General features: G+C 42.2%; 1 protein-coding gene across 12 annotated transcripts; it reads right to left on the bottom strand.

Annotated features, from left to right (window-relative positions):
* Window positions 1–286: 286 nt before the first annotated feature.
* On the bottom strand, window positions 287–78,351 carry PPP2R5C (protein phosphatase 2 regulatory subunit B'gamma). 12 transcript variants are annotated; one of them, XM_083614949.1, is made up of 17 exons: window positions 77,951–78,233; window positions 75,783–75,848; window positions 69,813–69,975; window positions 64,151–64,193; window positions 32,507–32,706; window positions 28,908–29,018; window positions 28,014–28,106; window positions 27,796–27,926; window positions 21,739–21,798; window positions 21,185–21,293; window positions 17,518–17,571; window positions 16,341–16,511; window positions 15,264–15,391; window positions 11,604–11,705; window positions 9,940–10,012; window positions 6,130–6,246; window positions 287–3,347 (listed from the first exon to the last, which is right to left on the bottom strand). In XM_083614949.1, exons 5-17 carry the CDS (start codon window positions 32,573–32,575, stop codon window positions 3,216–3,218), a joined length of 1,350 nt encoding a protein of 449 aa, XP_083471075.1. In that variant the 5' UTR covers window positions 32,576–32,706; window positions 64,151–64,193; window positions 69,813–69,975; window positions 75,783–75,848; window positions 77,951–78,233; the 3' UTR covers window positions 287–3,215. The 12 variants fall into 12 exon arrangements, with proteins under 12 accessions (XP_083471075.1, XP_083471074.1, XP_083471077.1 ...); XM_083614948.1 differs by lacking the exon at window positions 64,151–64,193 and having other exon boundaries at window positions 77,951–78,351; XM_083614951.1 differs by lacking the exon at window positions 6,130–6,246 and having other exon boundaries at window positions 77,951–78,238.
* Window positions 78,352–121,896: the final 43,545 nt, after the last annotated feature.

The following is a 121,896-nucleotide window of genomic DNA, read 5'->3' as shown; positions in this document are numbered from 1 at the left end:
GGAAGATCCTTTCCTTAAGTTAAACGTAGTTTTATGATGAGCAGGTAAAATTCCATTTCTTCTTTATTTAATCCATATAATACACCAGTTTTAGAATTTAAAAACTAGATAAAAGAGCATATTAAATGGCAGGTGTATGAAGTTTTTCTTCATAAAACAATGTCTGAACAAAAAAACCTGAATTATAAAATATTAAAAAATAGGTTGGTACATTTGAACATAGCATTCAACTAAAGCATAAAGATACAGATATAGTATAAAGAAAAATTGTGCCACTTACCTATAATTTTTTTTTTGCTGTTTCTAGGAACTTTTTATTCTGTACATAGGACCATTCTGTACAAAATATGAAGTCTACATTTTTATTACTCATTACAATAAAACAAAGTACAATGTATGTACAATATTAAAATGAAGCCATACTAAAGCCACACACAAAAAAAGACACTTGGTAATATTCTTTTTGACATTCCTGATGTACAGGCATAAAATTTTGGAGAACATGGGAAGATGGCTAACACTGAACTTTATGAAGAACAACAGTCACCAAAACTATATTTTATTTGCACGTTTTTATTTTGGATGTATTAGTTTTTAGAATAATTTAATACAGAACTTATACAGAGCATAAAAATGGTGATAACAAACAAGCCAAACAATTAGTGCTGCTAAATTTTAGAATATTGCTTAGGCAAGTTTGTCAACTGGCCCAAAATCTCAAGAGCAAGTTTTCATGGCATAATTTTCCTACCTATCCCAGAACGTTAGCTTTTTGGTGAATGTTTATCTTCAGTAAAGAGAAAAAATAAAATCTAGACAGTGAAAGATCTTATACGTTGAGCGTTACACAGTCAACCAAACATTGATATACAATATTTTCCCACTCCCCCCAGAGGATAACATTAGTTTGAATGCTTCTTTCCAGAAACCTCTTTCATGAACCTACTGAACAGCCTAATTATAAAAAAGGTATTTGACAGGTTACCAGCTAAAGATGGAAGTTCAAACAATGGTATATCAAAATACATATAGACGTTGCCGTTTGCAATTAAAAAAGCACCCTTTCCCACCACCTCAAAAAGGGAAGACATCTTTAATCTGCTTTAAATTACTTGTTTTTTCATGGTAAACCATATTTATTTTCAAGTTTAACAGGAATTGTTTTTACACAGAATGGGTATTTTATTTGAAGCTTGGAGTGGTCTTTATATTAATTTAGTTCTGCCTTACCACTAATTCCCCTCACACCACATATGATTTCTCCCCATAGCTTTTGCAATAAATATTGGACATTTTGTTTTAAGTGAGACCAGACAGCAGGCACTACATCTGCACAAGGTTACTATAACTGCCTGTTTCGCACAGTAATTTTAATGGATTCACGATACCTCATTTCCTTAAAAACTTATTTTAAAGAAGCCACATGTTTTAACTTTTTCTGCATCAAGACATTAAAACACTGTTTGCTACTGCCAGAGACAAAAGAAATTAGTTGCTTGTTCTAAATAAAACACAACTGAAACCCAGCTCTTAAGCAGGATACAAAAGTCTAAAAATACTGGCCACCCTGAGAGAAATCAAATATCGAAGACAAAGCACTATATATATATATAAAATTTCTTCGTGCTTTCCCATCCACAACAATAAAAAAGAGCTCACAACATGCACGTAATCTTGTGGAATATATAGCAGCATTTGAAGATCAACAGTAACTGGGATGAGGTTTTTTTCCTTGTGAGGTGTGTATGTTTTACATGTGCTTTTCACCACAGAAAACAATATGACAGCAGAACTTCTGTAACTCATTTCTCAGCTTTTAAGACAGGCATCTGAAAAATGCATAATGCAATGAGGATCTGTTGTCTTATTAAATATAATCTGAAAAGGTACTAATGCTGCACTCTTATCAAATTATATCATCCAGAGAAATGTATCCAGCTAGCTGGTCTCATGATGTCTACAAAAAGAACTCTTAGAGCTCAAAATATGCCATGCAGTAAAAACTCAGGTAAGGGAGAAAAACACTGAAGTCATTCTGGTAAATGAAATAATAGTTTTTTGGGGGAAACCAAAATAAGAGTTATGCAATGACTTTTTTTTTAAATGCAATTTATTTCTAATCAAGGCAGACAGGATTTCAGTTTTAGGAACACAAATTCTTTTTCTAGCAGGTCAGTTCCAAAATACTCAGCTTCTATTACATGCTAAAAGATTGGAAAATATGGCTTCAATCCATATAAAGTACTTTGAGGGTGCCCCTCTCTGAAATAATTTTCAGAGCTCCCAGAAATTAGCCGTGATCGAAGATTGTCATGAAAATTGCCATTCTGTAAGCTGAACTGAGAACAATTTAACTGTGTGTGTGTTTCCAAGCTGCCAGGAATTTGTCAAGACAGTAATGCAGGTTTGTTTCCCCCCCGCCCTGGAAGTTTTTTTCAGTGTTATAAAAATGCCTAATAGGTTTTCGGTGAATTTAAAAACTCAGCTATTGCCACAGTACCAACTTTGGGGACAGGAAGAATAGAAAGAAAATGGCCTCAGCCTACCAGGCACTCCTGTACTGCAGCTTCTAATTAGGAAAACCTATGCAAGGCCACTTTGCACACACAGAAAGGAGTTCCATATAAAGAAAAAAAAAAAGGAATGTGCAGTCACACACGCATTTTCTTGTGTGCCTGCACCTATATGATGTACATGAGCCACAAGCTGCAGCCGACTGTAGTCCAACAGGTGTACATACTGCAAACAATATGATCAACGTTATGGTTTCATGGTTTTCCATATACAGAACTGCTTTCCACGCCCCGCACAAAAGAGGGAAGGTGGAGCAGCCAAAAAGGTTTAGGGAGGTTGTGTGGCAACAGTGTTTGATGATTTGTGCCAAGGCTGTTCTTTTCTCAGTAATAATATGGAGGGGGGAAAGTGCATGCTTCCGACTGGCTAGTACTATGCCAACATCCTCAAGGAAGTGTCTTCTTTTAATACTTGTCAACCCAAGGTTCTGCATATAGAATCAGATAATTTACCATTGTTTGAACAACTAATCTTGAGCTGCGCATACTGTATCAAAGTTATTGCCTAAAGAAATGGGACTGGGGAAAAAGCTTTGACTTGTGTGTAACTGATCAGTATGGCACAAAAAAAGTAAGTTCTCTACTGTGGAACAGAGTCCAGAAAAAAGGGTTTTCCTCCAAATAAGATTTCACTTGAATAGTCTAATGCCCATCATGCGTTATTAGATCATCAGCTCGGCAATGGGACTCCAAGGCTTTCATGGTATAGATATCCTGAGGCAGTTCGGACTTGCGGCGCACAATAACACGATCCTTTTTCTGTTCCTTCTGTGCCTAAAATCAAAATGCATTTTTTTTAATGCAATGATTTAATCCACAATAGGTTGGTTTTTTGGGGTGAAGAAAAGTATTATTAGCAAGCTTACGACAGCAAGTTGGCAATACAACCTGGCTACTGCTGGAATGACATGGTTGATGCAATGCTTATCCATACACGGCACCCCTCTGAATATATTTTTGGATTCTCCTGGTTCTTTGGGAAGCCACCAAGTCCATAAATTTAACAGTCAGTACATACTATCATTATAGGCATACCATTTTTAAGTTGTTTAGGCTAATAGCCATGCCCCCTGGTGAGCAGTCGTGTAGCAAACTGTCCTACCCACTCCCTCTTCCGGCTACAGGTGCCCATTCCAATTTTGCGGCTACCACCAAGACAGCACCATCCTAGGAGTCAGCCATAGGTCCATGGAAGCACAGTGTAGCACTACAATGGATGGAATGGCTTGTTTTGATTACTCACCCAAGTAGGTCAGTACGTCCAGAAGTAGTGTACATGGATGCATATGTAGCTGCCATACATAGAACTATGGTTTTCTTTATTGGGGAGACACATCTATACTATGCCTGCCTGCCTCCTACTGTTATTTGGCCCAAAGCGAGAAAGACCATGGCCTTGCACTGAGCTCTTTTGCCAGCTGGAGAGATGCATAGCAATGCTATGGCAGCTGTGAGCCAGGCTTTCAAATGCAGGCATAGGCTCCTACAACAACACTGAGGATGGAAAAAATAGCAGGTTGCAGGGACAGAAATGGGGGAAGGAGAAACACAGGTGACATAGGTTTGGGGGTGAGCACCTGCCCACCCCCTTATAATGATTTATATTCAGTCACTAACCAAGTTTCTTGGAGTAAGATACTGTCAAAACTTTTGAGATAATCAATGAGGTTGGGGTCAGTAGCTTTGTTCTTCCATCCAGCTATATTCCAGGAAATAAACGTTTTACGTGTTTAATATGTTTGGATCGCCAGTGTTTTATGGATGGTTTTTTCCTTCTTTCTCTTTTATGATTTTGTTGTCTAAATTATGCCAATACAGGCTGAATGAACGAGTGAATTTATATCCTTATTTGGTCCTTATGCAGTTTTAGCCTCAAAAACCTGTGTAGTAAGTAGTCGTGGGCAGGATCTGAATTAGGTCAGGACTATAAAATCCAAGATGCTGAGGGGTGGGGTAGAGGGAGCAGGAATAACAACCAATGATCATTTTCTATCTACCTGAAGTATACGTGTGTTGCTAGAAATATTGAAGTCCTCACTGATGAAGCTAGACCAGTTTCTACTTGACAGTGAAGCCTTCTAATGAAACCAATTGTTATTAAATTTTGCGCCATATTTAAATATGCAGTATCTCTATGTTTAAACCAGGAGTCACCAACTTTTTTGAGCCTGAGCACATCTGGAATTTTGACAGTGCACTGGATACTACCACCTCTGATTGCTTCCGGTCTTCATGCACAATTGTGCATGTGCATGCACTAACACATACACATGTGTATGTGTGTGCGCACACCCACACACACCATACCCTTTTGTTTTTCCAATGGTAAAAATCACATTCAGTAGAATTAAAGCTTATCCTCTTAAATTTGCCTCCCCACCAGCAAATGAAAGACCACACTGGTAGACTGCACAGTAAAGATCACAAATCTGGTCCTTGTGGCCAGCACCACAAACACATTTACCCAAGGGCATAGATCCCATGATTCAACACGGGATGAGAACAAAACCACCAACAAATCACATAACACATCTATGCACAAAGATGTGGCCTATAATTAGATGGTAATTTTGAGATGTTCCCTTGCAAAAAAAATTATGAGGATCTGTGCTGCAGAACCATGTTTTTTTTGTACTGGCAGAACTGGAAGCCACCAGATGTGTGATGGTTACGGTTCAGTCTATGGAGGCACATGTGATCTTTGATTCAATGGTGGTAGTGGTAGGGCAAACCTATTAAAATTCTGCAATGTCAATTGGATCCATTTTATTGGATTCATTATGTGTGTGTGCATGTACGTATAGACACAGCTTTTTCTCCGTTCTTTTACTCCTGATGCCTGTGCATTCCACCCCCACCCCTTTCACTCTTCCTCTATCCTCTTGGTCACTTTGTCTTGAAAAGCACACAGAGCTGAAAGAGGAAGCAGAAAGGAGTCTTCCAATTTTCTCCTTTAGCTCTCTGCATTTTTCAAGGACAACCCTCACCACCTTCTGAAAAAAGGGGCAGTTAGGGGGTGAACTTAGAAGCTTTGTGGGTGCCAGGAGATACCCAGGGGTGCCATTGCAACCACAGGCATCACATTCATGGAACCCGATAACTAGATGTGCGTTGATTTCTCAGTGTGGCTTTGGCAGAGAGGGCATCAAGACTCACTGGCAATCCTCTGATTCCAGGGAAGCCAGGGCTGAGCAGTCTTGTGCTGAGCAGACACGGGACGAGGGAATAAAAAAACATGGAATTTCAGTAAGCGAGTTCTGTTAAGCAATCTCTTCACTGTATATTCGTTGAAATACCCACTTCACTTTAATGGTTCTGAAGCCACTTAATAAACACAGGACAAAAAATTCTCACTGCTCACATATGCAACGGGACACTGTCAACAGCTACAATAACTATTTTACTGACAACAGGAAACTACTTAGAAATTACTAAAATTATTCTGCTCGTTTCAAATTTGTCATTTAGAGAGGAAAAGCATAACAACTAACCAAAATGAGTAATTTCTAAATCAAGTTTGGAACGAGTAGGCTAATTTTTCTTCCTATGTGCTTACCGGACAAGCTTCTTCTTTCACTGCCTTTTTCAGCACCTGCAAGTCTTCAATTAAAGGCCCATCTGTTTCCATTGCAACAGGACTGCTCACCAGACAGGTGTCACTAAATACTGAGTACTAACCAAATGCAAAATGTTTTATGTCAGAATTTTCGATGGCAAAGCTTAAGATTAGCAACAGCAATTTTACTGACAGAAATGTTACCCTCACACTTGATTAAGAGTAATTTACACATTTTGTTGCACTAATTGAGTTTTGGATTAAACCATGAACTGTTATAGCTTCTATCTTAAAAAAACAGGAGATTTGATAGTCCAAACTGCTTGTTGAAATCTAATAAAGCCGTATGTCCAATGGAAATAATGAAATGAGCATAAAAATAATAATCTAAGGTTCATTTTGTCAGTGTTGAAACCCGTTAGTTAAGGGTGAGACACGACTGAGGTTTTTTGAAACTGTGTATGGTGGAGAAAATGTGTTGTTCTATCCAATAAAACCCATTTGCAGGAGATAAAAAACAAATAACAAAACAGAAAATAACTTCACACAGTGCTTAGTTTATGGAATCTGCTGCCAGAGAAGGAGGTTATGACCACTAGCTTAAATGGCTTTAAAGGGGAATGCCTTACTTGTGAGGCTTCCCAGAACATCTGACTGGTTGTTGTGGGAAACAAGATGCTGAATAATGCACTACTGCTCTGATCCAGAAGGGCTATTACGTTTCTGCAATGGAAATATGAAACAATATGGTTCTCCCAGTTTGGCTTCATGCACCCAGCCCCCTTATCCTGCACCACTTTTGAGACTTTGAAGGATTTCCAAACTAGACACGCTAAATTGGTGTGATGGGAAATTCAAATGAGAAACAGTCAGCTACGTTCAGTCAAACCCTAAACTAGCTCCTAGGACCCAAGATACAATCAAAAGTAACCTTTAGAGCAAACATTTTTATACTGGTTGATGACCTACCATTTTAAAATTTAGTAGAAGAATTTAAGACCAATCACTGCACAAAATGGTGGCTAAAGGTATGCCAGGAAAAGAAGACCAGCATGCTAAAATATTTGCATTAGCCCAATTATTGGTATCAGCACTTGCCAATAATAAGAAGCTATATGAAATAAATAAAAAAATTGCCCAGTAGCACCTTAGAGACCAACTAAGTTTGTTCTGGGTATCAGCTTTCGTGTGCATGCACGCTTCTTCAGATACCAAGTGTGCATGCACACGAAAGCTTATACCCAGAATAAACTTAGTTGGTCTCTAAGGTGCTACTGGGCAATTTTTATTTTATTTTTACTGCATCAGACCAACACAACTACCTACCTGAATCAAGAGACTATGTGGTCTTGTTTGCACCTCAGTAAAACATAGTTGATAGCATTATATCCAAACCAGAGACTGTGGTTTGTTTCACCCAGACAAACTATGATATCCAGTTTGGATGCAACTGTAAGCCAAGGATCATGGTTTGTTTCTCTTAAGTGCTATCCAGAAGCAACAAAGCAGGCAAGATCATGGTAAACCATGAACTATGGCCTACTGGGATGTGCAAATGGGGCCAATTAAGTTTTATGAGTCAGCAAATCTGCTCTAAGATAACTCACTAATTTGAACAATTATCCAACAGACCAATTAATCCTTTAATATATTTTCTGCATGAAATTCATTTTATAATAACTTATCACTGATACTAAATTAACCTGAACAACAATATGTTTATATGTAATTGGGTCCACTATTTATACAAACTGATCCACACAAGCAGCATGCATGATTACTTTATAAACAGTGTAAGAGTTACAAATTCTGAGATCAATCATTGGCATTGGTGTACTTTCGCACCAAATCTTCTTTTATGTAATTTAATGAAGCAACATATTACGAAGCAAAACAAAACCAATTGTAATTTACTTAATATTCTTTGAAAAAAAAAGTCTATTTTAAAAAAAGTATCACGGTAGCAAATTTCTATGTTCCCACAGTGTTCAACAGGGTTTATTTCTACGTAGGATTACTACCTCTGTGCCTCAAAAATCATGGCAGTTGTAGCGACTGACCATATTTGCATAGCTAACATCAATGCCAATTCTAGACTCCCTTCACAATTTTACACATCTTTACTCAGAAATAAATCCCACAGTTTCACAGGATTTACTTCTCTGTAAGTATGTCTAGGGTCAAGTACAACCCCAGTAAGGTCTTAATCAATAAACTTTTCTACTAGGAGTGTTGTCAATATTCTTTGGCTGCTTCAGACACGCCATCTGATAGAATAAATGCTGCAGCATACTCAAATTCATCCAAATAAAATTATTTGAATATGTACTTCTAGTAACAATCTTCTCTATAGCTATTACAATGTTAGCTGGAGATTTAAACCAGATTGCCATTCAACAACAACAGAAAATTGCTCAGCTAATGATATGTCTGCACTAAAACTTAAAATAGTTTTCAGACCTTTTTAAATTGTCATGATTCCTAACTGAGGAATTCTGGGGCTTTCAGTTCTTTTTATAGAACAAAGATTTCCAATACTCCTTCTTGTTGACCTCCAATTAAACCAATTTGAAAACTAGTTTAAATTTCTACTGTAGATGTGCTAAAAGAGAGTCCTATTGCTGCAGTTCAATCCCATGAGTGAAGTTCAGCTCACAGAAGAGAGGTAATTCCTGCCAATTCCAAATTCAGCTCTGTGCCTCCTGAAAACCTGAACCGGAGGAGGGATGGAGGACCCTACAGAACAGCGTGGGAAGTGGTGTAAGAGGCTGCAGGGGGAATTGGAAAAATCAGCCTCCTTCCTTCTACTGGATCTCCCGCCCTTTGGTGAACAGAAGGGCTACTCTGGATACAAACCATAGGGATTTTAATCTATTTGTTTTATTCCATGAAATTTATATACCACTTGAATGGGGGGGGGGGAGACATCTCAAAAGCGGTTGTGACCAAGTCTGCCAACAGGCCACTGGCACAATGACATTTTAAAACACCCTTACAGATTTAATGTATCACTTGAATTATTTCTTTATTTCATAAAATGTGTACACCACTTGATTTTTAAAAAATACTCAAAGCAGTTTACAAAATGATAAAACAATAAAAAGGAGTAAAAAAACCCCCACAACCCTACTTTAAAACATACAAAAGGTAAAATACTAAAACAGATTAAAATGACCTCAACTTCCTAAGCATCTGGGTCGGCTTGTCCAAACAGGTGCCAAAAAAGAGTACAGTGAAGGCACCTGCTTGATCTCAACAGGCAAGGAATATTAGGGCTAGTTCTAATTAAATATTTTGCTAGTCACGTTTTTTTCAGGCAACAGTTAAGAAGTATGTGGAAAACACCTAAACCCGCATTTGTGGTGTCTGATGAGTCACAAGTATGAGAGCAGCATCTTGCAAGGTTCCTGGGACCTATATCCCAGAAATTATGTATGTTGTTTTCTGCGTGGACTTTTCCAACATTACATACAAACAGTGGATTCTGTTGGCTTGTCAATAATTGGTTCATACATGAATACTGTTCTCTGGCTCACCTGTGGCAGCTACAGCTCTTAGAAGAAGTATTTATTAAAGACTGACCATGTGATGAAGAGCTTTTAACAACCAGGCTATTGTGTGGTATTTGTTATTGCCACATGGACAATTGGAAACCACCAAAAGATGCACACTTCAGCCACACCGAGTCATCTTCTTTAATTACTTTAAAAAATGTGAGTAAGGAAATGTTACATTCATGGTGGCCCTTACTGTTCCAGCAGTATCTAATGTACAGTTGACATGTTCAGCCTCTGAATGTTTTTGAAATACCTGGGGATTTGATTTGGCTAGATTTTCTATTTTAACCCAAGCTTCTTCCCGTTCCTTCATTTTTAGCTTCTCCCTAGGGGAAAAAACCCACACACGTCACAGAAAAAGCTCAATGAACTTTTCAAATAAATCAAATTACTAAATTGCTTTTGACACTATAGAAAAGGACAGGGCTTTTTTTTGTATTTACTTGTTTAACGTTGGACATATATTTAAATATAACAGAAGGTTAAACAGCCGTAAGATATCATGTATAGTACATATTGGGGTTAGAAAATAATTTCAGAAATGATCCTCTCCCCATTCCTCCACATACCAGAAAACCCTTAGTCATTACAAGATAAGCTCAACCCCACTCCAAACCTTGCCATGGCTGGAAGTATCTTTTCCCACCCCACTTAACCAAATTTTGAAGGGGTGTGTATTTGTGTAGGGCTGGTGAAACACTGTGCCCTGCCTGAGGTAGTTTTTCCTCAGAATGAGGCATTAGGTTTGAAGTGACCACAGAGATTGCCTGTGCCACCACTTTGCTGCAACGGTGGTAAATGTTGTTTAAACAGACTGGTTCTGTGTAGTGTTGGCTGCTGTTATGGCAAAACGATGGCACTCTGGTGGCCAAATTTCTGTGGCTACTTCACCCACAAAGCCTCAGGATGAGGAGTGGTGAGATCCATGCTCTGGACAGTCCTGCTGTTAAGAGCACCGCCACTCAATGCCTTGTGGTGGTGGTGGTCCATGGTGACCAGCAGTAGTGGAAGGCTGGTTGTGATGGTGGGCAGGAACAATAATGATTTTATTATTTGTACCCACCCACTCTGGGCAGCTTCCAACAAATATAAAAGCATAATAGGCAGTGAGAAGCACTTTCGTGGGCAGTGTGTGAACGTGTGTGTGTGTGGTTCACCTTGTCTCATCATAGGGCTAGCCTTGGGAGAGAGGGAATATAGCAGCTATGGGTAAAACTGAGGGTTGCTTAATCTGTTCTGTGAAGTAAATTTTCCCATTCTTCTTTATGCACCGGCCACAAGTAATATGGCCCCCTCTCCCATTTCAAAGCTGCCCCTTGAAATATATGAGGAAATGCAGGGTATAAATATTTTTGCTTACTCCAGGAAATAAAATTCTCTGTTCTTCCTGGAGGAACATGAATGAAGTTCCCAGAGCTTCTGTGGACAATGGGATTGCTGAGAATGCTCAGCAACATTTAGGGCAGAGAGCCATTGGCTTTTGTGGGGCTTCCCCTCTTTCTCCTCCAGAATTTTTAATCTGGTGAAGTGTACAAAAGGAAGAAGAGGGACTGACACTCTGCAATCTCATGATAGAGGTGTTTCCTATGGCTGGGCCTTTTTGAGCTCTGGATGAATCCCAGAAATTGCTCAAGCCTCCCCCAAGTATTCTCCAAAACAAGACGGTGAATTGTGAATCAGCCCATTTTTGATTGAGATTAATGTGTTTCACACAGCTCAAGTAAGCACTGTGAAACAATATACAGGCGTGCAATATAAACCAATCATGATGATAATAGCAGGAAGAGAACATTTTCAAGGAGCTAAACAGTTGTTATTGTTTTTATATATAAATAGAAGTGATAGTGCTTATTCTAATAAATCAGTGGAAAACAAAATGAAAGGGGGAAAAAGGAAGATGTTCAAGAGGAAACTTACTTAACTTTTTCTGCTTTAAATTGCTGTGTGCAGTCATCAAACAGTTTTTGGTTCATCTCCATGAATAGTTTCAGAGCATTGTAAATCAAGCCATGTATTGTCCTATAAAGTAAAATTTTGGCTTCAGAATAATAATAATAATAATAATAATAATAATAATAATAATAATAATTTATTATTTATACTCTGCCCATTTGGCTGGGTTTCCCCAGCCACTCTGGGCGGCTTCCAACAGAATATTAAAATACAATAGTGTATTAAACATTAAAAGCTTCCCTAAACAGGGCTGCCTTCAGATGTCTTCTAAAGGTAATAATTACAAAATATCTCTTCTGGAAGTTTGATTATTTCAAAATACACATACACCATAAAAACCAGAAATTAGTCACTGGATGCTTCCATTAGCTAAAGTATGCATTATAACTTCTCAACACCAAAAAACAAGCACTCTTTAGATGTTGTATTGCTCTCCTCTTGAATATCAATGCTATAATTCCAGCAATTTTAACATTAATCGTCCATATTACAAAATTCCATGCAGTAACAGAAGCCTCAGTAAAAGAAGTAAGAACATTGCCAATACTTGAAACTACATCTAACATGTTTCTAGCAACTGATGTGAAAATTATGCAACATTATGCAGACATACTGGGCTAAAATGTTTCCTGAGCACAGCTGTAGTGTCTCTACAAGGTAATTTTCCTGATAGATTACAGCCACTGGCAGTGGTAGGAGAATTTTGGTTACTCTATCAGCTCATATCTTAAGCTAAAATTAGCAGATCAGAAAATGGTATTGGGGGTGGGGAGAGAAAGTAAAAGCTCGTCACCTGAATTAGGCAGCACTCCCTGCCAGAGAAGTTAAGTTATTCTGCAAAAATAATCTCTCACATGTTAGGCCATCAGATACAAAAGTCAATCCAGTTTTATGGCTCCTTGCATCATGCAAGTTAAACACGTACAAAGGTGTGCCATATACTCTGTGTATGTGACTGCACACAGTGATATTACTCATGCTTAGGACAGAATGACTGGACAGCCACAAGTGGTGAAGCAAAAAAAAATACAGACTGCCAAATCTTCAATGAAGTAATCCATGTTACTTTAAAACCAATATATCAATGGATTACTGACATCCAGTTAGTGTAAATCAACTTTTAATACGGTCTACTCAGCATTTTCTTTCACTGTGCAGATTTAACATGCATTGTTGGCTACTCTACCGGTAGTCATTAGTCTGCCACCAGCATCCGGCTATGGGACATCCAGCATTCGCACAGTTAAAAGGCCCTTTAGGCAAATAGCAGTTGCAGAATCAAGGTGGCTAGTAACAGGTTCATGCTAGAATTCTAAACTACTGTGTGGATGAAAACTGACAAAGGAGATTCATGCTATATGAAAATACAACCAACTAGGACAGAAATGCAGAAAGAAGGAAAAGAGGGAAAAGAGGGGAAATAATATAAACTTATAATGATAATAATTTATTATTTATACCCTGCCCATCTGGCTGGGTTTCCCCAGCCACTCTGGGCAGCTCCCAACAAAATATTAAAAACACAATAAATCATGAAACATTAAAAACTTCCCTAAACAGGGCTGCCTTCAGATGTCTTCCAAAAGTCAGATAGTTGTTTATTTCCTTGACATCTGATGGGAGGGTATTCCACAGGGCAAGCGTCACTACCGAGAAGGCCCTCTGCCTGGTTCCCTGTAACCTCATTTCTCGCAGTGAGAAAACCACCAGAAGGCCCTCGGAGCTGGACCTTAGTGTCTGGGCTGAACAATGGGGGTGGAGACACTCCTTCAGGTATACTGGGCCAAGGCCGCTTAGGGCATTAAAGGTCAGCACCAACACTTTCAATTGTGCTTGGAAACGTACTGGGAGTCATGGGTTACAATTCATAGTGAGGGATTAACAGGTGATAGCTCCCCCAGGGGACGCGGGTGGCGCTCTGGTCTAAACCACAGAGCCTAGGGCTTGCCGATCAGAAGGTTGGCGGTTTGAATCCCTGCCAACCTAGCGGTTCGAAAGCACGTCAAAGTGCAAGTAGATAAATAGGTACCACAGCTAAACGGCGCTTCCATGCGTTGCTCTGGTTTGCCAGAAGCAGCTTAGTCACGCTGGCCACATGACCTGGAAGCTGTCTGCGGACAAACACCGGCTCCCTAGGCCAGTAAAGTGAGATGAGCAACCCCAGAGTCGTCCGCGACTGGACCGAACAGTCAGGGGTCCCTTTACTTTAGCTCCCCCAGGGCAAACATTTCAAGCTTGCTGGATGGAACAATCCCCCCTTCTCCTCCCACTGTGTGGTGTTCTATGGGTTTCTACTGAACCCCCACAGAGCCAATTTTGTGGGGGTGTGGGGAGAGGAGGAAGCCCCACTACATGTGGAAGCTGCTAAAATCATGGGGAGGGCGGGACTTCCTTTTGGAAGCATCTTGTTGCATGTGAGGGGCACTGACATTCCGACTTTTGGACTTCAAGGCCCACATATGTGACTCCAGGTGATTGACAGGTGGGCAGCCCCACCCATCTGTCAAATCTGGCCTACAAGGCATATCCCGGGAAGGATCTAGCCCATGGAGGCAAAAGAGTTCCCCACCTCTGATGTATGCAGCAGGGTGGGAGGGCTGTGAACCAGACTTGCCCCACTATGCCATTGTGTGTGGCATCAACATGGCAGGCTGGTTTGTGAACAGCGATTTTAAGGACGGGTGCCTGAGAACTCTGCATAGATATGGAAGAACCTACCCAATCAATCTTTCTTACCGTATTTTTCGCCCTATATGATGCACCGTCCCATAAGGCGCACCTAATTTTTTGGGGGGGAAATAAAGGCGAAAAAATTTATTTTCCCCCCAGGCGCGGGGCTGGGGCGGGGGAAGCCCGAGCTTCCCCTGACCCCAGCCCCCAGAACAGGCAACTCTCCGCAAGCCGCGGGAGCCCAGCGCCGGGCTCCCGCGCCTTGAGGAGAGCTGCGCCAAGCCTGGGCGCGCTGAGCTCAGCACGCGCAGGCTTCAGCGTGCAGGCAACTCTCTGCAAGCTGTGGGAGCCCGGCGCTGGGCTCCCGCGCCTTGCGGAGAGCTACCCGAAGCCCCGGCGCGACTGCTCAGCGTGCCGAGGCTTCGGGATAAGAGGCAGATTTGCGCAAGCCGGGGGAGCCCTCCCGCGGCTTGCGCACAGCTACCTGAAGCCCCGGCGCGACTGCTCAGCGCACCGGGGCTTCGGGATAAGAGGCAGCTCTGCGCAAGCCGGGGGAGCCCGGGAGGAACTCCCGCCGGCTCCCAAGGCTTTTGGATAGCTTCCTGAAGCCTGGAGAGGGAGAGGGGTCAGTGCACACCGACCCCTCTCACTCTCCAAGCTTAAGCGAAAGCCTGCATTCGCCCCATAGGACGCACACACGTTTCCCCTTCATTTTTGGAGGGGGAAAACTGCGTCTTATAGGGCGAAAAATATGGTAACTCCTTATTGTGATGTGACATTTACCGTCACGTAACCTGCTTGAGAGAAATACTTCTGACCGATTACAATCTTGTATATCTATGAGGAAACTGCAGCACACAAACTTTATTGAGATTTATATTTCTATAAAAATGCTGTGACATGAACAGAGCTAGACTTTAGGGCATCAAGCAATATATCTCAATGGCTACTTACTTGTTCCAGTGTGTCTTTGAATTTCGGTACAAGGATGGAAACATGATGGGCAAAATCTTTGCTGCGTTGTCACTGATTAAGCTCATAATATACTCATTATTCCAGTAGTATAGTGCTCGTTCTGCCACCTAATAATAATAATAATAATAATAATAATAATAATTTTTATTTATACCCCGCCCTCCCCAGCCAAGGCTGGGCTCAGGGCGGCTAACAAACAGTAATAAAAACAAGTTGAATGAATACAACTTAAAAACAAGATTAAAATATAACATTAAAATATTGAAACATTACAATATTAAAATGCAGCCTCATCAGAGGAGGAGAAAGGAAAAAGAAAAAAGAAAGAGGGGGACGGAATCAAATTGGCTCCAAGCCAAAGGCCAGGTGGAACAACTCTGTCTTACAGGCCCTGCGGAAAATAAATCAGATCCTGCAGGGCCCTGGTCTCATGAAGCAGAGCGTTCCACCAGGCCGGAGCCAGAGTTGAAAAGGCCCTGGCTCTGATTGAAGCTAATCTAACTTCCTTAGGGCCCGGGACCACTAGGGTGTTGCTATTTATGGACCTTGAGGCTCTCCGTGGGGCATACCGGGAGAGGCGGTCCCATAGGTACGAGGGTCCTAGGCCGTGAGAGACATGGGAGCATTTTACTATTCAACAACTCTAACATACTGTACACTTTATACAGTTCTCTCATTTTAGGAAGCAGAGAATCCCTTTTCCACCTCAACTTGAGCTCTTCTGTTCCCCTGCCTGCTGCTTCCTTAGCTTCGAAGGTGGCACTTTTATGCTTTCTGTGTGAGCATCCACAAGAAACCCAAACTGGTACTGTCAAAAGCAACAGAAAGACTAGCTGTACTTTTGTTTACTGATAATAGAGAGGAGACTTCACAGCTGCAGTAGCCGAGTTTATTCCTTTCCTGCCCTCAGCCGGTCTTAAAATATTGTGCCTAACAACATACTGAAAGGTGGTCCATTTAAAAGGCATATAACATATCTACTAAGCAGTGATTAATGCAGTGTAATGTCAAAATGTCAAACTTAATTGCAGTACTGCATTTATTTGAATTGCCAACCTGGAAATGTGGACTGGAGACACACTTGGCTAGCTGCCTGAAAAGAGGTTCCATAACCTTTACAAATTCAGATGGTTCAATAACATCTAAAATTTCTTCTAATTCATTTAAAAACATAACTTCTTTTGGACTGTGAGTCTTTGGCCAGTACTTGAGTAGTGCCATCACCACCTGTAAAGAAAAGAGGGAGGAGGGAATGTTCAGGACATTATAAATCTGTCCAGTGATTTATCATGGATTGCTTGCATTGACTGCCACCATTATGAAATAATTGTAACAACAATATACACTCAAGTTTCTTGACTAATGGCAGGCATTATAGTTTTACTTTGGAATTAAAAACTGTTAATGAAGGTTGAATGTGATTTTGTTTTTAAAACACTTTGACCCTCTGCAAACAGGATAGAAGAAAGTTTAAGTAATTCTTAAGAGGAATGATCTCAAAATAACAACATTTTTTCCAGTATTGTTTGAAATTTCTCATGCACATGTTTTTCTGTATGTGCTTTTCTGTATAGCCATGCTGATTATGAAGAATGTGCTCATAGTGATTGGAGATCCTGGAGAGGTCAAAGTTTGTTACCTCCAAGTAACAAACACAGATTTTAATGTTTTTTGGTTAAGCAGGTGATTTTACTATTTATGACTCTCACTGATGTTCTCAATAAGAGATGAGGAAGCACACACTAAACTCGTAGCTAATATTTGCATGACAAAATACATCTGTTGATGTTTTTCAGTGTCTCCTACAAGCACATTGAAAAACTATTCACACTATTTTCATTTCCAACTGAAAACGCAAATAGATAGACATGGGTGGGGAACATCTGGCCAGTGTGCCAAATTAGACTCAGAATGAGTCTCAGTTTGACCCATGAGGTCATTTCTCCAAACCACACCCACCTGTTCCACACCTGCCATCATATACGATGGCAGGTAGAGATGGGTCTGTCAGTGCATGACTGTAAATCTTAAAATGCATTCTGATTGTACTGGCAAGGGAAGCTTGATGTCACTGCAATCAGCTGATTAGCAAGCAGAACATTGTACCAATTCATAACTTATTTCAGGGGACAAGGTAGTTGCCCTGCAATCAATCAAATGTATTTCCATTATAATACTTTGGTAAAAACTTTTTAAAATGTTTTTTAAAAGTAAGAAAAGAAATTAAACTTACTGGCTCAGTAAGCGTGCTGTCCTTTTCTAAAAACTGAACTACACAGTATGCCAGCTAAATTGAGGGGAAAGAGTAACATTGTTAGGCTACCAAAAATATATATATACAGAAGTCAAATACATTTTGTTGTTATTGGATGTTCATTTTTGGTGAATGAAACCCAAAATATATTGCAAAATGCAAAACCTCAACAACACTTAAGATTACAAATAAGGCTCACAAAGTAGGTTATAGAAGAACAGTTTAACTGTGAACTTGAGAACTTGGGTTGTGATATTCAGGTAGGATACAACAATGTCCATTGTACAAGTAGTTTTCTATACCTGCTTATTTACACTGAACTGTAACACTCCACACTGCAACATTTTGTTGAGGTGGCACTTCTTTATTTCTAATGACAAAGTCTTTGGAAATATGTAGGGAAGGAGGAAAACCAACCACCACCACCACCCTAGCTATCTTAAGGTTAACCGGGATCTATGGGAATATTTGACAGATTCCATATTTCTTTATTCAGCAAGTAAACCGTACTGTTGACTTGCCCTCTTCAACACTACTAAATTCAAACCCACAAAAAGATACTATTTTTGACAACTTCTATCCCTTTGTAAAATAATTTTAACCTGGGGCAGCTGTCAGATCCAGAATGATTATGGAAATCAGACAAGCAGTTTTTGTATGCAACACTGGGACATGAAGCTTCGGTTTTGCTGTAACTGCACATAGGCCTCCTCCAGAAACACAATCAATGACTAAAAACTTAAGCAACATTTTGTACGATTAATAAAATTAGCTGAAGGGAAAGGCATCAAAGGTTTGCAGCTACAGAGGCCCTCACTGGCAGTGATGTGTGAGAGCTGATAATTCACTATAAGAAAGAAATAAGCAAATTCACAATTTCTTAGAAGTTCCACTGTTGCTCTTGGAGTGAGGAGTGAATACTATTGACTCTTCTACTATTCTAGGAGCATTTATCAGAAAGGATAAATGAAATTGAGGGGCAAAAAGCAAGTGATAAACTTTATAGGCTAAAATCAGTGGGTCTGTAGCCTATTGTGCGCTTTATTTGAATTTGGATTCATCCAGCAAAAGGCAGCTGTGTATTCTTCACTGTAACTATAATAGTCTACAATGTTGCTCAAACAAGAGTTGAGCTTTTCCAGATGGCTCTTTGTGTCTGCGCAAGAGAGAACACACACCACCTTGCTTCCTGGTAGATGGAAAAATACTATGTCTGTTGTTTACTGTAGAAGGAGGGAGGGGAAGACACCCAAAGAAACACTGCACACACCTACAAAGCAGTATTTCAACCCGCAGCTGAAAAGTGCATGGTGGAACTATTCATTTTAAACATTTTAAACTCGCCTCGCTGATGGAGGTATTTTGAAAGTTAAAAACATTAGGGTTGTTTGCAATTGTGTCCCTCCACCAATGGGAAGGCTCTTTGATCCAGAGGAGGCCTCCACCAGCTGGGTGGTGAGGGGCACAGGAGGAAAAGCAATTTTTGTACATTCCTCCATCCTCCCATGCCACCTACGGCATTGTTCCAAAAGGGCCCCTGAGCCTTTGAAAGCAAATTGGGGGGTGAGGTGGAGGGAGCTGCTGCAGAGAGAAGGGAAATCAATGAAAATACTTCTCTCTTTCTGCTAATGCAAAGGTGGTGCCTTTCATTTGGCTTGTCAACCCCGACCCAATTTCCTTGCAGCACCAATGAAGAAGGTTTCCTTCCCCCTCCCCACCACTGCTAGCCGTTTGGAGTGCTCTAGAAACAGGAAGGAGTGCTCTCATGTTTTCCAGCTGTGGGGACATTATTCACATTTATAAACTACTCCTCATTCCGGAGGATCTAAAAGCAGTGGACACACACAATGGAAGCATATAACAATTGATTGAAGCATGATTCAAAATTGCATTACACCAACAAAGACAGTTCAGCAGAAGCATGATCAACAGCCCTACCCACTCACAGAACTGAAGCAGGTAGGTATACCATGGCGCTGGTAATGCCAAGGTTGAAGGTTTGATCCCCGTATAGAACAGCTGCATATTCCTGAATTTTTCAGACTAGATTATTCTCAGGATCCCTTCCAACGCTACAATTCTATTATTCCTTCCTGTTTCTGGAGCACTCTGTTTCGCTAGCAATGGCAGTGGGAAGAGGAAAGATATTTTGTTCACCTTCCTCCCCAATCACTTATTTCCCCTTTACCCCATCTGTCAGATTATCCTACCCACTGTGGTGCTGGGTAATGTGGAGGAAGGGGTGATGGGGAGAAGGGGTGATGGGGAGGAAGCTGAAGCTGCTTGCTGTACCAGAATGACTATGATGTGATTTTAGTGCTCATTTTGGGGTTTATTTAAGGATGAATGCATCTGTGTTGCAATCACTTTTTAACCACACCCACAGTGGCATGTTCCCGTGGAGGGTTTGCTAGGGGGTGACACGGCTCTTGGGACAAAAAAAGATTAGCTTCCCCTACCCTAATGAAAGCCTCCACTGGATCAAAGAGCCTTTCATCAATGAAGAGACGCAACTGGATACAACCCACAAAAATCTCAACTTACATATGCAAAAAACAGAGCAGAGGCATATTAACACCCAAGTAAAATGAAAAAGAATATCCCAGAATGAAAGCAAGGCACACTCAGTATGTCCTTATAATCAAAAACCTTTAACATACTAGCTTTACCTTTTCCTTAAAAGGCAGGAGAGACAAAGCTGGTGAATGTTACCCGGAAGTTCATTCCATAACCTTTTTATTTTTTTATTAAATCCTACCCAGCCTTGACCGTAAGGTTCCAGAGCAGGTTACTACAATACAGTCATATGATATTAAAATTGAATAAAACCACGCCAAAACAAAATTGAATAATATACAAGAAGTGACCATTTTGTATGCATTCAGCTGATGTGCGACCACAGATGCCTGTACCCCATTTGGACCTGGAAGAGGGTAAAACAGGGGCATAATGGGGCAGGCTTATGCATGCTCTGCTGGCGCTTGCAGGTTCCAGGAACGGAATCCCTGCACAAAATGGTCAACGCCTGTATATCAAAGAACAGATAAAGGACCTGCAAGTAGGTTAATGGTCAAAGGCCAAGTTAAAGTGGGACATCTGATACCATTATTCTAAACGTGAAATCCAATTCTGGTTGAAGTTGAGAGATTTTATCCCTAAAGCGTCTTGCAGAATTCACACAAAACATTGCAAAAGATGGCAAAGCAACACTCTCCTGGCCAGATGGCAAAAGCCAATTCACCATTCATAAAAAAAGCTCTTCTGGACAGCTACTTGTGGACACTAGGATGGGGGAGTTCTGCAGCACACCTGGGAGTTTAGTAGCATGATAGATCTTACATTTATTTTATCAAGAGTCTGCTACAGCACTGTGAAATTAAAGTGAGCCCAAAATGCAACAAAGCCATTCCAACCACCTTAATAGTTTTCAGAAGCAACCAAAATACACAGACATTAATTTAAGTCAGTATCAGGCTTCTAATATACAACAAAATCATACCTATTGCTAAACAATGAACTTTGTAAATGAGGGTGGCATTTCTGTAACATTTCGTTAATTTTATCCTTTTCCTATATATACTCAGAATTAGTTTGTAAATTATTAAATCAACACTCTTAAACGAAATTCAAATGCAGAATCATTTACCTGTGGATGGTAGACACTCAGTGATTTCACTTTGTGCAAAGGTAATAATACCTTCAGAAGGAAAATTTTGTGCTCTTCTTTTAATGGTAAGGCAAATCCATTAATTATACTAAAAAGGAGGAGAGGAGATTTAATGTATCATAGTTTTAAAAAATATGTTACATTTTTATCCTGAAATCTTTTCTTGAAATCACTTTTATTCTATCGTTTCATGACATGTTTTCCACTCAAATTTCATTCTGAATTTACGCAGTACCCAAGTACAATGCTCACTTACACTGCAAGCAAGAGCAAAACTGTAGATTCTTATGTATTAAAACACACAGGAATTCTTTGACAGGTTTGTCTGATCCTGAAGTACTCCCACATTTTTTGTTTTCACCACGTAAGCACTAGTGATTATCTTCTTCATTTCGAACCAAGATAAGCTGTACAAATTGTACAAATTGTACCAATTTCTTCCAATCCAAGGTCCACCCTCACTTTCTTTGAAAGTCGTTCTACTTTAGAGCACAAATAGTAACATTATGATGCGTAACTATTAAGCAGCTTACCTTCCCAATATTTCCAGTAATTCTGCAATGCCATTGTGATGTTCTGTTTCATAAATAAACCTGACAAAGCAAATACGTTATCAGCAATGAGGACAATCAGCATCTGTTTGGTAATGCGTCTAGCTCAAGTTGGATAAGAACTTGAGGAACAGCTGCCATTTATTTTAAAATTATACCAGAAAATTTTGTGTTCAATACTCTTGCCTAACTAAAGGTTCTATCTAGTTTTTAGGCCAACTCTTTTCTGTACCTATCCTTAACTTTGTTCTACTGTTTATATACTTTCTGTATAAACTCATTTAAAAATGTTTTGGTTTGCTAAAGGTAGTGCAACACAAAAAATAGTGGTTTCCAAGCTGATAGAAAAGATTAAACCCCATTTAAATAAGTTTTGCTTACTTCTGTTATAGTATTACCACAAATTATTGCCCAGGGTGTGGTGTATTAAAGGCAATTAAGATACTGCAAAGGTGTATCACATCCTTCCATGTCATTGAACAACATTTGGGAAAAAGGGCAGGAAAATACAAGTAGTGCTAGTTGTAATAATCTTAGATTTACAAAAAGACTATTAGCTACCTTGTAGATCAGCTAGAATTCAAAAATACTCTGAGAGGGATGGAATTAAAGTTAGAATGAAATCTAGAGAATTAAAGCAGCAAACCTTACCAATTTATGGGGGAGTAATCCCTACTGAATTCAGTGGGAATGACTTCTGAGTAGAAATGCAAAACAACCCACTATGTAGCCCAGTCTCCATTTGGTTACTATCATATGGCAAGCTGCACTATATCTATAGACTAGTTAACATAACAACTTTACATCAAGGAAATAATGCTCTTGAAACTTTAAATATATATATGCATTTATCAGCTTCTTCTTTTTGCTGGTACCACTAATAAAATGTGGGGGATGGACGAACCCAAACAAACTAAAATAATAATACTGAACCAAACAATGAGCTCATGAAATCCACAAAAAAACAACCATCTGGTATATTCAGTGGCTGGGAAAGTTCTTTAAAAACTATGTTGTTAAGGGAAAGTTTTAACCTGCTGATAGAGAAGAAGCAGAAGAACAGCCTAGGAGGTTCCCTGGCAGTGAGTTCCAAAAAGTGGGCACCACTATGAAGAAGACCCTACAGCTTGTATCAGTGAATGACAGAGCAGAGACCTGGCTCACACATTACATGAAACCATGGTTTAGTGCAGTGGAGAAGAGTGTTGGACCAGGACCTGGTTCACATGCAACCATGAAGCTCATTGGGTGACCTTGGGTCACTCACAGTTTCTCATTTGAACCTACCTAACAGGATAAAATGTGACTTTTGAATCTGCTGATAAATGTGGCAAGTTACTGGCTTGGCAAATAAAGAAGAGACAAAAACTCAACACGGTAACAAATATAGAAGTGGAAGGAAAAAACATAAGCAACCCAGCGGAAATTAGGGATTGTTTTCAGAACTACTTTAGACAACTTTACACACAAGGGCCGCAAAAAGAAATGGACATACAACAGTTCCTCGAGGAAAATGGGCTGAAAAAGGTTTCGCATGAAAGTAAGATAATATTGAACCAGGAGATATCAGCACAAGAAATAGAAGATGCCATTCAAGGCATGACGCTGGGCAAATCCCCTGGACCGGATGGACTGACTTCCAAATACTACAAAGTTTTGAAGGAAGGGTTGATACAACCTTTGAAGGAAGTCTGCAATGAGATTATGGAGGGGAAAAGGGCACCCGATACGTGGAGAGAGGCCTACATTACACTTATACCAAAGACAGAGACTGAAAAGACCCAACTTAAAAACTACCGACCCATCTCGTTATTGAATGTGGATTACAAAATCTTTGCTGATATTTTGGCAAAAAGACTGAAGAGAGTTTTGATGGAGGAGATTCACGGGGACCAAGCGGGTTTTCTCCCAAAAAGGCACTTGTCGAACAATGTAAGGAATATAATTGACATTTTGGAAAAGCTGGAAGTGAACATAAACACTAAAGCTGTTTTGATATTTGTGGATGCCGAGAAAGCCTTTGACAACATTTCTTGGAGTTTTATGTTGAAGAACCTCCGGGGGATGGGGGTAGGCCAAGGGTTTGAAAATGGTATAGGTGCAATATACTCTGAACAGAAAGCCAAACTAATTGTAAATAATGTGGTTACAGAAGAGTTCAAGATTGAAAAAGGGACACGTCAGGGATGCCCTATCTCCCCATTACTTTTTATATCGGTCCTGGAGGTTTTGCTTAATATGATTAGGAGGGACCAGTTGGTTAAAGGGATTCAGGTCGGAGCCAAACAATATAAACTGAGAGCATTTGCAGATGACTTAGTACTTACATTGCAAGAGCCAGAAGCTAGCACGAAAAGAGTTTTGGAAATAATTCAAGAGTTTGGTCAAATGGCAGGATTTAAATTGAATAAGTCTAAGACAAAGGTTTTGGAGAAAAATTTGACACAGATAGAAAAGGAAAGGTTCCAGAATGAGACAGGGTTGACTGTGGTTAAAAAAGTGAAATATTTGGGTATAAATATGACAGCTAAAAATGTGAATTTGTTTAAAGATAATTATGAAAAAATTTGGAGAGAAGTGAAAAAAGATTTGGAGATTTGGTCCAACTTGAAGCTTTCCTTGTTAGGCCGTATTGCAGCTATAAAGATGAATGTATTGCCAAGAATGTTGTTTTTGTTCCAAGCATTGCAAATAATTGATAAAATGGATTGTTTCAAGAGGTGGCAAAAAGACATATCTAAATTTGTCTGGCAGGGCAAAAAGCCCAGAATTAAATTTAAGATACTAACGGATTCAAAGGAAAGAGGGGGGTTTGCCCTGCCAGACTTTAAACTTTATTATGAAGCGGCAGCTTTCTGCTGGCTGAAAGAATGGCTACTTCTTGAAAACACAGACATTTTGGATTTGGAAGGTTTTAATAACATTTTTGGGTGGCATGCATATTTGTGGTATGACAAGGTTAAAGCACATAAAAGTTTTAAAAATCATATTGTCAGAAAAGCACTACTAAATGTCTGGGACAGATATAAAGACTTGCTGGAAAATAAAACTCCAAGGTGGCTGTCGCCAATGGAAGCTAAGGCAGTTAAAAAGTTAAATATGGAGCCCAAGTGGCCAAGATACTGGGAAATTTTGGAAAAGGAAGGGGACAAAATGAGATTGCAGAGTTTCGAGAAATTAAAAGGGAAGGTGAGAGATTGGTTTCACTACCATCAAATTAATGAAGCGTTTAAACTGGACAGTAAAATTGGCTTCCAGGTGGTAAAATCAAAATTGGAGACAGAACTGTTAGAACCCAGTACTAAGAACTTGTCCAAAATGTACAATCTGCTGCTGAAATGGAATACACAAGATGAAACGGTCAAATCGGTCATGATTAAATGGGCTCAGGACATTGGTCATAATATTTTGTTTGCTGATTGGGAAAAGTTGTGGACCACCGGGATAAAATTTACGGCATGTAATGCCTTAAGAGAAAACATTATGAAAATGATATATAGGTGGTACATAACCCCAGTCAAGCTTGCAAAGATTTACCATGTGCCTGACAATAAATGTTGGAAATGTAAAGAAACTGAAGGTACATTTTTTCATCTTTGGTGGACCTGCCCGAAGATTAAGGCATTCTGGGAAATGATCTATAATGAACTTAAAAAGGTATTTAAATATACTTTCACCAAGAAACCAGAGGCCTTTCTCTTGGGTATTGTCGGCCAAGGGGTGTTAAAGACGGATATAACTTTCTTTATGTATGCTACAACAGCAGCTAGAATACTCATTGCGAAGTACTGGAAGACGCAAGAACTACCCACACTGGAAGAATGGCAGATGAAGGTGATAGACTATATGGGCTTGGCAGAAATGACGAGCAGAATCCGAAACCAGGGAAGAGAAGCAGCGCAAGAAGAATGGAAAAAATTCAAGGACTATTTAAAGAAATATCATAAAGTTAATGAAAGTTAGAATGATGTTGGACTGGAAAGTAAATGGTTACTATTAGCAATGGTTAAGACAAGGAAAATAAGGAAGATTAGTCTAAATTTAAATTAAAACAAGGGAAGATTTGCTGAACAATCGATAAGAATTTGGAATACAGAAAGGGGAAGCATGAGGAAGTCGGGGAAGATAGGATATGAAATTAGGATATGAAATGATACATGTTTTTTGTTTTGTTTTTGTTTTTGTATGTTTATGTTTGTTGTATTGTGTTTTATGGAAAAATAAAAATATTTAAAAAAAAAAAAAAGGATAAAATGTGAGGATAAAATGGGGGAGGAGGATCATGTATGACACTTTGAGCTCCTTGAAGGAAAGGTAGGATAATGAAGGAATAAATTCCAGTTAATAAACTGTGCTTTAGTGTTATGTGGCAACCCAACCTCACACCTTAACTATGGCGACATGCCCGTGATGGAATATCAGAATTAAATATATACTGATTTAAGAGTGGAATGCACAGTATCATGGATTTCACAACGGCATATGCCATACATTGTGCATTCCAGCCCTAAATCAAAGCTTTCCTATCAGAAGTGTGTTATACCCTGCCTCTCTTCTTTCTACAGAAACTCTTATCTTGGGGGGCTGGAGAAAACACTCATCTAAAATATTGGTGTTGGCTCTGTATGGCCAAAACCTGCTGAATGCAGACAGAGGAAGCTTACTTGCTATTTTTAGTCAATGCCTCTGCTCCACCCCCACCCCAAAGTGCGCATTTGTTACCATTTGTACAGAAGATAAGCTCCCTCTACAGCTGGTGCTATTGTCTCTTATGGATGAACTGGCAAAAAGCTGTGGCGCAGTTGGCACTAGGCTCTTAAAGGAGCAGTACCATATATTCCCTTTTGGGAAAACTGCACAGAGGGAAAAGCTGTAGAAAAATGAGCTAAAAGCTGGCAGAGTTATTACAGCTCAATATACCTTGGGGAGAAAGGGGAGTGGGAATAAAGAAATCATATAGGTTAAAAAAATATACCGTATTTTTCGCTCTATAAGGCGCACCAGACCACAAGACGCACCTAGTTTTTGGAGGAGGAAAACAAGGAAAAAAATATTCTGAATCTCAGAAGCCAGAACAGCAAGAGGGATCGCTGTGCAGTGAAAGCAGCAATCCCTCTTTCTGTTCTGGCTTCTGGGATAGCTGCGCAGCCTGCATTCGCTCCATAAGACGCACACACATTTCCCCATACTTTTTAGGAGGGAAAAAGTGAGTCTTATAGAGCAAAAAATATGGTATATTTTTTTGGTCATGTTGGACGAATAGTGCCCTGCTTGCAGATATGCTGGAAAGATAACAAGTTCAAAGGCCATATGTCAATACAGTGCTACCTCGAGTTAAAAACTTACTTTGTTCTGGAGGTCCATTCTTAACCTGAAACTGTTCTTAACCTGAGGTACCACTTTAGCTAATGGGGCCTCCCACTGCCGCGTGATTTCTGTTCTCATCCTGAAGCAAAGTTCTTAACCCGAGGTACTATTTCTGGGTTAGCGGAGTCTGTAACCTGAAGCGCCTGTAACCTGAAGCGCCTGTAACCCGAGGTACCACTGTACACACCTCTTTCCAAACCACTTTTAACAAATGCTATGTGCATATACTCACTGTACACAGCACAGGGAGGGCAGGGGGATAATAAATTTAACAACTGTATTAATTCCCATGCCAGAATGTGGTCATGGGGGATTGGAATAAGTTGCCATAGGTAAATGCAACAGAACTCCAACCTTAAGGAAACAAGGAAGCTTGACCTGAGCTTTCAAAAAGGAAAGCATAGAAATTGCCAAAGCTGACCAAAAGCACATTCTTAATGAAAGCTAATTCTGTACTCAGAACTTTTAACATGTTATTCCCACCCATAATTCGGTTTAACCGGAGCAGCGAATTAAAATAATGCTAAAGTCATCGTAAAAAAAAAAGGCTTACCTGCAGATTTAATGAAACATTGCCAACATTTGAGGGGAGCAGGGAAGTACCATCAAAGTTACAACATTTCTAAAATACCTTACCCAGTTAATTTGCATCGGCACAGAATGAAAACATACCTATAAAATATATTGTTAATTTGCTTCCTGATGTAAGCTCTTAGGCCTAAGAATTTCCCATATATTCTGTGCAGAGTAGTCTTAAGAAAATCTCTTTCTCGAGGATCTTCGCTGTCAAAGAGCTCTAAAAGCTGCAAGAGACGCACATTTACTTGTTTAATCTATTTCAGATTAATATGGATTTAAAGTTTGAAGATATATTCATTTTTTAACCTCACCTGCAATACAAACTTCTGATCAATATATTTCTTAGCTATATTAGGTTGGAAATCTGGAGATTCTAAAAATCTTAAGAAAAATTCATAAACAAGCTGAAAAAGATCCACAAAAAAATTAGTTTTACAACAGAAATGCAACTTGAATTTTGAAAAGCAGTTAAAAATAGTACTCAGTTTTAAACACCATTTAAAGAAAAACTAAACAGCATTAATCGCTTCGACTTCCTAACTGTATACATTCCCTTGATTTTTTTTTAATGAGCATAAACCACCCAGAACTTTCCCTGCCCAAGCACCTCATAGGAGCTCAGTTACCTAGACACAAATTAAGGCTAATAGCTGCCAAAGCTGGGTTGAAACAAAACACAACTGCTGGTAAATCCCTGTTGGAAAGAAAAGAGGTGGGAAATTGAATAGAGCATACCTTGGCTGACCAGCCTTGGCTGACCATATGCAACCCCGGCCTTTATGCTACCCACCCCAATCCAACACTTGAATACTTTAGTTAAACCAGCTCAGTGTTGTGTGTACACTATATTTGTGGGTTTTTGTTTATATAACAGTGGGCACCATGCACCTTACACTTTTAAAAAGAGCTTATGTCTCAAAGCTATAACCCTACAAGCCCAAAAAGGTCCAAATCAATTACTGTAATATACATTCATTTATATTTTTATGATTATAGTATTACACTAAACCTACATTGAAATAACCAAGTTACAGTTCATTAACATTTAGGTCAAACTGCAGTCTTAAAAGCTATCCACTAGAAACTTAGAACAGCAAACCAGTGCGTCGAGCATTCAGATTTAAAGGATGTCACCTTTTGTTTTGCAGCAATTTAGCCCCTCTTTGTTTAGTCAAAGAAACAAAAAAAATATGTTTGTATAGTACCTGTAAGTGAGGCCAGGCGGCTTCTAAGGTTGGTTCATCCTCCTCTGGGTCAAATTCTGCTCCCGTTGGATTGGATGAAGGTGGTAGTGTGCGAAACATGTTAACTGCAAACTAAAAATCACATTTGTCTAAGTGACATTACAAGAAATCCCATTTAAAAACAAAAACAAAAACAAAAAATTAAACAGGGACATCCTAACAAGTGTAAACACACAACAGAATAAATCTTATTCCAAATACCACCAAACATGTTTTGCTATTATGCATTTCTTCCTCCAAGTTTCTATATCTTGCTACCCCAGAAATAATGTTCACTTCATTTGCTTTACGTAAAGAAGGATCTTGCCTCTAGGACAAGTCCAGTAAGCCAGAGGGAAAGAACACTGTATCTTGGAAGCTCTTCTGTAAATTACTGTCAAAAGGTTTGGTAATTATTTTTTAAGAATTCCCATGTATACTAGTATTCTGTTCACTATCAGGACTATTAAATGTTAAGAAGTGTTTTTAACTTTATTTAAAAGTTTGTTAAAGAAAAAAATTAAAAGGGGGCAAGAAAAAAACCAGCACATTAGCAATACCACAATATTAATACATTCATCTTAGTTTACACATACAGAGCAATACAGTTGTACCTTGGTTTTCAAACAGCTTAGTTCTCGAACGTTTTGGCTCCCAAACGCCACAAAGCCGGAAGTGACTGTTTCGGTTTGCGAACTATTTTTGGAAGACAAACGTCCAGTGGGACTTCCGTGGCTTTCGATTGGAAGCTCTTGCTGCCAATCAGAAGTCACACTTTGGTTTCCAAACGTTTTGGAAGTCGAACAGACTTTCAGAACGGATTCCGTTCAACTTCCAAGGTACGACTGTATATGCTTTTGAAACCAAAGTATTAAGACGTATTTTTGTTCTAACTACCACATGCAGTCCTAAATAACTGCTACAGTGCAGTGGTAAGTCTGCAAGTATGACCTGGGAAGACCCTGGTTTAAATCTTAGCTCAGGAACAAACTCACTGAGTAGGCATAAGGTAGACAAATATCCCTTAGCCCCAATATTTATCTGTAATAGGGGAATAAGACTGGCATACTTTACAGGATGTTTGTAATAGTTACTGTGATTTGGTTTACAGTGCCATCAACAGAGAGACACCACCTGCTCTTTTTCCAATGAATTCTGGGGGAGACAGCAGGAGTCACAAAGTGGTGTCTGAGATGAGTAACGGAATCAGGAGCAACAACCATTAAACTTAAACCAGATGAATCAGAGATGCTTTCAATCAAAAATATGACTGGACTGGGTATAGGTGTATTTCCTTTGTTGAATGGAGTTCCATTCTCCACTTAAGGATCAGACTAGCACTGTTTCTAGATGATGGAAGTGGCCAGTGACACTTTCTGCCAATTAGTTGGAACTCCAGCTGTGCCCTTTCCTAGAGAAGAGTTCTTTTCTAGTTACTCAAGGTCTGCTGATATTCAGATAAAATTTACTGTAATGTGCCTTACAGGAAGTGGCCTCTGAAGAGTGTTCAGAAACTATAAACTGGACCGCAATGTAGCTGCTAGACTGCTGACAGGGGCTTGCTTCTCAGGTAAATCAATCTGATTTTATGCCATCGGTGAAGGCTTCTAGTTGCTTTTCAGGCTTGATTCAAAGTACTGCTTCTAACTTTTAGGTCTCTAAGTGGTTTGGGACAGTAACGTCTCAAGGACCATCTTCTCCCATATGAACTTAATCCATACAATTATGTCATATTCAGAAACGGTTCTGTGTGCTCCTTCACTTTCTAAAGTGGGCTGGGCATGCAGGATAGGAGACCCAAGCATGACACGTTCTTAAACCAAAGCAGTTCTTAAACTGAAGCGTGCTTTCCCTAATGAGGCCTCCCGCCACTGGTGCCCTTCCACCTTTCGGCTTCCATTCGTAGACCAAGGTAAAGTTTGTTAACTGGAACACTACTTCCGGTTTTGCGGAGTTTGTATACCGAACAGTTCTTAAACCGAGGTACCACTTTAGTAACATCAAGGTTATAGGCTTTCCCCCTCACTGATGGTTTTAGGATGGTATTTTCATGGAGGGCTGTGAAATAGTGATGTTGTTTGCTTTGTTAATTTTGCAAACAACGCCCCCCCTCCGGGTTTTCTGCACATATCAGAGGATTTGGGAAGAAGACAACCTTTGTGATGCCCACAAGTAATGGGTTTGGCTAGCAAGCAATGCCAAAATTAGTGGATTATTAACTCTCCCTTTTGTAAATTTAGAACATACAAATGGATCATTGAGATTCTATCAAAAGTAAAAGCAGACTTTGCAAGACTGGAGTCAGATTTAAACAACACACTTGATGCTGCTGCAAGTATGGTGCTGTTACATTTTAGTTTTAAAAGACAAGCCTGAAAGTACAAAGTGAACTAAAAATCCAAGCCAGTATGTTATGCAGGAAATGAAGCGTAAAGAAAACCCTTTTAAATCAGGGGTTCTTAACATTCCAACTGCGCCCTCCTTTTGGGGGTGAAAAAATACTGACCCCCATCCAAAAATGGCAGTGCAAAGGCAATGGCCGTTACAAAATGACATAATTTCCTCTTCTGAAATCAATATTACTTTTTGCCACATCAATTTCCTAGTAGCAGGGAGTCCCATAGCAAAGTACAGCACTGATTTTGGAGCACTGTGACTCACACATCCCGTTCTTAATCTAATAATACATCATATGCAAATTTAATTATAGGTCACCTTTCGGGGCACAAAGTGGCTTACGTTTCAGTTTAGGTAAAATCTGAGAGGCATGTGGAAACAGGCAAAATATTTCTTCTCCTCTCTTGTCGTTCCCCTACTTCTCCCTTCACGCTTAACTTCTACCTTATTCCTCCCCCCCAACTTCCCCCTTCTTTAATCTCTGGTCCTATCTTCTTGCTGTTAACGGCTTCCCTGCCTTATGCACTTCTTCTCTATTTCCAGTTTATTACTTTACTTGTAGAATATTTTAATATTAATACGTTTAAATATATTCATTTTACTTCTCATTTCCTCAAACAGTCCCTTTGGCCTCTTCCCTTCAGAGGATGGAGAAGAGTCTTCCTGGCTCTGCTGCAGACTCAGCAGGAAGAGAGAACCGGGGTGTTGAGTGTGCAATGTGAGAATCTGAGAAAAGCGGAGGAGAGCTTGAAGACTCAGCAGTGGCCCTGGGTGCTTCTCCTCCCTCCTCTTCTCCTCCATGCAGTATGTTTCCTTTGCCTCCCTCCTTACCATTTTCTTTCTTCTGTCGCACTTGGCCATTACCTCTTTCCTTTCTATCTAGTCCTCCAACATGGTGTGCTACAGCTTCACTCTTGCTTTGCTCTCTGACCAACTCCCACTGCCCCACATGTAGGGAGCTGCCCCTGCAAGCATTCAGCCCACCAAAAAGGCTATTGCATAAATTAAGGGGCAGGCTGTAGCCCACCTGAGAAGTAGGCTGAGGCCCACAGTTTGAGGAGCACAGTTCTAGAACCTAGAGAGCTTCAATTATGGGGAGTTTACTCAGAACAAAAAGGTTGTTTTTTAATAAATAAATAAATAAATAAATAAATAAATAAATAAATTCCATTTAAATCACTTACCATATGTACTACTTCTGGGTAAATGGGCTCAGTGATTACATTGCGGTTATGCGTGATGTACTCTACCATTTCACTTAAAGCTGCTCTTTTTACTTCCTTCCACTTCAGGTCACTTAGTGGATCAGAAACGAAGTCGAAGAGGACGCAACATTGTCGCAACTTCTGAATAAAAAGCTTTTCTTGCTCTCCAGGGGGGACATCTGAAAGGAGTGAAAATATTGCTTTATTGCTATATTGTGTTTATGCAGTACAGTCTTTATTGTCTGTAAAATATTGTATTGCGGAAGACTGCAATGAACTTCCCGAAGAGATAACGATTTAGCTGTAAAAGTTTTGTGCCGTACGTAGTGTATAATCTATTTTTCCTGCCTTTCTATTTACTTATATAGACGTGTATCGTGTACTTTTCTCATTATTAATCGTGAATGTGATACACACATTTGTGACTAGAAAAACGGGGTGTTTGCTTATGCAGTGGTAAAACACAGGACATGAAGTTCACCTATGACAAGTTAGCTCTATAGTTTAGAGCAAACAAAACTATGTACAGATGGGAATGCTGGGAAATGAAGCTTGGCTTCATTTGCACACATTTGAACCCCATGTTGGGCCAAAGATTCTTGCATTGCAGGGGGTTGGACTAGATGACTCTAGTGATCCCTTCCAACTCTACATTTCTATGATTCTATGAATCTGGCTACATACTGCAGAATAGAGCGGTGGAGTCCTTAGGTTGTAAAACAGACAGTACCATTTCAGGTGGCAGGTGGGGAAATCACATTTTTAATGCTTTCCTATATAGTAAATCTCCCTATCTATCCATTCTTAAGGAAATCAGCCCTGAGTGCTCACTGGAAGGACAGATCCTGAAGCTGAGGCTCCAATACTTTGGCCACCTCATGAGAAGAGAAGACTCCCTGGAAAAGACCCTGATGTTGGGAAAGATGGAGGGCACAAGGAGAAGGGGACGACAGAGGACGAGATGGTTGGACAATGTTCTCGAAGCTACTAACAAGAGTTTGACCACACTGAGGGAGGCAGTGGAAGACAGGAGTGCCTGGCGTGCTCTGGTCCATGGGGTCACGAAGAGTCGGACATGACTAAACAACTAAACAACAACAAATCTCCCTATAAATATAGAAATGTGATAAAATGTTATCCTTAATATGTTGAGTTTCCTGCTTCTTGCAGCTTTTGTTTTAAATGCAGAGGAATATTCAAAAATGACATTGCCCACCAGAAAATTGAGCTTGTACAGTCCACTCTTATCATCTCAGGGTTCAAGACCAGGCCTCAGTCTCAGGAATGAGGTAGGATTTCTAGTGACAAGACAGTAATGTCTTGCTTGTAAAACTCAAGTCTCGTTTACTAGCACATATATAGCAATTTCAAGCAATGTCTTCTTGCGTAAATTAGAAAACATCTAGCTTTCATCTGTGCTAAAGAAACATTTTGCACATTTTAACAGGGAAGCTTTGAGAAGTCAGCACTTTTCTGAAAATACAGGAAATGAGACTCCCCGGGCTGATACCTTCAATTTACACATGTGTACAAAGGCAAAGTTCCTTGAAAATTTAAGTTACTCATACCTTCTAGTTCAGCATGTAATGTCTTGTGCAAGCAATTTGCAAAATATATTAATTGAGCAACCAAAAATGCCAAGTCAGTTAAAAAGTTTTATTCTGGGCAAAGAAAGATAGCTTTTATTAAAATTCCACGTATCTAGCAATTCTGAGCTGCATCTTCAAAATAAATAAAAGCATCAACTTAACCGAACAGTCTAGAAAGCACACACTGCAAAGTGAAATTCAATTACAGCTTTCGTCAGTGTTACTAGGAGACCATTGATAGCAAAGAGCTTGGTAACCACAAAGAAGGTGCTAGATGACAGCTATTTAAGAACAGAACACCATTCTTATGACGGCTGGCAGGATAAGAGCCTCGCTTTAGCCAATTCTAAGACCCCAAACAACTAAATATAAAGTAAGACGGGTACCATACTCACAACATGGAAATTATTTTAAAGACATTTGACACTCCTGCAAAAATTTAACTTTAAATTATCTGCTTTTGGCTTTTGTCACTTCACATTTATTTAAAATATTTATAAGTTGCAGCTTCTGATAAAGAGGTGTGCAACCTGCAGAATTGACAGGATTTAACTCCCCCATTCATCACTTGAATGGGTGGTTCAACCTTCCCACGCTAACTGGGTGCCCCAGGTCCCCGCTGCGAACAGGTGCATGCAGTCAAAGCAGAACTTAACTCCACCCTTCTGCCCACCAACTGACATCACAAGGGGTGTCAGCTGATGGGCAGGTGGGCACATTGTTTTTTGGGGAGGAGGGGGAATGGTCTTGTGAGCCATCTTGGGACTCAAGATTGGCCTTAGGCCAGAGGTTCCTCACTCCTGGGCTAGAGATTGCAATGGCAATTCGAGATAGCCAATGGGCTCACCAGTTGGTCACGGACTGTGGTTGATTGTTGTTAAGAGAATATAATTCCTGTTGATGCTAAACCAATCAGAACATCCCACACAGTGTATAGCATCTGCTTATGCAACAACCATTCTATGGTCTAACATGAATTACAATCACCATTCCACATGTCATACTTCTCTTGAAACACATCGACTGTATGAACACAACGGGTAAAATGTGTGACAGGATGGGGCTAATCCTGGCCAGGTGATCATAAGCATACACTAGCTGAGATGCAATATTTTACAAATGACCTAAATGGCTCCCAGGGCTCCAATGCAATAGGAAGGCTGGATAACCTCTGCAGAAGCACAGGATTTGGATGTTGTTTAAACTGGAGCTATTTAAACTTACTCTGTCTGTCTGTCTATGAATGAATGAACATATGAAGAGGTTGTTTGGAGATAAAAAAAATAAACTGAATAAATGGGCAGACACTTTTCTGCGCACAAGAAAGCTATTTTTACCCAGGAAAGGAAACAAAAAACGTAAAATAATGTATGTTCTGCTAATTTCTGCAGACCTAAATGAGAACTATTTTAAAACTCTCTATCAATGGTATTTAATGCCTAATAAACTGAACTTAATATATAAGGATCAGATAAATGCTGGAGAAGTGGATTAAATAAAGCAGATTACATACACATCTTTGGGAATTGTTCTCAAATAGAAATATCCTGGGAATCTGTTCAGGCTAATATCTCTGATATGTTAGGATATCATATACATTTGGGACCTAAACTATAGCTGCTTGGTTATCTAAAAGATGTTATTCTGGAAAATGAGCAAGAAAGAATATTTGACCTTCTAAGTACTAAGATTATAATAGCTAAAAAATGGAAAAAGCCTATCTCCTACTATATCTGAATGGATTGAGAAAATATGGTCCATAGTCACTATGATTAAGCTAACTTATTACAAAAGAATACATATTAAGCAACGCAGCTGGTTTATGGAAAAATCCGTATTTTAAGAAATGTTTTAGAACAATGTTCAATGACAGTGTCCAATCTTGTGCTGCTTTCCACCTGCTTAACAGTATTTCATTATGCTCTTCATCTTTTGTTCATTTTGTTTATTAGTAAAAATAAAAAGGTATCTACTAGTATTAGAAAAAAGTGGGGAAGAGAACTGCAAGAAAGTCTAATTTCAGTTTAAGTTTCAATCAAGATATGTCCTGGGTTAAAACTGGAACAAAAGAACGAAAGAATAGTAGAAGAAAATGGAGCTACTTCCATTCATTGCACATTTAACTACTGCCTTAAAAACCTTCTAAATAATATAAGGAAAAATGGTGGTGGTTCTTATTTATCAATAAAGATGCGACAGCAGCCAGTTTTGCTTTGTAAAGTATGTCAAAAATCAAGATGAAGTTTGACATAATGTGGAAATACGATTCTGAGAAATGGCGTTCAGAGAAAAAAACCACACAAATATTTGAAAGCTACTCTGCAGAGAAACACTCTAAACTGCAAGTGAAACCACTAAAAATGAATGTGACTTTAAGTACAAATATCATTGGAAATTTTAAAAAGATGCCAGTTCAGATAATCAGACAGGCAGGGTGTAGAAAAGCTAGCTGAGTGAGGGAAAGTAAACAAAATGTACAAAGCCAGATTTTAGCCCTAAAGCAAACCTGACATTTTATCTAGCACCTGAAAGAGTTTCACAGAAAAACAACTCTGCCACTTCTCCTGAGTTCTACTACACTTTTAGCGTGTGCTCATTTCTTCCTCAAGAAGGCTTCTTCACTGCCCTTTACTTTAAAAAGGGACTGCTCAAGCGCATTACCTTTTGTAAAGCACTGTAAATTACTTTAATATGATGTTCCTAATATCCTGTGATCTGAGCGACTCTAGGCAGCCTACTCATTCAGCAGCACACAGGTAGAAAACCAGTTAAATAATTACGCAAGTGTCCTTTTGCCCAACTACAGCTTAAATGCAACAAAAAACACAGTTAAGCCGCTTGTCCTCTAGACACCAGCAAAATGACTAACTCGAAACAAAAATAGAAAGTTACTTTTCTTCCCACACAGCCCTGATGGCATACTGAAAAGAGTTTTCAAGTGCAAGACCAGACAGGCATTGCACTAATATTCTAGTGCATGAGCGCTGGTAAAGGTCATTCGCAGGGTCTCCTGCTCTTGCTGAAATTAGCAAGAAAGAAGCATTCTGTTGTAGCCAATAGACTAAGGTGCAGTGCCTACATTTGTAGTGCCCGCAGCAATTTACAGATCTGTCCAATGACTCCAGAAAGGTGGGCAACCTCCGTTTTAGTGGGCTGTGCCTTCAAGAAAGCTTCATTTTGTTGTAAATTAACCTTTTTGCATGGCGAGCGTTCAGAAAGCGGGACCTGCATGTATACAATTTGAGTGATTTGGCGGCTGCTGTATGTGCCTGTGCCTCTTCTGATGGATTTATGTGAGTAGAAGTGAGTGATATTGAATGAGTAGTAGGCACAATAGTTTGACGAACAGTCCTCCAAAAGAGCCCAGATCTAGATTATTTTAAGATGTTGAAATGGACAACTTTCACTTCATGATTACTGCCAGTTCTCCATAAATACATAAGGCTGCATCCAATGAAGTAATCTCATTCGCACAAGGACTTCTGTAGGGTCTGAAAGTATTAGCCATGATAGTAAGAAACGGCATTTGACAACTTGAGTTGGTGAAAGGATAATGAGGTTACACCCAAAATGCCTCACCTACATAAATACTAATAATGTTTAAAAAAACCACCTAACCATGCTGTGTAGCCTTAAGTGGAAGTGATGCGTAATTTATTCCAAATAAAAAATTAATCATAAAAAACTGTATTCTTCTGAAAAAAAGCATAACGGCAAGTGTGGTAGACAAAGCTTTCCTGCTTAATCATATGTTACTACTACCAGTGGATTGTGTAAAAAGAATTGAAGACAATGGACAAAAGATTCTGATTAGTACAACATGGGATTCCTTATTGGAAAGAGGACATTTTTATATTTGTGCTAACTTGTGAGAATATTGTTTCAAGATGTCTCTGCGGCATTGTGTCACCATGGAAACAATAAAATGTATAGCATCCAAAAGGCTCTTCTTTCTACGTATGGTAGGGCCGTGGTAAGTTGTAAATCTGATTCTCTGATAAGGGGACGACGACTGGAAAGGATCTACTTGCACACTCAAATGTGTAACATTTTTGGTGAAAGTGCACTGAAGCAATTCTTCATAAAATATTACTGCTACAGTATTTTATGTTATATATACATATTTTAAAGTAACCAAAGCATCTTGTGCTGAAGAATGGATATTAACACAATGCGAAACAATGCTGAGTTGATAGCATATGTTCACATGAAATAAGGAATGCCACAGAATACTTTGTTGTCTCCTGAGTATTTTTAAAAAAATTATGTAAATTTCTTCTTTGTAAATTATCTCTATTCTTTGTGGCCTGTAATCACTTATGTTTCAGGTTATCATGGGTACCTTGATCTCTCTCTCTCTCTCTCTCTCTCTCTCTCTCTCTCTCTCACACACACACACACACACACACACACACATATACACACACACACAAATCATTAAAACCCGAAGAACACAACATCTGGCTACACTTGGATTTCTCAAGGAGATCATCTTCTGAGAAGTCCTCATGAAGAGGAAGACTCTCTTGCTAGTCCGTCAGTCTATACCTTATGATCAATAGTAGCCAGGGCTATAGAAAGTTCAAACAGGACATACAAAAAAACTTTTCCCCCTTGTTTGACTAGAAACCACATAAATGTAGTCAGACTGTCGTGATCCAGACTAGATCTTAATACAGACACAATCCTGATCCTAACTAGGGTCATTCCATAGAATACTCTAATGTGGAGATGCGGTTCCAGCAAATTTTATAGCACAGGAACAGTGAAAATGTCTTAACATGTGCATGTGAACTGGGAAGCCAATAAAAGTGGTAGTATCACAACCCATCTATCTGCAGAGGAACAGAGACTTGGACCACCACTCAACCTCATGACTTTGCTTGGGAAAGTTTTACTTCTTTTTATAATGGAAAACAAACAGTCTAACTTCTTTTATTTTTGTTTTACCTACCCTATAATAAAATATATATCTTATAACTAAATAACCGCACACACATTTCCCCTAAGCAACCATTGTGTCAGAAAAAGGAACAGGCAAAGTAGTCCTCAAACACCTATATTAGAAAGCAAATGCTGCTAACCAGTTGGGGAGGTATAATTTTTTCAGTAGGACTGATCAACCACAATCACCACAGCCAACAATCAGGATAGGCATGGGGCTAATGCAGACACTTTCATGCCTCCAGTAACATCTGAACATCACTGGCCAAAACTGACTGAAAGTTACCCAAATATGGGACATTCTAATTTTTAAAACCATAACCACCCCCCCGCAACTCCCCCACCTGAACTACTGCAAGTAAGTAATTTTGTCTCTAAAGTATGTGATATGCAATCAGGCTCAACTCCTTCTCGCTATTTGTGTATAGGATCAGGTTTTTTTAATGTTTTTATGTACACTCAACCAAAATGTGATACACACGCTCGGGTTAGAGCTGCAAATATAAGCAAATAAAATATGCAATCTGGTAAAGAACATAGGTTATCATTAACTGATATAGATTTTGTCATCCTGAATAATTTAAAATGTACAGTGGTACCTCGGGTTAAGAACTTAATTCGTTCTGGAGGTCCGTTCTTAACCTGAAACTGTTCTTAACCTGAGGTGCCACTTTAGCTAATGGGGCCTCCCACTGCCGCTGCGCAATTTCTGTTCTTATCCTGAAGCAAAGTTCTTAACCCGAGGTACTATTTCTGGGTTAGCGGAGTCTGTAACCTGAAGTGTCTGTAACCCGAGGTACCACTGTACATAAACATGATAGCACAAGAATGATGAACATGTGATGAACATGCCCTCCTAAACCAGCTATTATATACACAAACTTGCTCATTTTTCAAATTTTTATTACAACTAGGGGCCTCAAATGCTGCAAGTAGTCCAGGCCTCTCTGGACCTCTGAGATGGTCTAAAGACAAGTTATAGAGGGCAAAAGATTAACAATCTCTAAGCACAATGCTCAGAGACTCTTGAGTGTCCCATGGACTGCAAGAAGATCAAACCTATCCATTCTTAAGGAAATCAGCCCTGAGTGCTCACTGGAAGGACAGATCCTGAAGCTGAGGCTCCAATACTCTGGCCACCTCATGAGAAGAGAAGACTCCCTGGAAAAGACCCTGATGTTGGAAAAGATGGAGGGCACAAGGAGAAGGGGACGACAGAGAACGAGATGGTTGGACAGTGTTCTCGAAGCTACCAGCATGAGTTTGACCCAACTGCGGGAGGCAGTGGAAGACAGAAGTGCCTGGCGTGCTCTGGTCCAGGGGGGTCACGAAGAGTCGGACACGACTAAACAACAACAACAAAGCACAAAGCTCAGTCATATAGGCTAACAATTTCTTATAGAAATTTTTAGAGAAGGCACTGGTTTATTTTCAGTAGGAGAAAAAAAATGGAAGACGGGAATTAAACTAAACTAAAACCGGGTATTAATAGAAATAGCAATGCAATTGCAATGCACACAGTTGATTCAACAAGACAATTATTTTAGATTTCAAAACTTAGAAGAAAGAAGACTCAGCCTTCACTACATCCCAATCAGAATTCTGTGGCACTCCTAGCCTGAATTTCTAAGTCCTATTCTGATGCATCATTTTACTATGTGAAGTTACAGAAGAGTTCCAGTTTTTATAAATTCCAACAATGGGTGTGTGAGTACAGATAGATAGTAGGTAAGTGTTGTTATATTTGTGTTTCCTGTTCATTACTGAGATTCTGAGATCATGGTCACTGCGTGGGAGGCTGCTGCTTGAAAGACTTTTACATGGCAGCTGTTCCAAGCAGCAGCCATAACACGGGTCTCTCTCACCACACAGATTGCTTGCATAGCATGGAAATCTTGGGTGTTGAATGCTATGGCCACTGCAATATAAGAAATAAAGTGGCAGTGAGGAGGAGGAGGAGGAAGAGGAGGAGGAAGAATAAGAAGAAGAAGAAGAAGAAGAAGAAGAAGAAGAAGAAGAAGAAGAAGAAGAAGAAACTAGAATAATCTTTCACAATGCAATGTTTAGGAATTGCTGATCCAACAGCAAAGGTACTCAGAAACCTAGTTGCCTGGGAGCTTCAAGTGATATATCTGTAAGCAACAATCTGAACATTGATCAGAATCTTGAGTCTTTATGAGTACATACGTCTTCATAAAGGGTTATGCAATGGCTGCGCAGGACACAAGGGAGTGACCCTTCACTATTGTCCCTCTACCCAGCATCACATGTGATGGTTTTCAGTACCACCAATAGTGCTGACAGAAGGGTTTTGACTCTCTTGGAGGGAGAATTCTCCCTCCAATTCTGCATCTCCATGTGCCTTTCGGATATTTCAATGCTTTGTCATCATTTCAAACCCCTTCCGAGTACAATTCAAAGTGTTGGTACTGACCTTTAGGGCTTTAAACGGCCTTGGCCTAGTTTACCTGAAGGAGCATCTCCACCCCCATCATTCACTGAGGTACCACTTGTGAGGGTATTCTGGCGCTTCCCTCACTGCGAGAAGTGATGTTACAGGGAACCAGGCAGAGGGCCTTCTCAGCATTGGCACCCTCTCTGTGGAACGCACTCCCATCAGATGTCAAGGAAATAAAGAACTACACAACTTTTAGAAAACATCTGAAGGCAGCTCTGTATCTGGAAGTTTTTTAAATGTTCGACATCCTCCAGGAAGGATCAGGATGCTGGACTAGATGGGCCACTGGTGTGATCCAGCTGGGCTTTACTTTCTCCCAGCTCTCTTCTCTCAATGACAATATCCTCTATCCTATTGATCTGGCAAAAAAACCTCATCCTTCTTTTGCTGCCTGTTACCAAATCGCATCACTTCTCCCTAGGCAACATTAAAAAAATGAGACAAAAACTCTGGTCCACCCCGGCCATCTCTCACCTTGCATTTTCTCTTTTCTGTTGTCTTACATCTGGTCCTTCACCTCTATCCAGCACTCTGCTATCAAAATAATTCACTTCTCTCATTCCTCCAACCATACCACAGTCTCTTTTAAATCCCTACACAGGTTAGCTTTCCATTCATAGATTTTGCATTCTTATTGTCTTTACCTTCAAAAAAATCTCCATGGCACACACCCCACCATTGTAATCTCATCCAGGTTCAAACTCCAAAGGCCCCCGTCAACAAATTCTTCCTTTTCTCCCTTGTTCATTCTGCCTGAAACTGCATCTCAGAAATAATCTATGGTGTCACTTCTTGCTTCATTTAAACTCTTCTTCAAAATCCAATTTTTCTGAGACGTCTCTAGTTCCCATTCCCTACTGTATCTAAGAATTACTGTACCTAATTACATGTACACATCACATAGTCTCCCCCTTTCTATTCCTGCTTCCAGCTTCTGTCTTTTCTTGTTGTCTCCTTTATGTCATTTTCTAGATTGTAAACCTCTTGGGGCACAGACTTGTCTTTTCATTCTTTGTACACTATGTTCATGGATGCTGTAACAGCATAATCATAAAAATTCAAAAACTGCACGAGTCCAAAAATATAAGAGTCATGAGGAAATCACCAGGATTCTGTGTGAAAGAACAGAAACTAGAGTTCCTTCAGGCTCCAAGGTTTCCTATCGAATCCCCTAAACAGTTCATTAACATCGTCCTTGGGGACACATGAAACTAAAGGAGATGGGCTGGTATCAGTAGCATTATAGTACTACTCCTATATCCAGTGTGGTCCAAATGGCTTAGAAGAAGGAAAAAGAACCAAACAAGTCTTTTCTTCCTTCTTTTTTAATTGGGCTAGCAAAGGAGCCATGCAGACATAGTGGGGAATTAACTGGGTGTGGTTTTCCCTTGCAAAATAATCCTGTCTGCTAACGGGCCACATCAATGTGTAAATCAACAAAGACTGCCTCCCCAAAGATTGGAATAGTTTTTATTTTATATTTTATTGCTGTTTTGTATTGATTTTTTTTACTGTACATCATCTTGCTGATACAATAGAGGCAGCATATTTTAAAATAAGTAAATAATGGAAAACAGAGGCCAAGCAGCCTCACCCAAAAAGGATTGGCCTACTAGCCAATCACAGTATGACAGAAGAATTTTAATCTCTAGAACAGGTAGGAACACACACTTCAGACAACAGCCCCACCCACTTTATTTTGTGCACCCTGCTTTTGCACAGGCATGCCTTTCTGCCCTTTGACGAAAAGCAATGATCAATAAAGGAATGAAATGGTAGATGTTTGCAGGGTTGGCAAATGTTGTTGTCCCCCCCCCCCCCCCCCGGATTCAAACTGAGCTACTGGCCTGTAGTGATCTTCCCAAACCAAAGTATGCTGTATACAGTTAACAACTGTCACCAGAGAAATCTCCTTAAGCAATAGAAAGGTGTGCTAGGCCTTTCAGCCAGCGCATATTTAGTAACTTCGAAAACAAGTAGCACACCATGACTGAAAGTCTGTCAGCATCAGAATGACAGGTCACAACTTGCTTGTTCCAGCCGGAGTGGGATATGTTTTGGAAAGCTGTCTAAAAAAGGCTGGCATTCATGACACAATCAGCATAATACTGGTTTTCATACCACGAGAGAAACTGTTGAAATTTGCTAAATAATGTGGTGGTTCTCTGTGGAATTCAAACTCTAAAAACAGCCGATCTTGAGCTAAATACAAAATTGGGGGTGGGGGTGGGGAATAACCACCTGGTAACAGCACTAAGAAACAATGATACTGGTACAGTGGTACCTCTGGTTACATACGCTTCAGGTTACAGACTCCACTAACCCAGAAATAGTGCTTCAGGTTAAGAACTTTGCTTCAGGATGAGAAGAGAAATCGTGCTCTGGCGGCAGCAGGAGGCCCCATTAGTCAAAGTGGTGCTTCAGGTTAAGAACAGTTTCAGGTTAAATACGGACCTCCGGAACGAATTAAGTACTTAACCCGAGGTACCACTGTAGTAGGAAGCTATTCCTGATTTGACATTCCTGTGCAAAGCTACAGGACCTTTGAAACCATGAGAGCAACTGAACATCGTAGGGCTGCATTACTGCTTCTTGGCTTGAGAGAGGAGTGCAAGACCTATCACACTGTCTTCCTAGGTCTCAAAAGCCTGGGAAGTATGGCAGGGTGGACAGCAGAGAGTGTGAGAACAGGGGAACAAGGAAGACAGCAGAGAAAGGAGTGGGCAAACACTCATTGGTTAATTATATATCAAAAGTTGGGGTGGCGTAGTCACAGGCTCAAGCTATGACTCACAAAGCTGTCAGTGTGCATCTCACCACCGTGATGCACTTATTTCACAGCTTTTAAGCAAGCCAGTGTGTCCTAGCCCCACCCCATAATCTGTGATATGGGTTAATAATACCACCCTTACAAATCTTGTAAGGATAATCACAATAATATAAGGTGTGAAGTGCTTTGAATGCTTAAGGCTGCATAAATGCTTATCGTTATTAGTAGTATTGCAGGTTTTAACAGGGTCCTGAATGCCAACAGGGATTTTTGTCACCCTTTTAAAGAACAATAATGCAGATACAGAGTGATGCAGTGGCACTGTCAAGCTGTATTTTCACCAATGGCTGTACTAATTTCTAATGAAATATATACACTGCAAGCCAGCATGCAGCCCTCTTGGGAGAAGGTCCTCCAACAGACATTAAACCAGGCATAGGCAAACTCGGCCCTCCAGATGTTTTGAGACTACAATTCCCATCATCCCTGACCACTGGTCCTGTTAGCTAGGGATGATGGGAGTTGTAGTCCCAAAACATCTGGAGGGCGAGTTTGCCTATGCCTGCACTAAACTATGAACCTCACTGGCTGGCTTGGAGATGTCACTTTCAGCATAATCTACAACTCCGAAGACCTTGGAGATAGAGTAGGATACAAATCTAACCAATAAATACTAAGCTTATTGGACAAAGGCAACATCTCTTAAAACTGGTTGGCCTTCCGCTTCATCGCATATCCACATTGAACTTGTTTTATCATAGCCTGGCTTGATCTGAGTGGCATCCATATCTGATACACCCAGCATTTATTAAATGGTATTCCACCACTTTTGAGTTCATGTGAATGCTTTTTCAGTTGCTGCATGCACTCTTTTACATTTAACTGATCAAGATCAGAGGGAAGCTGTTGCATCTTTATTATCTAGTTAAGTGTTACATCACATGCATTAGATCCACTTTCAACGCCAGTGTGTGAGTCAGCAAGCTGATCTGTAAGGACTACTCCACAAATCCAGTTTATCATAGGCACACTCATAACCAAACTGAACAATGATTTCTAGATGAATAATGAGCTAGCAGGAACTGGGCACTTCGCCCCTTTCTCTTCCGCCCCCAACTATCCCTCATGAATCTTACTCAACATTCCTCACTCTGAGCACGCTTTTAATTCGTACATTATACTTATTTTCCTAATGAAAAACTATGATAAATGAAATTGGTTATGAACTAACATCCAATTAAATATATAGACAAAAAAGACAATGCTGTAGAACACTATCTATATGGTATTCTCCACAAGGAAAAAACAGTGGGTCAGCAGCAGATTGTAACCCTGTGGGAAACATCTTTTTTTAATTAGACGGTGCCTGGTAACCTACCTCACAGGGTTGTTGTGAAGATAAAATAGGGAAGGGACAACAATGCACACCGCCTTGAGCCCCCTGGAGTAACACGTGGCATATATGCGTAATAAATATTATACACCCCTTAAAATGTCTTACAGTGTTTATCTTACAAGGAGCTACTAGCTATCTGCCCTGATTGTAACTGCCCCCCGGCCCCCGGCCCTGTTGTCGTCATCTCAATCTAGTTAATGTAATCTACCTTTTGGGTAGACCCAGGAGCTGTTCTGAGTGTGCTCATGGCTGCTACCTTCAAGACCACACCTCCAAACAGCTTGAAGCACACTTTGTAGGCAGGCAGGCAGGCAAGAGGGAAAGTTTGCTAGTTTGAGCAGCTTGGTTTTCTTTTTTACAACTAGTATTTGTTCATACACACACACACACAGAGAGAGAGAGAGAGAGAGAGAGAGAGAGAGAGAGAGAGAGAGATTGAGAAGAGCGAGCAAATGTGGACAGAGCAAAAGAAAGGGTGTGGATTTTCTCAGGGAGGAAGGCACACATCTTCTTCACTGAACATCTCCTCTGGCTTGCTCCTGTGCTACCTAGTGACCAGGAAGCACAGAAACGCTCTCCTCCCACAGATTCACTGTTTCCCTTTTCCCAGTCCAGAGTATCTCCTCCCGTGTGTGTGCGTGTGCGCGTGCAACAGAGCTACAGGTGAGTGTGTCAGGAGTGTGTGCTAGTGTCAGGTGTGTATGTGCTTGCATTAAGTGTAACTATGTGTGAGAGAGGGAAAATTGTTTGTGACAGGACCTGCCTTCACCCCGCCAGATTAATTGGGCACCCATTACCACAGGATGCCCCCCCTTGCTTAAATCTTTGCAAGGATACTGTGGGTTACTGTGAGTAGTTGGTGGTGACAGTATAAAATCCACGGGTTTCACCATACTGTTGCCTGTACTTTTTCCTTCTCTGGATGGCACTTGGCAAGAGTCTTGTCTTTATGCATTCCCCCCCCCCCAAACCACCAGAGCAGGGGCTGGCAAACTAATTGTCTTCAGGATCCGGCCCGCAAACTGTCTGTGGATTGGCGTGGGGATTCTGTTTGTTTGGGCTGAGCCATTCCGTTCCCCACCTCTCCCTCACACACACCACCGCGGCGCCTCCTCCCTCCCTCCTCCTGGCTTCTCCCCGCCCTGCCTAGAGGAGGATGGGGGCTAGGCTGAGCTGGCTGAGTGCCATTTTAAGCAGCCCCTCTCTGGAGCCAGCCCTTTCCCGCCGCTCATCTTCCCTCCGTCACCCCCGCCCTGGTGCTCCTGTGGGCCAGAGAGCAGAGCAGACGAGCTCCCTCTGCCTACCCACAAGAAGCAGAAGCAGCGGTGGTGGTGGCAGCCCCTGGGAAGGTAAGCGTAGCGGCTGGGTAGGACTACTTGCGCCCTCACCTCTTGTTCCAGCTCCCCCCCCCCCCCAGGTGCCACTTCTCTGGCCTGCCACAAGGTCTGAGGGACAGTGGACCGGCCCACGGCTAAAAAAAATTTGCCGACCCCTGCACCAGAGGATAAAGTGGCCATAATTTACAATTCCTCCCCTTTACCATAGACTCATTGTTTGGTGGTGTTGTTCTCTGTACTTATACCAAAAATGGGATTCACTTCCACTGCTTACAGCAGAAATGGGGGGCAATCCAGTAGCACTTTAAATACTACAGCAAAAGTATTGTACAGTATTACTGCATAACTGATTCACGGATTATCAAGAATGATGCATCCGATGAAGTGGAATCCAACCCAAGAAAGCTATGCCATTTTATATTTTGTTTAGTTTTTAATGTGATAGTACTATCCTTTCTGTTGTTTTGCTAAAATTGTACTGTGACCTACTTTACAGGGTTGTTGTGGAGATAAAAAGACTATAAGACACTTAGGTAAATTTTAAAAGCTGGGGTGGGGGGAGGAGAATAATCTTTTCCTCCAGGTTTGGAAATTTAGGGGGTCCCTTCTTAACAGTTCTGTGTGGCCAATTCCAGCTGCAATCCTGAACCTGCTTATCAGGTAGCAGCCCCAGTGGAATTCCCCATGGGGTTTACCTCTGAGAAAAATATGGCTATCATAGCATGAACCCACACTAGAAATTGTGACAGTGGGTACCCATTCTGAACCAAGATAAAATATTTCGGTGCCAAGTTATTATTACAACTGCAATGATGCAGTGTCCACTATTTGCAAAGTAGGTGAATAGCGAGAGAAACAGAAAAAGTGGAAGCCATACAACTTTCCTCCCAGCAGAAAAGCAACTGTGACAGCAGGAGCTTCTCCTGAATAATATTTTCCAGTTTAGTTACCGGTAGGTGCTATTTGTAAAGCAGATACATTAACCTATGCATCCACTGTACCTTGCAAGGGAGGAGGATGGGGAGAATATCAGAATTCGGACACATTCCCATGACCTCTCGTTGACAACACACCCCTGACATCTTTGTATTCCCACCAAGTCTAGGGGGCATTAGAGGCCACTAGTTATACACAACTGTTTGCTCCCAATTACAAATACGAGTTGGGAAGCTATTTCATGAGCAAAGAAACTTGTAAAAAAGTTGGTAGTGTGTAAGAAAAGAAGAATGGACTGGCCTGGCAATTTAGATTTTTCAGCACACTCTACTTTAGTGCAAGTTAAAACAGTGGCGTAGCGTGGGGGGTGCAGGGGGGGCCAGCCGCACCGGGCGCAACATCTGGGGGTTAGGGCAAATCCACGGGTTAGGGGGCGCAAATCCACGGGTTAGGGGGCGCAAATCCACGGGTTAGGGGGCGCAAATTACTTGCCTTGCCCCGGGTGCTGACAACCCACGCTACGCCACTGAGTTAAAACGGTTTCAGTATTTATCAAGGAATGAAAGTGCTGGAGGTGGTTTGCCTTAACTTTTAAAAAGTCACTGCTAGAGTTTGGGGGTCACTATGGAAAGGACATAACTATGAACCCCAAAGTTAAGGGTTTTAACAAAGGCATCCTCTATTTAAACTGCAAGTCCTGAACAGACCATTAGTGTTATTGTTTTTAAGAAATAACTTTTGTAGTGAAAGCACACATCAATTATAATACAATCATAAATAAACTCTTCTATCAATAAAGTGAGCAAACTACAGCCAGAAGAGAAATAATTGCAGGAAATACAAGATTCCTTTGCATTTTAATTTTTTTTAATCTACATAATTGTATAACAAAGACAAGAAATGTGTAAGATCACTCCTTGCTAAATTTTTATTTTTGGAAGTCTCCATCATGTAAAGCTTAGAAATCTTTCTCTGCCAAGAATGCTGATAAGGGAGTGGGGAATGGTGTATGTTTATAATGCTATTAGTTTGCTAGTAAAACTAGAGGAGATGCCATCCAGTAATCCTGTAACAATACTGGCATTTGGGATTGTAGTTTCAAAGAGAAACACAGAATCAGTATCTTGGCTAATGTTTGATTTGTTCAGAAGCCATGAATCAATGAATCCCACAAGTGTTTGAAACAAAGCAAACTGGAATCAAATTCGAGAGAATTTAGGAATTGTTTAAGGTACTGTACTTAAAAACACACTACAGATTTCTAAGACGCCCAATGGCAGAATACACTTATGCTCTCTATAATCAGCGCTCCACACAGCAATGTAAAATTGTTTTAAGATTCACAATGTCAGCGTTGTATGTTTCAAAAAGCATGTTTGGTTGGATGTTTCCTAAATATATAGTGGCTGCCTTCTATAATGCAATGGACTGTATCACTCAGTCACACTTTCCTGTTTAGTTGCAAACCTAAACAGCAGCCATAAATGAACCCTCACTTGTAGACACAAAAATCCTTTTACTGCACGTTATCGCTCACATATGCCACAAAGAGCTGCAATTCTCTGAAAGAACTGCTGTGTAACTTAAGTGCCCTGCCTCTCTTCCCTCCAACCCCCCCCTTTTTCTGGGGTAGTGACTTCACATCCTTTGACATCAGCCTGAAAGTGGGGGGAGGGGAGCACTAGGGCAGAAAGCAGCAAAACCTGTTTAACGATGCAAGCAGCCCTTCCGATTCTTAAATCTTTTAAAGATTTAATGGAACTCCCCTATATTTTTTCAACTTTAATAAATCTGCATCGGAACAAAAATGGATTCTGCTACAAAGGACTTCCTGCTTTCCTTACCCGAGAATCACAATAGCCTTTTATTACCAAGCCACAGAGGGTTACAATTCATTCAAACACAAATAACTCACCTCGAATATGCAGAAGGGCCACGGGCTGAAATGGCCCGTTTGAATTGGCTGCGTCCACCACCATCCTGCTGCCAGCTTTATTACATGTCAACATCTAGGCTTCAGCAGGGAAAGCGGTGTACTCCTTAAGGCAAGAAACCAGCCTCCATTTTAGTTTTAAAAAAAAAAAGAAACTGAAGCTCTCTGCAGCTGGAGGGAACTGGCTAGTTAGTGATGTCAGCAGAGTGGAGAAAGCTGATTGGCTAAATGCACCAACTTAAAATGACTCTGAAAAGCCGCAAATGAAAAGAGCTCTCTGTGTGGCTGTCACCGTGCATTAAGCTTGTACATTTGTCAGCTCTCTTCTACTTCCATTCATCATTAGTAAATGAATGCCCAGACTACTGTTTGAAAATACAAGCACTAAACCTTCCGAACAAACAAGCATATCATGGAGTTAACTTTCACTTCACAAAAGGAGTGCTAGGATTTTTTCAGAGTCTATTTGTGTTATCAGCCAGCAAAGATCCACAAATAGATGCACTGTCTCAATTTTCTATTTCAGCAGTATTTCATGAATGCATTAAATGTTTCCCCTTTCTTCTTCAAAATGAACTGCACAAGCCTGCAAACTGTGTGCATGGGCTCTGTGCTATTTGCCTTATGATTGCTTTAGCACGAATAGAAATATTTTAGCTCTTCCCCCCAAAAGGCACACAATGTACGTGTGCGTGCATGCACACACACACACACACAAAAAAACTTTTAAAAGTTTGCAAGCAGCAATTATATTAAATTTCATCATACACTTAAAAAAAAATACATTCAAAGCATCACACTAGAGGTTTGCTACAGGACCCCAACACAATCCCCATGCTCCACTATTATTTATTTATTTATTAGTAATTTGTTTATTGCATTTATATCCCACTTTTTTCTCCAAGGACCTCAAGTACACATGCCCCCGCTCCATTTTATCCTCACAACAACCCTGTGAGGTAGGTCAGGCTGAGAGGCATCGACTGGCCAAGATCACCCATTGAGTTTCATGGCCAAGTGAGGATTTGAACACTGGTTTCTTTGAGGTCCTAGTCCAACATGCTAACCGCTACACCAACTTACAATCATTTACCATGTGTGTATTCGACTTTATGTGCTTGGCAAAAAAATAAAAAACAAAAAGCGGGCAAGGATCTGGGAAAGAAGACTTTGGCAATCCTGTTTGCTGTTGAACTCATTGTGTTTTGACTATACGGGATTATGGCTTTAGGCATGATCCCTGGAATGTAACCCCTGTGTAAGTTGCAGGCTTATTGTACAGTGGTACCTCGGTTTAAGAACAGTCCAGTTTAAGAACGATTTGGTTTACAAACTACGCAAAAACGGAAATAGTGTCTTGGTTTGAGAACTTTACCTCGGTCTAAGAACGGAATCCAAACGGTGGAAGGGCACTGGAGGCGGGAGGCCTCATTAGGGGAAGCACGCCTTGGTTTAAGGATGGTTTCTGTTTAAGAACGGACTTCCAAAACGGATTAAGTTCGTAAACCGAGGTACCACTGTATTACAAGATTCACCCAAAATGCAAGTTGCAGAAAAGGTCCGTTCATTAGAATGCAAATTTGGATAGTTCCTGAAATTTTATCATCCAGAACTTCTTCTTCTTTGGCGATCACTCATAGCCGAGTAAGATTGTCTTCCATAAACACGGTTTTAACAATGAGTCCGTAAGTGACTGTGGAGGCCAATTCTGGATCCACACGTCCTTCCACAGTGGGGACATTGGTTTCCGGGCGGGAGTTGATGACGGTGTGGATTTGCCAAGTGTGCCTTCCTCTTAGCACGTTTCTCCCTCTTGTCCTGAGTTCGAGTGTCTTCAAAGCCCATGACACCTTTGGTAAAGGCTGTTCTCCAACTGGAATGCTCGCAGGCCAGTGTTTCCCAGTTGTCAGTGTTTATACTTTTTTTATACATTTTTTAAGATTTGCCTTCAGACAGTCTTTAAACCTCTTTTGTTGACCACCAGCATTACGCTTTCCATTTTAAAGTTCAGAATAGAATAGTTGCTTTGGAAGACGATCCATCAGGCATCCGCACAACATGACCAGTCCAACAAAGCTGAAGAATCATTGAAGAACCATATCATTAAAAGTAAGATTCCGTTCTGGTTGCTGTTGCCAACTCCTTCTTTCCCAATAGTCCCAGGCCATAGATTGAAATCTCGCCCAACTCTTGCATTAAAATCACCCAGGAGGATAATTTTATCTTTCTTAGGTGTCTCTGATAGGACGGTATCCAGCTGAGAGTAAATTTATTTTTTAATGTCTTCTTCGGCATCCAGTGTTGGTGCATAAGCGCTTATAATAGTAGCCTGTTGGTTTTTGGTGAGCTTTATTCGAAGGGTTGAGAGTCGCTCATTAATGAATTTAGTGTCTATAACGCTCTTGGCATCTGTCCCTTCCCAAGTTTCTATACACTACCTATTTCTCCAGGAAATGTATTGCATTGGTTGTTGATGGATCCTTGTGAACCGTATTCACAGTGCAAGTCAGATATGCGTCAATTCTCATAAGGACTCAGCTTTATAAAACCAGGACCAGATGCAAAGCACAGTACATCAGGAATAATACAAGGGGATTATAGGCCCACTTCAATGCCACAGAATCGTAGAGTTGGAAGGGACCCTGAGGATCATCTAGTCCAACCCCTTGAAATGCAGGAACACGCAGCTGTCCCATATGGGGATCAAACCTGCAACCTTAGCATTATCAGCACCACGCTTTAACCAACTGAGCTAACCAGTTTTCTCAACAACAAAAAAATCCAGTATGTAGTAGGCTGGCTTGGAAAGGGGGGTGATAGAGAAGTTCATACAAGCTCCAAAATATAATATTGTACTAGTAGGATTGTCATAGACTAACTCATATATAGGAGCAAATGTGCCTCAATCTGAACTGAATCAACTGGTCAGCTTGAAACTTATCTACTTCAAGTGAGGAAAAGGAACAGTACTCTAGTCATTTGAGGCAAACCCCAGTAAAACCACCTTAAAACACAAATAGGTAATTGATGAATGCATTAAATTGCTTGTTTGACAAGAGCCAACAGGCTGTATTCAGTGTAGTGTTATGCAAAATGTTCAGTCGGTGCTGCAAGGATTTATCCTTGCGCAATGGAACATTCTTCCCCTTTTCTCCCCCATGCACCCCCTAAATCTGTTCTGGAGGGGTCCCCTTACCCTCTGGAGAAGATTTAGGGACAGCACATGGCACACATAGAAGGAGGGAAATCCCACTGGGCAAAAGCTAATCCTTGCACTAATTAGGAGAATAAGTAAAATAGAACTTCTCTGAACACGAGAAGAAAGTCTGTTGTGTCTTGCTTGCTCTTCTCTTCCTTCAGTATTCGTTTATTGTTTGTATACCAATTACAGTGAAATTAACTTTAGAAGGCTCAACTAGTAAGCTGTGTAAAGAGACAAGATCAATTTCATTCCTGGATCATTCAGATATTATCTCCTTTCAGAGTGTTCAGCCTACATCAATTTTAAGCTAATTTAAGGAAAGGATAATTTCAGATACAGGCTTGAAACATTTTCATGCCTAAAAATGTGAAGTATAAATATCAAATACATTTGTAAAGACACATGTAGCGTTTAATTACACTCATCAGGAGCTACAATATTCTGCAGTTCCCTATTGAATGTACACTATGGCAAACCTTGGCTTACTGTATATCTAAATATTTTGGCAAATGGTCTTTGGAGCATAATTCTAATTGAATATAATACACCAAGTGCCACTAGCAAAACCAGGCCCCCAGGATGATGGGTAGGTTTATTAATACCCAATATGGAAGGAAGCAAAGGTATCAAGGAAGTCAATTTGATTACTATGCTTATAATTCTGGAGATACAACATGAATAACAACCAGCATTAATGAAATGCAGGTTTCACTACAAAAAATCATTATGCTGAAATAGCACCAGAAGTTTATTTCACTGGAACTGCATCCCAGCCTTATAAGAGCTCCCCTTTCACCAGGCCCATCAGCATTTGATAGTAGAAATTACATTTCTGCTTCAGGGAGGGAACCTGGAAAATATTTCTTAATTGTTGGATCAGAAACCTTTTAGACAGCATTAACAAATTTTCAGATTCCTGAGCAAACATAGTCTTACCAATCTGTATATAACAAACCCACCCTTTTCCAATTCTGCTAAGTAGATTAACTTAGAATCTATCATTTGCACAGAAAACAGATCCTGGCTTATTACGATGGTTAACAGTCATTAACTAGAGTTCTCCAGCTGGATACAATGGGAAACTCTAGATTAAGACAAGCAAAGAATGAAGAATATTTGTATGCAAGGGCTTGGATAAGCAAGGGGCATACAAGCCAAATGATAATAAAAATCATGGTTGATGAAGCTAGGGAAATATCATCTGAACCCTGCCAATGTTGGTATTCTGGGGCAACAAATTAAGTGGGCACAATTTGTCAATTCCCAGAGTTTATTCTAAACAATGATGCCTGATAAGAAAACAGGGATCTTGATACAAGTAAAAAACGTGTTACAAAAAACAATGTTGTATTTTAATTTGACTGTTAGTGTCTGGAATCTAAATACAAGACTCCTCAATTTGCTTACCCTTAATGAAGCTAGAGCTAAAACACACATTCACACAAATTCGACACTTGTCTGGAATGACAGATTGAACAAACAAAAGCCAAGCAATGTAAAATGTATTTTAAAAGGTGAAGTCTGCAACTTGCTCTTAACATTTTAGGAAAGATAGTAAAAAATATATCCACTACTATATATACATGTCTGTGTTGGCACATTTTGAGATGTTTTGAGTAGCTCTGTTCAGCCTAATGCAGAAAGATCTGGACTACATTGTTGATTACAGTGACTAACAAATGTGAAAACTGCAACTAGCGACTTAATACAAATATATAGTATAATTTGAAACATCCTCCGGATATTATACAAACCTCCTTGTCATCCTTCTCTGCAGGAATCAACTTAAACTAGTAAAATGTGCAGTGCAACAAAAATAAACACCTTTCCTACAAAAAAAGAGGCTAAATTGTTGTGAGGATATTTATGTATGACATTTATATCCCACCTTTCTTCTAAGGAGCTCAAGGTGGCATACAGTTCTCTTCCTCCCCATCTTTTCCTCACAATAACCCTGAGAGGTAGGTTAGTCTGAGAGTGAATGACTGGCCCAAGTGAGCTTCATGGCTGAGTGGGGATTTGAACCCTGGTCACCCAGGTCTTAATCTAACACTCTAACCATTATACTACACTTAAATTACCATTTAAGTTCGAGGGAGGAAGGACTGCTAAAGCTGAATGTGTAGGGGGGGGGAGAGGGGAATATGGGTCTCTTTTCCCTGACACTAAAACTTGGGGCCGTTCAATAAAATTAGTAGTTAGTTGCGGACTGGCATAAAGTACTACACATTAACAAAAATAATTTATTATCTAAAAGTTGTGATAATGTTCTGTTTACAGCCACCTAATCCAGAGACCAAGACAAGTTAATGAAAATTAGAATTATCTCTATAGCCAAAGACATCCCCCATATTCAGAGGCAGTATCTCTCCGGATATCAGATACATGGGACATGCAAGCGGGTGGCTATCGCCATTTTTCTTTGCTTGGGAAGTTCCCTGGGCAGCTGGTTTGATCACATCTGGGATCACAGCACTTACTGGATTAGGTACACTCAAGGCTTGGTCAAGAGGCAAGCATTTTTATTTATTTTATTTTTACTCATGTTCCTAAAAAGGTTGCAAGGAGTTGTTGAGAAATTGCATCCGGCCACCCATAGCATTAGCATGAACAGACATTCTTTGGCTGCATATATGATCAATACATATTTATCTGGTTAAATACACACTAACCCTAAACACCAGTGTTGGAATAACCATTATAACGACAATGCAAATGCTACTGCTCTAATAGCAATACTGCAATCAGAAATACGCGGTTAGCTACACTGACACATAGGGTATGTGAGGGGAATGGGACTCTCTGTTGACCATCAGGCAAGGGCTTTTTCCACTTGCCCTGCCCCACCCTCCAGCCCTAGGAGCTTTCAGAAGGGAACTGCTGCCATGGCCATTATGTGTATGTGTATTTTGATGAACAAAGTGGAAGACTACAACCCATGGTTGTGGGGATTGTGTGACTGTGTGATTTTGTGTGTGTGTGAATTCAACAGCACTTTGTTTTTGATGGTTAGCTTGTTAATGTTGTTAATATTGTTTTGTGGATTATGGGTGCTGTTTAATGCTTTGTGAATTTTACAATATGGCTTTTCTTGTGGCTGTGGTGTTTAGCCTATTTTTTTAAGCTGCTCTGTTAATAATGTTTTATAGAAGGTGGTTGTTTTTACTGATGATTTGTTAATTATTTCATATGATTTATGTTGTAACTGTGATGTTCTATTATGTTGTTATTTATTTTACGCAAGCCACTTTCTGACTTGTGAGAGTGAAAAGCAGCATAGAAATATAATGGAAGGAAGCAACAATCAAAAGGACACTCCTCTGATGGTGGATATTAATCTCACCTGTGTTACTTATAATGCAGACATGGAGGTTTCCTCCACTCCAAAATTCCGTAAAAAGGAATACTATTACTGAACTTGCTCAGAGCAGAAATGCTGCATTATCATACAGCTTTTCTGCATGCGTTCCACTGACCATGAGAAGGAAGCCATGAAATACTTTGGGGAGTGGGGGAGGCAGCAGCAGCGTGTCCCATTCCCCAAGCATCCATTGAGCTATGTACATTGAAGTTCATGGAAAGATAGGAAGGGTACAAATATGTATGATCCCATGCAGCAGCTCAGCTGCAGTGGGTTAAAAGTGCAGAGATATTCCCCCACATCTTTTCTTGAACACTGAAGTGCCCTGCTGGATCAGTCCAGTCCAGCATACTGATAAGCTGCCCTGGTAACTTGTTGAAAGGCAGGATATAAATAGCCAAATAAAACACCATCCAGTTTTCCAGAGCCAAGCAGATGCTTCTGAGAAGTCCACAAATGGGGAACAAAGGCAACAGCTTTCCTGCTGCCCCCAGTAAGTGGCAATCGGAGGCACACTGCTTAAAATTTACAGCTGATGAGCACAGGCTTCAATCCTGCTCTCTGCAGGAGTCTGAGCAGGATTTAACTCCCACTCAGCAGCTGATGAGCAGGGGTTAAATCCTGATGTTTTGATTGTGTGAGCGCCAGTTTCCTTTGGGGAACTGGTTGCTGTTGTTTATAGTCGTTTAGTCGTGTCCGACTCTTCGTGACCCCCTGGACCAGAGCACGCCAGGCACTCCTGTCTTCCACTGCCTCCCGCAGTTTGGTCAAACTCATGCTGGTAGCTTCGAGAACTGGTACATGCAGCCAATATAGAATTGAACCCCGTGCCATCCATCAGCTGGTGTCACCTGCCCATGAAAGTGACATCAGCTGGTTGGTAGGTGGCTAGAGTTTTTGGGAAATGGTAGAGGGCCAAACAGGACCCCTTGGTGAGCCAAGACTGTCCTTTGGTTAGAGGTCCCTCACCCATGGCCTAAGGAAATCTGAAAACTGTTCTCAAAGTGGGACATTTTACCTCTTTAAGCTGAATATTACTTGTTGTTTAACAGATCATTTCTGACCTCTGTGTACCAACTACCTTCATATTTATTGAACTGCCATTTTCTAGAAAGTGGGGGCTTTGATGTCAGAGGCTGGATTTTTTTCCTTCTTTCCTTCCAAGTTATATAAGGTTAGTCCCATACTTAAGATTCATATTCCTAACGATATTTTCCTAGTTCAAAAACTCAAAGATGGCCAGATTCGCTTATTTTATTAAGACCCATGAGAAAATTAGTCAGCTCTATGTGCAGATCTAGAAGTCCTGATTCTAAAAATAGCTTAAATAACTATACTGTGGGGTTTTTTACAGCCCTGTGAAGCCTGTTCTTTTTTCAAGTGTTCCAAGTTTACAATTGGAAAACAACTTCCAAAATCTTCTTAAATCAAAGAACTGTATAGTGGGAAACAGGAACTGACGCATATGTGACAAGATGAGCAGGTATCAACCGTAACATGTTTGGATGGTTGTTATAAACAATCTGAGTAAGAAAAGCAGCATTTTAGAATAATGAGATTAACTGCAAAAGTTATGGCTGCAAAAAAGAAATAGAAGTAGAGAGGGCTTGAAAAAATCCAGAAATGCCTGGGGGTGGGGAATGTGGCAGGTGTAACTTTATTTATATAAAAAACACCGTATCTGGTTATCTGTATGAATGAGTATTTGACAGTTATTTAGCATCTTAAAATAATCCACAAAGCAGAGCCATTTATTGCAATATTGAGGTCCAACTCTTGAGCTCATAGGACATGACTAAATATTAATATCAAGCAATTTCAGTTACAAAAATCCACAGGGGTAGCCATCCATCATTATTCCCAATACAAATAAATATATGCAACCTAATCAAAACAATCGAAATCAGTAGCACTCTATAAAAACCTTTTAAAAACCAAGTACTACACCACATCAGAAACATACAAAGGTCCAATAAAACTGATAAAATGCCACAGGTTACAATAATAAAGCCACATTTGGTAAAACTCCCTTTTAAAAATTTGAACCATATGGAGTTTCAGTCTACATGTATATCCGAAAGGACATGAACCTACAGAAAAGGTTGACGGCTGCTTGTTTTCAGACTGAGAGGCCTATGGTAGAAATAAGGTAGAAAATAAGGTAGAAAATGTATTTCTTATTTCTAGGCTCCCGAATCAACATTTCAAGGGCCACACCAGATTTGTGCCTAGCCTTTTACCATCCTTGCCCTAAAGCAGGGTTTCCCAAACTTTTGGACTACGGTTCCCATCACCCCTGACCACTAGTCCTGCTAGCTAGGGAGGATGGGAGTTGTGGTCCAAAAACAGCTGGAGACCCAAATTTGGGAAACCCTGTTCTAAAGACTGCAAGAGCAGAGAAGAAATATACTGCTTATATTTGTTGTTATTTATTTAATTTATTGGATTTATGTAACACCTATTTGCCAAACACCCGAAGAAATTTACAATTTCTTTCTCTCTCTCTCTCTCTCTCTCTCTCTCTCTCTCTCTCTCTCACACACACACACACACACACACACACTTGGCAGTGGATAAAAATAAAATACAGCAAATCCACACAAAACATTTTTATTGGCACTCCTGATTTAAAATTACTTAAGTTTTTCTTTGGTATTTTTTTATTAAAGGTTTCTTGGTTTACAAAAGTATGTGCAATGTCTCTTTTTTCAAGTTACATTTTCTACAGGTCAGTTTAATTTGTTCAGACATTAGTGTTACATTAGGAAAAAAAGGGGGGAGAGGTGGAGGGGACCATGGTGGATGGGGGTGGGGTCAGGTGGTGATGTTTTAAATTTTACTTAATGTGTGGGGTTTTGTGTCAGCGTTGTTTGTGCAGGTTCTCTTTGCTATTCGCTTGTGTTCCTTAGCTGGTGAGAGAGGTTGGGGTTGGTCTAGGGCAGGCATATCCAAAGTCCTTTTCGGGGGCCCAGTCTGGCCCGCTGGTCGGTTTAATCTGGCCCCTGTGGCAGTTTATTTCCTGGGGTAAAATCCTAAAAAACCTCAACAACTTCAACCCTAAAAAAAGATCAACAACTTCAATCCTAAAAAAGGGTTAACAACTTTGGTTGGCCCTTACGGCCCTTCACTTCATCCAATCGGGCCCTCTTTGAAAAAAAGTTTGGATACCACTGGTCTAGGGTGTGGTTGCTTGCTTGTGATTGGCTCTGGTGAACTTTGTTTTCATGTGTGGGTGGGGCGGGTGGATGTTTTGGATCAGGTTAGACATATTGTATTGATTCATATGCCACTGGTAGATTCTTGTCGTTGTTTTGTTGGGCTGTGTATGTGATAAAGGGGAGCCATACCAGGGTGAAGGCATCTTCTTCTATTTGTCCCCGTGTTAGTTTCAGCTTATTGGTTAATTTTTCTAGTAAGGCTGTTTCCCATACTACTTGGTACCATTGGTCCATGCTTACTCCTGACAGGTCTCTCCAGTGTCTGGTTATGATGTTTCTGGCTGCTGAGAGTAGGTGGGTTATGAGTTTTTTGTGGTGTAAATGGGCATTGTTGTCTTGAAAGAATTACTGAAGTTATTACAACGGCTTGGCAATTTTGGTAATTTCACTGAAACCAAAATGTATACCTGAATGTTAGGTACAGCTTCACACAAACTTTGCAAGTGCAATGTATGGGGCACAATTCTAGAAGAGTACAGAATTTAGCTCATTTAGAATCGTAGCTCTCGTTAAAAAAAATGTTATTTATATTTATTTATTTGATTTCTATACTGTCCTTCACCCAAGGATCACAGGATGATTTACAATATAAAACACAAAAATGCATCACATAGTAACAAACAAAAACAACCCCACCACATTTAAAAGGCCACAGATTCTAGACCATATGGAAATGAAGGTATACTTGAAATTGCGGGCAAGCCACCTGCTAAGATTTCAGAAGGCAATGAGCAGGTGAACAGGATTTCTAATGGGCTGGTTGTACTACTCTGCAGACCTTCTTGCCTCTCTCTGTGATCAAAGCCACAATAATGCAACGAACATTTCCTCAATTTGCATAATTTGCACAGGTTCTTGACTCAGAATTTGACTGCCTGGGCCACATGCATTCCTCTTTCCTGCTTTGATTTGTGTGCAGCACATACATTCTTGACTCCCGCAGGAAGCCTAGAAAACTCAGAAGAATAGGAGTTGAACAAAAATCTTCTTAAAAAACTGTTTTCTTAGGACAGGGAATGATTATTAAAATAGCTCCACACCCCCTAAGGACACAAGCATGGTTAACAATTGGCCTGAAGAGCTATTAAGACAATGTCCAAGTGTTGGGTCAATGTGCAGAAATATGGCCTAGCAATGGGGCAAGCCCTTGCATAATGAGCAGCTTATGTAAACAGAAATTAAGTGTGCTGGTAAAGATGTTCAATTAGGTCAAAGAAAGGAAGCAACTAATTATCAAATTATTGCTTGCAAGTTAAAGACTGAATAGAGATGAAGTTCAGGAAGAGGTCACAGAAACCCAAGTTATAATAAATACTTCAGGGGAGCACACAGGTTGAAATCCATGACTTTTTCTTTAAATGAACTTTGCAGGCTTTAGAAAGAGGGAAAGTGCTTCTCCTGGTTTGTTAGGACAATCTTGCCAGTTTATAAAAATGAGAAATTCCAAGTATAAACCCCCATTTTGCCACCAGAGACAGGGGTAAGGAAATATCCCAACTGCTTAGATTTTTTGTACTTATGGCATGTAAGCTTTTTCAGTTACATATACGTACATCTACATGACTTTTGATGGCTGTTCAAGAGAGACTGCATTTGCACTGCAGCTGCAATCCTATACACAGCTTCCTGAGAAATCAATAAAGTGCGATACACTTTAGGAATGGCTTTCTTCTTTCAAAAGATGACAGTGCACTGACACATTATATCCCAGTCTGTAGCCTGTCTAGACCGCTCAGAGAAAGCATTAGCTTCGGGTGTACTAGCCTAGTGTGTTTGTGGGAAAACAAACTTTTTTTCTGTCTCCTTAGGGCTCAAGAAGGTGGTGGTCACAGTGTGCACCTTGGGGAATGTATGGTACTGAATTTGCAGGGACTTTGATTCTACCCAGACTGGTTTGTTGTTACATGACTTGCACATAGCAAGCCAGTCTATGGCTTATTTCCTTCCTGCCATGCCAGGAGTGGAATGCACCAGTGATTCTCACATCAGAGGGAACCAGGCAGAGTGCCTTCTTGGTAGTGGCGCACACCCTGTGGAACACCCTCCCATCAGATGTCAAGGAAATAAACAACTATCTGACTTTTATAAGACATCTGAAAGCAGCCCTGTTTGATAATTTATTGTGTTTTTAGTATTCTGTTGGGAGCTGCCCGGAGTGGCAGGGGAAACCCAGCCAGATGGGCGGGGCAGAAATAAATAAATTATTATGATTATTACACCAGCAAATTCATGTTGTTGCAATCCAGCCCAATCTCTGAGTGATGCAAGATTCCAGGGGTTCCATGCACTTATGCAGGGTTTGTTTCTCCTTTCAGAATGAGGACAGCAGACTGTGGTGTCTTAATGATATATGGTTTATTTACACACATATGCAACCTAAGCATACAATGGAGGAGGGGTTCACAGCATCAACACCTCAAAAGAGTCTTGCTTCTCCCCTAGCCACAGCCTTGGATTCAAACAGAAATCAAACATTGCTCGCTGACCCTCCGCTTGCTGCTTTTGCTTCTAGCTCACATCACAGCAAACTTTGCTCTAAATTCTGCCTTTGTCTCTGTCAGTTGAAGGACGGGCACCACGTTTTGGCATCTGGCACAGAGCCCCCTCTCCTTTGTTCTCTTAATGACCTGCACACATTTTCCTGGGAGTAAGCCCCACTGAACACAGTGGGCTTACTGCTAAGTGCAGCATCACTTTTTGAAGCATGAAAATTTGTCAGATTAGTACGGTTGAAAATTAAGGGCGCTGTAGCCAAACAGCTAGCTGCACTGAATGCAAAGCATGAAAACTAGGTCTTGGAATGCAGGGAACTTTCTAAAGAGAGATGTGGAAAGGTTCTGTGCCCAGACACTTCGTTCTCACTAGAAACATGTACATACTAAAAGTACACTTAAAGGATAGTATCCACACACACAATTCTTCCTGCTTAAGTAGTCATGAGGAGGCTTTGCTTCAAGCATGGGTACAGCTGGCAGAGAGTGTGTTATCAGTTATGGTTTCATTGGCCCTCTTAATCTAAGTGTTTAAAATGTCAAGCAAATACTGCATTATTTCAGCATGCCTTTGGTCTGTCAGGTAGCAGAATGGCTATCCCCCTTGGTTTTCTTATATACAAATCTTATCAAAAAGTTTTTAAAAGTATGTTTCCAAGTTTTGTTATGTTAGCTGCCTTGGGAGTCCCTATGGGGCAGAAAGGTGAGTTAGAAATATTTTGACTAAAATAAAGGCACTGGGGATTTATCTGGCCCATCCCAGAAGAATGACATAGTCCATATTGGTCCTACGATTTCCTGTCTCCCTCAACTCCAGTCCATTAAAAGTTCAAGCACGGGCTTGAAAAGTTGCATAGGATTGGACGCGACTTAGAAAACTGGGTCACAATATTCAAATGCATGCAAAAAGGCTCATGCTGGTACACTCAAAGAGTGCTGCATACAAACCTTTTAATCAGAACTCATATACAAAACCTTGAAAAAATTGTCTTGGAATACCGATACAGTTTAATTTATTCCCTCTGTTTTATAATATATTGGATAATGGAGAGAAAGAAGCCATGAGGCTGAGCTTGGAGTCAGGACAAGTCAGACTCTGGCTTGTTTTCATAAGTGTGGCAGGGGAGGAATGAAGTAAAAGCTTTTCACAAGTGTGCACCAACACGCTGCACATTCATGTTAAACCAGTTTGTTTTTAACTATGGTTTAACGTAGCATAAGAACCAGGAAATAGGTTTGCTGGAATGACAGCAAGGCACAATAATTTCACTCAAACTTTGTTCTGCGTTCTTATTTGAAATAGAAGGAAACCATGGCAAGGTGAAGATTCTTTCCAGGAAGCCATCTTTCAAACTAAATTTCAGTACATCTTCCAGAATTCCGAAGTGTATAAACCATTTCTGACATTTAAGGAAGATGCACATTGCCTGCAGGTTTTAAAGAAAAACTAAGCAGAAACTGCCAGAATATCAGCAGTCTTCAAAGTCATGCAATTATACAGCTAGCTGGATTTAAAAGGGGGGGGGGACTGACAAAACCCACTCCAAATACTGAAGAATTTTAGTTTCAAATTGTAAGTTTCATGGAACATAGTTCCAGTTTTAGATTGTCCCAGATATTAGCATTCTGTTTGTTATTTTAGAAACCTCAAAACCTCATGCACACTGATAGCTTTATAAATATACTCCACTCTGGAAATACAAATCCATTTTGTTGTCACCTCTCTCCAAAAATTATTTTGACTGAACTCAAGAGACGGCAGATAAGCATGCACTGCAGACTCTCTAGCAAAAAGGAGTTAAGCAGTCAGTCAGTCAGTCAGTCAGTCAGTCAGTCGCATGTCACATGCATCTATTCTATTAAAAAAACACCACAGAAGTCTGCTCTGTGCTGAGCATACGCTTGCAAAGGCTAAAATAAAGGCCATTATCAACAGAAGCTCTTATGCCCATGAGACACAACTGGCAGCTTGTTAGTGGATGCCTACCTTGACACAGATCTCTATGAAAGATGTATCCATTTTCCAAGTCCTGAATTCAAAAAGGGCAATCAATACAAACTATCAAAATAATAGTGAGCTGAACTTTAAAAAGTGCAAGACAGACATTGTAAAGCCTTTTGACTACATATAAGATTATATCTACTAAAAGTTGAGTCCTCCTCTAAATATCAGATTTCCTTAAAATTAAATTAAAGAAGCAGCTCTGACAATGTAAGAGTTACTCACAAGACCTCTATTCAAGTTGGAAAATTGCAGACAAGTAATGGTAGTTCTGGTATGTTATTTCACAACCTGGCTTGGTGTAGTACTTTGTGGGGTTGCTTCCCAGGGTAAGAACTTAGGAAAAGCTATTTTCAGTGCAATCCTATGTGTGTCTACTAAGAATTACCGTATTTTTTGCTCTATAAGACTCACTTTTTCCCTTCTAAAAAGTAAGGGGAAATGTGTGTGCGTCTTATGGAGCAAATGCAGGCTGCGCAGCTATCACAGAAGCAAGAACAGCAAGAGGGATTGCTGCTTTCACTGCACAGCGATCCCTCTTGCTGTTCTGGCTTCTGAGATTCAGAATATTTTTTTCTTGTTTTCCTCCTCCAAAAACTAGGTGCGTCTTGTGGTCTGGTGCGTCTTATAGAGCGAAAAATACGGTAACACTGACTGAGTCCCGTACAAGCAGGCATAGGTCAAGAGGCCTTAGACCCAGTTTAAGTCGTTAATATATTATTTACTTCTATTACTACCATTTTCTACAGCTGGAGTACAATGGACAGAAATAAAGCTTTATACAGTACTTATTTCAAAATTGTGCTAATGTTCAAAGGTGTGGTCTATGGTTGTCAATAAATTCTATGGTGCTACTGGGTGACTGGTACAGTTTGGCATAGCTCAGTGTTTTGTATGCAGAAGGTTTTGGGTTCAACCCACAACATTTATGTTTAGTCAAGCCTATCCAGATGTTCAGAAAGTAGAAGTACCATATTTTTCACTCTATAACACGCGCCCGACCATAACACGTACGTAGTTTTTAGAGGAGGAAAATCCGTAGGCATGCCACCCGTAGGCATTCCCTCCATAACACGCACAGACATTTCCCCTTACTTTTTAGGAGGAAAAAAGTGAGTGTTATGGTGCAAAAAATACAGTAATTTTAAAATATTTTAATATTTTAACTTCTGCATGTTTTAAAGTATGGTTGTGATTTTTTCATGATTTCCTTATTTTAATGTTTTGTAAACTGCTTTGAAGTTTTTTTACAATCAAGCAGTGTAAATTTTTTTTACAAAATAAATAAAGCACAACTAAATATTTGCCTGAAATTCTGGATGAATGTTGCCAATCTGTGTACATAAAACAATGCCTGACTCTAAAAAGTTTTTTTTATAATCCTATTTATTTATTTATGCCTCCCATCTAAGTGGATTGCCCCAGCCACTAGGGGCAGCTTCCAACAAAATATTAAAACACAAATACCCCCAACATTAAAAACCTCCCTAATGCATTCAGATACCAGCATTCAAATCCCAGTGCTACCAGAAATTGTGCAGCCTTGGTAAATTTAATTCTTTTCCTTGGCCCCTCATAAGTAAAATAGAAGTACTAGAGACCCAACTCCAGGATTTTTGCAAAAGCAGCACTGCAAAGCCTTCCTTCCTTCCTTCCTTCCTTCCTTCGTATGCAAATATTACTAGTAATGTGAGTAATTCAGTTGTGAATACTCCACAAATATTCTTGCTTGGTCTGGGAAATTATTACCGGTAGTTTTTATGCAGGAAAGAGAACAAGCCTATTTCTCAATTTTGAAGGACTGTATACAAGTTTTGAAGATATTTGTAGTATCCTTGACATTGATGGAGACTGCAAGTGCTCCACTCTTCCTATGAAGCCAGGTTAAACATTGGGACCAAATGCTATACCCATGAGATGTTACATACTCTCATTTTCTAATATTTACAGCTATCAAGCAGTAGTTTAAAATCAAGCAACACCAAGACACTGAAGTTTCTCCCTTTAACTGTTCTAATGTCATGAAGGGCAGCCACCCAAGGCACCAACTGGTTACCCTGAAGTGCTTAATTAAAACGAACTAAAAATCACTTGGTAAAATCTGCTAGACGAGCAGAGAAGAAATGCGCACTTATTGGGCCAGTGTCTGGAGTCAGTCTCTCACTCTTGTTTATGGAGGGAGATGATAAGCAGGCCCAGCACATCAGCAGCGCAGGAGCTGACTGCCAAGGGTGCAGTCCTGCTGGCTGATGGGGTCTGCTTTGCCAGAATGTTTCCAGCAGAACACTTGTTTCTCTGCAGTGCAGCTGGGAGGGCGAGAAAGGAGACACAATGTCTCCTTCCCACCCATCTTCCTGACGGTATGGGGTTAAACAAAACCAGTTTAACATTAGCCCAACCCCCTGCACTGATTCTGCGCAGGGGCAGGTGCTCCCTGGGTGGGGCTGAGTGCTCGTGGACACAGCCCTAGAAACTAGCAAGTTGCATTATTCATTTAAAAATCTCAGCAGTTTTTGGTTTCTGCAAATTCCTGGGCAGCGCCACACACTTTCTGCTAGTCATACACAAGTAAGGAACCAGCAACAGCTTATGTGTGGCTCAGACTTCACCCTCAGACTTCCCAGTCATACCATAAAGAGGAACGCAATGTAGTATCTGCAGGAGGGATAATGCAATGCGTAGTTAAGTACTGATGTAGTACAAGACATGTTTCAGCTCACTGGATTATGTCCAAGACAAAATCCAATGAGCACAAGTGCTTAGAATAAAAAAACAAAAACAAAGCAAAACTCACATGTTTTAGATAATTTTCACCAAATTTGCATTTAATCCCAGCTATTTCAGAGCTAGGTAATTAACATTAAAATGCCTGTTTCAAGACACCTGAGGTGTTTAAGGCTGATTAACCCAGGGGTGGGGAACTGTTTTCAGTCTGAAGCCCACTTTCTCTCATGGGCAACTTTCTAAAAGCCACATGCCAGCGATTTGATAAAACCAGAAGCAAAAATGGGCAGGGTCAGAATGGGCAAAACAATGGAAGTGACTCTTACCTTTGCATAATACACTACATTCCAGTCATGTAAAAGTCTAAAGGTTTTCTCTCTCGCACACACCTTCACTGCCCATTCAGGTGAACAAGCAGCATTACCATAGTTCAAAGACAGTTCCAGCCAGGCAAAAGCACTCGAGGGTGCAGAGCTTCTCTTGTCAGGGTGAAACCTAGGCAGAGTCTGAAAAGGGGGGGGTCCTAGACTCCCCAGCCCTGAATAAACCTTAAGATGCCTCTGAATCATTTTGGCAAGTTCTCCTCCATGTCACATACCATGTTGTTCAGGGTGGACCCCTGACACTCCAGAGGTTTTTTCGTAGGGAGCAGGGAATTGGTAAGTCCCCTCCCACAACCTTTCACCTTTCATCCTTTCACCTGTGATTCTCAGAATCCTACCCCATTACTTTGCATCAGCGCTAGTTAACAACAGAAATGTATTTGGATTATGTTTTGAAGAACTTCCTCAAAACCATTGTCTATACTCCGTATAAAGAGAACCAAATTCTATTAGCAAAATGACAAAAACATAAGTTTACACAACTAGTTTCCAATTTTAATGTATTTAGAATAAAGTTATATACAATACAGTGGTGCCTCGCAAGACGAAAAGAATCCGTTCTGCGAGTCTCTTCGCCTAGCGGTTTTTTCGTCTTGCGAAGCAAGCTCATTGACGGATTAGCGCTATTAGCGGCTTTTAGCGGCTTAGCGGATAGGCGGCTTAGAAAAAGGGGGGGGGGAAAGGAAAAAAAACCCGCAGGAACTCGCAAGACATTTTCGTCTTGCGAAGCAAGCCCATAGGAAATTCGTTTTGCGAAGCACCTCCAAAACGGAAAACTCTTTCGTCTAGCGAGTTTTCCGTCTTGTGAGGCATTCGTTTTGCGGGGCACCACTGTACTTGATGTTTTGCAGAACTTCCTATTTTTTAAGTTATAAGGAACATCACATTAACAGCCAGAGGATGTTGCAGTAAGCAAATAGCAATAGATTGCATCGGGAGGAGGAATATTATTGGAATCTGAGGTTACTGACTGGTCATCATACAGGATAAAGAAGAACTTGCACCTAACATTTAAACTTTCTAACACTTCAAATACTACTTGCATGTTTCAAATGTACCTCCATTTACCATAGATGAAAGAGAAGGCACACAATTGCATAGAACCGCATAGATACATCCAACCACTTTGCTTTAGTTATTTATACGCTTGTGAGATACTTTTTGATATTCAGTACACAGACATTTGCCAATACTTGAATTCAAGTCCAATAATAATAATAATAATAATTTACTTAGGCCCCAGCCACTCTGGATGGCTCCCAACAGAATATTAAAAACACGAAATCAAATGAAGTGCCATATTTAAAGGCCAGTGTTTCTAAATGGGAGCAAAGCTTTTTACACAAGGCCACAGGATCACATGCTCTCCTCTCGGAGGAACAGTCTAACTAAACCTAACTGTAGTTAATGTTACACCAGTATTTGCATTTACCACCCTCACTAATGACTAGTGCTCTCTCTCAATTAGGATTTAAAGTCAGCTTCAAACTGTGGTTTCAAATCCAGGTCAGCAATAGCTACCAAGGCAGGTGATGGCTTCATGCCAAAGAAAGAATACATATGTGACCCACACTTTAGAAATACCCACAACTGAATCTGCATCATCTACAAAACTCACTTAAGGATTAATCCCTCTTCCCAAGGAAAACTGAAAACTGCAGTTCTGTGCTGGCAGGGCAAGTTTTTATAATACAGCATCTCAGAAAACCACAATCACAGAATCATAGAATTGCAGAGTTGGAAGGGACCTCGAGCGTCATCAAGACCTATAGGGGAAAACCTTGGCAGTTCAACTGGTGTGAATTTGATAACCTTTTATTGTGCCAATATGCCCAGGCAGAATAATTGTAAGCTTTGTAAATAGTGTGGGCCAAAAGTGGTATGTCAGAGATTGAAGCGCTAAAAGCCATATTGGACGCTACTCATGAACTGGGAAATATGAATGCCAAGGCTCTTTAAAAGATGGAAATTTGCTGCCATCACCTATGGAATGGCATGCACTCATAGCCAACAGTGTGAATTTCATCTGTTCTTCTGTTCACTGCCAGCATCTGCAGTAGAAGCCCATTTGCTTTGCTTTCTTAAATGGCCCAGGGCCCCACAATAAACCAAAGCTTGTGTAGTCTTGGCTCTACAGTAGATGCATACTGAGTAAGAGCCCAATAAGTTCTTAGCTAATTTTTGCCCCGACGTCACCAATGCACAATGTTATCGCATGCATTTTGGAATGTAACCTGCTGCTCGCGCCCCACGGCTACAATCCTATAGGCCATCTGGTGAGCTGGATGCGCAACAAGGTCACTAGCTCTTTCTCTCCCCACCTTCTCTCAACAGCACAGCTTGACAAGTCACTTTGGAAACCAGGCGAGTTCGAGAAGTGCTCTGAAGACTCAATCTTTGAGGGGAAAAGGTCAGAACCTCTGCTGTGCATGCCTAAATGAGCCCTCCAAATTGAAGTCTGCAGTTGCAGAAATTTGCTCACTCTTACATTACCAACTTGCTTCTACGACAAGGATTACTGAAAGATAGATAGTAAATACCTTTTAAAGCTAGCAGCTTCTGGAGTTCTCTGTTATTGGCAAGATTAAATCTTGAGGAACTCTGCCGTTTTTCTTTCTTCACTACAGGTTGTACAGGAGGTGTTTTGATTTTAGCTACCTGTGTTGCAGGTACAACGGTGCTGCTGGATTTTTTGCTTGCAACCTGTATATAAAGAATAATTAAGACTTCTTAAACAGAAGCAGTCAAACAATATAAAAGCAGTCAACAATAGTTTTCACTTCTAATACCATTAGCACTAACTCCGAAGGGGTTTTCTTTTTTGGCTATCATCACATATTTAAACCTATTTTAGAAAACCTTAAAGGGGACAAGTCCATAATGCCAAGAGACAGTCTCTAAAAGGTAACAAGTGCTGTAAGATTTGCTACACCCAATCCATGATCCAGAAAGGAAGCATCCTTGAGAAAATACCAATGTTCTTTACTTTGGGCAAGCTTTATGAAGCCTCTATTTTTGGCCTCACCCTTGGTGTGTCTATTTCACAAAAGCATAAAAATAAACCACAGTGCACATCTGATTGGACACCTGGATTGCCAGCAGTACACGTGAAAAGGATCTAGGGGGTCTTGGTGGACCACAAGCTTAACATGAGTGTGATGCAGCAGCAAAAAAGGCTAACACTATTCTAGGCTGCATCAACAGAAGTATAGTGTCCAGGTCAAGAGAAGTAATAGTACCATGCTATTCTGCCTTGGTCAGAACACATCTGGAGTACTGTGTCCAGTTCAGGGCATCTCAATTTAAGGAGGCTATTGACAAGCTGGAACATGTGCAGAGGAGGGCAACCAAGATGATCAAGGGTATGGAAACCAAGCCTTATGAGGGAATTGGGTATGTTTAGCCTGGGAAATAGGAAACTGAGAGGAGAAATGATAGTCATCTTCAAATATCTAAATGCCTCTCACATGGAGTTTCTCCTGCTCTCGAGGATAGGACCCAAACCAATGGATTCAAGTTACAAGAAAAAAGATTCCAATTAAACACCAGAAAGAACTTTCTGACTGTAAGAGCTGTTTGACAGTAGAACAGACTCCCATGAGAGGTGGTGGCTCTCATTCCTTGGAAGTTTTTAAGCAGAGGTGGGATGCCATCCGTCATGTATGATCTAGTTGAGATTCCTGCATTGCAGGGCGTTGGACTAAATGACCCTCGGGGTCCCTTCCAACTCTATAATTCTATGATTAATGACTTTGTTTAATGTTGTATGCTGCTATACACATTCCAAAAGGATAGGGAGGCAAAGTGGCTAAATATGTCTCTTTAATACCCATGAGGTTCAGCAAGTCTACGATCCATGGACTTTGAAGAAAGAACTACGCTTGAAGAGCAGCTGTTAGAGGTTAGTTCGCTGACTTTCCTAAACCTTTAAATTAGAATTGAGAACTTACTTTGTACCTGCATTATGGTATTAGGTAAAGTACACATAGCATTTCAGATTCCAAAAAGCAGTACTTTGTTTACAACAAGCTTGCATCTATTTTTAACACTCTTTGCTGTCACCTTCATTTTAAAGAGGGAAAACCGCTCATCAAAGTACCCTGTGTATAACTGAAAATCAATGCCTACTAGCATTTTTCTTTGAATAAAAGCTTACGGGTTGGGGCTTAACAGCAAGTAGAGTTGCATCAGTAGACTCTTCCCCCATTGCTGCTCCTGCCCACCCCAAAGGGAACAGTATGAAACTTCTCTATTTCCTAAAGAAGAAAAAGTTGCTTTAACCTCAGGAGAGAGTGGACTATGGATGCTCTCTCTGAACTATGTTTGCATTTTCTTCCAATAAACACTTTCTTTCTCATGACTAGTGTACTTTACCTTCTACAGTGGTCTGCTGTCACACCCCCTCATAATTAATATTGTCAGTACTGTAGACCCAAAGGAATAGGCAAGTTAATACTTTGCCCTCAGGCAAGGAAGGGGGGGGAATCCATGGAACTTGGTGTCTTTTTAATAAGGATATTCAGTGAATTGTAAATAGGTGTACCGTATTAGTCACACCACAAAGGCTCTTTGGGCAGTTGTGAGCAGGGTCTGCAGATGCACAAAAAGCTACTTAATGACAACTCTAAACTAATTACATCTGATATGATGCAATTGTGACCATCAGTATTTGGACTAAAGTAAGCAAGACAGATGCAGATAACTTAAAAAAAGATGAGGTCAGAAATAGATATAGCTGCTGCGCCAACAAACTGTGGCCTTCCATCGTCTCCTCTCCTCCCAGATTGTAAAGTCCAGCACCACAAAAGAACAGTAGACTGCTGAGTTTCCCACCCTGCTCTACTTAGTTGCTGCTTGTGGTGTCAGAAAAACTCAACAGTGTAACGACACCACACTTTTTTTTGATACTCTACTTTTGGAATCAGCCAAGCAGCTCCCGCTTTATGTAGTTCCAGCCTAACAGAATATAAAAGTTCAGCTGCAACCCTGGCCATGAATTCATTTTTAATTGGACTTCAGAGAAGTTGCATGAGATGTTTGAAATATGTTACCCATTTTACTAGTGCTTTCAGATCTACAGAGAAGATAACATAAAAGTAAGCACCACCATGAATTCAAATAAAATTATAAGATTTATATAGGTGTCTATAAATAAAATATTTGTGGGATGCAGCCACTTGTGTTCTCCTTGTTCTTTGAATAGAGGACATTCTCTAGTCTTCACAATCTGGTATTTTTCACAAGCACTTGAAACAAAACAACATATGCTAGTACATTTCCAGAAAGAGAGGCTTAAGATTATACGTAAAATTAGCCCAAAGTACTCAAGACAGATACAGGGGAAGGGAAAGGTGGAGAGGTTAAGCCAGGGAATATTGGGCCATGGGAAAGCGTCAAACCACCCAATTTCTGCTTTTGAAATAAGCTTTGATTTTTGCACGCCGCAGACATTACAACCAGTTGAACGGATATAAGATTTACCACCTAGCTAATGGATAGCTGCTGTTAAGAAGGCTAAGTGAAGCCAACTTCCATACTGAGCCTTTGGCCCATTTACTTGTGCTTCGTCGTGTAAGCATATGTGATTGTAGTGCTGATTCTATTTTCTGGGAAGCATCCAAGTGTATGGTTTCTGTGTATCCCTTTGTTCCCTAGCCATCAGAAATGGCGCCAGGAGAGTCTGGTAGAGCTCTGCATTGTATAACACACAGAACATTCATTTAGCAAGGAATTTTTGCGCTTTTTCTGCATCACACCTTTAGCCATTAATGGCACTTCAGAATATGCACTCACTATATATTTTCAAATAACGAGACACAATTTCATACTGGAGACTAAAATGGTTCCCAGTATGCTGATAATTAATTTCTTTTTACGAACATGTACACAAAACAGATTAATATGTATTCAGACAATTTTAAAAAATGGAATAGTTAATTGTACCTGCACTATCGTCTTGCATTCCAATATGCACAATTATTCTGCCAGTAACAATTTAAGTGCAGAAACACTTGCATGTTACAGTCCTTGTGGTTTTAGCAACGAAAGATTATCTGCTGTGGGTGCTAGCCACCCCATGGCTTTGTTTGCATGATCAAATCCTGGCTTGTTAAGTCAGGATATGTACGAGCTGTATGTACATGCAGACAGCTCCTTTTCGACCACATTGATTCTCCCTTTGTGTGAACGGTAAAAATAAAATAAATAAAAAATGAGACAGGATTCAGAAGTCAAGTTTAAACCATGGCTAACTTCATTTCCTGGTTTGCTTCACCACCCACACAAAGTGAAGACTAAAGCAGCAGCAAAGCGGGATGTGTGGGTGCACACCGCTCATGCGTATCCTGGCTGATTGTGCAAATGTGGCCCATATGTTCAGCCACATCGCTGTCAATTCTCCATTCTCTCTCCATCCTCCTTTCCCCAGCAACATAGGTTGTCTCTACAGCTCCTTCTCTTCGCAAATCTTATACCAGCTGTCACTGATGCGACAGCTACGCTCATTTCTGGACCAGAAGAGCTTGGCCACAGTAATTTAGGCATTGGTAACTTCTCAAGACTGGATTACTGCAGTGCACACTCTATGTGGGGCTTCCCTTGTGCCTGAGCCAGAAACTGTGCAAAGTGCTTCAGCCCAGCTGCTGACAGGAATGAGAAGCTGTCTAGATGAGAAACACCTCTGCTTAAAGAGATCTGCACTGGTTGCCCATTTGCTACTGGGCCAAATGCAAGGTGTTAGTATATAAAGCATTAGCTGCTTAGCACCAGTTTACTTGCAGAACCACTTCGCCGCTTCAATCTGTGGAAATGGTACGTGTTTTATCCCTTTTTCCATTATGGTTTTAATGATCTTTCAAATGTTTTTAATGTTTTATTTTATATTTGTGCAAAGAGGTTTCCTTATTATCAACTGGCATATAATTTTTGGTGAAATAAAGAGGGAAGCAGATTTTCCTCTCAGATTTTCCTCTGGGAGCCACAAGGGATCATATGAACACATGTCTAGCTGACACAGAAATCACCCTCTTCCTCCAACATGCACAGCAGAAGCTAGTCTCCCCATGCATCGGAGGAAGTGGGCAGAAACAGCCAAGTATTCTAGCCCCAAGTCACAGGCTCAGTATCTATCCTGTCCCACTGATTTGATTCTCATCTGGGAAACAGCAAGTCTGCTTGCATGCAGCACTAGCAAGTCATGCTGAAAATTATGTGCAACAGGGCCCCACCCATGCTGCACCACCAGCATACAGGAAATACAACGAGGCTAGGTGCATACTATTACATCAAAACCCTTTGAGTACTATCTGGCTGCAGTAACAGGGTAAACACTTTTGACACACTTTGGAAACTTTTAAAAAGACAGAGAGATTGTGGGGGGGGGGCTCGTTTAATTTCACTGTAAACAAGTGGCACAGTGACAATAAAGTATTTCTATTTCTATCATGCTTAAAAACATTGCTTAAGTAGTTCAGCTAAAGATTTGACAAAAGCATTAAAGAATGTGTTAACAGTAACAGACATATTACTTCCCTATGCCTTTTTATAGAATCACAGAATTGTAGAGTTGGAAGGGAACCCAAGGATCATCTAGTCTAACCCCCAGCAATGCAGGAATCTCAACTAAAGCATCCATGACTGACGCCCATCCTAAAAATGCCTCAATAGTAACACATTCCAAGTGCTGAAATCAGCATTTGTCAGCACACAGAAATGCCAAACCGAATCATTTTAAAACATAAAATGAGAAAGCTGTACTTTCATAAAAAATAAGACCCAATGGAACTTTTTTATAGGCAAATGTGTACATGATTGCAGCCTTAAGAACAAATCTGTAGAAGGTACAGTACATTTGGCAGTCTTTCATAAGACATTCATTTCCAAGAGTCTATGCATTGTATCCAACTAACGTCCACTCAGGGTAGAATTCCACTGGAATTAATGGACCTAAGTTAGTCATGCCAATTAATTTCAATGGGTCTACTCTATTAAAAACTGGTACACCACCATACTTGTAAAAGGCAAAAATATAGATCCCCAATCATTGTAGCGCAATTTTCCTAAATGTTCAAAGCACCTGAAGTGTATTATCTCAATATTTCTTACAACATTCCTGTAAGGTAAACCAGCTCTATTCCTGTATTTCAGATTGGGGGGCAGGGAGAGCTAACAAACAGAAGTTTGCCTAGTTACCCAGAAGTTCATGGTAAAGAGAACAAGCCCCATTGAGAGTGTTTTACTCTTAAAGGTGGCATACAGGTCAAAACTGAATTTCTTAACTTCAAAGAAAAACACTGAGGAACAATTTTTAATCACACTTTGAGAACTTCACATTACTGCTTCTCACAAAACAAGGTCACTAAGGCACTTCACTTTTTAGTTTTTAACTGAGAAGTTGCTAGTGATCACAAGAGGGACTGAAAAGCACTGCCAAATATCAGCAAAGGAATTTATAAAACATCAGTGTAAACATTTCTGAAAGAAAGCAAAACATTTAAATTTGTAACATTTACCTCCATGTCCAGATTATCTTGCACATCTTTGCTACTTTTCCCACTTTTCCCTGCTTTCGGAGGTTCCTGAAATTTACAGAGACATGTAAGTTTCCCCTACTTAGAAAAAGAAACAGTACAATTTCAGTTACAAAATCCATGAAATAAAATAAATGGCAACACATGCTTACTATAAAAGAGAAGATGTTAGGTTTCCATTTACTCTCTCTTAGCAAGCAGCATAGTTTTCAAATCAAGCTCAACTACCCCAATGCAAGTAAAAGGAAACATGCAATAGTTTTGAAATTTCAAGGAAAGCTGTCAGAAAGGAGATGGGACAGGGATGGGCAATAAAGCTGCAGAAAGTATTATGGCAATCAACCACTGCTTTCTAATTTTTAAGAACAGCTTAGAAATCTGGACAGAGACACTGGGGTCTGAGCAATTTCAAACCCTGGAGAATTATAAGGAGGCTGGATGGCCACAGCTAGTACAGAAGAAGCTCAGGGAATATATCCTACGGTTGCAAAGATGCAACAGGTGATCCATGACATCACCTTCAGTACTATGATCCTGAGGTCTACTTTAAACTTTGACCCCATGTGTTCAAACTGAAAACTATGTACAACAGAGAAGAGGAAAAGACATGCAAGTTCAAGGCTCACTCCCATAACTTTGTATGTTTATAACAGCAGGAATAAAGTGTAAACCAGACCTGAGACTTTCCCCTCCCCAGCACTTCAGAACACACCTGACAATTAGAACCCAGGTTAACAGCCAGCACAGAGCACCTGGATTTGTTCTTCCCCTAAATTTATTGGGATTTATTTGGCCTGTGCTACAGCCTTTTTTGTCTGTTGGGGTAACAGTGAGATACCAAAGATAGCAGACAGAGTGCAATAAGCACACAAATTCTTAACAGATGTGCAGATGTTGCATGGAATTCAACACTAAAGGGTCCTGTTAAGTGGAAGAGGAGCCTTTTATCACAGTTTTAGCACTAAAACAAGACTTCTTGGAATGTCTGAAAGAGGCCAGGTTTCTGCCTCAGTTGCCCTGTCAATTAGAAGACAAAGGACAGGTTTTACTTAATGTGCCCAGTCAATGGAAGCCCTGTGCAAGGATTTTTTGCTTGTGCAATAGTTTCCCCACCTCCAGAACCACACACATAGGGAGGACCATTCCATCTGGCAATCACACAGCCTGATCCTATGTATGCTTATTCAAAATATATCTCATCAAGCAGCAGCACTTACCCCCAAGTACCTGTGGACAGGATTGCAGCATTACTTAAGATTTATGCCTAAACATCACTCACTTCAAGGCAATCATGTCTGTGTCAAGATGCCAATATGTTTCCCTACCCAAGCAGGAGGATGACATGTTAAACCTTAACATTTGTTTTAATTGCCTCTTTTTGCAAATACATGACAGAGCCAAATCCAGAAAGCTGACAAGCATATCTGGAAGTTTGTTAGGACATGCCCCAATTAAAATATAAATAAACAAACAACACCGATTCCACCATACCAACTCTGTTGTGTATTTCCCACTGGCCTTAGCCATGCCAGCCTTTCCCCTCTCCCCTCCAAAAGAAACCCACCCACTTTTTAGCAAGGAACACCGGACACCTCCAGAAACCAACCTCAAAGCAAGGGGTGCTGAGCCTCCCTAAGCCTGCTGCAACAACTAAAAGACTAAAAGACTTAACTCCCGCGCCACAGTAAACCTGTTAGTCCTTTTAAAAAAAAGCCACAAGACTCTTTGTCGCTTTATCCCCCCAAAGTACAAACTCGTGCTTCTTGCCCTTTTGTCACCCTTTTCGAGATCCGTGTGGGAGCCTGCGCGTAAAATAATGAAGCGCGGCGCGCGTGCGCGGATAATGGAAGGCGCGTGTCTTATGTATACGTGTGTACACAGGGACGCGTGTGTTTTAACAAATCTTCAGGGAAGAAGAAGCAGCTGCTCTCAGGAGGTACAGCTTGTGTGGCTTTTCAGACCACCCTCCCCGAAGCCCAGCCAGTACTAGCGACCCCCCCGGACCCCCATAACCCCCTTTCCCCCCTCCTCCACCTCCCAAACTCCAGCTTCCCCCGCAGGCCTGCCTGCACCCCGCCAGCGACACCCTCCCCGGGGCCTGCTCCTCTCCCAGGACCTCCTCCAGCTCGCGCCTCCTCCTCAGGCCTGACCTGGCTCACTTTCTCCTTCTTGTTTTTATTCGGCATGGCCGGCTGGGTGGGCGGCTGGGGGCCCGCCAGGCCGGAGAGTCTCAGCCTCCCACGGCGGGGACGGTGGCTCCCCCTTCCTCCTCTTCCCCGGGGCTGCCGCTGCTACTTCACCGGCCGGCCAGCCGGCCTGCCTCGCCTCCCTCCCGGCGGAAGCTTCTCCCCTCTTCCCTCCCCCCCCCAACCAGCCAACCACCCCGCCTTCTCGGACTCCCAGGAGCGGCGGCGGCGGCAAAGGAGAGGAAGGGAGGAGGCGGCGGCCTCAGTCGGCAACTCTCGCTCCACGGCGGGGCGGGGCCCCTCCTCCATTGGCTGCGCCGCGTCACGTGGCGCCAACGTTGCTCTTCCTCCTCCCCCTCCTCCCCGGTACTTTCCACGTCCCCTCCCCCTCCCTGACGCCGACGCCGCTTTGGCGGAAGAGGCAAACTTCTCCTCACGAAGCCGCGGGGGGGGGGGGGAAGCCGGTTTCCCGCCCTTTTCCCCGCCTGCCTGAGGGAAGGAGGAGAAACAGAGAAACCTTAGCCCTATCGCCCCCAAAGCGGGGCGGGATATGGGGTGGGTGGGAGAGAAGAGAGAGAGATAGTGAGCGCATCATATGTGCCATGCGTGCTGTGTGTTCTTTGCCTGAAGCCCTCAGGTGTGTTTTGTGTCCCATTGCCGGCGTCGAAGCTGCTGGTCTGGTCAGGTGTACATGAAATTAAGGAGTGCCATCTTGTCATTTGTCTCAGGCAGCCTTGGATCAGCCTTGTCTCAGCTAAAAGACGACCTAAAGCAGTGGTCCTCAAAACTTTTCCCCCTCTTGGCCATACTTTCAGAATAAAACTTTGCTCGTGTCACGCTGGATTTTTTTTATTATTCATAAGAAATCCACTGGAAAGCACGACTAGGATGGTCCCCATTATCAATCTTAATGCTCTTGCTCTTTTTGGAAAAAAATAATCTGTCTTCTGTAAATTAAAAAAGAAAGAAAGCTACTATACTACACTGAAATGTTAAAATGTTTATTTGATTGTCCTTGAATCTCCTCCACACATGCCATCCTCTCTTGCCACACCAATGTGGTGCACTACACCCTTTGAGAACCCCTGTCTTAGAGGAATGTGGCCTCTTTACGACTTTAAAACATGTTGTAGGGCAATGAAAATCTGTCCTACCCCCTCTGTTTATTTTGACATAGGACATCTTCCCTGGGAAACTGTTTTTCATTTGCTACACTTGGCGAAAATATTCAATCTCTTTTGGAAGCACCCAGTCCAGTGTTTGAGTATTTGGTAGAGTATATTTGGGGAATAAGTTCCCTGGTTACCGTTGTACTGTACATTTTAGGAACAAAATGAGACAACCATGTAATTAAACACACTGAGCTGGGAGTCCATAAAGGAGCAGGTGGAGATCAGTAGCTTTAGTCACATAACTTGGCCGGTGTTTTTTTAAAAAATGCTTTGTAGTAGTCCTGTGGGCCAACTTATGCAGATGTAAGCTACGCAAAGAAGAGAGCACCACCTGTACAATGTTTCTTTACTTTGCCAGTAGCATTTGTTATACATGTAAACAAATGAACTGTATTATGAGTCCAGTAACAGAATGCTATCATGCTAGGAGCAGCAACAAAATAACTCTGCATATACTGGGATTTCTGAACTTTTTATCTTTGGCTCTGGAATATCAACTTCCCTTTCGAACAATATTGCACATATAATTTACAGCCTAATCTTACTGATCCAGTTTAGCTACAGCAGCACAAGCAATGGGTTGGATCCGAAGAGGCACCAGGAAAAGACAAACAGCAGCTCCATAAAAGCTTGAGCAAGAATCCACACACAACATTATTCAAGGTAGATTCCATAGCTGATCTCACGCGTCCAATTGCACAAACAACAGTGGCAAGTTGCTCTTGTGCAAGTAGAATAATATATTTGGATTTATGACCTGACTACCCATTATGTTAACAACATGATTAGTAAATCTCATCACAGGTTTTTAAAAATTAATTACTAGCGGGGGGGGGGGGGGGAGAGCATGCTTGACACTGGCACCACAGCACATAGGGAGGAGCAATCTTGGAAAAGCTGTCCCCCCCTGCATGGCAAGTAGCATTAGGCAAAACCTCCCATTGGTGCCAAATGCTAATTTACTGAGACTGCAGCTGGGAAGAGAAGGTTTAAACCTCCCTCCCATCACATTGAAGCACTAATGACAATTCCCCACATTCACACGTGCACCTGGTATGTGTATATACACACACACACACACACCCTCGATATGATTGCTAATCATGCCATTAGCATAATGTGTAATTAGGCCCTGAGTTTCACTTTTCTCAAACGGTATTCTAGTGCAAAATATAAAACAAGCCTTCCATTAACAGAATGCACCACCTGCATGTGGTAAACATAAAGGACCCCTGGACGGTTAAGTCCAGTCAAAGGTGACTATGGGACTATGGTGCTCATCTCGCTTTCAGGCCCAGGAAGCCGGTGTTTGTCCACAGACAGCTTTATGTGTCATGTGGCCAGCATGACTAAACTGCTACTGGCGCACGGAGGACCGTGCTGAGTGCCAGAGTGCACGGAATCGCTGTTTACCTTCCCGCCGCAGTGGTACCTATTTATCTACTTGCACTGGCATACTTTCGAACTGCTAGGTTGGCAGGAGCTGGGACAGGGCAACGGGAGCTCACCTCTTTGAATGGATTCGAATCGCTGACCTTCCGATCAGCAAGCCCAAGAGGGAGCATGTGGAAGAAGACCTAATTTGACCCAGTCCATTGACTTTTGCTGTGGACTCTATAGCTCCCTGACCATATTGGCTGTGAGTCCCAGAGGACCTGTTCCCTCTATTGCAGGCCTTTTCCCACCAGGCCTGGGAGGGCAGGGTTTTGATTGACTCCAACTACAAAAGCTGAGGCTGCTGAAGAAGCCAGAGACCATCTTGGGTGTCTCTTAGTCCAGACCCAAGTCATGCAAACTAAGGCCCGGGCCCAAATCCGGCCCAATTGCCTTCTATATCCAGCCCGCAGATGGTCCGGGAATCAGCGTCTTTTTACATAAGTAGAATGTGTACTATTATTTCAAATGCATCTCTGGGTTATTTGTGGAGCATAGGAATTTGTTCATCCCCCCCAAAAAAATATAGTCCAGCCCCCCACAAGGTCTGAGGGACAGTGGACAGGCCCCCTGCTGAAAAAGTTTGCTGACCCCTGACCCAGACCCTCCAAGTGTGCCTATTTTCCAGGAACATCCCTGATTTAGAGAAGCCACCCTTGTTTCTAATTTGATCTCGGAATGTCCCACTTTTCCTTAGGATGTCCCTATTTTCACTGGAGAAATGTTGGAGGGTATGGAGTTATATGACCCCCGAGCCATCTGAAGGCAATCCTGCATAGGGAAGTTTTTTAAAATGTTTAATGTTTTCATATATGTTGGAAGCTGCCCAGAGTGGCTGGATCAACCTAGTAAAATGTTTGAGGTATAAATAGTAAAATTATCATTATGGAATGGGATGTCCCTATTTTCATCGGAGAAATGTTGGAGGGTACGTGAACCACCATTAGCAGGACTGGCAGCAACAGCAGCTGATATGTTTCATGCTTATGATACTATTTCATTCTTTTGCCAGTTATGCACATTTTATATTTGAATTACTTTGGTAATGTTTTATTTTGAAATCTTTAAGATAATATTTTAGTTTCCTGTTAATTATGCTGCTTTGAATGTATACTTTAAATTTCATAGAATCATAGAATTGTAGAGTTGGTATAGAAATGAAAAGAAAAATGATGATGCTGACGAATAAATGAATTTTACAAACCAACACAGCACCACAACTTCTTCACCACAAATGCCGTGCAATAGCTGTGCCTCATCTGAACAAAAATATAACAACAGAGAACCGTATTATAATTTAAACCAATCTAAAATGTTGTTTATTTTTATTTTTGCATTGGGTTTTATATATTTGGCCCGCACAAGCAGGAGCGTGTACCATGTAATTGTGATGTGCCTAGCCCACAGGCTGAATTTCCATTGAATCTGTGCCACAAAGACAAAATGTCAACTTATCCTAATACAAAGGCATGTAACTTCACAGCTGTAAATCATTTGACCTCCTTATGTCTCAGCTCTACGGTAGGGATAAACAAGGACCCATTTATGTATTTATTTAACTACTAGCAAAATATCCATCATTATAATGGGATGTGTTTATGGAGAGGAGGATTACATTTTCAAGGGCACCTTGGGGGAAGCACACCGATAAACATTTTACCTTTCTCAGTCTCTGCCTCCAGACCTGATCCCTGTTGCTAAAGGGCAGCCATCCAGTGTCAGGGACACTCCATAAAAACTTTCCCAAGGGCACCACTTCCCTTATTTCCATAAAAGCAAACAGCAGCTGTTCCCTAAGATGGGAGAATATTCAGGAGTGCCAACAAGAACACTATTAGGGATGGAGGTGAAGCCTGCTTCCTGCCTATGGCGACTCCAGCCTTTGAAAATTAAGCCTGCTCTTATCTGCATAGTCCCACACATTTCATCTGCATAATCCCATTCTGGGTTCTGTTCCCAAGGCCACATCTACACTATACATTTAAAGCACTATTATACCAGTTCGAAAGCACATCATAGTGCAAGTAGATAAATAGGTACCGCTCTGGTGGGAAGGTAAATGGCATTTCTGTGCGCTGCTCTGGTTCGCCAGAATTGGCTTAGTCATGCTGGCCACATGACCCGGAAGCTGTACGCCGGCTCCCTCGGCCAATAAAGCAAGATGAGCGCCGCAACCCCAGAGTCGGTCACGACTGGACCTAATGGTCAGGGGTCCCTTTACCTTTTATACCACTTTAACAGTCATGGCTTCTCAGGGGCCACTCTTGGAAGCCACACAGATGGTGATGATTTCATGGCTGCTGCTTCTGTCCCCCTCCCCTGCCTGCCTGCCTGCCAAATCCTTGTTTACTGGCACCGGCACCAAGTAGGGAGTGCCAAGGCTCCTCAAAAATTATCAACGAAGGGGTCTGGGTCCCCATCCCCCCCAAGTTCTGTGGCAGCCGTGCGCACATGCCACAGGGCATGCTTGCATGTCGTGCTGATGTCACACAGCCCTGGGGCCCCTCAATCGTGGGGGCAAGGCGGCACAACTGTTTACTGGAGCTTTAGGGCTGCAGCACTGGCTTCCAGGTTCTGGGAAAGGGACCCCCCCCCACTTTTGCTTGCTTATCTGGTGGAATTGGGTTTTGTCCCCTGAGGTTGCTGCCCTGTGGTTTCCCCTAAATAATACTGGGGACACTGTGGTTTGTTAAGGGTGCCGAGAGTTATTTGGAGTTGCTTATCCCCCCTCACAGAGCTAAAATTTTCAGGGTGGTAAATCCTATCAATCCCTTTCCCCAGGGGACTTGGGACGCTCAATGATGCCACCTCTTTTTTTTTAAAAAAATAATTTTTTATTAAAGTTTTATAAAAGAAAAAAGTAAAAATTTACAGAATAAAAAAAAAGAAACCTCAGATAAAGATAGACAATACAAAAAAAAGAAAACACACAAAATACACCAAACACAGCTAATTAAGAAAAAAAAAGAAGTTAAAAAGATAAGACAAATCCATTTTTCTCTATATCCTCAAAGTCATATGCTTGTATCCTTGACCTCCTCACACCTCCCCCCTTTTGTGTTCCCATTTACATACTTAATTCAGCAAATTCTTACCCTTTTTCAAATATCTTAAATTTGTGTCATAACATATTATACCTCAATATTTTCAACCATTTATCCATACATTTTTTACATAATCTTATTAACTTTTGTCACTAGTTACCACTTATTACCAATCCAAGCATAATTTTAACATTCATTAATTTTACAGTATTTCCGAAGATAATCTTTAAATTTCTTCCAGTCTTCTTCCACCAACTCTTCTCCCAGGTCTCGGATTCTGCCAGTCATTTCCGCCAATTCCATATAGTCCATCAGCTTCATCTGCCACTCTTCCAGGGTGGGTAGCTCTTGTGTCTTCCAATACTTTGCGATGAGAATTCTTGCTGCTGTTGTTGCATACATAAAGAAAGTTCTGTCCTTCTTTGGCACCAATTGGCCGACCATGCCCAAGAGAAAGGCCTCTGGCTTCTTAAGGAATGTATATTTAAATATTTTTTTCATTTCGTTATAGATCATCTCCCAGAAAGCCTTAATCTTTGGGCACGTCCACCAAAGGTGAAAGAATGTTCCTTCATTTTCTTTACACTTCCAACATTTATTATCGGGCAAATGATAGATTTTTGCAAGCTTGACTGGTGTCATGTACCACCTGTATATCATTTTCATAATATTCTCTCTTAGGGCATTACATGCCGTAAATTTCATACCTGTGGTCCACAACTGTTCCCAGTCAGCAAACATGATGTTATGACCAACATCTTGTGCCCATTTAATCATAGCAGATTTAACTGTTTCATCCTGCGTGTTCCATTTTAGCAGCAGGTTATACATTCTTGAAAGTGTTTTAGTTTTGGGTTCTAACAATTCAGTTTCCAATTTTGATTTTTCCACCTGGAAACCTATTTTTTTATCCAAATTATAGGCCTCTCTTATTTGAAAATAATGCAGCCAATCTCGCACCTTATCTTTTAATTTCTCATAACTCTGCAATTTCAATTTATCTCCTTCTTGTTCCAATATTTCCCAATATTTCGGCCATTTGGCCTCCATATTGGACTTTTTCAGTGCCTTTGCTTCCATTGGTGACAACCACCTTGGGGTTTTATTCTCCAGTAAGTCTTTATATCTTAGCCAAACATTAAACAATGCTTTCCTGACAATATGGTTTTTGAATGCTTTATGAGCTTTAACCTTGTCGTACCACAAATATGCATGCCACCCAAAAACGTTATTGAAACCTTCTAAGTCCAAAATGTCTGTGTTCTCAAGAAGCAGCCATTCTTTCAGCCAACAAAATGCGGCCGATTCATAATAAAGTTTCAGGTCTGGCAGGGCAAATCCGCCTCTTTCTTTAGCATCAGTTAGTATTTTAAATTTTATTCTGGGCTTCTTGCCCTGCCAGACAAATCTAGAGATATCTCTCTGCCACTTCTTGAAACAGTCCATCTTGTCCAAAATTTGCAGAGATTGAAACAAAAATAACATCTTTGGCAATACATTCATCTTAATAGCCGCAATTCTGCCCAACAAGGAAAGCTTCAGGTTTGACCATATCTCTAAATCTTTCTTCACTTCTAACCAACATTTCTCATAGTTGTCTTTAAATAAGTTTAAGTTCTTAGCAGTCATGTTAACCCCCAAATATTTTAAAGCCTTACTTTGGAATTACCCAGAGGTCCGGCGGTCCGCCACTCCCGTGCCAGAAGGGAAAAAACAGTTCCAGAGACTTCTTGGTCAGAGAAAAGAGATTTATTTAGAAACACAGCATGCTGGGGCAACCAGCAGAATCACTTCTGAAAAGACTGGCTGCGTCAAAGTGCACATCAGCAGACACTCTTATAGGTAGAAAACACCCTTCCTTTCTTAAACTCCCCCAAAAACTTTCTCCAATCAACTGGCAAGCTTTCAACTTATTTCCTTATATGGCATATAGGTGTTTAGCTAGCTAAGCCCCCTCCCTCCCTTGTTTGTGTGTTCTTCTCTTGCGTTACTGCAATAGGAAGCTGCAATAGGAAGCGGGCCCCTCGCTCTGTCTGACCACATACGGTAAATAGATGCGGTTTCTGCTTAGCTGGCAAGCACAGGAAATGGTCTTGCTGCTGTTTGCTAGCAACTGCAAAGCAAGATTAAGAGAGGATTTACTGGATTTATTTCAAGTACAAGGTGCAGGGATTACTGATAGCAATCCGCTTCCTTAGGCACAAAGTGCAATCCCTACACCTCTCCCTTCACTCCCTCCTCTTCTTATGAACAACCTAATACTTAGGTTCGTTCTGGTCGCTCGGGTTCATAGTATCCCTGGAGGAGAGCAATGAGGGTCATGACACGGGGCCCCATCCTGCGGGACATCATCTTCCCCATCATATTTTGCATACATTGCATCAAGCAGGGCATACAGAAGCAGAAAAGCAGTAAGATTATTCCTACCCACCAACCCCAATCTGTCCATGGCTCCTCCCACCACTCCATCTCTTAACCCTGTAAGGCCAACTGAAACTGTGCTTCTATAAACGCCTCACCCGTAGGGGTGGGTCGCCAAAGTATCTCCTCCTCCCCTATTACTTGAAGCAACTTTCCTGCTACCCAACCGTCATGAACGCAAATTGCGTAACCCCACGGTCGCCTATAAGAATCGTAGATATAATGGCAACCACAAGAATAAACCCAAGCGTTCAAGGGACGTTCAGAAGGGGTCAGCACGTCAAGAGGGGTAAAATTGTCTGGGCTTAATAAAATCAGTCCAGGGGGAGCTGCGCCTGGATTGTCTGGTTGTCGGGTAACTACGGTGGGAGCGCTGCCTGCGGGCGCCCCTCCCATCCACCTTCTTCAGCCGTGCGTAGAAGGGTCAGCGTCCAGAGTGACCCTAGCAGGGCGGTCGTCTAGCGCTCTTCTGGAGATGGTTAGCTTCAGAGGATCATCAGGATTTGGTGTAACTGTCCAATCTAAAATAGCCTTCTTCACTTAAGTGTGGTGGACCCACGGGGTGATGCCAGTGACTTTAACAGCGGTGGGTGTGGACAGCAGGACAGTGTGAGGACCCTTCCAACACGGTTGTAGAGGTGTCTGGGCCCAGTCTTTGATCCACACTTCGTCACCCGGCTCGAACTGGTGCAAGGGCTCGGTCAGAACACACGGGGTGCGTTCGTGGGTCCACCTGTTAAGAGAAAGAAGAACTCGGGAGAGTGACTGCACATAGTTATCAAGCTGTACATCTCGAGTGACGTGAGGAGTCAGTAACCTAACATAAGGGACTGGTCTTCCAAACATTATTTCAAAGGGTGATAAGTGGGTACGCTTTTGGGGTAGGCTTCTGACCCGTAATAAAGCAAGGGGTAACATTGATACCCAGTTTGAACCTGTTTCCTGGGTTAGCTTGGACAACTGATTTTTCAAAGTCCTGTTCATTCTTTCTACCTTTCCTGAGCTCTGAGGCCTATAGGCAGTGTGCAATTTCCAATTGATTTGCAGAACTTTTGCTAGTTCCTGCAACACCGCATGAACAAACGCTGGGCCATTATCAGAGCCAATAGTTCTGGGCAGGCCATAACGGGGTATGATCTCCCTTAGGAGACACCTTGAGACTTCAGAGGATCGCTCAGTTTTAGTGGGCCATGCCTCAACCCATCCAGTATAGGTGCACACCGCCACCAGCAAGTAACGGTGCAGTCCACAACGAGGTAATTCAGTAAAGTCCACAACAAGATCTTCCATGGGTGCAGTTCCAATATGTTGGACTCCCGGGGGAGCCAAAGGTCCTGTTCTGGGGTTGTTCTTTTGACATAGCAGGCACTTCCTGGAAATCTGGGCCGCCAGTTGATAAAGGTGGGCTATATAGAAGCACTGCCTTAGCTGCCTGGTCGTGGCATCTGGTCCCATGTGGGTGGACTCATGGTATCTCTGAGTTATCTGCCGAGAAAGGGACTCTGGAATCCATATTCTGTCATCATGAGTAAGGTACCATCCTTCTTTGGACATAGTCAGTTCCTGGGCATCTGTGGTGTCCCTTTCCTTCTTGGTGTATATTGGCTTATCAGCGGTATTCAAGATCCTCTCAGGGACCAGTGCTCCAATAACTGATGTGGGAGCTGGTTCCCGGGCTGCTTCCTTGGCCACTCTGTCTGCTAGTCGGTTTCCTCTGGCCACTTTCCCTGGTCCAGTTGTGTGTCCATAACAGTGTATCACTGCTACTGCCTCGGGTTCCCAGACTGCGTCCAGGAGGTCCAATAAGGCTTGTGGGTGGGCCACCTGGTTTCCTCTGGAGGTAAGCAAACCTCTTTCCTTCCACAAGGCTCTGGTGAGCGCTGTTATTTATGCCAGCCGGGCCGACGTTCCAGGCGGGAGTGGCTGCACTTCGATCACTTGGTCTTCCAAGGCTACCACTGCATAGCCTGCTTTTCGCTGTCCAGCCTTAACAAAGCTGATTCCATCCACAAACCATGAAGGCCAGTGGGGGTTTGCTTCATCTTTGAGGTCAGGCCTGCTAGAATACACTTCGTCCATAACCTCAATGCAATCGTGCATTGGCTCCTCACCTTCTCCTACCGGCAACAGGGTAGCTGGGTTGAGGGCGGTGGTGACCTGAAACTTCAAACGCGGATGCAGCAGTAACATCTGGCACTTTCTCATCTTCGCTCGGGAGAGAAAATAGGTACCCTTCATGTCAAGCAGAGTTGGGACTGCATGCGGGGTCACACAAACAGTGTCTTGGCCAAAAGTGAATTTGTCTGCTTTGCTTAGTAAAGTGGCGACTGCCACAACTGCTCTCATGCAGGGCGGTAAACCTTGTTCAGTAGGCGTCAGGCGCTCAGACAGGTATGCCACGGGCTGCTGCCAGCTTCCCAATTTCTGACACAACACTCCCTTTGCTGTTCCCTGGTCCTCATCCACAAACAGGGAGAACGGCTTCTCGGGATTTGGAATGCCTAGCGCTGGTGCCTGCTGTAATGCCCTTTTTAGGTTCTTAAAGGCCTGCTGTTGTTCTTCTCCCCACACAAAGGGGTCCTTCTCAGTTCCTCTGGTTGATTCATGCAGAGGCTTGGCAATTGTGCTGTAATCTGGTATCCATATCCTACAAAATCCTGCAGACCCCAGAAAGCCACGGAGTTCTCTACGGTTCTTTGGTTCTGGTATCAGGATAATAGCCTGCTTCCTTTCTTCACTGGTAACAAAGGGGTGTTTCACTGTGATTGGCATTGCCTCAAGATCCTATGTTGGAGCAGTCGCTCTAGATGCACCTACACTCCTTCAGCCGCCCTTCGTGGGATGGGATACTTATTTACTGCAACAGGATTGACAAATGGCTTGGGCTTCACGATTATTGGTGGGATATTCTTTGCCATTCCTGGGGGGTTCACTTGTTCCAGAATACTGGCGGGGATGGGTCCCTCCTCTTCTTTTACCACCATCAGGCGCCAATGTTCCCTCAAGGGTACCTCTAGGGAAAACTCTCCTGCTGGCCCTGTAGTCATTGTTACTTCGCCTGTCGGTTGGAAGGAGATCTGGGCTTGCAATTTTGAAAGCAGGTCTCGGCCCAATAATGGGATGGGGCACTCTGGTATGTACAAAAACTTATGTTGGACCACTTGGCCACCCAGGCGGCAGACAACAGATTGTAGAAATGGGGCCTTTTGTGACTTGCCTGTAGCTCCTATTATGCTAATTGTTTGCTTGGTAGGCTTGGACACTGGTATGGGCAAAACAGAATGAGCGGCCCCTGTATCAACCATGAAGGGGATGGTTCGGTTCCCTGTTTGTATTTTGACCATGGGCTCACGGGAACCTAAATCAGCTGGGCCCGGTCGGTCCTAATATTCTTCTTCTTCCCTCAGGCTCATGGCACCAGGCTGCCCTTGGGCTGGGGGGTACCAGGGAGGTCCTTGTCCATGTCCTCTACCCCTGCTGGTATTTGCCGACGTCCAAGGCCTCAGTTCCTGTCCGGGTCCCACAGGAATGGAGCCTGGGACTCGTTCTCCTCGACCTCTTCCCCCTGAGTGAGCCTGTGGGCATTCTCTTTTCCAGTGCCCTTCCTGCCGGCAGATGGCGCACTGGTTCCTTCCCAGGCGACCTCGCCCTCCTCCCCGGGCACTTCCTCTTTCTTGGGGAATGGGTGTGGTGCTCTGCAGCGCCATTAGCTTTTTAGCCTGATACTTCTCCTTTTTCTTTTGGGCCTCCTCTTCCCTTTGATTGTAAGTGGTCTGAGCTATTTCCAACATCCACTCAAGGGGGTGCCCCATGAACCCGTCGTGTTTCTGGATTTTTCGTCGGACATCGGCCGCCGCCTGAGCTACAAAGGCAGCTTTTATGATAGGGGCGTTGGCAGCCTCATCTGGGTCCACAGGAGTATACTGGCGGTAAGCTTCCTTCAGGCGTTCTAAATATGCTCCTGGGGCCTCTTCACTCCCCTGCACTACCTCTCTGACCTTCACAAAGTTAGTGGGTTTCCTTGCTGCCCGCCTCATACCAATTAATACAGCACACACTCTGGCTTCCTGCCCAACAGTTGCGTGGCAGCTCTTCAGCCATGGGGGGTTCTCTTCCACATTGTTCTTCCAGGTGGCAATATAAGGGATTTGGTCTGGATGGACACTGACTATGTTTCGCCACAAGGGGTTTATCAATTGCAAATCAAAGGTCCCCTCCGAGGGCCAATTTGTTCCTTGGGTGGGCCAATCTACTTCACAGAGTGTTCTAAGGCGCTCCCTTTTCAACTTAAAGCCCCAATCGTCATTCTTCGTGGCTGCTTTCCAATTGCTCAAGAAACACTGCAAAGGGGTACATTTGCTGCCCCCGGACCCCATTTTCCAGATACTCCGCTCCTAACCGGGCTTAAAATCCTTTCACACTCCACACACTACAGATTGTGACTTGGACGAGCTCACGCTGCCAAGGAATGCACAATCCTGCAATCGCTCGGCCAAGGGGACGCTAAGCCCCGGCCCACACTTGACAATTCAACCACTGGAGTATCTGGCACACAACACACAAAACACAGATCCCTTCCCCTTCCCCTGTTTGTCCTCCTTCCGGCGTCAGCCTGCTGACAGCCAGACCCTTTCCTGGCGGCACTTTACTGCTCACTGCCAGGCGAAGCTGATCGGGCTTCGTCCCTTGCCCTTCCCTTAGGGCTTACCTGCTCCGCTGCGGACTCCTTCGGCCGTCCTCTTTTCTCCCTCGACCGGGTGTCTCCACTCCGGAGCGGTGTGGCGATCTCCCCCCACGAACTGGCAGGGTGGCGCCTGGAGGTCGCGAGCACCTGTCCTGGGTTGTTCACCTCAGTCGAGTCTGGCCCCTCGGCTGGAAGTGGGGACCTCTTCCCGGCCCAATGCACCAAATAAAGCCTTACTTTGGAATTACCCAGAGGTCTGGCGGTCCGCCACTCCCGTGCCAGAAGGGAAAAAACAGTTCCAGAGACTTCTTGGTCAGAGAAAAGAGATTTATTTAGAAACACAGCATGCTGGGGCAACCAGCAGAATCACTTCTGAAAAGACTGGCTGCGTCAAAGTGCACATCAGCAGACACTCTTATAGGTAGAAAACACCCTTCCTTTCTTAAACTCCCCCAAAAACTTTCTCCAATCAACTGGCAAGCTTTCAACTTATTTCCTTATATGGCATATAGGTGTTTAGCTAGCTAAGCCCCCTCCCTCCCTTGTTTGTGTGTTCTTCTCTTGCGTTACTGCAATAGGAAGCTGCAATAGGAAGCGGGCCCCTCGCTCTGTCTGACCACATACGGTAAATAGATGCGGTTTCTGCTTAGCTGGCAAGCACAGGAAATGGTCTTGCTGCTGTTTGCTAGCAACTGCAAAGCAAGATTAAGAGAGGATTTACTGGATTTATTTCAAGTACAAGGTGCAGGGATTACTGATAGCAATCCCCTTCCTTAGGCACAAAGTGCAATCCCTACACCTCTCCCTTCAATTTAACTTTCTTTACTATTGTTAGGCCTGTCTCCTTCTGAAACCTTTCTTTCTCAATCGGTGTTAAGTTTTTCTCAAGAACTTTAGTTTTTGACTTGTTCAATTTAAAACCAGCCACCTGACCAAATTCTTGAATCAATTCCAAAACCCTTTTCGAACTAGATTCTGGCTCCTGTAATGTTAAAACTAGGTCATCTGCAAATGCTTTCAATTTGTATTGCTTGGCTCCGACCTGAATACCTTTAATCAAACGGTCCCTTCTAATCATGTTCAATAATACCTCCAGGACTGAAATAAAGAGCAATGGGGAAATTGGGCAGCCTTGTCGTGTACCTTTCTCTATCTTAAATTCCTCTGTCACCACATTGTTAACAATTAGTTTAGCCTTTTGTTCTGAGTAAATTGCACTTATACCATTCTCAAACCCTTGGCCCGCCCCCATCCCCTGAAGATTTTTCTTCATAAAACACCAAGAAATGTTGTCAAAGGCTTTCTCCGCATCTATAAAAATTAAAACTGCTTTAGTATTTATGTTCACTTGCAGCTTCTCCAAAATGTTAATTATATTCCTCGTATTGTCCGACAAGTGTCTACCCGGGAGAAAGCCAGCTTGGTCCTTATGGATCTCTTCCAATAGTACTTTTTTTAACCTATTAGCCAAAATATCAGCAAATATTTTGTAATCCACATTAAGCAGGGATATGGGGCGGTAGTTCTTAAGTTGCGTCTTTTCAGACTCAGTTTTCGGTATAAGTGTAATATAGGCTTCCTGCCACGACTCCGGTGCCTTTTTCCCCTCTAAGATCTCATTGCAGACCTCCTTTAGTGGCCGAATTAACCAATCTTTCAAAACTCTATAATATTTGGAGGTTAAACCATCTGGTCCTGGAGATTTACCCAACTGCATATTCTGAATGGCACCCTCCACTTCCTGTTCTGTAATTTTATCACTCAACATTGTCTTTTTTTCTTGAGAGATTTTTTGTAGTCCATTTTTCCTCAGGAATTGGTCTAGCTCAGCCTCTTTCTGTGGCCCTTGTGTATATAGTTGTTTAAAATATCTCTGGAAACAGTTTCTAATTTCCAATGGATTCTGTATGATCTTTCCATTTACCTCCAAATTTGTAATAGTATTTAGTTTCTGTCTTTTCTTCATCTGCCATGCTAGCAGTTTCCCACATTTGTTGGCCGATTCAAATGACTTTTGTCTCATCTGCTTAATTTTCCATTCCACCTCCTGATTTATCATTTTCATATACTGTACTTGATATAACTTAATTTCTCTCAGAATCTCTTGCGATTTTGGTTTCGCTCTTAATTTCTTCTCTCCTTCTTTTATTTTTTCCAAAATTTTATCTTTTTTCTCATTTTGGGTTCTCTTCTTTATTACATTCTGTTGGATCAAAAACCCTCTCATAACCGCTTTGCCTGCGTCCCAGATTGTCCTTTTTTCAACCGTAGTGTTCAGATTTATCTCAAAGTAATCTCTCAAAGTTTTTTGGGCCTTCTTAATCACCTCCTGGTCTCTGAACAGGGTGTCATTCATCCTCCATCTGTAGGAACCGATTGGCGTTAGTTTCATCTCCATCTTCACTGCATTATGGTCGGAGCAAGTTTTTGGGCAAATTTCCACTTTTCGTGTCTTAGGTGCCAGTCCTCTAGTTATCCATATTTGGTCAATTCTTGTCCAGGTCATATTGGCTTCAGAGAAGAATGTTCCCTCTCTTCCAAGGGGGTTCTTAGTTCTCCAAATGTCAATCAAGTCCATATTGTCAGCCAATTCAAAAAAGGTTTTTGGTAATCTGCCATCTTTAGTTACCACCTGTCTCTGCGACTTGTCCATGTTTGTAGATACCACCCCATTCATATCTCCCATCATAATGATGTTATAGTCCAAATAGTCCAACAATGTCTCATGCAATTGCTTAAAAAATTCAGACTTCCCCTCGTTTGGTGCATACACTCCTACGATCAAATATTTTCCACCTTGTGATTGAATCTCGATTGCAACAAACCTTCCTTGTTCATCTTTAAAAACAAATTTCGGTGATAGGCTTTCTTTAGCATAAATAACAACTCCTCTCTTTTTGACTTTGTCCAATGAGATAAATTCTTGGCCCAATCTTTTGTTAATAAGGACTTTTCTATGGAGCCTTACCACATGGGTTTCCTGTAAACAAATTAAGTCCAATTGTTCCTTTTTCAATATATGAAATACTTTCCTCCTCTTCTCCGGGGAGTTAAAACCGTGAATATTCCAACTTAATAATTGCAGAGACATGATGTGTTTATTTTAGTTTCCTCCAGCTGCTCCCAAAAGCTCGTCCAGTTCTTGCGGTGGTATCTTTCTTTTTGATTTGTCAGGTCCCAAAGGTGGTGGTGCTATGTCTAAAACTCCTGGTCTCTGGTCTCTTGGCACTTCTGTCGCTTCTTTTTGTAAGTCTTCTTCGAAATCTCTCAAAAATCTTTCCTTGTCTTCCACTGATCTGATTCTAAACTTTTTCCCTTTAAAGGTAAAAGACAGTCCCTGGGGGAATTCCCATCTAAAGGCTATGCAGTTTCTTCTCAGTAGGGCCACCAAGTCTCCGTAATTGGTTCTCAAGTCCAAAAGATATTTCGGTATATCCTTGAAAATCTCAACTCTGGAGTCGTTGATCTCTAAGGTCTTCTGAAAGTGTGCACTCAATATTTTATCCCTCTCTTCCTTCGAACGGAGGGTCACCAAACAGTCTCTCACCCTGTTTTTCCTCCCCCCTCTTCCAAGTCTAAAAGCGCTCACTATCTTAAAATCTTTTTCCAGCTCCAAATTCCAAAATTTCACAAATTCCTGTGTAAGATAATCACTCAAATTGTCCTTTTCAAGTTCCGGCACGGCCCTGATCCTCAGGTTTGTCTGTTTTTCTTTCAATTCGATCATAGACAATAAAGCCTGATGATCCCCAATCTGTTTACACATAGGTTTAATTTCTTCCTCTACAGCCACAACTTTTTCTTTTGCTTCCTCAGCTATTTTTCTAGTAGACGCAGATTCCTCCAGCAATTTTTCAATAGCTTTTGTGTTTGAATTAATACTGGCTGTGTTCCCTTCAATTTTAGTTGATTGGTCTGAGACCTGTTTACTTAGGCCTTCCAATTTCTCATAAATTTTATTCAGTACAGATGTAAATTCCCCTTCTGAGGCCATTCCTTTTATCTCGGTTTGCCCCGAATCTTCCTCCTGAGTCACAGGGAGACCGGGCACAGATGCTCTACGTTGCTGGGAGACTGTACTAGACTGTTGCACTCTGCCCTTGGATCTTGTTGCTCTTTGTTCCGTCATCCCCTTTTATCTTTCAGTCAAGGTCGGTCCCACGGTCTGGCTTTACTGTGGAAATTCCCCAATGTCAGCAATGGAAAATTTCCCCAGCTAGATGCACTCTTCAATAGTCCTCTAGGGGGACACTGTAACAGCCATAAAGTTCACAGTAACAAAGTACTTTCCTAAATTTCCATGTCCCCTCCAATATAAACAAGCAACAGTTTCCAATCCAAAGAAGACTCTCAAATGTATCACCTTGCAGAGTTAAATCTTAAATGTAGCAATGTTCATAAGTAGTGCAAGTCCAAATGTAACAGTCCTCATACACCTGGCAGTCCGTTCCCAGGGATTTCAAAAGACAGCTTTTTTTTTTTTATTAAATTTCCCAGAAGAAATAAAGTCACTTTCCTTTCTTTCCCCCCTCTCCTGATCTGGGGGGGGGGAATTCTTTCGTTTTAATGCTTGAATTTAGAGTTCTTAAGTCTCCACTTTGAAGTACTAGTGTAGAAACGTCTTTGCTTTGATCTTTCACAAAGCGGAAAGGCGGACTTCCTGTTTACACCTTCCCGCTTCAGTGCCAAATTCTCAAGTTTTTTCTCTTCAAATCCAGTTCTTTTAAAATCACCTACTCACGGATAGTCGTTTAGCAGCCAAATTTTCACAGGAAAAAGGTCAGCGCTCTCCAGCAACAGCTACGCGGCTTCACCCCGCAGAAGCAGCAGTCGACTCATAGCACCGCGCCGCTCCCGTTACGCTCCGGAACCCCTTGCGGGGCTCCCTCGCTGAATCGGGGGGCGCTAATGGTGCCCGCCGAGTCCCACGCTCGCAGGCTCCTTCTGCCTGCGATTTTCAGCCGGGTCTCCGCTTCGCCGTAGCGGACAGACCCACTTTCTGCGGAGCTTCTCCCTCCTACTCAGAAGGAGGCTGCCATTGCCGTTGGCGCCGCCTCCGGAAGTCTCAATGATGCCACCTCTGCCCCTCTCAGGAGCCAACAGGAGAAGAGTACCCATTGTGGACAATGTTCTGTATTCAGTGGTCTGTGTTTGCCTGAGCTTCAGTCTAGACTAAGGAATCTGAGCTCCTATGTTCTGATTTGATACATGATGTCCAATCACAGAACATTTAATAATTTGGGCCTCTGCCAATGGCCCTTGAACTCTGAGTGGTGATTCGCAGCTTGGAAGTTTAGACAGCCAATCATGTTGGGAGTGGGAGTGGCCCAGGCTTTCAGGAATGTATATAAGCAGTTGCTTTGCCCCTGCTTCCCAGTTATGTAGTTCAATATAGGTTCTTGCTGTTATCACCGTGTCTTGCCTGGTGGGAACCCACCTACACTTCAGACAGCTAGCCAAGGGCTTCCCTAAACTTGGAACCAGCACAGAGGGCAAGTCATAGAGGAGATTAGACTGCACACACATTATACATTTAAAGCACACACACACCCCAAGAATCCTGGGAGCTGTAGTTCATTAAGGGTGCTGGGAGCTGAAGCCCCATGAGCAGAAAACTACAGTTCTCATGTACAGTGGTACCTCGGGTTACATACGCTTCAGGTTACATACGCTTCAGGTTACAGACTCTGCTAACCCAGAAATAGTGCTTCAGGTTAAGAACTTTGCTTCAGGATGAGAACAGAAATCGGGCTCCGGCGGCGCAGTAGCAGCAGGAGGCCCCGTTAGCTAAAGTGGTGCTTCAGGTTAAGAACAGTTTCAGGTTAAGAACGGACCTCCGGAACGAATTAAGTACTTAACCTGAGGTACCACTGTATTTTAAATGTATGGCATGTATGCAGCCACAGAGTACCGTGAGGCGGCCACAGGAGTCTTTTTCCAGATACAAAAGTCTTCAGATTGAATCGAGTTGTTGGGTGGGCAGATGGCAGAAATAGGGCAAATAATCCCTCTAGGCCCATCTCTGAGTGTTACTTGAAGGACTGTCTTCATTTCCACAAAACACACATCTCTTTTTTTAATTCTTGCTTACTGCTCATGCTATTCATGGCATCAAATGCAGTATGAATTGCCATGCATCATGTTTCTAGGATACCATGCAAAGCATCCCTTAAAAAAAGAAAGAAAAGAAAAGCATATATTTCAGGCCAATCAGAATGCAGCTTAAAATATCCCTTAACCGTGGATCTGTTTTAAAAGGCTTTTAAAATACAGTGGTACCTCGGGTTACAGACGCTTCAGGTTACATACGCTTCAGAATGAATTAAGTTCGTAACCAGAGGTACCACTGTATTAACCACAATCAAAACATGATGGAGACATTTGCCTCAGACCGGGAGGGGGAAAGATGTGTGAGCAGCTGCTTCACACACACACACACACACACACACACAGAGAGAGAGAGAGAGAGAGAGAGAGAAAGGATTTATGTCAAAACTGAAATGAGACTACAAACTGTGAATAAATTATTGATGGCATTTTATCCTCGGATCAGCAAACTAGATCTCAAGGGTACTCGGGATAATGGATACAGAGGTTTCTGTCTCTAAGTAACTAGTTTATGAAAATGACTTTATGACAGTAGCCCATGTAAAATTAATTACCTGACAGTTTCATTCACAATCCGGTTCCTCTGATGTTGTAAGATTTCACACTGATCCTAAAAAATGTTCAGAGCTGCTGAGGTAACAGGGCACACACTAAGTGGTCTAGGGTCAATATTGCTAGAAGGCAAGGCAAGTTGAGCCATGGGAACACTCAGATTACAGATACAAGCAGGTCTTGCTATCAGAACACAATGCATTCTCAGGAAATCATTTGTTAGGTGAGTGCTCACACAATTGATTCCTATTGTTGTGACGTGGGGTTTGTGATTTCAGCTCTCTTGACATAATATGCTGGAGACAGTTCTGTAGTAACACTTCTTTATTAAAGCAAACAAGACTGAGAACTGAGGAGGGGAGAGCTACATTTATAGGGACAGGGAACTAGCTAGAAAGGATACATTTTGGAGGGAAGAATATCAGGCAATCACAGTCCTGCCTTTTGGAGGAAACCAATAAGACAGGATCCAAATACAGCAGCTTAAATGAACCAATAGTAGCTGTACCCTCTGGAACCAAAAGGCTGTTACTTTACCCTAATGCAATTACAGACAATAATAATACAGATATAAAATCCTTTGACTCAATACACAACACCTATAGGGACATTTTTAATGCGTTCCCAACCACAAAATTTTGACCCCAAAATTATGAGTGTGTGTGTGTGGGGGGGAACCTAGGAAAATCCTCTGAAATTTTGCAGTATACTTACTTATTTTCAATATTCACACAAGCAAATGCCAAGTTTACTGAAATGCAGAACTGCTCGTTGTAAATTTATTCCAGTCACTGATCTCCTATGAAAATAAGCACCACATTTTAAATTCTTCTTCGGTAGAATAAAGGGAATGGAACTTGTTAGTCACAGCACACATGTGTGCCTTCAAATACCAGGGAAAATATATCTGATGGGAAGCACAATCTCGGATCGCTGGAAATTTCCTACTGAATCATCCCACATAAAATACTCACTGCGTGACATCTGATGATGAACCTAAGGCAGCCGAAGCAATTAATAGGAATAAGTCAGGATTTTAATGTGAGGGCAACTCAAGCTGGTGTGATAAATGCTCCATATGAAATAGAATTATGTGTTGCAACTTTTAGGCTGTGAACTAGGAGAGCTGCTGCAAAGCCAGAGTAGACAAAACTGGGCCAGATGGGCAAATAGTCTGACCTGGTACAAAGCTTTGGGAGGGACTGTGGCGATCACACAGGGTCCCCAGACGTTTCACCGTCTATTGATCCATGTGCCACCATTTTATTCCTTGCTGCCACCACCCAGGCCCTACCTGGGACAATACTGAGCCCAATCAGGGTTAAATTGGAACATAAACTTTTGTTTATTTATTGCAGTTTAACAAGCGTGTGGTTTCACAAATGGTATCGATCAATTACAAACATGGGGTGCCTATCCAGACCTATAACTTCCGCTACCTGCTCTCACTCACTAAACCACCTCTCGGATATTTACCACATTTTTCGCTCTATAGGACGCACCAGACCACAGGACTCACCTTGTTTTAGAAGGGGAGAACAAGAAAAAAAAATTCTCCCCCTCTCTACTCAGCGCCCCTTCAGCGAAGCGGCAGGAGAAACGGAGCCCCTTCCATTTCTCCCCCCGCTTGGTTGAAGGGGCGCTGCGCAACTCTCCCTCTCTCTCCCTCTCTGCTGAAGCCAGGAGAGTCTTGCTCTCCTGGCTTCAGCGAAAGGAACCTTAAGCCTGCGGAGTGCAGCGGGAACTCGTGCTGCGCTCCGAAGGCTTCAGGTGGCTATCCCTGAAGCCTGGAGAGCAAGAGGGGTCGGTGCGCACTCTATTTTTTTCATTTTTCAAAACTCTGCAGTTTTAATCTGTCTCCCTCTTGTTCCAGAATTTCCCAATATTTCGGCCATTTGGCCTCCATATTGAGCTTTCTCTGAGCCTTCGCTTCCATTGGTGACAACCACCTTGGGGTTTTATTTTCAAGCAAATCCTTATATCTTATCCAAGATAATGTATTACCAGATAATGGAGGCATATAATTTGGACAAAAAAATTGGCTTCCAGGTGGAAAAATCAAAATTGGAAACAGAACTGCTAGATCCTAAAATTAAGAACTTGTCAAGAATGTACAACTTGCTGTTGAAATGGAATACTCAGGATGAAACGGTGAAATCTGCCATGAATAAATGGGCACAAGATGTTGGACGTAATATTATGATGGCTGACTGGGAACAGTTATGGACCACAGGTATGAAGTTTACGGCATGCAATGCTTTAAGAGAGAATATAATGAAAATGATCTACAGGTGGTACATGACACCAGTCAAGCTTGCAAAAATCTACCATTTGCCCGATAATAAATGTTGGAAATGTAAAGAGACTGAAGGTACATTCTTTCACCTTTGGTGGACATGCCCAAGGATTAAGACTTTCTGGGAGATGATCTATAATGAAATGAAAAAGGTATTTAAATATACCTTTCTGAAGAAACCAGAGGCCTTTCTCCTGGGCATGGTCGGCCAATTGGTGCCAAAGAAGGATAGAACTTTCTTTATGTATGCTACAACAGCAGCAAGAATACTTATTGCAAAGTACTGGAAGACACAAGATCTACCCACCCGGGAAGAATGGCAGATGAAGGTGATGGACTATATGGAATTGGCGGAAATGACTGGCAGAATCCGAGACCAGGGAGAAGAGTTGGTGGAGGAAGATTGGAAGAAATTTAAGGACTATTTACAGAAACATTGTAAAATTAATGAATGTTAGAAGGATGTTGGAATGATGTTATGTAGTTTTAGCAGAAATGTTATAAAGGATTAAGAAAAACTGACTGTTAATTGGTGAAAGGAGGGAAAGTAAAGTCACATTATATTAAGATAAATTACAGGACAAAAATATGAAAAGATGGAAAGGATTTGCTGAAACAGATAATTGAAATAGAATACAAAAAAGGGAGGTGTGAGGAGGTCAAGGAAATAAGTTAATGAAAGATAAGGTTTGGGAAGATTCGCTTTTTTTTTAATGGATTTTATTTTTCTGTTTTTTTCTTTCTTTTTCTTATTCTTGTTTTTTCCTTATTGTGATGTGTTGTATTGTTTTTGTTTAAAATGGTGTTTTTTACTTTTTCTTTTTGTAACCTTTAAAACTTCAATAAATATTATTTTTTTTAAAAAAAAAGAGGGGTCGGTGCGCACCGACCCCTCTCGCTCTCCAGGCTTCAGCGAAAGCAACGCGAAGCCTCCGGAGCGTGGAGGGAGCACTCCCTCTGCGCTTCAGAGGCTTCGCGTTGCTATCGCTGAAGCCAAGGAGCCAGCATTCGCTCCATAGGATGCACACGCATTTCCCCTTAATTTTTGGAGGGGGAAAAGTGCGTCCTATAGAGCGAAAAATACGGTACTTGTCTTCCTAGCCCCTAACTGTTCCTGACTCTTATTTCGCTACACTAACTCGACCTACCCCCAGACTCTATCCCAATTCACTCCCACTCCAACCAACCACCCAACTCCCAATGAACTCCCCCTTCGCCCCTCCCAGAGCTGGTTTTATAGTCCCTCTGACTCCACCCCCGGGTCCTGACTGGGCACCCTGTTTAACTATTTCACCTCCAGCACTCTCATATGTAAACGTCACAGGGACCAACACTCAGTGGCAGCGGGCACCCATTGCAACAATGAAATCCCATATTCAATCTCTAGTGCTGCTAGGTTTTTGTTTTTTTAAAGGATTCATGTATAATATATAATAATATTTTTTATTTATACCCCAGTCCAGTGTGCCCCAGCCACTCTACGTGGCTTCCAACACATATAAAAACACAATAAAACATCAAACATTGATAGTAACAATCTGATCCAATATAAAAGTCACAATAACTTTAAAATAAACAACTTATATCAAACAAAGCAATATTCAAGAATCCATCAGAATCTAACAGCAAACAGTAAAATTAAACGTCAGCAAATAACACTTAAACAGTTTACACTCGCACAATAAAGAGTTACCAATCTATAATCAATAAAAATAACAGCAAAACACAATGCATAAAATACCGCCATAGGAGAGGTGGCAGGTTATAAGTAAGGTATCCAGTTGAGGGCCCTAGGGAGCCATTGCCAGGTACTGGGCTTAATGGAACAAGGACTTGATCTTGTAAAAAGCACATGATCATAGAACTGTGTAGCTGGAATGAAGCCCAAGGGTCATCTAGTCCAACCCCCTGTCATGCAGGAATCACAGCTAAAGACTCCCTGAAAGATGTCCATCCAACCTTTGCTTACAGTCTTCCAAAAAAGGAGAGTTCACCACCTACCAAGGTAGACTGCTCCACTGTTGGACAGCTCTTAGCATCAGAAAGTTTTTCCTAATGTTTAGTCAGTGTCATAAACAAAATCTGCCCTTATAAAGTCTTTTGTAGGTTCTCCATTGGTAGGAGAAAATAGCAGAGGCCAACCAGAGAATATTGAGAAGCAAAGCAGCTAGTAAGCCTGATCTTTATTAAAGCTGTTGCAACAGGGTGCTCCCCTGACACACAGGAGAGTGGAGGAGGACCCAAAACAAAGGTGTGCCCGCCCTTATATCGACATTTTGAATTGCCCGCCCTGGAGCTCAAGACCACCCCTCCATACATCATACCTACATCACAGAAGGGGTGTAGCCCAAGACCACCCCCCAGATACATCATACCTACATCACAGAAAAGGCGGTCTACAACAGAAATCTGAGTGTGTTGTTTATCTCCTGTCTGGCAAGTTACCTGATTGCCTTATCTGATTGCCTTTTCTGGTAGTCTGGCCATTCCTTTGAGATGGTAATCACTTAATTCCTGAGACAATGGGAAGGTTCCCTCACCCCCTCCCTCCTGGCAGAGAAACATTTGGTCAGTTTGGGAGTCAAAATGGTTTCAGGACTGTCTTCCTGTGCTGCTTCAGACATGTGGTTTGTATATTTATGTACGTGTTTGCTAGGTACATTTATGAACATTTATTCTATATATAAAAGACCTTAATTTTTCTAATACATCAGGATATCCTTTCTTGCAGTTTGACTCTATTGCTTCAAGACATACCAGCTGGATCAGCAGAAAACAAGCTTCCTCCATCCTCTATGTGACAGCCCTCTGATTTCTAATTCTATTTTTAATTCTTTCAGATGCATCAGGTTCTTTAGTTGCATTTATGTAGGTTTCAATCATTTTAATGGTTTTATGTTCCACTTGGTATTTCAATTGATTTTTACTCATTTATTGTGAGAGGAATGTAATGAGGTGGTATGCAAATGGCATAAGAATAGAAATTTTAAGAATAATAATAATGACGATTAGCTGGAGATAGACTTTGTTATGTACTGAAGTTCTCACCCTGGGCCAGCAGGAGGATACTGTAGATAGTTATGCAAATAAGGGATTGAAAGTGACGTTCAGTGATTGGATAGTTTTAGAAAATTGTTACAGTTACGTTGTACTGGAGCTCTATATAAGCAGGCTGACTGAACCCTTCAGTTCAGTTCTGTTCTGGCCTGTGAATAAACAAGAGCTGTTTGAAGAATCGCTGTGTCGTCTGATATGTTCACCCACAACTTAACAGACTTCTCCTAGTAGTGGATGGGGGTGGCTGGGACAATATTTGTTGACTCTTACAACCCCCAGCGCCACCACCCACAAAGGTTGCGTGGTAAGCAAAACACTATGGAAAGTCGTGCAGACAATGCAAGTGTAGTGAGAATCAGCAAAAGTCACCCCAGCAAGATTTCTCCAGTGGATCCAAAACATTCTGCGGATGGAAAGAGACATTCTGTCCATGGATAGTAAAATCGGGATCCAGTCTAGACATTTTAAATACACACAAGGTCAAGGAACTGACCATTTGCTCCAGTGCAAACATTTTTTATTCTCAGATTCAGCGTATAATTGGGAGTGTGAAAACGATTGAACATGTTCTTAAAAGTATTGATTTCAGTAGGCCTAAAATGGTTCTGGACTAAAGCCTTTTTTTTTTTTTTTGCAATAAAGGCAATTTAATGAAAGCAGCAAAACAAAGCAGTGTTTTTTCTGCAAGGTAATGAATTATCTGCAGAGATAACCACAGCAGGCTTTGTTTTTTGTTTTTTGTTTATTGGGAAGGAATAATGTCCCAGTAGAAACTCCTTCCGTGACCAACTGTTCATGGTATAAAGATAGCTAGCAGATGCTCTCAAACTCCAGTGGGCAGGGGACGATATGGTCACATTTAAATTAATTATGGGATCTGCATGGAGATGAAATAGATGGCATACTCAAATAACCTGATTTGGGGCTAAAGATAATATCATCATATACAGAGCAAGTCTTGCTGAAGAATCAACATAGCTTCTGGAAAGGTAATTTCCCTGTCTCACCAAACTCTTAACAGTCTTTGAGAGTGTCAAAAAGGAGTAATTGGATGAGGTTTGTCCAGTGACGTTGTACTTGAACTTCGGGGGGGGGGGGAATCTTCTGACCTCTTCCCATCACCAAAAGGCTCCTGAGTAAACCCAGCAGTCACAGGATAAGAGGAGAATTGTTCCTGTAGATCAGTAAGTAACTGGTTCAGCTGTTAAGGAACAGGAAGCAGAGAGCAGCAATAAATGGCTAGTTCTCTTGAAGGAGAGATGGAGGAAGTAGAGTTTCCCCAAGGGCAGGTATTAGAACCTGCATTTTCAAACATGTGCATCAATGATCTGGAATTAGGGTGGTCAGGTTTGCTGACGACACCCAATTCTTCAGTGTGGTAGCAACAAAAAGGGATTTTGGGGAACTCCAAAAAGATCACTCCAAACCAGCAACTTCTAGAAAGTATCACTGTTGGCTAGGTTTGCTCTATATAATCCCCACTGAACCTGTTCTGTGGTGTACTCTCGCCTTGGTTATGCAAAAATCCCCGAAGAATATCTTTTTGGCATCTTCTTGTTCTCCCAAGATTTGTAATAATTATGGTTTACATCTTGCTGTCTTAGGTTGATTTCTCTCTTTGATTTCTCTTTCTCTTTTGTTGTTGTGATCTTATGCTGCTTTTCATGACTTTATGTTGCTTTTACGCTTAATTTCTGTGCTGGTACAGCTTTTGTACTGGGCATTGATTATATGTGCATTTCATTGATTTTAATTTGTAAACCACCCAGAGGACATTTTAATAATAAAAAAGGAGAACGAGCATTAAAATGGCAAATGCGATTCATGAGAACAAAAGAAGAGCCCACTGTATCAGGCCAGTGCCCAATCTAGTCCAGAACTGATGCAATTTCTGGTACCTTTTCTCTGACACCCCCAATCTATGACCCCCAATCTATGACAATCTATAATATGCTCTGGATGCATATCCAGCATGCCAAAGAAACGAAAGTGATGGATGAAAAGGCTGGGGTGTCATGCACAAAGGAGAAGGAGAAAATGCTGCTGCCCTTATCTCCTGACTGAAAAGCAGATTTAAAGAGATAAGGGGAACCTCTAGTCCTCCGACTTGCACAACCCTGGTTACTCACTGCAAGCCACTATTTCAGTCTCTGCTGGAAAAACTGCACCCATTTCATTCGTGTATGACAGAAACCCTTATAAAACAACAAATTAGTCACGGGCAATTATGCAGAATGTGACATTTCTATATTTAGATGAGAAGAAAGCGTCAGCGTTTGCTGTGCCTGCAAACTCTGCCCTTGAAAAGGACTGAGTGTTAACATCTTTATTGCGTTAGGCGGTGAATTTTTAACTCCCCAGTCTCTCCCCCCCTTTCTTCCTTGCACCTATGCACGCATAGGTCTTCTAAGGCATGTAAACAGTGCCCTCTTGCGGGAAATGTTTGTTCCAGCACAAGTGAGGCTACATTTATCATGAACATATATGTATGCATAAAGTTGGAATAAAGAACTGTGATTGCGTGGATCACTGAGGTGGAGCCGGTGATGCTATTGGGACAAGACTGTGTTGATTGTTTTCAATATTATTTTGTACCTTTGGATAACTCCCACTAAATCACCTCTAGCCAAGACTAAAGGAATTGAAACCAACAATGACTGTAAGGCTCTCAGCCCCCAAGACATTGTAGAAAAACTTGGTCTCCTGTTTTTCTCCATGGGAGTGAAAATACAATAATAATAAATGGAAGAATTAATGATTTGGGGCCCTTTCCTGACAACCCGAATCTGCTGCCTTCAGGGCTGGCCCTTGCATGGGGCAAAGTGAGGGGATTTTGGAGGCTCCCATTTTGATTTGAATTATGGTGGTGGAGGAGACTCTTGAGAGCCCCATGGACTGCAAGAAGATCAAACCTACCCATTTTTAAGGAAATCAGCCCTGAGTGCTCACTGGAGGGACAGATCGTGAAGCTGAGGCGCCAATACTTTGGCCACCTCATGAGAAGAGAAGACTCCCTGGAAAAGACCCTGATGTTTGATTTGAGGCACTTCAAAGAGATTCTGTTTTCATTCAAACAAGCCCCAAATCTGTCCGAGGCAGCTCCACATAAGTTCATTAGCCAGGATTTGTCCATTGGCCTTATATCATGTCATACCATTTCATAGCTGTCAACTTTTCCCTTTTCTTGTGAGGAATCCTATTCGGAATAAGGGAATTTCACTTAAAAAAAGGGAAACATTGACAGCTATGTACCATTGGTCTATCTAGCTCAGTTTTGTCACCACTGGCTGGCAGAGCTTCTCCAAGGAAGGCTTTAGCCTGAGGACATTCCCAGTCTTACCTAGAGATGCCAGGGATCTGGGACCTTTTGCATCCAAATCAAATGCCCTACCACTGAGCTATGGCCCTTTCGCAAATCTTGTATGCAACTCTGACTTTCATGGTGGCCTATGCTGCTTTTGGCAAAGCCTGCAAAAACTAGGAAGTCACAGGACTCAAAGCTGGACGGGGTGTGTTTGGGCTTGATGCACCCTAGTCCCTTCTTTTCCACAAAACGATTTCCACAAAACATAACTGGGTGTTCACTTTTCCTCATTAAAAAGAATGAATCACTCCATTACCTGTAACACAAAAACGATTCTAATGAAGCTAATGAATTTATCAAGGCACAGACTTCAACAGATGCATGGCTTATCCTGAGTTAACAAGTATTCATTTATATACTTGGTTTGGCTGGATGAATGTGAACTGTCAACAGAGAGGTCAGAGGGAAATGAAATTCAGATGGTGCAGAGAGAGATGGTGATAATTTAACAAGTAACCCTGGTCATTTTTGTTATTAATATTTTATTGGAAGAATTTCAGTTATAAAGAAATAAAGTGATACAGAGGGGGGAAAGGGGGGAAGTGAGGGGGAAAACAAAGACGTATATAAGAATACACACACACACACACACACACACAATGCAATGTAATATTCTTATATAAATTGATATACTGTATTTTTTGCCCTATAGGACACACCGGCCCATAGGACACACCTAGATTTGGAGGGGGGGGGAAGCCCGAGCTTCCCCCGACCCCAGCTCCCAGAACAGGAAGCTCTCCGCAAGCCCGAGCTTCCCCCGACCCCAGCCCCCAGAACGGGACCCACAGCGATGCCGAAGCTGCGTGCAGCTTTGGCATCGCTCTGGGAGCTTGTGGGGCTGGGGGAGGGGGAAGCCCTCCACCAGCCTCCAAACCAGGTCGGGAGACAACGGGATGGCGCGCTGCGCCTCCCCGCTGTCCCCCGAGTTTGCGGGGCTGGCGACGGGGAGGAGCAGGCTTCTCCCCCCGCCAGATTTCTAACCAAGTCGGGGGACAGCGGGATGGCGGCGTTCCCCGAGCTTGTGGGGCTGGCGGTGGGGCTCTCCTGAAGCTTGGAGAGCGAGAGGGGTCGGTGCGCACTGACCCCTCTCGCTCTCCAGGCTTCAGCGAAAGCCTGCATTCGCCCCATAGGACGCACATACATTTCCCCTTCATTTTTGGAGGGGAAAAAGTGCGCCCTATAGGGCGAAAAATACGGTAGTGTTATTATCCTAATACATATGTAGATATTAATAGCCTACTGCCTTCTGTATAAGGGATGCGGGTGGCGCTGTGGTCTAAACCACAGAGCCTAGGGCTTGCTGATCAGAAGGTCAGCAGTTTGAACCCTCAAGACGGGGTGAGCTCCCGTTGCTCAGTCCCAGCTCCTGCCCACCTAGCAGTTTGAAAGCATATCAAAGTGCAAGTAGATAAATAGGTACTACTATGGCAGGAAGGTAAATGGCGTTTCTGTGTGCTGCTCTGGTTCGCCAGAAGCGACTTAGTCATGCTGGCCACATGACCCGGAAGCTGTATGCTGGCTCCCTTGGCCAGTAAAGCAAGATGAGCACCGCAACCCCAGAGTCATCCACGACTGGACCTAACAGTCTGGGGTCCCTTTACTTTTACTTACATTCTGTATAAACACATTCCAAATGTTGTCATATTTATCCAAACAAAGTCTACACCTGTAAGCAGTCTGTTCCTAAGTTGTGAGTATTGCCATACTTTTGATCCATTGATTAAAGGGTATCATATCTTTATTCTTCCAATTCATCAGTATCAGTCTTTTAGCCACCATTAGGGCACGTAGAATCCATTTTCGTTGTCTTGTTGTTAATTTCCATACAATAGGTATATAGTTCAAAAGAATATTCTGCATTGAAGCAGTGCTGTTTTTCTAGAAAAAGAGGTGCCAGAACTCACCACGAACGCCTCCCTTGTTCTCTCATAAGCCCTTTGCTGAAGGGATTAACTTTTTCTGCACTGTCATAGTTATGAAGTTCAGCACTTTCTCCCAAAACTTTGTAAGTATAGAGCACTGTACAAACATGTGTTTCAGGGAGGCATTGTCCTTGCCACATCTTCAAAACAGAGGTATCTTAGCTAGTCCTTTTTTATACAACCGCAAAGAAGTCCAATAGATTCTAAATATTATTTTCTGATGTGCAAGTCTTAATTTAATTTAAGGCCCATTGCTACTAAACAGTTGCTGTTGACAACGCAGACACCTTAGCGTAGGTAACCCAAGGAATACATGTAGTGTGATAAAACAAAACAAAACAAAAAAAACCTTTGTCCTAGTTCAGTCCAGCCGTGATAACAATAAAAAGCCACAATAAAAAGTCTTCACTGTTTTTGCTCCGACAGGCTGACATGGCTAACCTTCAGGGATTTTCAAAGTGTATACAGTGGTACCTCGGGTTAAGTACTTAATTTGTTCTGGAGGTCCGTTCTTAACCTGAAACTGTTCTTAACATGAAGCACCACTTTAGCTAATGGGGCCTCCTGCTGCTGCCGCGCCACCGGAGCACGATTTCTGTTCTCATCCTGAAGCAAAGTTCTTAACCTGAAGCACTATTTCTGGGTTAGCGGAGTGTGTAACCTGAAGCGTATGTAACCTGAAGCGTATGTAACCCGAGGTACCACTGTACAGTGGTACCTCTAGATACGAACGGGATCCGTTCCGGAGCCCCGTTCGCATCTAGAGGTAAACGTATCTAGCGATGGCACGTCTGCGCATGCGCGTGTCGCTTTTCGCCACTTCTGCGCATGCGCGTGACATCATTTTGAGCGTCTGTGCATGCGCAAGTGACGAAACCCAGAAGTAACGTGCTCCATTACTTCCGGGTTGCTGCGGAGCACAACTCGAATGCGCTCAACTTGAAGCAAATTAAACCTGAGGTATGACTGTATATACAAGTTGTCAGGGCCTGCTATATGAGAAAAGAACCTGCTCTCTGCGAAGGTTGAAAGGCTTTTCTCTACAGTGGAAAAAACAACAAGGCTTGACGTTAAAGCTGTCATCTAACATTCATTTATCTGAGAGTAAACCTGACTGAACTCAAGGGAACGTTACTTCCAAGAACAGGGTTGTGTTGTGGCTGTGCAGCCTATAGTTAAAGGAAGGCATAGAGTGCAATCTTATACATGTCTTCTCAGAAGTAAGTCCCACTGTACGCAGCAGGGTTTACTTCCCAATATCCACAGGACCACAGCATACAATTTATGCAGAAAAGAGTAAAAAACTGACATAGGTCACAAAACACATCAGTTACAGTTTAAGACTATAGAGGGCACAGTTCACTAACTTAGATGTTACTGAACTGATTAGTCTCCTATGTTAAGGGAATCTTCGTACATTCTTCTTGAAGCAGGAAAAGCAGTGAAATTCAATTTCTATTAAGAGAACTTGGAAGAATTTCAACAGGGGACAGGGCTATCAAATTGCCATTTTATTAACATTTTATTAACTTTAACTTTTTTGGAAACAGAGTAAATATTGTGCGTCCAATTATATTCAACTTGCCAAAAGTAGTTGCTATGCCCAGATTTGTTTTGTTTTAAAATGTGTTCTGGGTCACATTTACACCATACCTTTAAAGCAAATGGGAATCAGGGAACTGTAATTTGTTCAAGGCACTGGGAATTGTAGCTCTTTGAGGGATAAACTGCAGTTCCCAGGATTCTTTCAGAAAAGCCATGTGCTTTAAATGCCTAGTGAAGTTGGGATCTTGGATTGTGTATTATTCCAGCTGATTTGCAGCCATCTGCAAATATCAAGGATTTCTTCAAAATGCAGTTGATCTGAACAATAATTTCTGAGCAAAATTTCATTCAGGTTGATTGCATTCTTGTTCCCAGGGGAAGGTCTTCGTGGGATTTTCTGTCTCCGGGGCCAAAATAACTTTGCAAACCTTGGGTATTGTGACTGTAAGTTAAAGGGAGCATTATTTGCTGTTCTATCTCCCAGCAGCAAAATGTCTTCAGCCAACTCTCCTAACTTCCTGCCTTGGATTGTCATCTGAAAAGGACTAACGACTCTTCCAAAGATTTCAGTGAAGATTAAATGTGTTTATGTCTATTTTGGTAGGGCTTTTTTTCCTCCTTTTTGCCAGCCACATTTTCTTTTGGTCAATGTGACTCACGTAATCCCTTTAAGACCATCAGTTACAACAACTCTCAATTTTTCCTGCTACCACCTAGCATATTTCTTCGCTTTCTGGTCCCCCAAGTGTTGTGGAATGTTGTTTTCCTTCTGACATGTCTTTGATCAGCTCCATGTCAAAATGGTGTGATGGGGGTGTGTGTGTGTTTATAGCACGTTCTAGCTCTTTCTCCTAAAAATATCAAACAGGGTGAGCGTCGAAGCCAAATTCCCCATAGGATTTGAGAATGTGACTCTCTAATCTTGTGCAAAGAAGCATTAACCACATTAGTCACTCAGCACTCTAAATTTTTTACCAAATATCTTCCTTCGCGCCAGAGTCTACACAATTCAAAGAAGAAAATCCCAACGTTTTCATGAATTACAGGCCATGTTAGTCTGTAGGCAATGTAAAGACACTGAAAGTTCATCTGAGGCTAAACAGAGTGAGATTAAAAAAAACCCAAAAACTTCGGCTTGTCTCCACAATTCTACCAATGTATAAGTTGTTAAACCAGGCCCAGAAAATGTTTTCTTTTAAGTGGAGCCAGCAATACTTTATTTGAAGGTAGATTTTCTGATACTCTGTTTCAAAGGCAATGTGCACGCAAATTCTGATTTTAAAAATGGTCTTGGTTTGCCATAGAGGTAGCAGTATAAACACCAGGAACCTAGGAGGACTCTCACTTAGTTAAGTAAATTAATTGAGTCCCACGATAGATGTAATGGATATACTGCACAATCCTTCATACCATACCCTCCAACTGCCCCCCAAATACCAGGATCTTCACAAAAACCCTTAAGCCATCACAGCTTCTCACTTTTTCACCCAATTCCCGAATTCCCAAGGGACCTTCCCTTCAGTACAGCATTTCAACATGTTATTGGAAGTGCAGAGCTGTGGGTTCCTCTACCACATTTCTTAAGATTTACGCCTCTTGCTCCCCCCCACTCAATATGGCGGCACTTCCTGTTTTTGTGGAAACAAGATCCAGGTCACTTAAATGCCCCTAAAAAAGTTTTTCACTGCTCCTCAGACAACCAGTCTCCCATAAAGAATGGGGTGGGTGGGGGAGCGATAGGGACGGGGCCTTCCATGAGGCCATTGCCATGGCTGCGAGGGGCGCCACAGGGCCATGGGTGGGCTGTTATGGTTGCTTGGCTCTGGCTTGCTTCACTGCGTCTGCATCCCTGCCTCAGCCTTCAAGGAGGAGGCCTGGAATGGCAGGTGAACACTGATGTAGAATATGTCCCTGTTTTCACCTGAGGACTGTTGGAGGATATGTCATAATACAGTGGTACCTCAGGTTACATACGCTTCAGGTTACAGACTCTGCTAACCCAGAAATAGTGCTTCAGGTTAAGAACTTTGCTTCAGGATGAGAACAGAAATCGTGCTCCAGCGGCGCGGCAGCAGCAGGAGGCCCCATTAGCTAAGGTGGTGCTTCAGGTTAAGAACATTTTCAGGTTAAGAACGGACCTCCAGAACAAATTAAGTACTTAACCCGAGGTACCACTGTACACTGAGACTGGAGCTATATTGGTGGATTGGCTCCCATATGCTCAGCTTGGTACAGGGGAAAAGTTTAAGTAGGAAATACAAAAGTTTTCAGAGTGTTTGGCTATAACTCCCATTGGCTCCAGCCAGCACAGCTAAAACATAGGATTTATAGACCAAAATATTTGGAAGGCACCAAGTTAGGGAGGTCTGAAACATCAGACACCGCCACCCACTCAATCTCTTGCCACCCATTGCCAGTGTCCACCCCCACAGTCCTTAATGCATCATATGGAGAAGGGAAATGAATCAATATTTTACCACCCGTCTGCTTAATGCAGTAGGACTAATACTTAGAGTTCTGAAGGAGCCACAGTAGTAAATTATATGACAGCCCAAATTTAGCTCAAATTCCAGTTTGCTCCTCCCCCCCCCATCTGATTTTTGAATGGGAGACTAAACTATTTTTGACACAGGATCTGCATGTTAAGAATCTGCTGGCAAGAAAAACCCCCAAACAGCACCACAAGCATAGTTCACTCTCTTGAGGAAATAGGAAGGATTTAGGGAAGAGTTTCAAAAACACCAGTTATCGGAATGATGGCAGAAACGCCTCTCCAGCCGCCCCGTCAGAAAATGCTCCCAATTTCATAACAAGCCAAACGGCACATGGAAATGAAATCTAGTGCAAATCATAAAACATGAAACGCACACACATAGCCGAATAATACCACATGATTTAGCACACGATCGCCGGCGGTCCAAACCAGAAATATCCTGACCAGTGATGAAAGATTTAATGTCTCTGCCACAGACACATTCTTTTGAATTCCTGACTTGTTTCTATGAGAATCTGACATGTTTTCCAAGAGCAGCCTTCCAAGGAAAAAGTCCTGTTTCTATTATTGGCTTGTGAAGAGATCCAAAGGCTTCCTAAGTGGTAAGTCTAGATGCTTTTCTTTGTTCGGTTGGAAAACACAGCACTCTTTCTAGGGGCTGCTGAAACATCAATTCAAAAGGAATGCCTGCAGAGCTCTGATTTAGGGAGCTGGGGGGATCAAACTTCAGGATTGCACTTCTTCCCATTAAGACTGCCAATTCTGATACTGAGAACTTGGAACATTGAAAAATAACATTATTGTTATTGCAGCTTTTATCCCACCCTTTGCCCAGTGAGCTCAGGACAGTGTAGAACAGTGTTTTTTCAAACTTGGGTTCCCAGCTGTTTTTGAACTACAATTTCTAACATGCCTGACCACTGGTCCTGCTAGCTAGTGATAAGGAGTTGTAGTTCAAAAACAACTGGAGACCCAAGTTGGGAAACACTGGTGTAGAATGTGTGTGTGTCCCTGTGTGCCCTGCTCTAGCCACACCCACTTTGGACTCTGGCCCCACCCACTTTTCTCAGCTCTGGGAAGTTCTGACCAAGGTAACATGAATCTTGGCATGAAAATGTTTCCTGTATCTGATATGGATAGTTCCACTCCACCTTTTTCATCCTCACAACACCCCTGCGAGGTAGATCATGCTGAGTGATATTAACTGGCCCAAAGTCACCAAGGGTGTTGGGATTCAAACTTGGATCTCTCCAGTTCTAGCTCCATTCTAACCATGCTGCTTCAATGGCTTACTGTGATTCTTGATCATCTGGGATTCTGTTAACAAGTCCCATAGTAAAGGGTAAAGGGACCCCTGACCATTAGGTCCAGTTGTGACCGACTCTGGGGTTGCGGCACTCATCTCGCTTTATTGGCCGAGGGAGCCAGCGTACAGCTTCCGGGTCATGTGGCCAGCATGACTAAGCCGCTTCTGGCGAACCAGAGCAGCGCACAGAAACGCCGTTTACCTTCCTGCCGGAGCGGTACCTATCTACTTGCACTTTGACGTGCTTTTGAACTGCTAGGTTGGCAGGAGCAGGGACCGAGCAACGGCAGCTCACCCCGTCGTGGGGATTCGAACCGCCGACCTTCTGATCGGCAAGCCCTAGGCTCTGTGGTTTAACCCACAGTGCCACCTGCGTCCCCTAACAAGTCCCATGGCTGCATGGAAATCCTTCAATGATGGTTTGCAGCCTGACTACCGTGAGTAAACTCCCTTCCTGTTGCAACCCCTTAAAAACTGCTCCTCAGAGTTGGGGTACCTTCCAAAATTGTAGGATGTTGCATGGTGTGCTGCAGAAAGGAGGAGGAACTGGTGGAAATCACCCTCCTTTTTATGAAAAGAGTCTTCAGCTTGATCATGTAAGACCATCTTCCTGTCCAAGTTATGACTTTCCAAACTAAGACATGTAAGCCACAGCTGAGCCAAAGGTGAGCTCTTGGAAGACCCAGTGGCAGAGTTTAGCATGTGCCTTAATCTTTATTCAAATCAACAGGGCTTAATTGCGCTCAGGACCCTTTGTGTGAGAGAGTGTGCTGTGTGAGAGTTCTAGTTGCCAGGTCAGGTGCATCCCAGGCTGTGAGGTTTCAGGGCCCAGACCTGAGACCTAGGGCCAGCCCCTGGTGATGTCATGGGGGCAGGCCCTGGAAACGGAGGTTAATTGGGAGAGGGGAGTGGTGGAGGGCTGTTCCCCCAGAGTGTCCACGCTATAATTTGCAGCCAGCTCCTGTTGGGCTGAAGCATGAAAAGTCTTCTTAATGGGAAAAAAATGAAATAAAAACACTCTTGCCCACCTGGAGATTCAGCTTCTCTACCCGCCACCTAGAGACTTCAGGTCAGACCTGGTGGCCTGGCAACCCTACTGCAGGTGCAGCACATCTATGCCCACACCCACGATGACATGTGGCCCTTGAAAGTTCTGCTGTGAGGCATTGAGGCCCTCGAGCTGAAAAGGTTAGCTACTTCTGTTGGTAGAACATGAGACTCTTAATCTCAGGGTTCAGGGTTGTGAATTCGAGTCCCACATTGGGCAAGAGGATTCCTGCATTGCAGGGGTTGCAACCCTACAATTCTAGGATTCTGTATTGTAGATACATGTTGTCAGGGGCTCGGGAGCAGGAGCACAGGGGAGAGAGGAAATGGAGAGCGAAGGAGAAGAATCCGAGGGCAGCGTAGGGGAGTATGACAGTGGCCCGAGAGATTCCATGAGCTTCTCCAGCGAATCAGAAGATTCCCAGAAGGGGGCGCCGATGGTCAGGGCAAGGGGGGTTCCAGGGGGGACGCACCAGAAACAAGGAGCCAGCGGGGAACCCCAAAGCAGCAGCGGGGGATCAGGACCAGTTTCCCCACCAGAGCGTAGTGGGGGGGAAGAGTCACAGGTGTCAGGACCAGCGTCTCCTCCAGCGGGGAGAGAAGATGAGTCAGGGCTGACCATGCCTCCATCGGAGAGTGGGGGAACGGAGGGGAGGTCAGTTGCAGCTAGCCTCCCCGAAGGGGGAAGCAGTGACAGCAGCAGTGAAACGGTCAGGAGGAAAGTTGCTGGCTGGGCGCGCGCGCCAAATTCAAATGTACAGGCGCGGGGGACAGCAGGAGACCTGGATTGGGAACCAGCTCCTAAAGCCCGCCGGAGGGAGGGGGAAGGCTCAGGGGATTCAGCGTCAGAAGAGTCTAGAAAGGGCGAGACCCCGACGGACAGGCGGAACCAGAGGCGGAAAGAACAGAGGAAGAGGTGGAGCAAGGCTAGAGTCTTAAACTGGTGTCTGGGGGGAGGAGATTCAGACGGAGCATCAGCGATCTAGAGTTTGAGACGTAGAGCTGCACGCTGCGGCTCTGGAAGTGAAACTGAACTTCAATAAAGACTTTCGTACTTAATGACGAAGCGGCGTTGGTCCTTTGTGAGCTGGGACCTCGGGCAGCTCTGACACATGTATTGTAGATACATATTGTAGATAATGCTGTATTGTTTTTAACACTTGATTGGAAGCCGCCCAGAGTGGCTGGGGAAACTCAGCCAGCTGGGCGGGGTATAAATAATAAATTATTATTATTATTATTATTATTATTATTATTATTATTATTCTGCTCCAGTTTACAGTTTTTTCTTCCTTTCCACTGAAATACAGGAACTTAAATTCCAGATGAAGATAGGAGAGTTTCCCTCCCCTCCTTAAAACACACAGAGCATGTAATAAATGTCCACTTGGCATATCTTTCTATTTGTCTCTTCTGAAAGAGGGAAGGGATCCTTAACCAAAAGAATTTAAAGTGCTTAAGACGTCCTTTCAACCGCAGATGATAGAGAAAGTCAAGAGCAGTGAACGGCCAGATTCTTAAAATACCAGCAGTTTGGTGGTCTCTAATCCTTTGGCTATCTGAAAAAGAAATCATGGACATCTTAGCTAATTGAAACAAAGCTTTTTCAGGGAAAGACACTTGATTTTCACAACCATTCATTAAAAACCAAAAATCTACCTTTGGCACCAGATGTATGTGGAACCATTTTTGCTACCACCCACCCCACATAAAGACACTTCTATGGAAACAGCTGAGAAACACACACCCTAGCAGAAGCGTCTCATCCATCTTAATATTTGCTTGAGTGTATAACTTGGAGTAGTGGTAGCTGGTGACTTTTTGCCTTGGCTGGGCTGATTTTTTTTAACAACCCCATGACTTCTACAGCACTTTTAAAGGAGAACCTTTACTCTGTACACCCCACCACCCCACAAGAATACTGGGAACCGTGGCTTAACCCTGACAGGGCTACAAGTCCCAGAGCCTTTAACAAACCACAGTTCCCAAAATTTTCAGGGGCGGGGGGAACGTTCTTTTAATGTATGGTCTGTAGAATGCCACAGTCTCCCTATTAAGAATGTACTATTCTCGACACATCCATGGATGTGAGGCATGTGTTCTGAATGAGAGGGCATTTATTTCATTTAGAAATGAAGTCATGTCACATCACATATTAGAATGCTGAAGGAGGACTAGGACTGGGGAGACCAGAGCTCAAACCTCCACTCAGCCACAAAGCTCTCTGGGTTACCTTATTTATTTAAGTAATTTTTACCCTTCTCCTCAGTTAAAAAACCAACAACTCAGAGCATCTTGCCTATCAGTAAAAACAAGGCAGTCCCTGCCCTCAGAGATACCTAGAGCATAGCTGTCAAGTGTCCCTTATTTGAAGGGACAGTCCCTTATTCCAGCGCCATGTCCCACTGCTGTCCCTTATTGATGGATGTCCCTTAAATGATGTCCCTTAAATTTCAAAGGAAGCAGCTCCTCTCCCTCCCTCCCTGCCAGCCATTTTGTTGCATGTGCTGCTGCAAACTTTGCAGTGCAAAGCCAGGCCAGGGAGCCATCTTAAGTTGGGGCTGCATAGGCCTTGTGGTGCATGTGATTCAGATTCTATTCAGTTGCACCTCTGGTTACAAAGTTGGTTGGACAGTGTTCTCGAAGCTACCAGCATGAGTTTTATCAGACTGCAGAAGGACAGGAAGACTGGAGTGCCTGGAACAGGTGAGGCTGCTGGTCCCTTATTTTGGCTGCTGGTCCCTTATTTTCAAGGCTGCTGGCCCCTTATTTTCAAATCTGTAAGTTGACAGCTATGACCTAGAGCGACACCTTCATATGCTGTCAGTCTGTGATTGGGTTCATGTAACACCTCCCCCCATCATAGGAGCCAACTCCTAGGGACCCAGGTCCTTTTGGCTCCCCCCAAAAAATATTTGAGGGGGGCAACCCCTCCTCCCGCACAAGTTGATGGGCATTGCCATTCAAATGGTGTGTGCGTACCATGTCTTGTGATCAGTTATGTGGGGTGGGGCTTACCTGGGCCCCCCAATATTTTATTCAAATTGGCACCCCTGCCTTCTATACTCTACCACTTTGTGCTGTAGGATAGATGCTTGTTGAAAGTCTTCCCTGAACTCCATGCACATAGGGAAATAGCCTGTCAGGTAGAAACATGTGGAACACACCTTCTGCTTGCAGGGAGCCTACACTGATAATGCCGTACACCACTGGCCACCTGAAGTGGCATGATAAGTTTTGCCAATTAATTTTGTTGCTGGCATCAACAACACAGTTTGTAGCTTCCAGAATTCATCCGTAGGTAGTCATCTGCAGGAGGATGAGAAACTAGCTACAGGAAAGCTGGGAGCTCCAGATTGCCGATGGCAAACCTATTACATATCTACTCAGAAGTAAGTTGCATTAAATTCAATGGGGTTTATGTCCAGGTCAGGGGTAAAGTTAGTAAGGTTCAGATGGAGCTGCCATCTGCTTTGGCTGTTGTCCCATTGTCAAAACTTTAATTGTAAGATCCTTCAGGCAAAGATTCAGTAACTTGTTTGTTCCTTTTTATTGTTCTACAAAACAGCATATACACAGGGCTGATAAAACAGCAACCGTTCCCCCCTGTGTCTAATTTCAGGCCGTGTCATTGTTTATGCATTATTATGCACTATTTATTTAATTTATAGCCCACCCTTCCTCCCAAAAGAGCCCAGGGTGGCAAATGCACAAGCGAGAAAACAATGAAAACATCTAAAACACAATTCCAGTACCGATGCGAACTGGGGAAGACTCTACCCAAAAGGCTTGTTGGAAGCGGAAAGTCTCATACCCTCCAACATACTTCAGATGAAAATAGGGACATTTCTCATCCCCCCACAACAGACCCTCCTTGACCCTCCCATTTTTTGCCCCCCCGCCCCCCGCGGAGCATTTCCTATCAGAAGAAGGGCGAGTGCTACCACAACTTCACCAATGGAACACAGCACGCATGCCCTCCGCCGTCTCGAGAAAACCCCTTGATCCCAAAATTTTATTTTATTTTATTCTTTGGTAGATTTACAAAAAGAAACATTGCAATAAATAAATTTCGGAAAGGGGCAAGATGAGATGCAGATGCACAAAGCATTTTATCGCAACAAGATTTCTTGCACTGTGCTCCCACTTTCTTCCTGTCCATGGCAGCCCTGCCCTCTGCCTGCCCCTCAGAGCCAATGTGTCATATGAGGCTGTGCCTCTGTAGTGGCAGCGCCTTCTCATCTGCTCTCCAGCAGCTGCTATGAGCTGCCAAGGGAGGAGGCCAGCAGCAACAGCCATGGAGAGGCAATGCGATGCTCCCTCACTGCCACCGCCGCCATTGTCATCGCTGGTAAAATATACTTGGAGCTGAGAGTGGATTTCATGCTCTTTATTCAGCTCACAGTGGTGAGGAGGAATGGAAGTCCCCCCCAAATGTCTGCTTTATATACATTATTTACACAATGGGCCCCACGTGATTGGCTAATTCCAGGATTCACCTGTAGGCCAATCAGGTTGCGGATTCACTTCCACCTGGAGCTGGATTGGGTGGCTCCTGTGGACCAATCAGACTGCTGCATTCTGAATCCTGTTGTTCTAGGGGCAATCAGACTGCTGCATTCTGAATCCTATTGTTCTAGGACCAATCAGACTGCTGCATTTTGGATCCTATTCAACTCAGTACATAACAGCTGGGGACAATCACCAGCTCATTCTCCTACCTGAGCTCAGTAGTGGCGGTGCTGGCAGGGGAAACAGGGACATATCCGGGATCAAATCAGAAGCCAGGATGGCTTTTGTAATACTGAGACTGTCCCTAAAAAATCGGGACACTCAGAGGGTGTTTAAAAGAAAAAAGGTAAAGGACCCCTGACAGTTAAGTTCAGTCACAGACGACTCTGGGGTTACGATGCACATCTCGCTTTACAGGCCGAGGGAGCCGGTGTTTGTCCACAGACAGTTTTCCCGGGTCATGTGGCCAGCATGGCTAAGCCGCTTCTGGTGAAACCAGAGCAGTGCACGGAAACGCCGTTTACCTTCCCGCCAGAGCGGTACCTATTTATCTACTTGCACTTTTTGGCATGCTTTTGAACTGCTAGGTGGGCAGGAGCTGGGACAGAGCAATGGGAGCTCACCCTGTCGTGAGGATTCGAACCGCTGACCTTCTGATCAGCAAGCCCAAGAGGCTCAGTGGTTTAGACCACAGCGCCACCCGCGTCCATAGAGGGTGTTTGTTGTTGTTTAGTTGTTTCCGACTCTTCGTGACCCCATGGACCAGAGCCCGCCAGGCACTCCTGTCTTCCACTGCCTCCCGCAGTTTGATCAAACTCATGCTGGTAGCTTCGAGAACACTGACCAACCATCTCATCCTCTGTCGTCCCCTTCTCCTTGTGCCCTCCATCTTTCCCAACATCAGGGTCTTTTCTAGGGAGTCTTCTCTTCTCATGAGGTGGCCAAAGTATTGGAGGGTGTTTAGTAGGTGCCAAAAAAGCCAACAGCAACAGCACCTAATATTTAAGGGAAGGAAACTCCAAAAAGTAGGTGCCACTACACTAAAGGCCTGATTCTTATACTGGACAGAATGACCTCTTGGTAAGATGTTATCTGCAGGAGACAGGGATTGGGGAAATCTTTGGGATTTTTTGGAAAAAAGCCTATGGCGAGAAAATCTTACCAAACAGCTCAGTGAAGACAGTGTGTGTTTAGTGGCCTTGGAGTGCTGGCTGTTTTTTGGGGATGGGGTGGGTGGGCCTTAAAATGGGTCACTGAAGAGGATGAAATGGGCTTTCTGGAATCCTGAGCAGTAGCACTCCACACACCAATATTTCATTGTAGGTCCTTGTAATTACAGTGATGATTAATCAAGGCAAGTGGACATTCTGTTACTAGCTACAACTTCACCGAGTCTGAAGGTAGTCAGGCTCTGGTTCAATCCACATTGCTTTTGACATCCTAGTTGGCTAGCATATAGTAAAACAATTGTACTGTTAAAAATAAATAAATTGGATGCCCAGTGTGGTGCAGGATTGGGTTCCAAAAAAGAATGATGCTCTCAGTTAGGGGGATTACTAATCAGCAAAAGCAGAGGAGTGTGTGGCGTTCCAGCGAATGAATGAAGGATAAACAGGCTTGTTTCGAAATAAAATGTTTTCCAACATTTTCCACGAAGAGTTAGCTGGACTTTGAAGAGTCCAGTAAAAATAAAGATTCTTGTTTTTAAAGCTAAAAATAGGCAGAATCGAAAATCTGGGCACCAAGTGTGGAAATGGCATGGAGTTTTCTTATAGATTCTCTGAATTTGCTAGAGGACACACTGGGGACCAATTAGATTTTTTTTTAGCTATTCTGGGCTTTTGGTAATGCAGGAGGAGAGGTAGGGTAAGGTAATGGGAGGGAGGCATAAATACAATAATCGCTAAGGGGTGGAGAGGGCACTGGCCAATGAGGGGCACTCATATTCCAAGCCCAGATTCCCATTGGAGCTTTTAGACTGTTGTGCTGCTGCTGCTACTGCTGGTGGGTTTTCACTATTGCAGTTTAAAAGCCAGGGAGCAGGATGAGCTAATTTGGTGAGCTAAGACATCCATTAGGGATGCGGGTGGTGCTGTGGGTTAAACCACAGAACCTAGGACTTGCCGATCAGAAGGTCGGCGATTCGTGATCACCAATAGTGATCACCAATAGTCAGCATGGATTTCTGAAAAATAAGTCATGTCAGACGAACCTGATCTCGTTTTTTGACAGAATTACAAGCCTGGTAGATGAAGGGAACGCAGTGGATGTAGCCTACCTTGATTTCAGCAAGGCATTTGACAAGGTGCCCCATGATATTCTTGTAAAGAAGCTGGTAAAATGCGGTCTTGACTATGCTACCACTCAGTGGATTTGTAACTGGCTGACTGACCGAACCCAAAGGGTGCTCATCAATGGTTCCTCTTCATCCTGGAGAAGAGTGACTAGTGGGGTGCCACAGGGTTCTGTCTTGGGCCCGGTCTTATTCAACATCTTTATCAACGACTTGGATGATGGACTCAAGGGCATCCTGATCAAATTTGCAGATGACACCAAACTGGGAGGGGTGGCTAACACCCCAGAGGACAGGATCACACTTCAAAATGACCTTGACAGATTAGAGAACTGGGCCAAAACAAACAAGATGAATTTTAACAGGGAGAAATGTAAAGTATTGCACTTGGGCAAAAAAAATGAGAGGCACAAATACAAGATGGGTGACACCTGGCTTGAGAGCAGTACATGTGAAAAGGATCTAGGAGTCTTGGTTGACCACAAACTTGACATGAGCCAACAGTGTGACGCGGCAGCTAAAAAAGCCAATGCAATTCTGGGCTGCATCAATAGGAGTATAGCATCTAGATCAAGGGAAGTAATAGTGCCACTGTATTCTGCTCTGGTCAGACCTCACCTGGAGTACTGTGTCCAGTTCTGGGCACCACAGTTCAA

This window comes from Podarcis filfolensis (genome assembly GCF_964270895.1).
Source record: "Podarcis filfolensis genome assembly, chromosome: 1".
NCBI lineage: Eukaryota > Metazoa > Chordata > Lepidosauria > Squamata > Lacertidae > Podarcis > Podarcis filfolensis.
The sequence above is the reverse complement of the archived record's forward strand: the minus strand, read 5'-3'. Positions and strand labels throughout refer to the sequence as shown.

Bases quoted from the DNA above. Each gene is read 5' to 3' on its own strand.
- PPP2R5C (XM_083614948.1), bottom strand. From the start codon at position 77,986: ATGCCGAATAAAAACAAGAAGGAGAAAGTGAGCCAG. The intron at 21,294-21,738 runs GTAAGCTGCTTA...CCTCCTTTTTAG, and splicing joins TTACTGGAAATATTGGGAAG to TATAATTAATGGATTTGCCT. The intron at 16,512-17,517 runs GTAAGTTTAATT...TTTTCTTTACAG, and splicing joins ACAGCACGCTTACTGAGCCA to GTGGTGATGGCACTACTCAA.